Source organism: Lithobates pipiens, unplaced genomic scaffold (genome assembly GCF_037356315.1).
Source record: "Lithobates pipiens isolate NorthernLeopardFrog02 unplaced genomic scaffold, aLitPip1_a1.2 Scaffold_1, whole genome shotgun sequence".
NCBI classification, from domain to species: Eukaryota; Metazoa; Chordata; class Amphibia; order Anura; family Ranidae; genus Lithobates; species Lithobates pipiens.
Window position 1 is genome coordinate 233,892,356 of NW_027507685.1, and position 144,179 is coordinate 234,036,534.

At 45.3% G+C, this 144,179-nt stretch overlaps 1 protein-coding gene and 1 pseudogene across 2 annotated transcripts; one reads left to right on the forward strand and one right to left on the reverse strand.

The window, feature by feature from the left end:
* Window positions 1-4,616: 4,616 nt before the first annotated feature.
* On the reverse strand, window positions 4,617-74,808 carry RXRB (retinoid X receptor beta). 2 transcript variants are annotated; one of them, XM_077484670.1, is made up of 11 exons: window positions 74,483-74,808; window positions 53,706-53,941; window positions 39,850-40,000; window positions 35,054-35,233; window positions 27,601-27,633; window positions 18,544-18,695; window positions 17,138-17,267; window positions 14,194-14,326; window positions 13,987-14,078; window positions 9,851-9,956; window positions 4,617-8,109 (listed from the first exon to the last, which is right to left on the reverse strand). In XM_077484670.1, the coding sequence occupies exons 1-11, from the start codon at window positions 74,496-74,498 to the stop codon at window positions 7,962-7,964; spliced, it is 1,377 nt and encodes a 458-aa protein (XP_077340796.1). In that variant the 5' UTR covers window positions 74,499-74,808; the 3' UTR covers window positions 4,617-7,961. The 2 variants fall into 2 exon arrangements, with proteins under 2 accessions (XP_077340796.1, XP_077340797.1); XM_077484671.1 differs by lacking the exon at window positions 27,601-27,633 and having other exon boundaries at window positions 74,483-74,792.
* A 1,690-nt stretch (window positions 74,809-76,498) lies between these two features.
* On the forward strand, window positions 76,499-76,620 carry LOC143989585 (U2 spliceosomal RNA; annotated as a pseudogene).
* The last annotated feature ends 67,559 nt before the right edge of the window (window positions 76,621-144,179 follow it).

Here is a 144,179-nt window from a genome sequence, read left to right on the forward strand (position 1 = left end):
ATGGACACTTGTTTAATCATTATCGATGTTTAGCGTGCCAACATTTTTTTTTTTCTTTGGCTGCCAGAAAGGGTGCAGGTCGAGATTCTGTAATGTTGCAGTGCATTGCCAGCTCGCTCATTTGTAATGGGCTTTTGAATGCAACATACCCCAGCGTTTGTGTGAACTTATCCTTAAGCCTCGTACATACGGTCAGATTTTCTGCATGGAACTGCATGACAGACCATTTGCCTAAAATCCGACCATTAGTACGCACCATCAGACAATTGTAGGACACTGGTCTGTTGTCAGATTTACGCATCGCGTGTACAAAAAAGTCCAAAGCACAGACACACATGCTCGGAATCAATGCTCACCAAACACGACATTAGCAGAAGGTCCCAAAGGGTGACGCTCAAGAGCTGAAAGTCCTCGTAGTACGTCACTACATTTGTGTTTGTTGGCTGACAATTGTATACCCTTTGTATGCAAGACAAGTTCCTGGCACATGCCCTTCAGACAAAAGTCTGACGCTTTGTTGGCCAACAACCTGATCGTGTGTACGAGGCTTTAGAGCAGGGATCTTCAAACTACAGCCCTCCAGCTGTTACTGAACTACACGTCCCATGAGGCATTGTAAAATTCTGACATTCACAGATATGACTAGACATGATGGGAATTGTAGTTCCTGTACAACTGGAGGGCCATAGTTTGAAAACCCCCTGCTTTAGAGGTATTCCTCAGCCTCTTTACACCATTAGGAGCTAGCAATTTAAATGGACCGGGAACCCCGAGGCCAGTAGGCAGGGCTCCAGATAATCTGGCACTGATTGGCTGCACAGTGCTGAAATCCTCAGGAGTTCACCCTAACCCCCCCCCCCCCCCCCCAATGGTCAGTAACCGACCATGAGCTGTCACTCATGGTCACCCAGTGAAATCCTGACTAGCATGTACATTTGAATATACAGCAATCAGCCATAACCTTATGACAACCAACCTAATATTGAGTAGGTCCACCTTTCGCTGCCAAAATATCCTTAACCCAGAGAGGCATGGACTGCACTAGGCAAAGCATCACACTACCTCCACCGGCTTGCCTTCTTCCCATACTGCATCCTGGTACCAATCACTACCCCAGGAAACTGGACGTGCTCGCTCACCCCCGGCCATACACCCAAGGTAAAAGAAAAGCGATTCATCAGACCAGGCAACCTTCTTCTATTGCCCTGTGGTCCAGTTCTGATGCTCAAGTGCCCATCATATGAGTTTCTGGCTGTGCACACAGGACAGCATTGACACCGTGACCAGTCTGCAACTACACAGCCCCATAGATAAACTGAACTGCACTGCGTGTTCTGACACCTTTCTATCAAAACCAACATTAACTTTTTCAGCAACATGAGCTACAGCAGCTCTTCTATTGGACCGCACTACACAGGTCAGCCTTCCTTCCCCATATGCATTAATGAGCCATGGACACCCATGACCCTGTCACCAGTTCTCCTTCCCTGGCCCACTTTTAGTCAGTCCTGACCACTGCAGCCCAGGAATATCCCACAAGAGCTGCAGTTTAGGAGTTGCTCTAACTCAAACCCTTACATTTTTTTCCGTTTTCAAAAATATCTACTTCAGGGTCTTTCTATTGGTCTTTGCTCTAAATTTGGCGGGAGGGCTGCACAGGCTCCTGTAAATGTCACAACACCCTGCTGTCAACAGCCCAAGCTTTATATGAAAGACCACATTTCCAGAATCCTCCTTGCTCCTGGCCACTGCAGACTTTAGTAATGCAATCTGCTGATCAGTTGCTTGATTTGGAATCAAGCAACTGATCAGCAGATTGCACTGCTAAAGGCTGCAGCACTAAGAGCACATGCATGTTTGAAGAGATGTTGGGAATGTATTCTTCCATATAAAGCTGGGTAACGAAGTGACTGAAAGCAGATAAAGCTAATAACTGTGGGAGGCAGGCAACAGCACATGTGTTGAGGTCATAAAGACAGAAAATTAAGGTGGGCTCAAGGAAGCTTTTTCAGTTTCCAGGGGTCATATTTTAGAGATGCAAGTTTGCAGGAAATGGACAGTAACCCATTTCAACATAGGACAGACAATGGGGGAGGGGGCTGGAATTTAGCTTTAAAGGTTTGCCTTTAAGCTCTACTGCTGCTTTTCATGAAGGAGACCAGTCTTTGCTGCTATTTAAATTAGTGTTGAGTGACTGGTCTAGTTCGGAACCAAGCCCAACCATTGTATGGGAGACCTTCCAGCTGCCTTATGCCCCCTATCCCTTGTGTAAAACAGAGGGGGGGAGGGGGAAGTTCTGGTCGTTTTGACAGATACCCACTCCCAGGTGAGATTACTACAGTAAACTAAGCCAGTTGTTCCACCCCCTCTTCCTTCCCCTGCAGTCTTCTAGCACACATCACAGGTCCCAGAGGACTACAGGACCAGTCACAAGGTGTCACACAACTCACACATGAGCAGTAGGAAACAGGCTGCGAAGCTGCAATGCTTAATTTCCAGTTTCCCTTACTACAGATGCCAGCACCTGCACCCGAAGCCGATTAAAGAAACAGCTCAGATGAGGACATCACAAGATCCCTGGATAGGTAAGTGTCATATTAAAAGTCAGCAGCTACATTTGGAGGACCGCTTTAAGCAAAGAGCACTGTGCTATGGAACATGCTTCCTGGCCGACCCACTGTGCTGCATTAGGCCTAACATCAGCTGGATAATATACAATGGCAAGCACCTATATCAACAGCAAGAGGTGTAGCAGTTAAAAGGGAGTGGGGGTCCCCATCATACTAAATAGTCAAGCCAAAAGATGGAAGAGCCAGGAAATTGGCAATTTCAACCAGTATAACATCATCTGTACTGCCATAAAACAATGGTGTCACATGGTTATAAACTGCCACCTACAGTAACAAAGTGTGTTTGAAATCTTTGCAAATGTATTAAAAAAACAAAAATAAATCCCATGTACCCAAAGTACCTTCGGCACCAATTACGCCTAAAGTCTTTTGGAGTATGATGCTACAAGCTTGGCACATCTATTTGGACAGATTCTCCCATTCCTCTTTGGAGAAATGCTCAAGCTCCATCAGGTTGGATGGGAAGTCGGTGCACAGCCATTTTCAGATCTCTCCAGAGATGTTCAATCGGGTTCAAGTCTGGGCTCTGGCTGAGCCACTTAAGGACATCCAAAGAGTTGTGCTGTAGCCACTTCTTTGTTATCTTGGCTGTGTGCTTAGGGTCATTGTCCTGTTGGAGGATGAACCTTCGCCCTAGTCTAATGTCCAGATCACTATGGCACAAGTTTTCATTGATGAAGGTCTCTACACATTGCTGCATTCATCTTTTCCGACTAGTCTCCCAGTTCCTGCTACTGAAAAACATCCCTCTGGCTGAGCCACTCAAGAACAGAGTTGTGTTGTAGCCACTTCTTTGTCATCTTGGCTGTGTGTGTAGGGTCATTGTCCTGTTGGAAGATGAACCTTCGCCCTAGTCTAAAGTCCAGTGCACTATGGAGCAGGTTTTCATTGAGGATGTCTCTGTTCATTGCTGAATTCATCCATCACTCGATCCCTACTAGTCTCCCAGTTCCTGCTACTGAAATACATCCCATGATGCTGCAACCCCCATGCTTCACTGTAGGAACGGTATTGGCCAGGTGATAAGCGGTGCCTCGTTTCCTCCAGACATGAAGATTGCCATTCAGGCCAAAAAGAGTTCAATTTTTGTTTCATCAGACCACAGACCACATTTTGTTTCTCGTGGCCGAGAGTCCTTCAGATGACTTTTGGCAAACTCCAGGCGGGCTGGCATGTGCCTTTTACTGAGGAGGGGCTTCCGTCTGGCCACTCTACCATAGAGGCCCGGTTGGTGGACTACTGCAGAGATGATTGTTCTTCTGGTAGGTTCTCCTCCATCCACAGAGAAATGCTGGAGCTCTGTCAAAGCAACCATGAGGTTCATGGTCACCTCCCTGACTAAGTCCCTTCTCCCCCAAGCGCTCAGTTTGGCCGGGCAGCCAAATTTAGGAAGAGTCCTGGTGGTTCCAAACTTTTTCCATTTATGGATGATGGAGGCCACTCTGCTCATTGGGACCTTTAATGCTGCAAAAAAAAATTCTGTACCCTTCCCTAGATCTGCGCCTCCATACAATCCTGTCTCGGAGGTCTACAGACAATTCCTTGGACTTCATGGCTTTTTTGTGCTCTGACGTGCACCGTTAGCGGTGGGACCTTATATAGACAGGTGTGCGTCTTTTCAAATCATGTCCAATCAACTGAATTTACCACAGGTGGACTCCAAACAAGGTGTAGAAACATCTCAAGGATGATCAGTGGAAACAGGATGCATCCAAGCTCAAGTTTGAGTGCCATGGTAAGCAATGATTGTGAATACTTCTGTACGTGTGATTTCTTTGTTTTTTATTTTCAATAAATTTGCAAAGATTTTAAACAAACTTCATTCACATTGTCATTCCCGGGTATTGTTTGCAGAATTTTGAGGAAAATAACGAAAGTAATCCATTTTGGAATAAGGCTGTAACATAACAAAATGTTGATAAAGTGAAGTGCTGTAAATACTTTCTGGATGCACTGCATGTATAAAAACAAAAAAACAATGCAGAATTTAGAGCTAAATTCTCTTTAATATTCATTCCAAGCAACAGGAATAATGAACGAGCGCAGAGTAAAGTGTGGGGCTAAAAGGTGGGAGGAGTCTGTTCAGGACCCTCCTATGAGGATCTGCCTCCTAGAGAGTATTTAGCTAGGTGTGGGTCAGAACTGTGTGCAAACCTTCTCCCCCTTCGCAGGTACCAGGGATTGTACCAGGAGACAGAACCGCTTTAAAACCTGGAAACGCCATTCATAGAAAGCGAGGCTTAAAAGAGACAACAGGAAAAATACAGAAGGAAAATAAACGAGCAGGATAGTCAAAAAAAGACAGGGAATAAACAAGGAGGAGCAGGGACTAGCAGCAGAAAAAAATCTGGAAGAATAGCAAAACATTAAAGTCAAGCACCCCCAAGAACTCTCTATAGAAAGACTCCCTCCCCCAACCCTCCCCCCCCCCCCCCCCCCAAAAAAAACTCATTTTGTAGGGCATAAAAAAAAATGAACAACTAAGTTATCAGGAGGTGGGACTTTAAGGAAACCTGTCTGTACTGGCAGAAAATGCAAGCTGACAGTGTTGAAAATTCTTATTACCTGGCTGTCTTGCTGATCCATTAGCTCTAGAAGTATGCAGACCAGGACAACTTCCAGCATGTATGCTTGTTCCAAGTCCATGGACGTACTGAAGTCAAAGACAGCCAGGCAACTAACTTTCTTTGGAGATGTTAAAGCTGAAATACAGGCAAATATAAAAGACACACAATGCAGCTGTTTTTTTATTTTTTAGTACAAGTACCTGAATTTTCCTTGTATAAGCCTCTTGGAGGCTTCTGCACAACAGGGGTCAAACTGGAAAAGGGAAAAGCAGCAGCACAAAGAGCCAAATCAGTTTTGCTGCAATGCTCATGTGCCAATAAGGAGCATGCCGATAGGAAAGAGCAGCGGGCAGTCTGCCGTTTTCTGTCCAGTCAGTCGGGGGAGTGGGGAATTAGGAGACATGCTTCGTGCCCTGTCAGACAGGGATCTGCTAGATGGCAGAGCTGTGTCAATCTCAGGACAGGATAGACAAATACATATCATTTGGCAGGTTAAAGAGTTCCTTTATATGCATTTTTTTGTATATTTGCCTGGAGTTCAGCTTTAAAGCCCATCCCGTGCAAATGATTTCCCCCCCTATGGAGTGGGACTGTGCTTGCACTGCATGGGTTAGTACAAATCTTATAGTCACACGATCCTTCGGGAAAATGGTGCTCCCCCACTTCCAGCGGTGGACTGTTCCTGGTCTATTCAGCCTACTCTGGGCGTGATGGTGTCATGAACAGTACCACTATTCAAGACCGCTGGAGTGCTGGGAGGATCGGGGAATTAGGTAAGCATCCCTCTGCTCTCCTCTCCCCTAGACAAAAAGGAGTTAAAATGTACAGCGGAGGGACAGCACCACTGCCTGCACAAAAATTTGCCCGGAGTTCACCTTTAGGCCCCTTTCCCACAAGCCGACTTATCGGGACCCCCTTTCCTTTTTTTTTTAGGCAGACCCAATTGGAAGATCCATTGCCTTCTATCGAGTGGTGGCCCACCAACATCCAGACATCAGCTTGGATTTGGGCAGGCCACCACTTGTTAGAAGGCAACGATCTTCCGATTGGAACATTCTACTAAAGCCAGACGGATGGGGATCCATTCCTCTTCCTGCTAGTGCACAAGTGTCAAACTGGCGGCCCTCCAGCTGTTGGGGAACTATAAGTTCCATAAGGCATTGCAAGGTTGACACAGTTACAAGCATGACTCCCAGATGCAGAGGCATGATGGGACTTTTAGCTATCCAAAAGCTGGAGGACCGCCAGTTTGACAGCGGATTAGGTGGCCGTCAGGTGTAAACAGACAGGCATTCCGTTTACATCCAGCTACCCATAGAGGAGAGCAGTCTGTCTGCTCCGCATAAGCAGAGCGGACACTGACAAGCCATCCACCTGCTCAGCAGGGATCAGCATACAGATTCCCCACTGAGCAGGCGGCCTCTTGGCGGAGCCCATCCCATATGAAAGGGGCCTTTAACAATGTCAGCAACCACCCCACCCCCCAGCTCACCACCCCACAACAGGTGTCCTTTAAAAACCCACATTTTGCGAGTTCCAAAACAATTCAGGAACAGGTCTTTATTTCCCATACACCCCCCCTCCCAAACTCTTATTTAAGAAAGTCCCAAGATCCTGTGCAATATAATCATCCTTCCGAAACCAACAACGATTTTAAGAGAACGGCTGAACAAAACAAAAAAAAAAACAAAAAAAACATGTAGGACATTCGATGTGTTTCCACCCCAGAGAAGAAAATGTCAGGTGTAGAGGTCCTCAAGGCATCCAAAAATACAAAGCAGTCATGAATACCCCAAAAACAGTTACAAGAACAAATCAAGGTTACAATAAATCCGAGGTCCTCTTCACCATATGGGGACCCCCTGGTACTTTCCCCTACACCCTAACAAGTGCAGTAATCAAAAAAAGGGCACCTCAAATAAAAGGGGGGGGGACCAAAAGTGAAGACAGATCTAGAGAAGATTAACAGGGTCCATTATATCCCCCCCAAAAGCAATCTCCACTGATTAAAATGAATTTGTTATGTTATTATCCGAACCCAGAAACCCACCCCATCAACTCCCCGTATACACCACAAAATTTCAGCACAGTCTATTCCTGGCGTGCCGTTCCGCAGTCTCTTCATTCTGAGTTAGTGAGGAATAACGTCTGCCAGTGGCCAACTCTCTCCGTCATAGAGTTCACACCTCTCAGAAGAGCAACACCTGCTCAGCTAAAACCAGCCTCACACGTGTAAGAGGGGGGGGAAGGGGGGAAGCTGGACAATGCACCAGGGTGGGTGACGCACTCTTTCGAGACATCCGTTTTTTAGCATAGTTACAACTTTTGGATCAAAGATATTGCATAGGAGTGTCTCAATCAAAGATTCATCGCTGGCATGCGCTCAGGTGCTTCCTTGTCACCAATTGATGCCTCTTTTTTTGCAGCAGTCTTGGTTTACGATCTCTCTTTCTGCAGATTACAAACTTGAGGTGCACATCTACCATGTTAAAGAAGCCTATTTTGAACTCTTTTTCTCTTTTAGGCATGTTCCATCTAAATCCCGATGTGGAAGCTGTCTTTAGAGAAGTGGACCATGGACTGTCAATGGGTAAGGGGAGACGTTGAGCAGTGAATGGCCAAGTTGAAGCAGTCTCTCGGGATAAGCTTGTGTGGTGCCTATAACCACCACCGATTGGAAAAAGGTCTATTAGAGTATGTGTGTTTACTACAGCTGACTCTTGGGGATGGAGCAGCAATGCCAGGCTTGTTTAGAACAGTCCCCTCAAGACAGCTGGTGGGGGGCTTCCAACATCTCCATCAGGAAGGTGTCTATGGGAGTGTCTCCGATGAGCTTGAAGAAGAAGAGGTGCTCCAGACATTTCAGACCGATGGATCGCAGGGCAGGAAGGCGGAGAAGTAGCTTTGCAAACCTTAAAAAGGAGAAAACAAAGGAGATTTGGTTGGTTGATTTTGGCAAGATATAATGCAGGGGTGCTCAACCTAAAGTAGTTCTAAAGGTTGTTCTTTTTCAGAAATGTATACTTACCTGCTCTGTGCAATGGAATTACACAGAGCGGCCACAGACCTCTTCTTGGGTCCCCCGCTAACGCCTCCTCCTCGCCGTCCAATGGCCCCATGGGAAGTGCATGCTTGCTCCCTAGCCCCACTGCTGCTTCCATTAACACAGACAGCGGGACTCTGCCCCAATCCCGCTACCTCGTTACAGGTTTTAATTGAAAGCCCAGTGCCCAAGCAAAGCCAGCAAGACCCAGAATTGAGGGGAGAGGAGATGCAGACGTGCACAGAGCTGGATCGAAGGAGGGCTCAGGAAAGTATTGGGGAGGGACAAAAATCAATGCCTAAACATTTACCTTAATGCAAGGAAAGCATGAAGGAAAAACGTTTAGGCTTTAGAATTACTTTAAAGCGGACCTCCACCCTAAAGTGGAAGGTCCACTCATCGGAAGCCTCCCCCCGCCACAATTGGCACCTTTCTGGGGGGAGGGGGTGCAGAGACCTGTATAATCCAGGTATCTGCACCCACTTACGGGACAAGCTAGCCGCAGATGGGAACAATTACGATATATTCCCATCTTTCCTGAATTTGAGCGGTTGCTACAAGAAATTTTGTTAAATGTTCATCTAGGAGTCACAATTATATTCCTGTATACAGCATTCTCACCATCTGCATTCTTAAAGCGGTTGTATACCCCTGTAGGTGATTTTTACTCACAGGTAAGCCTATAATAAGGCTTACCTGTAGGTAAAATGAATATCTCCTACACCTGTACGGCTTAGGAGGTATTCACCTTGCATGCAGCTGCTGATGTTAGCGGCACATGCGCTCTGAAGGGAGACTCATGCGTGGAAGTGACGTCATTGCAACTCCGGCCACTTACAGCACTGGAGCCGCGAACCTGGAAGAAACAGCGACATGCAACCACTTTAAAGTGGAACAAAAGTCTGACTTTAACTATTCCTAAAAATGTTCTTTCCCCTCTCCTCCTATCCAACTTGTATAAAAAAAATGTGTACTTTCCCATTTTAATCCGATCACATGATCCCACAGCATCAGTTTCCTTGTGTCACTGAGCAGCTGCAGCAGGGGAGAGGAGGAAAGCACTGACAATAGCTGGGCCATGGGAGCCTCTGAGTGACATCACAGCTCCCAGATTTCACAACTGTTGTCGAGTGCTCCCAGAGCTGCAGGATCAGTGACCTGACCAGAGCAGAGTGAAAATAGTAAAGTATGCAGAACTTTTTTTAATACAGATTAGGCAGGATAGGTAGAAGGTGGGGGAGAGGGAACATTTCCAGAAATAGTTATAGTTAGGCTTTTCTTCCACTTTAAAAGAAGTATAGTTAAAGCGCTTTTGGCCCTACTACTCCTATGGATCACAGAAGTGCACTCCGTTCTGCACTCCTGTGACCAGTTTTTAGCCAACGGGCTAAAGTCTTTAAAGATGCCTGACTGCCAGCTGTCTCAGCATACTGCGGAGAGCCCGAGTCAGCTGCTCCCGTCCCCTTCACAGCCCAGCGCTGCAGTGAGTACTGGAGGGGCAAAGCATAGAGCTGGTGGCTGATGCTGCTGCTTCCACCTAGGAGAGTATGATTTTTTTTTTTTTAACATTCCCTTACTTCTCCTTATAATAAGCAATACCCATCACTCACCTTCCTTGCTGGTCAGGGTATTTCTGCTTGCAGTAAGATTCCAATGATGCATAGACCTTCTCCCTCAGGACCTCCACATCACCTGGATTAGACAGTCCTTTGGCATCTGGAAAGCAGGACAAAAAACATTAAAATCCTATACAACAGTGTAAGCTGTTAAGTTACAGAACCAGAACAAATAACTGGCCAATAAGGCATCAGAAACCCTTCTCTTGACTCTACTGTATTTTGGGGGGGGGGGGGGGCGGTTAATGTCTAACCAAGTAGGCAAGCTAGCATTAGAAGAAAACCTTCAGCGCTAGAAAAAGGACTTTGACAAAGCGCAGGCGTGCAAAACATGTTGGTCATGGTTGCCATAGCAATGAACTGAGCTTGCGTACCGCCGTTTTCTGTTCCTGACCAGAGGTGGATCTTTTCTTCCGAGTCCTGGGGTTTCCCTTCCGCCGCACGGAGTACCATCCAGGACGGCAGCCGAGGGGGCGCTACGGTGTTGTGGGCCACAGATTGGGAACATTGTATCATCTCCCTATTTTGCTATTAGGCCAGCGGCTGCAGCGATAGCGGCGTTCCCTTGTTATCTGTCCCAAGCAGTCTGAAACATGGAGCCCTCCACCTCCAGACCGGGTTTCGATACACCTATACACCACGGTTAACCCCTTGTTGTCAGGATTTGAGGCGGTACTGTGATTATTCATTATTTTATTTTTTTTGCTATATTCCAATGATGAAGGGCACAGCATTTGACTGAACTGTTTTTAATCCCCTTAATCGGATTGTTGTTAATTTATCTCTGTGGATTTTATTACATGAACTTTGATTATTAATCCAATTTCGTCTGGTCCTATTGGCGCTGTTTTTTGTATATATTTAGCATTAGCTTTGGAATGTCAACAAGATGAAGCTGCAGCTTCTTGACAGCTCACTAATTACACACGGCCAAAAGTATGTTCAAGTGTTTCCATAGAAGGGTTCTGGTAATGCTACCATATATAAAGACATTTTAGATAATTGTGCACTTCCAAACAGTGGTAACAGTTTGGTGAAGGTCCTCTTCTATTCCAGCAGGGCTGTGCCCCCCGTGCATTAAGCCAACTCCATAAAGACACGGTTTGACCAGTTTGGAGTGGAGGAACTCCAAGTTTCCTTCACAGATCTCCGACCTGAACTCTACTGAACAAATAGCTTGAGCTGGACAAAAGTCTTAGCGTAGGTTCACACTTTTGCAATGTGGCACATCCCATGTGATTCACGTGGCATTCCTGTCTAAATCGCATGCAATGTCTGTGTGCTGCGACTTGAGCCGTTCATTTAATATGGGTTAAATCGCACAGCACCAAAATGGTACAAGACTTTTTTTTTTTTTTTTTTAGCTGCACTGGAACCTGTCAACACCCATGCAATCTGCTTCAGGTCAACGCATTGAGTTCTACAACCTACATTTTGGCGGGGGGGGGTGTTTTAACTTTTACTGACACTCACAGCACACCGCATGAACACATTGTAATTGCTATGTGGTACAATGTGTTTCCTGCATCACAATTGTTAACCATGTTTAAAGTGGTCGTAGACTCTAACACTTTTTTTTTTTTTTTTACCTCCAGGCTGTCAAAACCAGGTACCAAGTCCCCCACCCACCAAAAGGTGGCATATGTGCAGGGGTAAGTTGGAAGCAGACAAGCAGAGCTTCCCCTTTTGGACAGAGCTCCACTTTAAGGTGAAAAATTTCTCAGTATGTGTAGCTCCTCAGTCCTTTATATTTACTTGAGCCCAATCTCGATCCAGCCATACTCTAACACATGATTTTATCTCCTATGTAAGTGCTATCTGTATTTTCTTAATAAACATTTTTGATAGTACTGCACTATGAGGAGTTTGTTCTTGTTTTTACGATTAACTATGCCATTTCCAATCGATGACTTGAGAAAATTTCTGAGCTGCCGGTCTATGAATATCCATATGCATTGCCGTTTTTGACTACCAGTAATAGGTGTCAAGCCCATCTGGTGATTAGGACCTCTACCTAGTGGTTGGTGGAAGAAACTGCACAACGTTATTTTTTTTGATACTCCAAGCCCCTGTACACACGGTCGGAGATTCTGCCAACCAAATCCGTTGGATTTTGCCCGTCGGATTTAGTCCGACGGATTGTGTCCGAAACTGTTGCATACACACGGTCGTGCCAAGTTGGCGAAAAATCCGATCTTTCACAACGTGATGACGCAATTTGGTTACGATGGGACTACATTCAGGCTAGTAGCCAATAGCTTTGACGTAGGAATTTGATGTGAGCATGCGTGGCACTTGGTCCGATGAAAATGCTCTACACATGATCGGATTAGGTCCGTCCGGCTCAGTTGGTCGGGAAATATTTCCAACATGTTGGAAAATTGGGTCGGACGGAGATTCAGACGGAATCAGTCCGATGCATACCACACACAGTCGGATTATCTGACGACATGGTCCGATAGGACACATTCCGACGGATTCTCCGACCGTGTGTACAAGGGCTAAGAGGATTTATAAGCACTTCGTGTGGGTTTAATTCAACCTTTGGTGGTGGATTATTTAACTTTTTTTCATTATTTACTCACTTGTTACTTTATGTATTTAAGAGCGGTATTAAAAAATAAAAATAAAAAAGTTTCTTTATACAGAGACAACCTGGTGTATAGCATTCTTAGGTGGTCAGCCATGCCCTCCTCTGCATTTCATTCCCTTAGGTTTACTTCAGGTTCTCTAACGCCAGTGGCTGCAGTATACCACAGTTGCAGGTGTGCGCCAAGGAGAAAACAATGCTGATGGATTGCAAAGACCCATTACACAATTTACTTTAATAACGTTAATGAAAAGGTCACAAAAGGACATTTCAATCATCTTTATGCACTGCAGCATGTTGTGATGCGATGTAATGCATCACAACTGACCAAAATGTAGCATGTCCTATTTTTTTTTCAGTAAAATTAACACAGGACTCAAGGCAAATTGCCTTATCTATACATTGGGGACTGATGGACAAGGCTGCCCAGGCCCAGCCCAACATGTATGGTGTGAATGGGTCCTAAAGCTTTAACCTTACCTTCAGTCTTCTACATTTGTACAGTCTCCTATCCTTTACTGAAATGGCTTACTCGGATTTCACTGCACACAGCTTCTCACAATGTGCATTGGAAACTGCAGCAAATCAGAGAGCCCCCCACCTCATGGACATCTAAAGATTGATTTGCTAAAACTGGAGAGTGACAAATCTGGGGCAGCTCTGCAGAGAAACCAATCCGCTTCCAAGTTTTATTGACAAAGCTTAATTGAACAAGCTGAAGTTAAAAGCTGATTGGCTATCAGGCAGAGCTGCACCAGATTTTTCACTCTTGGGAGTTTCTAGTTTTCAGCATCATTTAGCACTTTCCTCCCAAGCCCACGGCTTTCACTTAGTGGATTACAGTTCACACAACGGAACCTCAGCATCATATGCTGGCTTTACAGGGGGTCTGCTGTTTTCAGGAACCCACTGATCTACTTGCATTGCATAGAGAAGCACAGAGACCCACCAATGACATTTCTGGGTGGAAAAAAAAGTAATGTAATAAAAATTGAAAGTATATGCTTAAAATTTTCATTAGCATGTTGAGGATAGAGAACCCAGAAAAGTCAAAATGTAAGCACATTAAAAAGTTTAAGTATAACTAAAGGCAAAACGTTTTCTTTTAGTTTTGGCTAGAGTGGAGAAGGATTAGAACCCCTGTCAGTTTATATTGCTGTCTGTGTCCCCGTTAGGGAGATGCTCCATCTCCATTTGTCCTGTTTACCATTACAAGTTAAAGTAAAAGAAAATCCCAAATGTTGGGTTGTCCCCAGAAAAGTAATAAAGGGGAATTCTTCCAATGGGGACACTGGCTCTGGTGATCTGGGGGTCCCTGAGGAATTCTTTAATTGCAAAGATTTCCTCTCGCTTCCTGTTTGCCTATGGGACAGAAAGTAAAGGGAAATCTCCGTAATAGGACACAGATGGCGAAAAAAAAAAAAAAATCTGCCATGGGTAAACCCTCCTTTGGCTCAATCCATAAGGAAAAAAATAAATAAAGATTGCCTATAGTTCCACTTTCAGCTTTAACAAAGTCAAGTCAGTCTGTGGTACCTACCTGGGTTAAACAAAATGATGGCTCGCAGACAGCCGAGTTCAGTCTTATCCATGCGCATGTCTCTCATCTTAGACACAAGTTCGGTAAGCACTCTGAAAATACACAACACACTACAGAAGCCGGCAAATACAGAAGCCAACATGAAAAATAAAAAAAAATGCTTTTTACCACAAGAGCAAAAACTGAACACAGAAAGGCAGCAATTACCTGTCGAATATGGCCCCCACCCCAGCGCTGTGCGCACTATTGCGGTGGACGTGGAGTCCGGTAGCCAGCAGGATGCCGTCTTTCACAGAAATGGAGCGGTGGGAGAACGAGGCGATGAGGAGCTCATTCCATCCTGAGGAAAGTGAAGGTAGAAGATTTTATATACTGCACTGTACAGGGAAAAAAAATAAAATACTATATGGCTAAAAGTCTGTGGACACCTGACCATCACACCCCAACAAGCTTGTTGGACATCACATTCCAAAACCAGGGGCACCACTTGTCCTACTATGGCAGTTTTTACATGTTAAAATCTTCATTTTTTTGCTAGAAATCTCCCGCCCCACTCCCCAAACAATTACATATTTTTTGAAAGCAGGGAGAATAAAATAGTGGTATTTTCAATTTGTCATGTTGCACAATATTTTCAGCTATTTATCAAGTGCATATCGTAGGCCTATTTTCAGGAAAAAATAAACTAAAATTAAAAGGATAAGGTCACCTTAGAAAAAAAAAAAAAACACCAAAACAAATCTATCTTTTGTGTATTTTCTTTTTTTTTACACTGGAGCCTGTAAAGCATTGCACGCACAATCAGCAGACCGCGGGTGCAATGACTGGATCATACAGTCTGCTCGTACCTCCCATACAGGCAAGCAGTTGCTAAATTGCAAGAACAATGAACTACAGGAGTGCTTACCAGCACCCTCACAACTCATTGAGGACAACTACCATCAGCCACAGTGACCGAAGGTAGTAGTGGTTCATTCATCTGAATGAGTGATGCGGCTGCGCTTTTTAAAATTGTGTAGGGAGAGGATCCCCCGCCTGCTGTCACAGGGAGGGGGGAGGAGGGAGGAGCTGGAAAGATACAGATGGAACATGCAACATGTTCTAAAATGTGAACTTATCCTTTAAGTGTAATAAAACATTATAATACCCATTTTCTTGGTAAAATAGAAAATATGGGGTTTCATTGAGTAAATAGATACCCAACATGTCAGGCCCTAAAATCACGAGTGCCCCGTGAAATCGCAAAAAACGACAGTATCCGAAATGCTCCACAGGTGACAATTCAAAAGCTTTTACAGATCTGTTAAGCGTTAACCATGAATTATGACCTTAGAATTATTGCTCACACCGGAGTTCACTGTAACACCTGACAAGTTGTGATTTTATGCTTACATACGTTATACACTCCCTCTATGCTGTGGGTTTGAACTGGGTTGTGTGAATGGGGGTACTTTAAAATTATTTTTAATGTTTTTGTACACTTTTTAAAATTTTCTTTCCCTTTATTTAAATGTATTGCTATCACAAGAGGACTAACAAGCCCCCTATGTGGCAGGTGACAGGTCCTATTTATGAAGGAACTGAGGGTGTATTAGACCCCCAATGTCTCCCATGCCCTCCACTGAATTTAATCAAGCACAGATCATGCTTGATTAGCTGCATTCTTGGCAAGAGTAGCCAGGGAACAGCTGTGAATCTGGAATCTGCAATGTTCCCCGATAAGCTGCTTCAACTGTGGGAGCAATTTGGATGGGGTATGGAAGGCTTAAAATCCTGTCCGTAAATTGTTTTGCTGTCTGTACCACCGAGGAAATATATTTACACTTTCTGTCCCAAGGATGCAACAGAAAGTCAGAGAAAAATTCCTCTTTCATGCGGGCGGACCGTTCCACCTGTTTTTTAGGCAGAACCTGAACGACGCTACATACAGTTCTATGGAGCGATGGATGTCAGCGGTGACATGTCCGCTGCCATCCGATCCGCTAAATTCAGACGGGTGGAAGCCCTATTTGCATCCGTCGATAGGATCGGATGAAAAAGGACAGGCAGATCTATCATCCAATCCCCCATAGAGGAGAGTGGAGATCTGATAGGTCCGCCAAGCCACAGTAAGGCGGAGACAGACCTGTCATCAGCTCAGCGGATCGATCTCTGCTGAGCGGACTCCGTCAAAACGGACAGCCCCGTGGGAAAGTAGCCTTAAGACAGTTTTTCCAGACACTTGTGTCCCCAATGCAAGATTTCCCCTCACCTCTTGTTATGGGGACAATTGTAATATTTTGTATTTCCCTTTGCTTTTCTGTGACAATGGTCACCAGCACAGATAGGAGGGGTGAATTTCTTCTTCACAGTAGGAACACAGACAATAAAAATCTGACAGAGCACCAAACCTTTTCCAATCCACCCGCCCAAAAATTTTTTGCCTAGAAATAGTGTGGATGTGCACCCTCTGAGCAGCTTTAAAGGCCAAGTTCACTTTTGGCAAATGTTTTGTTTTTAGGATTGAACTTGCAACATGTTCCAGCTCCTGCTCCTTCTCCCCTCAATCACGCCTCCCTGTGACAGCAGGCGGGGGATCTTCTCCCTGCACCCGCAGTCACAATTGAAAAAGTAGTGAGAATGCAGGGCTCCGCCCAGACGGTTGCGTCATTCATTCACAGAGTTCTGTCAATGAATGAACTACAAGTGTCCAGTAGAGTTGAGGTCAGGAGCGCTGTGCAGGCCAGTTCCTCCATATCAAAAGTCGTTATGGAGTTAGCTTTGTGCACAGGTACACAAAGTTCTTGCAGTCTCAAATCCCTTTTTTCCCATCCTGGCCTCCCCTTTAAAAGTGCTCAACCCTTGGGGGGAGACAGATCAGCGATCATGTGACCACTGTGATTGGCTGTCACAGTGGTCACATGAACAGAAGCCAGCCCCCACCAGCGAGCAGTTTTCGGCAGACTGGTCTTTGTGCACGCCCGACACATATACAATGCCCACCCAGTGATGCAGCCGTCTTGCATGTGGGCATTAAAGCCCACCATTTTGCGGCTGTACAATATAAGTGTTTTACTGCAAGCACCTAAACTCAACAGTTTGGAGAGGGGTACACAAACTTTTTGGCCACAGAGTGCAGCAAGTCACATCCCGCCAGCACCGAGTCTCTTACCAGCTCTAAGCAGAATGACCTGATCGTCCAGCGCCAGCTCAGAGAAATGGGGTATCCTCTTGGCCCATTCGACTAGAGTGAAAAGTTGTTTATCAGCAGCTTGACAGATGTTTGTAACTGGGTCGCTTGGCTGGAGAAAGACGGAGACAGGAGAGCTCAGTCAAATACTGCAGCATTCTTCATTTCTAAGTTCAGAAAAGGCTATTCAGCAAGGCAAAAAGCAGGCAAAAACCCAACAATCACCAGGCACACCACTAATACAGAAGGAAAGCAGCAATGCGACATCGTCTCACGTGATTTTGTAAGGGATTGTGAGAAGATAATAGGACAGACTGGGGGAAGCTAGACCAGCCATAGACGGATTAATATGTATCGGGCTCAGCAGAAACCAGCCAAATTTTGATCCAGGTTGTGTGTGTGAATATTCAGTACAACCAGCCAGTTTTTTTTTTGTGTGTGATCACGGCTGGCGGCCATAGCAGCTGGGAAACCGCCCACTGACTGTTGATGGGGGAATCGAGCAATTTTCATCTGCAATTTGCAACTACACAAGAGATTGATTCAGGAACTCCCCCCTCCCTCCTTTGTTGTTATTGCATTCTGACAGCAGGGACCGCTCCTCTGTCACAATACACTCAAGGTTTTCTAGCAAAACCAATCAGCTTTTGCCAAACAGGGGGGGGCCACACATAGATCCAAATTCGTTGAGTTCCTGCTGCACCTGCTATATTTTGATCAGTATACCCGGCTGAACAGCAAATATATCCGATAAATGCATTACTGCAATACATGGCTACTCACACTAGCAGGAGTAGCAATTGTATTACATTTGGAGACAATGGGGCAGCTGTTTGAGGGCGGATTGCAGGCGCTATTTTTAACGCTATAGTGCCTGCTGCACGCCCTTGGTGTGAAAGGGGTCTAAAAAATAAGACTTCAAAGTGATTGCAACGGTTTTGCACAGAGTGACCCCGGTCCTCTTTTTCTGGGTCACCCCACGGCGCTCTTGGCTCCTCTTCTCGAGAGCCGCTTTCCACGCAGGCACGCTTCAGAGTGCCACAACTGCGTCCATTGACACAGGCAGAAGCACTCCGCCCCGCCCCCCCCATGTCACCGGATTTGATTGACAGCAGTGGGAGCCAATGGCTGTTGCTGATATCAATCTATCCAATGAGGACCCAAGACTGGAGCTGCTGTGCTTCCTTAGCGTTGCTGGAATTATCCGGTTCAGGAAAGGAGGGGGCGGGGGCTGCAGCACAAAAGGTTTTTCACCTTAATGCATTAAAAGGTGAAAAACCCTGAGGGTTTACAACCCCTTTAATAGAAACAAGTGTGTGTGATAACAGAGCAAGATGACATGTTGGTAGCGATAGGTTAGCAATGGGAGAGTATAGCGCGGTACTCACAGATCCACCGCCTTCGAGGCTTTGATCACTCTTCTGTTCTACAGCCAGTTCAGCTTCCAGAATCTTCTCCACCGGCATGTCTTCATTTATGGTACCACCATACTCGACCTCTCCCTCCCGCTCTCGCCCTCGCTGGCGTTCCTCCTGTACAGCTGAAGGAGACAATACACACATTTAATATCCAACTCTAGCCAATAGGAGTTTTTCTCATATCTGATAGAATGGAACAAGTTAGGCTGCATGCACACTGGACACTTTGGCCATTTCTCCCAAATGCCTTTCGTCCAGTGCAGTGGCATTTTAGCAAAACAAAAATAAAAAATGAAATCGATTGGTGCTTGTAAACGCAGTTAACCCATTTAGGAAAATCAAGTGTTTGGGTGTTAATTTAATAGGCCAGAATAAATTTATTCTGGCCACTGAAATTATTGCTCAAGTACTAAATGTGCTAAGGTGCATCTAAAGCATTTTTCTGCCAAAATGCCGCTGCTCCTAGACACTCTGGCAGTGGGGTATTTTTCTGCCCTAAAACGCCTCAAAAGCATGTGTGTGCAAGAAGACAAGCTAGCATTGGGGGGGAGGTTACAGGCAGATCAAAAAAAAAAAAAGTAAAAACATCCAGTGAGCAGAAGTCCTGCTGTCTGTGTCCCCATTTGGGGGGCATTTCCCCTCACTTTATTGTCCAGATGACAGGAGTCATACAAAAACAGGAAGTGAGGTAAAGGTTGTTGTATTTTTTTTTTTTTAATCAGATATGAATTCTTAAATTTTTATACAAAAATAAACAGAAAAAAAATAAAATAAACTCTACAACACCATAGCAGCGTTATGTACACCAAAACAAAAACATTTTAATTTTATATAATGAGTTTGTAAAGCACCCATACAGCTAAATGATCATGTAATGAAAATGAAATAAGCACTTTATACAGCGGACATAATGGGGTTGATTTATTAAAACTGAAGAGTACAAAATCTGGTGAAACTGCATGGTAGCTTTCAGCTTTTCTTGTCAAAGCTTAACCACTTGCCCTCTGGAAGATTTACCCCCTTCATGGCCAGGCCATATTTTGTGATAAAGGCACTGCGTTATTTGAACTGGCCTTGGAGTGGTCATGTAACACTGTACCCAAATTTATATATATATATATATATATATATATATATATATATATATATATATATATATATATATATATATATATATATATAATTTTTGGTAAAGCCTCAAGTGCATATTGATTGGTTCTCTTCCTCAAACTAACGTTAAAAAATGTTTTTTATACTAGTAATGGCGGCAATCAGCAACTTATAACAGGATAGCGATATTATCAGTGACACCAATACAGTGATCAGTGCTAAAAATACACACTGTACTAATGACACTGGCTGGGAAGGGGTTAAACATCTAGGGCAAACAAAGGGTTAAATGTGTGCCTAGCCAGGGTTTTAGTGTACCATGTGTGCTGCTTTTATTCAGGGAAGTGATGGATTTTATTCCCTGCTTTGCAGGGACATAAACTCTATCCTTTCCCCATGTCAGAAAGGAGATCTGCCTTGTTTACGTAGGCAGAGCTGAGTTTGGAGTCTCTGCCCGGTGATCGATGGGTGCTGGCTGGCATCCAGTGCCCGGCACCCGCAGGTCAGCTTCTGCTGTGAGTAATCACAGGAGAAGAGGGCCGCCGGTAGTGTGTGCGCATCCCTTAGGTGGAAGTGTAGAATCACGTATACATACACGTGACTGTGTACAGAAGGGCCGCCCTGTAGCAGTAAATGTGCTATGGTATGGGCCGAGCCTTAAAGCGGTGTTTCAGCTGTAAACATTTTTAAAAGTCAGCAGCTAAAAAAAAAAAAAAAAAGTAGCTGCCGAGTTAATAAGGAGACTTACCTTTCCAGGGCGCCTGCGATGTCGGGCGCCGAGGCTCTCGGGTCCCAGCGTCGGCATCCTTACTAAGGGAAACAGGCAGTGGAGCCTTGCGGCTTCCTACTGCGCATGCGAGAGTCGTGCAGCGCTTCGTGAATGGGATGCGCTGTGTTAAGGAACACACAGTTCCCAGAACACAGCGCACCCCATTACCCAGAAGACAACGCGGAGGAGGAGAGAAGACCAAAGATCACTGAGGAGCAGGAAGAAGGCAGATTGCATAGCAACAGGGATTTCTGGCAAGGTAAAAAAAAAAAAAAAAAAAAAAATTCAAAATCTTTTTATTTTTTTAAGAATATTAATGCCTTTTTTTTTTAGGGTGGCCCTCCACTTTAAGTGGTTAAGCGAACAAGCTGAAGTTAGAAGCTAATTGGCTATCATACACAGCATCACAGATTTTGCACACCCTAATTTAATATGTCTCAAATCTACTAATCACACAGCCCCCCCCCCCCCAAAAAAAAAGAAAAAAGAAGGAGGAGCAGGAGAAAAATAATATAACATAAGTATATATTTAACTGCTCTGAGCCATGGAATTTCACAGAGCAGCCCCAGACCACCTCTCCTCTTACATCCCCCACCAGCACTGCTGGCTCCTTCGCTTCTCGTTGTGCCACCGTAGGAAGGCACTTCGATTGGTGGCACACCTGGGAGACTCTACATCGAGCCGCGCTGCCTGTGTCCATAGACACAGACCATGTGGCTCGGCTCCGACTCCTCATCACAGGATTTGAATGACAGCCGAGGAAGACATTGGCCTCAGCAAAGCCTGTGAGTGGGGAGAGCCCCTACAGAAGGGCACAGCACTGGATTGAGTGAGGCAAGTATATAGGGGTGAGGGGGCATGCTTCTACCTAAAAAAAATTTACCTTGATACAAGAAAAGCATGAAGATAAAGAATGTTTAGACTTTAAAACTACTTTAAATGTCCTCAGAAGGGACACAGCCTAAAATAACTTGCCAAAAAAGGTTGTAAACCCCCCCCCCACGCAGACCCAAACTTGGGTTCGGCTTTAGGCCAAAATTGCTTTGGAAACTTTTAATCATTACCCAATTCAATGCTGCGACCTGACTTTATTGGCAATAAAAGCTTATCAAAGGCTTGATAGCAACATGAAGCCTGCTCTGTATACTATTAATACTTACTACTGGTACATTCCATTCCAAATGTGGATCACAACAATCCAATTTCCTTAAAGTGATAGTAAACCCCATTTTATACACCATTTAGGATGCCGATGTTTAGACTTGTGTTCTGATGTTTCTGCTGGTATATTCTGTCTTATCTGGTCCTTCCAAAGGCTCTGAAGGTGGTTCCTGGGTTGCAGGCACACACTGTGAGCAGGAGGGAAGGCTGCCCCAGGCGCAAATAATCAAGTGGGCAAATAAAGACACAGGATGGTACACCCAAAAGGCATGTAATAACAGTGGGTGGGTTGCAAATTTGGATCCTTGGCCTGGAGGATCCTGTGCCGGTACTGTTTTCCGTGTCCTTCTGGAGCCACCCTTCTAAGAAGAGGATTACATCCCTATGTCAGGACTCTGTCTGAGCATACATTAACAGGCAACCTGAAAGCACACCAAACTTAAGGCCTGGAGTCATCCTTCTAAAGAGGACACTGTCCAAACCTACATGAACAGAAAACCTGAAAAGATACCAAACTAAAGGCCTGGAGCCATCCTTCTAAGAAGAGGATGACATCACTAGGTCAGGATGCTCTCTGCGCCTACATGAACAGGCAACCCGAAAGGACGCCAAACTAAAGGCCTGGAGCCATCCTAAGAAGAGGACTACATCCCTATCTCAGGACTGTCTGTGGCTACATGAACACGCAACCCGAAAGGACACCAAACTAAAGGCCTGGAGCCATTCTAAGAAGAGGACTACATCCCTAACTCAGGACTGTCTGCGCCTACATGAACACGCAACCCGAAAGTACATCAAACTAAAGGCCTGGAGCCACCCTTCTAAGAAGAGGATTACATCCCTATGTCAGGACTGTCTGTGCCTACATGATCAGGCAACCTGAAAGGACACCAAACTAAAGGCCTGGAGCCATCCTAAGAGGACTACATCCTTAGGTCAGAACTGTCTGTGCCTAAATGAACAGGCAACCTGAAAGTTCCCTTACACGGCGGGACAAGATGCAACAACTCAGATGGAGAGATGCAGTGCTTGCTGACGATGATTAACTAAAATACAAGCTTATGAACTAATGCCATCTGGTAAGCTCATTACCTTGGGGGGAGTGTTGCACACATGGCGTGGTGAAGGGGATCGACTGGAGTGAACTCTGCATGGATTTTTCTTGTTGGACAAATATTCACATTTACCCACATTTATTAAGTGGACTTTTTATTGCAATCTTAAAATTAATACGATTGATTAGCGCTACTAATATTTTGGTTTTTACTACAACATATTTCTGGTTCATTGTTTTATTATGGTAGCTGCTTATGTTATTTTAAACAGCTTATTTCTATGAGCGCTGAGGGAGAGGTATCGATCTGTTTGATTATTTCTTGTTTTCTGAACCTGAAAAGGACACCAAACTAAAAGCCTGGAGCCACCATTCTAAGAAGAGGATTGCATCCCTATGTCAGGACTGTCTGTGCCTACATGAACAGGCAACCTGAAAGGACACCAAACTAAAGACACGCCTCTGCTGCTCCTCCAAGGAGAGGGATTGATGGCGGCTCTCAAAGCAGTGCTATCATTGAGGCGGCATTAGCTTGTCTTGCTTTAGTTGTCCTTTCAAGTGTCAGCAGGACATGCATGCGCAGCAGCAAGATGAATGCTATGACATGCAGTCCCGAGTCCAGGATCACATGATTGGGAGCACCCGGAAGTGCGGCTAACTGGCACCCAGAGGCTGCTGTGGCGAAACGTACAAATTTGAAAGCGTTTCTGGCTTTGTCTGCTGCTCAAATTCTTTATACCAGCGCAAACAGGACAAAAAAAACATTTTAAACACATAGTCGCAGAGTCCAACTACAGGATATGTTCACAATATACAGTCATAGCCAAAAATATTGGCACCCCTCCATCTGTCAGATAATCCACCACTTTGCCCAGAAAATTGTTACAATTACAAATGTTTAGGCATTCTCGGGTCTATTTCTTTTGTTTTCATTGATAGGACACAAAGGGGAGAAACAAAAAGCCAAGTCTGACACATTCCACGCAAAACTACAAAAATTGACTGGACAAAATTATTGGCACCTTCTCAAAAGAAATAATTGCATTCCAAGTTTGTGACATTCGTCTGATTGGTAATTAAACTCACCTGTATCAATTAACAGTTGCTGACAATATAGAATTCACACCGGCAACAAGTTAACCGATTACTGTATATATACCATGGCAAGGTGGCTCTCCTGTGCAAAAATCACATACCTAGGTGATTTTGCACTTCCGGGACTGGGGCGCACACAGGCACTGCCGGCGACCCACTCCCGCTGTGCCTGGACACAGCAGAAGCCAATCAGCAGGACTGGTGGACTCGATGTCCGCTGGTCATTCTGGAGAGAAGCAGAGCGGCGGTCTGCTGATGTAAACAAGGCAGATCGCTGTACAGTGAGAAGGGAAGGTAGTGATCCTGTGTTTCTACAAAGCAGGGACACATATCTCTGCCTTCCCACAACACAAGCACACCCCCCCCCCAATTAGCAAACACCCCCTAGGAACACATGTAACCCTTTGATCGCCCCTGATGGTAACCCCTTCCCAGACAGTGTCAGTGCATATTTTTAACACTGATCATTGTATTAGTGTCACTGAACCCCCCCCCCCCCCCCCACAAAAAAGTGTCAAAAGTGTTAAAGTCCGATTTTTCTGCCGTAATATCCCAGTTCTGCAACAAGTCGCTGATCGCCGCCACTACTAGTAAAAAAATTAATAAAAATATGGCATAGTTTGTAGACGTTATAACGTTTGCAAAAACCAATATATGCTTATTGGGATTTTTTACCAAAAATATGTAGAAGAATACATATTGTCCTAATTTGAATAAATTAGATTTTTTACAAAATTTAATGGGTGTTTTATTGGAGAAAAAACAGCATCGTTAATGGCAGCATACTCCGGAGAGGATACGTGTAAAGTCACTTTAACCCCTTAAAGCCTAAGCCTTTTTCTGACACTTGTTGCTTACAAGTTAAAATCAATATGCTTTGCTAGAAAATGACTTGGAACCCACAAACATTATATTTATTTTTTAGCAGAGACCGAGAGAATAAAGTGACGGTTGTTGCAATATTTTTTATGTCACACTGTTTGCGTAGCAGTCTTTCAAAAGCAATTTTTTTTTTGGGGGGGGGGGGGGGGGGGGGAAGAAAGAGAATACACATTCATGAATTAAAAAAAAAAAAAAAAAACAGTAAAAAAAGTTAGCCAAATTCTTTATTGGTATAATGTGATAGATGTTATGCTGAGTAAACAGATTCCTAACATGTCACGCTTTAAAATTGCGCACACTCGTGGAATGGCGACAAACGAAGGTACTTAATGTCCATAGGCGACGCTTTAAAAAATGTTTTAACGGTTACCAGTTTAGCATTACAGAGGAGGTCTAGTGCTAGAATTGCTCTCTGTAGTTTTGAATATTGTTTTACGCTTGAGGGCGTGACTTGCGCATGAGTTCGCTACTGCCCATTTTTTTTTCATCACTTTTATTGCGGTCACAAGGAATGTAAACATTCCTTATGACGGCCCCGGAGGCAAATTCGTTCGATATTCACTGCCCAACGATTAACCAGATCGTCAAACTTTGGAAAACAGTTAAAGCTTTATTGGGCTATCAGAAGGTATCCGTATTGGCTCCCCTTTGGGATAATAGAAATCTAATAGAGCTATGTAAAGTAGAAAGATGTAGGGAATGGGTGGTAAACCAAGGGATAGATCAGTTGGCTCAGATGTTCCAGGGTTCAGATATTAAATCCTTCGTTGATCTAAAGTCAGAGTTCCTGCTGTCGAACCGCTCGTTCTATAAATATCTCCAGGTCAGACATGCAATCCAGGCACAATTTACCGGTAGATCTTAAGAGGTGCAGTTGATTCAGATCCCTGTGCTTTCACAAATGATGTCCCTGGATAAGCTCAAAGGACTGATTTTATACTTATATGCCAGACTTGGAGATAAAATATTAGATCGTAATGGTATGATTAAAAATAGGAAAAGATAGGAGAGGGACGTGGGCCCATTATCCACCCCTGATTGGGATTGGATAATGGAACAGGGAATTAATGTTTCTATCTCTCCTTCCCAGAAAGCTTCCCACCTTTTCTTTTTCTATTGGGTATATTACACCCCTAGGAAAACGTTTAAACTGGGTTGGAGAGATAACTATCAGTGTCCTAGATGCGGCTTGGCTGGAGACTTTATTCATATGTTTTGGAGGTGTCCGAAACTGTTTAGATATTGGACACAGGTCATAGACCAGATAAATAGAATTTTCAACCTAACACTAGAGGCAACGGCGAGGACTTGTTTATTGGCTATACTGGAGGGACACACAATCCCTAAAAATACTACTATACCAGTCAATAGATGCCTTTTTCAGGCAAGGAAGTTAATTGCTCAAAAATGGCAGTCACACTTGGGCCCGCTAGTTGAAACTTGGTTAGCTAATATAATAATAAATTAGCACTGAGAGGGTTTTTTTTCATTAAACAGGGTAATATCAAGAAGTTTAGGGGCTCCTGGTTGTTGAAACTGGGGATTCCCCTATAAGTAGATGATACAATAGGTGTTTTTATAGAATACAGTTTTTTTTCTAGTGGTCTTGTGTGCGTCTATTCCCTGCGTTTTTCTTTGTGGTGGGGGGTTGGGGGGGGGGGGGCAGGGAGGTGGGGAAGTGGGAAGAAAATAGAACATATGCATTCGGGGGTAGAGCCATGAGAATAACTATTGAGATTATTCTAAAAATAATAAAGGGAGGTGAGGTCTCTTCCTTTTTTTGCTTATCTGGTCTTTGTCGTATTTTAAATCTTGTTTTTCTATTTGTTATTGAGATTAGAGGAAGTTTGTATAAGAATAAATTGAGAAAGAAAAAGTTAATTAAATATGTCACGATGATGTGGAATTGGGAGTAGACATAAATGAGCTGCAAGGTGAATTAAGTCTCCGGTATAAACTCACTGAGGTGGCAAAAAAAATAAATAAATTCCTTATGACAGTAATAGACACGTGTCAGGTATTTGTTTGAAAGGATCTGGGGTCTAGAAGACCCCAATCCCTTCCTTTACACTTAAAAGAATTCAAAACGCAGAGTTTGGATGTTCTGAATAATTACATTTTTCTTAAATTTGTTGCCTTTAAGGCTCCAGTAAACCGAAAGGGATGTCATGACATCGCTTCCGGGTTCCTAGATCCCATCAAAGCCGATATTGTCCCCTCCCACTGCTTGTAATAACATAACAGCCGAGCAGCTGATTAGTCTCATCGGTTGTCATCACAATAAGGGCCGGTTCACACTGCGGGCGATGCGAGGCGACACGACTCGCCTCGATCTGACAAGTCGCCCCCGTTCTGTACAATGGAACCGTTCTGAGAGGAGCGACTAGAGTCGCTCCGACTCAGAAAAAAGGTTCCTGTACTACTTTCGGGCGACCTCGGGGCGACTTGCATTGACTTCTATACAGAAGTCATCTGCAAGTTGCCGCTGAGGTCGCGGCGAGGCAAGTCGGTGTCGCCTCGCATCGCCTGCAGTGTGAACCGGCCCTAAAGCGGACCATCGGCTCTAAAAAACGGTACTGGGGTGATGCCTGCAGTTGCATATCATCCCATTAAAACCACTTGAAGCAAAAGGCTGCATCTATGCATTACTTCGGCGTGAAGGGGTTAATGGTCCTGTGTCTACAACATTGTCAAGAATTGTACAGCCCATGGCACTGTCACTAATCTCCCTGGACATGGATGCAAAGGAGAAATCGATCAAAGAGAGCAAAGGATATTGCAATAAAGAACCTCGAGAACCAGACAAATTCAACCAGACCTTCAGGCACAGGGCGCAACTGTGTTGTCTCACACGATAAGTCACCATCTGACGGAAAAGGGACACTATGGATGGAGACCCAGGAGGACCCCACTGCTGACACAAACATAAAAAAGCCAGATTGGACCAAAACGTACCTGAGGAAGCCAAAATCCTTTTGGGAGAATGTGCTGTGGACAGACGAAACAAAATTACAGCTTTTTGGTAAAGCCCATCATTCTACTGTTTTCAGAAAAAGAAATGAAGCATTTAACCACTTGCCTACAGGGCACTTTAACCCCCTTCCTGCCCAGGCCAATTTTCAGCTTTCAGCGCCGTCACACTTTGAATGACAATTGTGCAGTCATGCAACACTGTACCCATATGAATTATATTTATCATTTGTAAATGAGCATTTTTTTTATGCAGCACAGATTTGCCTCACTGATGGGCACTGTTGGGGCTGCACTGGTAATCAGTGCCCTTATTACCTGTACAAGTCTTCCCTGTGAGGACATGCCGCTGATCTGCTCTCCTCTCCTCACTCTGTCAGTGTGAGGAGAGCCGATTACCTGCACTTTTGGGTTTACATGTAATCAACTGAGGGTGCATGATCACAGCGAGACTGGATTTTGTCAATGCCATGGGGTCCCATCATTTGTCTATACAGCGGGAGGGCGGCGGATAAAGAAAAGAATACAATCCCTACAATCAAACATGGTGGAGGTTCACTGATGTTTTGGGGTTGCTTTGCTTCTGGCACTGGATGTCTTGCAGTGTGCAAGGTATTATGAAATCTGAAGACTAACAAAAAATTCTAAGTGCAGTGTAGGGCCCAGTGTCAGAAAGTTAGGTCTCAGTCATGGGTCATACAGCAGGACAATGACCCAAAGCACACGTCAGAAAGCACCCAGAATTGGTTTAAGACAAAGCCATGGAGAGTACTGAACTGGCCAACAATGAGTCCACATCTAAATCCCATAGAGCACCTGTGGAGAGATCTTAACAAAAACAGTAGTTGGGAAAAGGAACCCTTCCAATCTGAGCAGAACAAAATAAATGTGCAGCGCTAGTGGAAACAGTCACTGTAAAGTAAGAACGTGTGATGGTGCAAGTTATCCGATATGCATTAATGTATACTTATGACATGTAAAAACACATCAATGAAAAATATGCTGAATAAAAGTCCACAGCGGGAAAAATGAAAACACAAAGTCCACAGATGAAAACTAGGATATTGGTGTTAATCCAGGTAAGTGGATGACCTCCTTGGGACATCAAAAGGACAAGTGTGAAGAATATATATTGGAAGATAGTCACCACCAACATTGAGAAGGCTTACCAGAACTAGCGGACTCAAAAGGGCATATGCCTGATGAATCGTCAAGGCTTGTGGTGAAGACACACCGGTAGATAGAACCATCCACATCTGTAACCAATGGCACGAAAAATGAAGACTCTCTCACTCAGATGGTTCACAGTAGAGTTAGGAAGTCAAGGGGAGGCCAGCTGAATTTTTTCCCATAAGCTCACAAGAAGCAACCAAAAATGAAAGAAAGTTCCACATATATGGATTTGCACTAACAGTATTTATTAAAAATTCGGAACACTCACATCTGAGCAGATATGAAAGCACTTGTAAAAATGACTGAAGAGTAAGGCAATGGCATCAGCTAGGCTTGTCCCAACTATCATCTAATCACCAGGCCCATCTTGAAAGAGAAGAAAGGGCCCAACAAAATAAAAAACAAAAAATACTCCAGGGACGTAGGCGACTACAGGAGAAGAACATAACAGGCCAGGGTGTGTTCAACCTTAGTAACAAAGAGTTAAAAACATTGAACTAATGATTTTGGACAAAGTCCTTAAATGTGCCCCTCCAAAAAATTTGTTTATAAAATTTAACACATTTTTATATATATATATATATATATATATATATATATATATATATACATACATACATACATACACATACATACACACACACGATACACAAGTATATTAGAAAAATTAACATTCAACGATACCAGATTTCAAATCCCTATAGGAATCCACCAGAGCAGCCACTTCTGGGACAGTGCATTCTGGATTATCTAAACCATCTCTCTTCAACCCACCAACCCAGATGACTCCAGCTCTCAATTTCTTTAGGGATTTAGGCCTTAAAGACCTTGCCAAGTTAACCCTCAAATGTGTTTATAATCACTCCGTGCCCAATGCGGGTCTCAGGTCCTTATGCAAGAGGAAGGATTAGGTCATCTGCCCCGCTGACAAAGGGGGTGTTATTGTGTTGGACAAGGCTGATTACGAGAAAGGTGAACAGGATACTTAAAGAAATACCAAACAACCCTACTTCTAATTATAAAAAAAGAACTAGTGGGTCTCATCACTAAGCCCTTGTACACACGGTCAGAGATTTCGACAACCAAATCCGTCGGATTTTGTCCGAAACTGTTGCATACACACGGTCGGACTAAGTTGTCGAAAAATCCGATCATTCAGAACGTGATGACGTAATTTCGTTACGATGGGACTACGTTCAGGCTAGTAGCCAATAGCTTTGATGTAGGAATTTGATCTGAGCATGCGTGGCACTTGGTCCGATAAAAATTCTCTACACATTATTGGAGTAGGTCCGATCGAACCAGTTGGTCAGAAAATATTTCCAACAAGTTGGAAAATTGGGTCTGACGGAATCAGTCTGATGCATACCACACACAGTCGGATTATCCGACAACACGGTCCGACAGGACACATTCCGACGGATTCTCCGACCGTGTGTACAAGGGCTTAGGGGTTTAAGAATCATATTTTAAACAAAAAAAAGAATGAGCATTTTTAATACCTCTAGCACCCAGAATTCCGACAATGTATTATTTACCGAAAATCCACAAGGATTTAACACACCCTCCTGGATGCCCAATCTTGAGTGGAATCGATTCTGTCACTTCACGTATTGGTCGTTATAGATTTTTTTTTCTCTCCAGTCTTTGGTGAGACAAAACGGACTCATACCTTAAGGACACCAGGGACACCATCAGATTGTTGGCGGGTGTGAATATACAGGGAGACTACATCATGGCTACAACTGGTGTCGCTTCCCTGTATACTCCACCAGTTGGGGATTGAGGCCGTTCGACATTTTTTAAATCGAGATCATTCCCTCACTCAATCTCACAGTAGTTACATCATTGAACTACTTGAGTTTGCTACTAAACAATTATTTTTGGTTCCATAATTGTTTTTATTTTACAAATTTATGGCCAAGTGGGAATAGGAGGTCTTCTATGCCCAAGACAGACCCCAATTTGTCTTGTGGGCTAGGTACATCGACGACATCCCCTTCCTATGAGATGGCTGTTCAGAGTCTCTTGACCAATCTTTTAAATGGTCAATGCTAGCATACTCTGTATAACAGAAACAAGCTAAATCTATTTTTAATAAGCAACTGGATGCACTAAAAAGTGATTGAATTTTGGGCATGTTATTGCCTGATCAGGCCAGAGTGGCCTATAGGGGAGCTCCTTCTCTACAGAGCAAGATAGCTCCCATTATTAACCAACCAGTTAGAGCTTCCTTTTTTTTTAACAATCTGGTAGGTTATTACCCATGTAAAAAATGTAGTATTTGCCAGTATAACACGGGACAGATGTAAAACTACAGAACTCAAGTTCACGGCTACCAATCAAGTGCATTCTATTAAACATTTTTGTACGTGTGCCACTAAAAATGTTGTGTATTTGCTTATCTGCCCCTGTGGCAAACAATATGCAAGACAAAAAAATGTGGTAATTTACAACAAGGGTTAATGAGCCAAAATCAAAAAGGGCGACATCAAACATAGCGTGCCTAACCATTATCGACAACATAACTGATCCGAGAGGGACAGAGTTTCTGGTCATAGACAAATGTTTTCCCCCTTGGAGGGGTGGTGCTATGACCAGGGGCGTTTCACACCTCAAATCCTTCTGGATATATGAGCTGCAGTCACACTCCCCATTCAGAATCAATGTGGAGTGGGACAATAATGCTTTTATCAATAATATTATTGTACAGGAATTTGGGTTCTAAATATCGCAACTGTATACCAATAAATTCTAAATATTTTTTTGATTTAAATTTTACATTTTTGTATTCATTTATTGTACTCATGTTCCACCCAAATTCAAGATTCAACCCTGTGGTGGTATGTTTGTTTTTAATGCAAATTTAAAATATTTTTGTGATGGGCTTTTATGGTATTGCACCGTCATTGTAAAAACTAAAAACGACATGGTGTTACCATACGATTCACCAGTGGTGTTTTAGCCAATAACGTGGTAGGTGCAGGTTGCTCAGGCTATTTCATAGCGAGGCCTGACCTGCAGGTGTCCGTGTGTCTTGGGTTGAGGACGTGGTATCTTGCGACCCGACGCTCTTGGAGGAATAAGGCTATCACATGATGCGGACGTTGTGCCCAATTGACACTGGCTGCCCAATACTGAGGCTTGGCTCACACACATTAATACTACAGAATGGCAGTCAAATGACTGTTCACGCGCATGTGGATTTGCTTACCAAAGCAAGGCTTGAGCCACATGCGACAACACCATATTCCTTAACAGGAAGTGATTGCAGCATTATATATACTGGATCATTAATGCACCACAGTTTTGAGTCTTATTATTGAGGTCATATCTATATAAAAAGCAATGACTGTGGCAGGCCCATACCCCAGATGTCTCCTTAGACAAAACGTGTCAGAAGGGGCCTAGCTGATGGCACTGCATTACTCTTCAGTCATTTTTACAAGCATTTCATATCTGTTCAAATGTGAGTGTTCCCAATTTTTAATAAATACTCTTTGTTATATGGATTTACAATATATGTGGAACTTTGTTTAATTTTTGGTTGCATCTTGTGAGCCTATGGGAAAAAAATTCAGCCAACCTTCCCTTGAGACGCTAACTCTACTGTTAACAATCTGAGGGAAAACCTTCATTAATTTCTCGTGCCGGTGATTACAGACGTGGATGTTTCTATCTACCGGTGTGTCTCCAACACAAGACTTGACTCCTCATCAAGCATATGTCCTTTTGAGCCCGATAGTTCCGGTAAGCCTTCTCAATGTTGGTGGTGGCGGCTATCTTCCAATATATATTCTTCACACTTGTCCTGCTATTGATGTCCTAAGGAGGTCATCCACTTATCTGGACTAACACCAATATCCCAGTTTTCATCTGTGGACTTTGTGTTTTCACGTTGTGAATTTTTATTCAGCATGTTTTTAATTTATATGTTTTCACATGTGTCATAATTATACATTAATGCATATCTTATAACTTGCATCATTACACAGTCTTACTTCACAGTGACCGTTTCCACTAGCGCTGCACATTGTTATTTTCACTTGTGATTGTCATTTGCTGTGCTGGCTGCTGTTTTTGTCTTGTGACATAGCGACAGTATTTTTCACATTTACAATTCCAATCTGAGAGACCTGGAGCAGTTGCAAAATGAGTGGTCCAACATTCCAGTAGAGAGGTGCAAGAAACTCATTGATGGTTACAGAAAGCGAACGATTTCAGTTTTTTTTTCCCCCCAAGGGGTGTGCTACCAAATATTAAATTGAAGGTACCAATAATTTTGTCCAGTTCCCTTTTGGAGTTTTGCATGGAATGTGTCAGATTTGGCTTTTCATTTCTCCACTTTTTGTGTCATACGAATACAAACAGAAGAAATAAAACAAGAATGCCTAAAAAATTGTAATTGCAATATTCTTGGTGAAGTTTATGGTGCAATTTTTTTTTTTTTTTACAGAAATGCAGGGTGCCAATATTTTTGCCCATGACTGTATGCCACAGAGTCACATACAGAATCCCAATATGCAGTATTCAAGGAACTACACCGCACAGGTTACCAGTACCCTCTAGTGGCCAAAGCCATAACTGCAAATGTTATGAGAGCACAAATGCCCTGGTTGATCATTTAGGCTGCGTTCACACCTGCGCATTACCTAAACATCCAACACAGAAACGTGTGTTTTGGCCACGCATTTTGAAAACTGGTTGCAATTGCGGATATGTCGTTGGGACCCCAAGCGTGGGTAGCAGAAGGGCCAAAACACACACTGAAATGCCCGATGCTCCACAATAGGAAAGGTTCTGGAGCAACTTTGGGAAGCTTGCCACAACTAGGGGAGTCCATAGAAGTGAACAGGCTGCTCTAGGCCTGTACCTGCCCATTGTGGCCATGCAACAGATAGATCACAACTCTGCCTTAACAGACCCAAGCTCCCTACACCCAACCCCCCATCTCACCACCTCTAAGACGTCAGATTAAAGCAGTAATTATAGAGCTGAGGGAAATCCTAGGTCAAGGATATGCAATTAGCGGACCTGCAGCTGTTGCAGAACTACAATTCCCATGACAGCCACAAGCATGACACACAGAGGCAGAGGCATGATGGGACTTGTAGTTTTGCAACAGCTGGAGGTTCGCTAATTGCATATTCCTGTCCTAGGCCATGTTTCAATCACAAGGCCCGAAGGCTGAAAACCAGCCCGCCTGGACATTTCACGTTGCCCCTGCAACTCACTTGTAGCTGTGACACCCCCCTCATCACCTTGTCTCGGCACTCAGCAGCAGAGGGGACAGATCTCCTCCAGTAGATCCTGCCCCTCTCCATGGAGAGGCTTGGCTCAGACCCTGCACTTTCTGCTTCCCAGCTCCGCCCCCAGCTTCTTTCCTGGAGCAGCAGCATAAGGTAAGGGGGTGCACTGTGATATAAGGGAAGGTGGTGGACTGCTGACTTCTGATCGTGGGGGCCATTGACATCTGATGTAAAGGGCGGGGGTGTCTTTTGGACACCTAGTATTACAGATATAACAGGCCCTTTGAGGGAAACCACTATGCTGATGCAGGCTGAAATTAAATTGAGTGTGATACCCCTGTCCCAGACCATTCTGATTCAAGGTACACTTTATTATCTACAGAAAAGAAGTCGGTAAGGCCTTGTAATAAAGTTAACAAGGATCACTGAAATATATACAGTTGACCTGACAGAAGCAAACATTCTAAAGAATGGCGGTGCATGCTACATCCTGATTATATTGCAGTTTATTCTGGAATTGGAGGAGATACCATATGACTTAAAGTGATTGTAAAGATTACATTTTTTTTTTAAACAAAGCATGTTTTACTTACCTGCTTTGTGCAAGGATTTTGCACATAGCAGCCTTGTTCCTCCCCTTCATCAGGTGCCCCCATAGAGATCAGTTTTCCCTGGGGGCACGCTCCAGAGTCCCACTGCCGCATCTATTGACACAATGACACGGGCTTAGCCCCGCTCCCGTGTCACTGGATTGGATTGACAGCAGCGGCAGCCAATGGCTCCTGCTATCCCTCTATACAATGAGGGTGGAAACAGGGGCTGGAGCCGCTGGGCTCATGCACATCGCTGGAACGAATGGGCTCAGGTAAGAAAAAGGAGGGCTGATTCAGCACATAAGGTTTTTCACCTTACAGCACAGAATGCAGTAAAGTGAAAAAAGACTTTACAATCCCTTTAATAATCCACACACACTAAAAATTGAACTCTCTACAAATATAAAACAAAGGAGCACTTACCTTCTCTCTTCATGCCGGTGGCCAAACACTTTTGATATCGGCAGTATTGGCAGCGGTTTCTCTGTCTCTTGTCTACAATACAGTCCTTGTTGTCCCGACAGGTGTAGGTCAGGTCTTTGCGGATAGTGCGCTTGAAGAAGCCTTTACACCCCTCGCAGCTGTACACCCCATAGTGCTTTCCTGGGGGGACACAAACCAGAAAACTTATCAGGGAAGTATTAACAACTGATCAGCTAATTAGTCCCTTCAGAAAAAACTCTTAGTCTGGCCATACACATACAGTTAATATCCAATTGATTGTTCAATATAGTTACTTAATCCACTGGATTTTTAAACAATCGCTCAATACAACACCAACAAAAAACTTGCTTGAGCCGATGGCTTACACAGGACCTGAACTGGGGACGCGGTCTCCAAAAAAGAAGAAAAAGCAAAAGAACTAATCATCAGTAAGGATGAATGACTTCACCTGGGTTTGGCTTGTATCAGTCTGCACCCGGGAGGGAGTCGATGACATCACCAAGGATCCGCAGACCTGTGTTTACATTATCGCAGTAGTGAGGATCTGTCATTTAGTGGCAGGAGAGCAGTGGGGGTAACACAGTCATGGCAGCTGGTTGAAGTAACTGACAATTGGATCTTCATCGATCATGGCAACCTGCCACCGAAATTATGTTTCCCAGATAAATGGGAAGTAGCGCAAACTAGAGGTCAACCGATATGGGTTTTTCTCTGGGCAATGGCGATATTTAGAAATTGGGGCGGCCGATGTATGACGACGATTTTTGTAGCGGATATAAAAAGAAACCTCACCCCATCCAGTCCTCCCCTGCTTGCTCCTGTTACTCTACCACAGACTTGGCTGGCTCAGGCAGGTGGCACTAGCAGGTACATGGCTCTGGTTCGGAACTGACAGATGGGACTGGTTGGCACTGGCAGATGGCACTGCCAGGTGGCGCTGGCACCGATTGACAGTGGCAGGTGGCACTGATTGGCAGGTTTCACACTGAGCCGAGTGTAACTGTTTAACTGACAGAGGAACTGTCAAATTGAGCTTAATGTCAGGGGTGGGCAGGAGCCGGCTGGGGTGGGCAGGACCCAGCAGTTATCAAACACCAGCCAATGATTGGGCTGCTTAAGTGGCGGGGCCACATACACATATTGGCCCAGCCAGATCCCATTGGCTGGTGTTTGATAGCTGCCGGGTCCCGCCCAACCCTGACATTAAGCTCAATTCTGACAGATCCACTCTGTTATGTGTCAGTTTCACAGAGAGGAGGGACGACGGGCAATGTTAAATATCGGCCTAATATTGATAATAAATCGGCCGATTTATCAAAAATGGCCACGTATCGGCCGATATATCGGTCAAACTCTAGTGCAAACAAAAGGCCAGAGATCCTGGGTGACAAACTTAAAGTGTTTCTAAAACCCACAACAGTAAAATCAGTCTGTATAGACAGTAAATCATGCTTGTTATACTGTGGAACCTAAGTGGCTAATCCTCTGCATTGTGTAGATGGTCCTATCTCTCTGATTCTCCCCTTTACTGTCCCCAATCCATCTCCTGATAAGACAGGGTCAGGGGACAGGCTGCACATGCTCAGTTTGGCGTTAATTGCTAGTTTTTTTCTTCTTGGGAGGGTGCATGTGATCAGCACAGGGCCAATGGACATGCAGCCTCATAAGACGGTCAGAGGAGAATGAAAGCTCCTCTTACAAGCTTTAAGTAGACACTGAAAGTAATCATAAAACTGCTATATACTGCTGATGAGAAAAGGTACTTAGCAGTTTATATTTACTAAAATAATTGAATTTCCATGTTCTGTGTACTGTGGGAGAGCAGATATAGCGAATGCAGAGTCCTGGGTTTAGTAACACTTTAAACAAACAAAAATGACCATGATCATAGCAGGTCAATGACGCCACATGGGATCTCTAGCTTTACCCTTCAATTTCAGGCAGGCAACTTGGCCAAATTGGGCTAGTTTGTTGGAAGGTCCTCATTTGTAGTCACTGGTATTGCAGCTGATCTTTTCCTGCTAGTCTTGCCATTCCATATCGTATCTTTGTGGAGGCGTCCATATTGAGAGAGACAGGGCTTTGCTTGCTGCCCCTACCCTTGGAGGAATACCCTAGAAGTAGGAAGCGCGCAGGAAGCAGAGACTTTTATGCTCCATACACACGGTCGGACTTTCTGACCACAAAATGCATCAGATTTTTTCCGAAATTTGTCTTGTGTGTTATAGTTATATATATATATATATATATATATATATATATATATATATATATATATATATATATATATATATATATATATATATATATATATATAGGCTCTAGTATGTAAGAATGTGAGTGTTAGGGACCTTATATTGTAAGCAACTTGAGTGCAGGGACTGAAGTGCTGCGTAAACTGACGGTGCTATACAAGTCCCCGTAATAATAATTTCAAAGTGGTAGTAAAGTCAGCAATGTACAAATCTGCTGACAGGCAGGCTTTTTATAACAGAAGAGAGCCTAGAGGTCTCTTCTATCATGCATATCCCCTCCGCCTATCAGCGGGTAAAGTGATCCGAGCCTCACATGCGCAGCTCAGACCACATTTACAGTTCTATGTCCCGCGAGAGTGTGCGAAAGTGACGTCAAATTGGCCCGGCCAATCAAGCGCCCAGAAATGGGAAAACCCGGAAGGAAGACCGTGTGAAGAAGATGGAAGCACCGGGGACCGGAGAGAGCCCTGACAGCGCATCGCTGGAGGGTTTTGTTTGTAGGCAAGTGCGTCATAATGAACCAAATATGCACCGCATACTAGTACATATTGACTTAAATCTGCAGGGGGGGCATATCTTTTATGTCCCTATAAAAATTTTACTACTAAAGAGAAAATTAACACAAAACACATAACTAGATTTAGGAGTCTGATATGAAAAATTTAACAAAAATAGTAATAAAATTAAATTAAAATTTGATCTGCTGCAGTTAAAAAGTCCTATATCATAGATTAGGAAAAAATATATATTTGGAAATGTAACTGCGCTGGGAGATTTAGGAGTCTACACACTTCAGAAGTTTTATGTCATTGTTGTCCATATAAATATTACAATGTGCAGCAGCGAAGGTTTTGCTTTTTAGCATTCAGCAACAGCTTTCCAGGAAAACGTCAATATGTCGGTCTCTTTAATTCTAATTGTTTGTACTCAACTGCCAGATCTAACCTATTCCCCCCTCCAAAAACAAGAGGAACCTTTTAGATTGATGGCGGCCCTAAAGAGAGATTGCCTTCTGGGGAAAAACTATTAGGTTGATCTTTGTGCTCAGGCAACATATAAATAGTTTCTAGTAAAATACAACCCTTGTAGAACACATCAGGCAGCAAACTACACCAGGGGTTGGCAACCTTAAAGAGGTGGAGATCTACCTGAACAAACAAGGGAGAAGGCAAAGATTACCGGGCACAGCGTCACCTCCTCACACCTTATTTAAACCTCCAATTGCCACACTACTGTGTTGCAATCGTGTGCATTTGCATGGCTATCATGTGTTTAAATCAGATGGTGAAGAAGCAATATCTCGTCTCCGCACCCCATGTCAAACACACAGGATCGCTTTACAGAAAAGAACCGTGAGTGCTACACTTGCGAATGAGCATTTATGCTGCTTCCCAATCCCTACCCTCTTTAGCTGTGAGGCAGCAGCCAAAAAGGTACACACATGCCGCAGCAGGAATTAAACCCACTGCTGCTTTTGGTGGGTGCTACCGCCTGCCAATTGCTATCAATTCAAGTAAATGAGACCACACTGCAAGGGCCCCACACCTGCATGCTTCTCCGGGGTCCAAGGGGTTAAAACAGGTGGTGAGAAAGCAACAACGCTGCCTGATTTAACCTCTTGTTTGCTGTACTGCACAAGGTTGCAGGAGACTTGCAGAGCAGTCACATTTACTTGAATGGGTCATGCTTGGCAGGTCCTACACCCTCCAAACACGGCAAGGTGTATAACTCCTGCTGTGGCTGCAACATGTGTACACCACTCCTGGACACTGCAACTAAAGGGGGTATGGTTAAAGAGCGGGTGATAAACACTGCTTAACTATGGGGTTTTACCCCCCCCCAAACTGCAAGTGATTAACAACCCTTATTGTTCTGAGCCCCCTATAAGGCTGCTTTCAAACAGATGTGCTGCAGTTTACCTGCACCGTGGGTGCAGCGCAGTGCATCTGCAACTTTCATGGGTTAGCTGCACTTTGCCATAAACTACTATTATATCCTGCCGGTTAGGTGCACTCACTGAAAGGGCATCAAAACTCCTGCATTCAGTAGTTTTAAAGGAATAGAAGTCTATGGCTAAGCGCAGCAAACCCACAGAAAAGCTGCAGGTGCACTGCACTGCACCTGTGGTGTGGGTAAACCACAGCACATCAGTGTGAAAACAGCCCTATACCATTATGCCCAGTGTATTGCTTCACACTGACCTGGAGATCTTTTCTTTCCTGTGGCTGGCAACACTCTGGAGATCCCTAGCCCGGATAAGAGGTGGAGTGCAGTTGGTATCACTCCGCATGGGACAGGAGCCGGCACTACAGAGGAGGCATCATGTGATGCGGCTCTTGCTCCCTACTACAGCTCTAACTCTACAAGTAGTCCTCTGCATTGCACTCGGTTTCATACTCGGAAAGCCCAGACCACGATCTACCAGTCACCTGTCCACGATCTACATGTTGCCGACCCCCCACTGTACACAGTTCTTAAACATCTGCAGATGATGAACGCCCATCTGATCTGTACACTTACCAGAAGAGCGGTCTCCGCAGATGGCGCACAGCCTTTTCCCGCTGGCTCCTCCTCCGTTGGGATGTCCTTGCATGACTCTCATACCAAGCGGGGGCTTCACATCTTCAGAGGAGCTGACTGGGTGCAGACTGGACAGAACGGTAGAATTTATCTGTAGAGACAAACACAGATTGCAGAGGTTACAGCAAAAAGCAGACAATCTGGAAATGTTACGGAGAGTCAGTGTCCCTTTAACAACTTGCCTACTGGGCACTTTCACCCCCTTGATGCCCAGGCCAATTTTCAGCTTTGAGAGCTGTCATCCTTTGAATGACAATTGTGTGGTTGTGTGGCAACGCTGTACCCAAAGTAGATTTTTATCATTTTTTTTTTTTAGACAGAGCTTTCTTTTTGTGGTATTTAATCACCATTGGAATTTTTTTTTTGCTAAAACGAAAAAAGACCGGAAATTTTGGAAAACAAAAAAAAGTTTACCTTAGTTTCAGGAAAAAAAAAAAAATTGTAAATAAGTAGTTTTTCTCCTTCACTGATGTGCACAGATGAGGCTGCAGTGATATGCAGCACTCACATGTAGCAGTGATGGGCACTACTTATGAGGAGGTACTGACAGGCATCACTGATGGGCATTAGTGGGCACTGACAGGCATCACTGATTGGGAAGATCTCCCCTGTGAGGAAAGACGCTTATCTGCTCTCCTTAAACACCATCAGTGTGAGGAGAGCAAAGCCAAAAACCAGCATTTCCTGTTGACGCTGTGATTGGACACATGATCACATGGTAAAGAGCCTACATCATAGGCTCTTTACCGAGCTTGGCAATGCAGTTCTTCCCAAGGACACACCACAAATCGCTGCGCTGTGTTCCCCCAGGGGCAGGCACGAGCGGCCCGTCCTAAAGGACGTCCAGTCAGAACAATGAAGCTCCTGCTCGGCTGTAATTCTGCTATAGGCCGGGCAAGAAGGTGTTAAAGGATAAGTTCAAATACAGGTTACATGTTAGACCATTATTTAGGGTGTAACATGTTCCAGCATCTCCAGCCTCTTGCCTCGCCCCTGCAACAGCCGGCGGGGGGGATCCTCTCCCCACACCCCGTCACAATTTGAAAACAGCTCCGCCCACAAACATGTCATTCATTCACAGTTTCCTGTGAATGAATAGACTACAAGTATTAAAACAGAGGGGGGGAGAGAAGTTTGGGACTTTAAATGAAGCACAACATGGTGCTTCCATCCCAATAATCAGTAAAAAATTTAAAGGGGATTTGGGACTTTTAGATGAAGCAATTGTATAGTATAGACAAACTGTAAATTAATGATATTTAAATATTTATTAAATTGAAGACATTCATCTAGAATCATACAGAATATAATTTATTTCATATACATTTATACTGCACATAAGGCCTGAACATCATGAGTAAGATAATCTAATCAAAACGATATAAGATCAAAGTCAAATAAATAAATAAATAAAGAAGAAGAAAGTAATACTGAAAAATGTATAATTGCTATGGCGAGAAAATGCCACAGCGACAGATCCAAAACTGGCATATGCACCCACAGGACCTATACAGATCTATTGACTAATCTAAGGACCATATCATGAAATGTTGATAAAAGCTGGGTAGGGATCAATCCATATGGAATACAACTGTGTCATCAAGTATAGCTCGACGCGTTTCGTGGATTTTTCCACTCGTCAGGAGCAAATGTACCAGAGATTCCTATAAAAGTATATAAGATATGTCAATATATAAAATACAAATTATACCGGATATTATATGTCAATTGATGGCTCACCAAACACACTCACCAACCCAAACCGTATACGCAGCGCATGGTGACCAGTGCAGGGCAGGCCACGGATATACATCCCAACACGGGAGCTGAGGCGGCATGATATAGAGGTGCAGCATCAGATGAACAGAGGAAGTGTGCAGTGTGAATGGCCAATTTAGTATGGCTGGACGTGATGATATGTCATCAGTGGAACAGGGGTATCTGTGAACAGAATGTTATACTGATTATGTGTGTTGGTGCATAACAAAAGTGTAATATGAGTGAATTATTTGTGTGGTAAACTCAATGTGACTACACAAAGAGTAATTACCGTAATGTATGAAATAAGAATGAATAAATATATAAAAAAAAAAAGATGCAATGGTGAGGAAATGGTAAAGTGTGAAAATAAATGGTGAAAATGTATGAATGTGGAGACATAAAAAACCACCAATGAAAAAAGGAAAGGCAAAAAAGGTGAAAGTAAAAGACAGGGCATAAACAAAAAGAAAAACCCATACCAAGATGCTGCACCGAAGCACAACCAGCAGAAAGATACATTGGATGTGCTGTACCCCCAGACGGAGACCGGTCCGATAAACGGCCAGCTCAGAATGAGGGATATATATATATGCCGCCAGCGCCACGCGGTGAACCAATAGGGGGGAGGAGAGACATCACCGGAGCTGAATGACCACTCAGTAACCGGCAAGGAAACTCCTCCATAGGGACACCAGGTGTTTAAGCTGGGCGCCGGCGTGTGACGTTTTGGATCTGTCGCTGTGGCATTTTCTCGCCATAGCAATTATACATTTTTCAGTATTACTTTCTTCTTCTTTATTTATTTATTTATTTGACTTTGATCTTATATCGTTTTGATTAGATTATCTTACTCATGATGTTCAGGCCTTATGTGCAGTATAAATGTATATGAAATAAATTATATTCTGTATGATTCTAGATGAATGTCTTCAATTTAATAAATATTTAAATATCATTAATTTACAGTTTGTCTATACTAGACTACAAGTACTGTCAGCCATTGCAGCTGACAGCTTGTAGTTCTCAATGAGCTGCGAGGGCACTGGTAAGCACTCTCGTAGTTCACAGATCTTCCTGTTCTCAGGTAATTGCCTGTCTGTATGAGCTATGGGCAGACAGCTTTACTGAAAGTCTGCAAGAGCCTGAGATTGCACCAATGATCTGCTGATCACAAGCGCTATGCCCTGCTGGCTCCTTAGAAAAAAAAAAACATATTTTTTTTTTTTAAATCAGCAGACAAATTTATTTTATTTTATTTTAAACATGAACTTGGCCTTTAAACCCAAAAAGCATACCAGGGAGGCCACTAGATGTCGCTGTACCAAAAACAAACCCTCAACATGCAAAGTTCAGCCAACTGCGTCAGCTTCTCTGCCAGTAAACATCAAATAGAAATACAATATTGTGACAGAGCCGGCTGTATATCCCCATCAGTGAATTAAGCAGATCACGAGAACTTCCCAAAGCCCTATGATCCAGTAACAAATAAATGCATCACAGAGCAATGATGTTGGGGTGCTCCCACCCTCAAATGTAACCTTATGAGGGGGCACCTGAAGGAAGAGGACATTTGACATAGGACAGGACTGCAGAACCTCCGGGCGGAGAGGAACTTTTAGACTTATCAAAGAGGTCTTGTGACACTGTGGTTTGGTTTTGTAATAGCCGTAGTCTGTCCTAAGATTTCCTCACACTTCCTGATCGGTCAGACAAGAAGTGAGGGGAAAATCCCTCCAGTGGCAGCAATAAAAGCCTAACAGAGGTTCTATCTTCCCCACTCCATCCAGAAGTAAAAGTGGAAGAGTTGGGCTTTAACTTTGATTTGCATTGATTAGCTTTATTTAAAAAGGTCAGCGTTAAAGGCTTGTTCTGAGGTTTAGGTGAATGTGTGGTCATTCAGGTATTTACAGTGCATCGTCTTAAAGAACAGCTCCACCCAAAAGTGGAGGCTACACTTAACTGCGCCCCCCCCCCCCCATTTGGCACCTTTCGGGGGGGGGGGGAGGAGATACCCGTTTTACCCAAGTTCAGCCCCCTCCTCCTTCCCACGCCACTGGGCCATTCACAAAGCACAGCATACTCCACGCATCCAAAGTATGGAAACGGTTGTGAAGCCGCAACACTTCCCTGCCAGTTTCCCTTACAAGCAATGGCGGCGGAAGCACCTGACAGCCAATGGAAAAATCAACTGGGGTCGTAGGATCTCTGGACAGGCAAGTGCTCTAATAAAAAGTCTAATAATAAGAAGTTAGCAACTACGGTATTTGAAGCTGCTGACTTATTTTTTCTGAAGGAGGTTGGAGCTCCTCTTTAAGAAGCAGTAATTGAACATTAACCACTTCCCGCCCCAAGAATGTCATATGAGGTCTTTAGGTTGAAGTGGTGATATATGGATGATGGGTGCAGCTACAGGCATCATTTAGGTATTTTTATTTTCACCCAAAGATTCCCTACAATGTAAAAGCCATCCTAGCGGCTGTTTAGATGCTGGATGGCTTCTACAATTAGTGGGAGGGTACGTTTCCCTCCACAACCCCCCGATGCCTCTCTGGTCTCTCCGGTGTGATCGGTAAGCCAGGGGACCGATCCAGCGGCGGATCACCGTACAGCTGGCCAGGGACCGTATAATCCCTGAACAGGTCTATGACCCTTCCCAGGGTAAGGGAGATATCTGCGGTCTTACTGACTACAGATGTCTCCATAAAGGGGTCCTGTCATCCCTTATTCCTATTACAAGAGATGTTTACATTTCTTGTAATAGGAATAAAAGTAACAAAAAACAAAAACACAGATTAAAAAAGGGACAGTGTAAAAAAAAAAAAAAAAAAAATACCCTCGTGCTCGCACACAGAAGCAGATGCATACATATGTACACCGCATACATTCCACACATGTGAGGTATCGCCACGAAACTTAGCGAGAGAGCATAACTTCCACCACTAGACCTCCTCTGTAACTGTAAAAATGTTAACGCATCGCCTATGGAGATTTTTAAAGTGATCGTAAAGGTTTTTTTTTTTTTTTTAAACAAAAAAGCTCTATACTTACCTCCTCTTTTTGGGTCCCCCATCAGTGCTTCTGGCCCCTCCCCTCTGTCCAGTGCCGCTTCCAATGGGGACACTAGCGTGCGCTCACACCCAAACCCCGCTGCTGCATCCATTGACACAGAGGGACCCGGTCCCGCCCCACACTTCCTTGTCACTAGCTTTGATTGAGGCTCCCAGCGCTCCAGCGAGACCCAGAAGTGCGGGGAGAGAAGAGCCGCAGATGTGCACGGCGTTGGATCAAAGGACGGCTCAGATAGTAAAAAGGGGGGAATGCTGAAACCTAAAAAATTTTTACCTTAATGCAAGGAATGTTGGGGTAAAAAATGTTTAGGCTTTATAACCACTTTAAAACACGGAAACTTGGTGCCATTCCACAAGTGTGCGCAATTTTAAAGCGTGACATGTTGAGTATCTATTTACGCAGCTTAAAGTGGTTGTAAACCCTTACACACCACTTTTACCTACAGGTAAGCCTATATTAAAGGCTTACCTGTGAGTACTGGAAATATCTCCTAAACCTGCATGGGTTTAGGAGATATTTACCATATAAACTTGCGCCAACGTTATTGGCAAATGCGCACGAAAGGGCGCGATCGTACGGCTTCTATAGCGCTCCTACCGTGACTGTTGGCTCCCGCAAGAATGCACAGGCGTAACGTCACACGACTCAGCCAGTCAGAGCCGAAGTCCACAGCCCTAGAAGGAAGTGGGGTGAAGATGGACGCAGCCACCAGCGGGGACATCACGGACATCGCTTGCAGGTGAGTGCAACATAATAGGCTAGTATGCGAATGGCTGAGCAGTGTCTAGCACGATTATTTGTCAGCGAATGGTGTGAGAAGTCCCCGTCTCACCGCCGGAACACAGCGCTATATATAGTATGGTGTTGATACTACATACCGTTAATATACAACACCCAGCATGCACACCTGTTAGTGCAGTAAACAGTGTGGCCCATATGTGACTTGTAGTACCACTAAGCTAGAGAAGTATATGTCATCTCACTGGGACAGGGGTACCGCATGTAATGCATGTCAGTCACAAAAACAATCGCTCTCCTGACCTGATCTGTATCAATGTGTAGGAGGTGGTATCAGCCTACACCACAAACCACCCCACCCATTGGGGCGAAATGCGTCAGTACATTGTTAAGGCTGAGATCGCCTCATACATATACGGATACCAGATCGGGTCAGGTGCGATTTTGTGACTAAGACACACGCTACTAATTTGAGACAGCTTGGCCCAAAAAAACTATTTAAAAAGGGACATTAAATGTGGAGTTAAGCCAAGTCTAGGCATAAAATAAATCTCAAAAATTATAGCAAAGTATGTGCCCTATAACCAAACCCGAAAACCAATAACACAAAACAAAATAAAACACACAAAAAAAAATTAAAAGTCATCAGCTACAAATACTGTAGCTGCTGACTTATTAGGACACTTACCTGTCCAGGGTTCCCATGATAGTCAGCAGCCCAGCTGATCTTCAGATCGGCTCTTGGGTGCTGTTGCCGCCACCATTTGTTGTATGGAACGCGGCAGGTAAACATTTTGGGTTCACAGCTGGCTCCCTACTGTGCATGCGCAAAGCGCGCTGTGCCAATTGGCCCGACGGCAGAGAAAGGAGGAGGTGGGGGCGAACTACCAAGGGATGGCACCGTCTCCAGGAAGTGGGGACAGGTACCTGTTGCCCCCTCCCCCCGAAATGTGGCACCAGGGGAGGAGGAGTCAATTAGGCATAGGTCCACCTTTTGCGTGGAACTCCGCTTTAATCCCCCGACTATCCACAGTCTTAGACAAATGACAGATTGATGAGGTCTTCCCTGTGTAGAAAGTTCTGCTCCTCCTTTCCCCAGTGTGAAGTGTCCCCAAGCAGGCGATTACAGGAAGCCAATACATAAACACACATTTCGGTACTTGTTACTGCTGTACATGTCACATGACTTTCTTAATCCATAAAAACTGCATTAAAGGGCTGTTTTTTTTTCTTCTTTCCTTTCCCAGAGCTACACTTTACAGAGCTTCTCTGACCACCCACCACGCCGTACAAAGCCAGCAATTTGAGATTTTCGCAAGCAAAGGAGATCACTTGCTTTCACATACACAACACAATGATCTGAGCGCAGAGTCCCTAGCAGGACGGGATTTGTATGAATGCAGCTTTTGTATTCGGCCTCGGCTACTTTTGCTAATAAAACCCACAAACAATTAACAGAACTCTTCACGTGAGCCGGCGGCGGGGTGAGCTATTTGCTTAGCCTTGAAAATTCTAATGATTAATGAATATTGGCGGCACTAAACGGTTTGTCTCATTTGACTACGCAAACAATTTTCCAAAGCATGGACCTTCCGTCTGACATACAGCCCCATCAATAAGCCATCCACAACCATCACCAACCTCATCTCCACATCGTGCCCACTCCTCCCAGGACCTCATGATCTCTAGCTCCTTCATCACCTCCACCCATGATAGTCTCCAGGACTTTCCTAGAACCTCTCCTTTCCTCTAGTACTTCCTACCCCAATCTGTCCAGGTATCTCCTACCCTGTCCAACTTTAGGCGATTCCTGAGAACTCATATCCAGAGAAGCTTACTCCGCCTCCTCCTGGAAAACGCATGTCAATCACCTCATTCAGCTCATCCCCTGTAGCCATTATCTTGTGCACCAGCTCCCCCTCCCCTTTATATTCTAACTTCCATAAGCAGGGCCCTCCTAATCCTTCTGTATTGAACTTTATTGTAACTCGACTAGGGCTGCAACTAACTATTATGTTCATAATCGATTACCGTATATACTCGAGTATAGGCCGACCCGAATATAAGCCGAGGCCCCCAATTTACCCCCAAAAAAACTGGCAAACTTATTGACTCGTGTATAAGCCGAGGGTGAGACATGCCTGTCCATCCCTGTGTGTGTGTCCGTCCCTGTGTGTCCGTCCATCCCTGTGTGTCCGTCCATCCCTGTGTGTCCGTCCATCCCTGTGTGTGTGTGTGTGTGTCCATCCATCCATCCATCCCTGTGTGTGTGTGTGTGTGTCCATCCATCCATCCATCCCTGTGTGTGTGTGTGTGTGTCCATCCATCCATCCATCCCTGTGTGTGTGTCCATCCATCCATCCATCTCTGTGTGTGTGTGTCTCCATCCATCCATCCATCTCTGTGTGTGTGTGTCTCCATCCATCCATCCATCCCTGTGTGTGTGTGTCTCCATCCATCCATCCATCCATCCCTGTGTGTGTCTCCATCCATCCATCCCTGTGTGTGTGTGTCTCCATCCATCCATCCCTGTGTGTGTGTGTCTCCATCCATCCATCCATCCCTGTGTGTGTGTGTCTCCATCCATCCATCCATCCCTGTGTGTGTGTGTCTCCATCCATCCATCCCTGTGTGTGTGTGTGTCTCCATCCATCCCTGTGTGTGTGTGTGTGTGTGTGTGTGTGTGTGTGTGTGTGTGTGTGTGTGTGTGTGTGTGTGTGTGTGTCCAGCCTACCTGTGTCCCGAGCCTCCGTCCCGTGCCTTGCCTCCTTGCCTCCGTCCCGTGCCGTGCCTCCTTGCCTCCTTGCCTCCGTCCCGTGCCTTGCCTCCTTGCCTCCGTCCCGTGTCGTGCCTTGCCTCCGTCCCGTCCCGTGCCTTGCCTTGCCTCCGTCCCGTGCCTTGCCTTGCCTTCGTCCCGTCCCGTGCCAGGATCGCCGCTCTTCGTCGGCGCCTCGGCGGCCATTCTAAAATTCAAAAGCCGCGCCTCCTCCTTCGCCTGTGATAGGCGGAACACTGAATTTCCCAGCAGCCTGTGTTCCGCCTATCACGGACATCGTCTCATCCTCGTACTACGGACGAGGATGAGACGATGTCCGTGATAGGCGGAACACAGGCTGCTGGGAAATTCAGTGTTCCGCCTATCACAGGCGGAGGCGGAGGCGGAGGCGCGGCTTTCGAATTGTAGTATGTCCGCCGTCTGTCTGCTCGATACGCTGATCGAGCAGTCAGACGGCGATGACTCGAGTATAAGCCGAGGGGGGCACTTTCAGCCTCAAAAAAGAGGCTGAAAATCTCGGCTTATACTCGAGTATATACGGTAGTTGGCAGATTTTTTATTTTTTTTTAAGGTGATTAATCGATCGAAACAAAGTGTGGTGTATAATTTATGTAACATTAAAAACAAAACCAATTTATTCTTAAATATCGCTATGCAGTGGTAAATATAAATAACCAACTATATAGTTAGAGAGCAAAATCTCTAATCCACTCTGAGAACAACAGACAGAAGAGATATACTGTATATACTATTAGAGGAGATCTTCCCTATAAAAAAATAAAAATAAAATATATATATCATTTTAAGAACGTTCGTTCAATTTTCTAATTGTTAGTGGAGTCAAATCGATGTTCATTTTCAACCACAGTAACGAGAAAATTTGGAAATAGAAAACTGCTCAGTGCAAGGAATTTTCAGACACTGTATGTGGTTTTCGTTCAGAAATTACATTAATTTTAAAAACAGAATGTTAAACAAGTGAAAATTACAAAACAACATTCTTTCAGCGAATGTACAAAGATTTTTTTTCATCTGAAAATTGATCCGTGTGGCCAGCATAAGGCTCGGTATGCAGTTTGCTTTTGATCCGTTTCTGCAGTGCTTTTTGCTGTGCGTTTTGATTTTTGCGCACGTGATTTTGCTGTGATTTGAGTTTTTGCATATGTGAACGTGTCCCACAGGAAACCATGTAAATGAACTGTAGTGCGTTTCTGCAAAAAGCACCAAAAAAAAAAAACACAGATGTGAACCAGGTCTACGACGTTTAGTAACATAATGGGGTAAAAAAAAAAAAAAAAGTAGCCCTTTATACTGCAACAAATCAGATAAAAAAAATGAACCCCCTTACAGTAGTGATTAACTCTAGAACTGTGAAAGTAATATTTACAGTAGAGATTTTTGTACTATAAAGGGCTCATTTTAGTTTTTTTTAACCCCTTTGTTGCCGGTTGATTAATCGATTATGAAAATAGTAATCGATTAATTTCATAATCGATTCGTTGTCGATCGATTAGTTGTTTTAGCCCTAAACTCTGTCTCTCCATAATATATAAATATATATATGCTACACAATTTGTTGGTGCTATGTAAATCCTGAATAATAATCATAATAAAGTAACTCCACTTCTGTACATGCTGGGAAAGCGGAAAGAAGCCAACAATTGGCAAAAATGATTCTGCTCTCAATTTCAGCACCAAGACCAAATTAAACCGGACCCAACGTTAGATCTGCCTGACCCCGCCCCCCCCCCCCCCCCCCCAATCTCTGCAAAATGAAGCAAGAGCAGCCAAAGACATACCCATCACCGGGACTAAACTCCAGGATCTGATGATCACGCTAAATCCCCACTATGTCTGGCAAAAACACACAGGCAAGTCCAGGTTCTGTGTAAAGCAGAGACATTGATTGGCTGCCTCAGCAGTCTCAATTGAAACCCACACTGACAACATACACTTCACCGACTAATCCGAGTTCAGTAAACCGAATTTCTGGTGGCCAAGAAAAATGAACTCTGCACATCGGGTTTAGCCAGGGCCACAGATAAAGAGATACTACTGGTGCTCCTGTACTCAGTACAGGCAGCCGGGACGTAGGCAGAGAGTATGATCAGTGAGGTGTGGGGGGAGAAGTTACTGGAACTGACCCCCTTGCATCAACTGCAAGCCAGTGGGATGGAAAGGAAGAGAAGGTGGGTTTCAACTGCTGCAGGGGGATCAGTTTCAGTAATTCCCTCCATACACCACACTGATCACAATCTCTATCTATATCCTCTTACCACTGCTGCCCAGCAACACATGCACCCCCCCCCCCCCCCCTAGCATCTTCCATGCTGTGCGCCCCTTCCCCCGCAACACTTCCGGCTTCCCTCCTCTCCCTCCCGCAGGCTGCTGTCTCAGACACACTGGTATCTTCAGGATGACGACAGGGGTTGGGGGGTGGCAAATATAGAATATTTACCAGCCCCTTCATTTCCTAGATGAACACAGTGAGCGATCAGAACTGACCACTCACTGTGTTACTTTATAACTGAAGCATAGTAAACCATGTTTATTATGTTTCAGGTTACAAACGAACAAGAGAGACTATATAGAGCACCTTCAATTAATTCATCTGCAGTGCAGCTGAGACTGCAGAGAAAGGTTTGGGGATTTATGTCCTCAGTTCCTTTCTCTGTCCCAAAAGTGAGAAATCACTTTTAGACACCCAACACCCCAAACCCCCCCCCCCCCGATAAAAAAATTAAATTAAATGAAGGGCTCAGCAACCTGTGTTCACATATCGTGCGCATGAACAGTTTGTGTGGCTGGAGCCACCTGTTCTGCAAGGGCAGTGATGGTGAACCTTGGCACCCCGGATGTTCTGGAACTACATTTCCCATGATACTCATGCACTCTGCAGTGTAGTTGGGAAATGTAGTTCCAAAACATCCGGGGTGCCAAGGTTCAACATCACTGCTCTAGGGAGACACAGAAACTGTACTAAAACAGCCACAGGTCCTAATTTGGCCGTGTTGAAGATGAGGTGTAGATGAGTGGCCCTGAATACACACGGTCTGTGTTCAGGGCCAAACACATGCACCCACTTTCCTGCCAAAATGAAGACCCGAGGCTGTATTCTTATAGCTGCTGTATCCCCATAACAGTCTGTCTGCACACTCCAAATGGCTACAGCCACACAAACACTGATCCACACAGGCTACAGCACCCATGCAACCAAGGCTCAAGACCTCATCACACATAGCACAATATTTGTTAACTCAAAACAGTTTTATCTTTTACATTGAGGAGTAATTTTGTAAGTTGTGTTTGTGTCTTTGCAAATCGTTTCTAACAAAACGCTCAGGTGTGAATGGGCTTAAAGTTTGCTTTTAAGGATGGGCTCAGGCATGTTCACAAGTCCACAAGGCCGCCAGGAAGCCGACACTCCGCAACGCTAATCATAGGCAGTGACACATTTCTCTATCTGTGCAGCCGCGGATCAAAAAATGTGTCATTCCGCAGCACTAATCACAGGCAGCGACACATTTTCTGATCCGCGGCTGCATATGGATATAGTAAATGGTAAATAGTGCTGCACTGTCAAAAACAACGATCAATGCTAGAAGTGCAATAATAATAGTATATCATGACAACGAATGCCTGTCACCTGAGATATGCTTTGTATGCAGCATAGAATGATAACTCTCAGATGGTGCGGTTATGCTGTTGGGTCGCCTATGGGGGTCCTTTGTGTACTCTCCCAGTTCTCTGCTCTCTGTGATGGACGTGTGGATTCTATGGTTCCTAAAGCGTCCTTTCCTGTGTCCTCCAGGTTAAGGTGTATAAAAAGATACTCTAGTAGTGCAAGAATGTTTAAAACGAGTTTAATAAAATAAAGAATCTACAACTCGCATTTAAAAAGCCAAAAAAAAAAAAAACTGCAAAGATCCACAAGTTTCGAACTTGTATCCTTACTGATGTAATTTCTGGAATAGCTCCGCTCATGCCCTACGCATTACTTCATGCCCATGTGACTTCTTCAGGGGCCCCAAAGCAGAAGCCCTAAAGCATAAGGTTTCCACCTCCGTAGTGTTCTTAGGGTCATAGGCAGAATTTTTCTTCCTCCAAACAAAAGCGAGTCAAGTTATGCCAAACGGCTCAAATTTGGTCTCATCTGACCACAGCACTTTCTCCCAATTCTTCTCTGAATCATTTAGAAGTTCATTGGCCAATGTCAGAAGGGCCTGTACATGTGCCTTCTTGAGGAGGGGGAGCTTGTGGGCACTGAAGGATTTCAATCCATGGTGGTGTATTGTGTTAGCAATGGTTTGTTTGGTGGCTGTGGTCCCAACTGCTAATGAGATCATTCACAAGCTGCTCCCGTGTAGTTCTGGGCTGATCCCTCACTTTTTCACGATCATCCAAACCCCAAGAGGCAAAATCTTGTATTGAGATCCAGAGAGTGATTGATGGGGATTTTGTATTTCTTTCAGTTGTCACCCCCTCACCAAGCTCCTAGCCGCTGGTCTTGTAGCCCATTCCAGCCTTGTGCAGGTCTACACACTCTTGTCCCCGATGTCCTTTTGACAGCTCTTTGGTCTTGCCCAAGATGGTGAGGTTTGAGTAGAAGAAAGATTCTGTGGACAGATCTCTTTTACACACATGACGAGATGTTGTTAGGAGCACCTTCTTACAACAGGACTAATCTGTGTACCACATGAGCACTCACTGTAGCCAGTCTGTGGGAGTCAGGATTACTGTAGGTTGGTAGGAGATTAATGAAATGTAGGAGTTCACCTCTCCAGAGTAATCACTTCTCCTAAGGACAGCTGTCTCCGCAATCAAACAGGTTGCTGGCTCTGTTGACAGAGATAAAGAATAGAACGCTGGATAGCCGCACTCCAAAAATTCACTTTTATTGTAAAAATAGTTATCAAGGCATCACAGGTAAATATAGACTAACTACACAGCTGACGCGTTTCACACCAGATGTGGCGCTTAGTCATAGCTACAACTAAGCACCACATCTGGTGTGAAAGCAGCAGCAGCTGTGCAGTTACTCTGTATTTATCTATGATGCCTTGATAACTATTTTTACAGTAGAGGTGAATTTTTGGAGTGCGGCTATCCAGCGTTCTATTCTTCCATTGGTAGGAGATCAAATACTTATTTTACTCACTGAACTGCAACTCCATTTATAACCTTCGTATCATGTGTTTTTTTTCTGGATTTTTGGTTGATATTCTATCATTTAAAATACACTTATGTTAAAAAAAATTGAGACCCTTCATTTCTTTGCAAGTGGGCAAACTTACAAAAACTGCAGGTGATCAAATTATTTTATTTGCCACTGTATTTATATTTTTTTCTCGTGCCAATTTAGAACTAAAATCTCAGTTTTGGGTGGACTGACTGATTAATGTAATCGTCTTTATGTGCAGATAAAGCAAAATCCACCTTGGAAACGACTTACCTGAGGGCTGCTGACGGGTCCATATCCTATAGAAGGAGTACCCGGAATTCCAGGGGACATTGAGGGGTTGATTACAGGAAACGGGGAGCCCAAGCTGCCGAGAGGAGAGTTCACCGAGGAAGTCATGGCGGATCCGATCATGGAAGGGTGGAGAGGAGCACTGAGAGGAGGCGGGGTGTCGCTGAGGGAACGTCCGAGGGGTGGGCTGAGAGATGAGGTGTCTGGGCTTTGGCAAACTGCAAACAGGAAAAAAATGACAGCAATAAAAACACATGCAATTCATACAAAAAAGACAAAGACATTCATGAGACCAAAATATAAATAGACAACATCAATAAATAACGATGACAAGCAGTAATTAAAGATTGTGGAGTGAATGGTGACATACACACACACACACCTATAGGGTGGCCTTTCCTCCACACATGGCTGATCACTGTACACTGAGCTTAATGAATCCACACAGGAATACAAACACCTCAAGCACCAGCATTTTACACCCCCTTCATTACCAGGACATATTTTTAGTGCGGTGATAGTTTGACAGACAATTACCCGTGTATGCAACACTGTACCCAAATGGTTTTTACACAATTTTTGGATAAAGCGTTCTTTTAACCCCCTGCCGACCGCTCAAAGTAAATACACCATGCAGTTGGAAGGCGAAGGCACAATCACATAGCAGCACGGCGGGCCTTTATTCCGGGTGTGGGCCGCGCATCCCCCCACCTGGCCCGTGCTGTGCTTAGACAGACACACGTTTGGCAGTGGATTTCAGCAGATGACTTTGGCTGAAATCGGCTGTGTCCAATCACAGCATAGAGTTCTGTGTACAGTGAACAGCAACATCAATAAATAACGATGACAAGCAGTAATTAAAGATTGTGGAGTGAATGGTGACATATATATATATATATATATATATATATATATATATATATATATATATATATATATATATATATATATATATATATATATATATATATATTGTCACCATTCACTCCACAATCTTTAATTACTGCTTGTCATCGTTATTTATTGATGTTGCTGTTCACTGTACACAGAACTCTATGCTGTGATTGTATATATATATATATATATACACACACATATACATACACATATACACCTATAGGATGGCCTTTCCTCCACACAGAACGGCGATCTGCCTATGTAAACCAGGCAGATCGCTGTTCTGCGACGAGGGAAAGCCGGAATCTTGTTTTTATGCTAAGCAGGAAAATAGATCTCTGCCTTGTCACAGAAAATGCATCAGCCACACAGTTAGAAAGCACTCCACGGGCACAGTTAACCCTTTGATCACCCTCTTTAACCCCTTCCCCATTAGTACAGTGACAGTGCATATTTTTAATACTGATGAATGTATTAGTGTCACTGGTCCTCCACAAAGTGTCAGTGTCCGATTTGTCAGACGCAATATAGCAGTCCCACTATAAGATGCTGATTGCCACAATTACTAGTAAAAAATAAAAATTCCATAAATATATCCGATAGTTTGTAGACACTATAACTTTTGCACAAACCAATTTAAGCTTATTGGGATTTTATTTTTTACCAAAAACAAGTAGCAGAACACATATTGGCCAAAACTGATGCTCAAATTGATGGCAAATTTTATTTGGGTACAGCATCACAGAGTTGTTAAAGTAACCCCCACGCCATTTTTTTCAGCGTAGGAGGTTCCCCTTAGAATCCATACCAGACCTAAGGTCCTGGTATGCTCTCAGAGGGGGAACCCACGCCGTTTTTTTTTTTTTTAATTTGGCGTGGAGTTCCCCATTGAGAGCTCATTCTGATTGGCCACGGCAAAAGTCGCCTGGCCTGGGGCGACTTAAAGTTGTGTTGTAAGTCGCCCCAAGTCATGTGCAAGTCGTGTCCAAGTTGCCTCCAAAAGTCAGGTTGCCCCTGTGTCAACTGACCCTAATGCCCCGTACACACAATCAGAAAATCGTATGGAAAATACAGCTTTCGAAGCGATCGTACGATAAATCGGATTGTTAGTACAGGGCTTTCGAGAGCCGATTAGGACAGTTCATCCGATATTCTATCGGACATGCACGGAATTTTTTTTTCGTACGATGCCAGATCGTACGATTTTCGTTTAAGCAGTACAGCCATCGTTCGAAAATGCAATACAAATGCATTACAACACATGACATCACTTCCGAAATTTTTTTCTGTCGTGCGGGAATTTTCGTGACTTTAGTAAACTCATCAGATTCGATTTGAGCTTAGCATTCAATAAAAAACGGACGATAATTCGTCCGATAATCTCATCGTGTGTATGGGGCATTCGTTTTTTAAGAAATGAAATTCACCTGATGTACTGAAGGCCTGATCAGATGTGATCAATTTTCAGTGATTGGCACCATAGTTTGTAGACTCTCTAGCTTTCACAAAGACCAAATAATATCCACTAATGTGGGTTATTTTTACCAAAGATATGTAGCAGTATAAATTTTGGCCAAAATTTATGAAGAAAAAATTACTAATTAGCAAAATTTTATGACAGAAACAAAGAAAAAAAAATTTTTTCACAAAATTTACTGTCTTTTTTTATTTATAGCACAAATAATAAAAAAAAAAAACACTAGTAATTAAATACCACCAAAAGAAAGCTCTTTTGGTGTGAAAAAAAAAAAAAAAAAGGACACAAGTTTCATATGGGTACAGTGTTGCATAATTGAGTAATTGTCATTCAAACTGTAGTGGAGCGCTGAAAGCTGAAAATTGGTCTGGACAGCAAGGGGGTGCAAGTGCCCTGTACTGAGGTGGTTAAACTGTCACTAGTCAGTGTTCCTGATCACCTCCACTCCAGTTATAAGACGACGCTCTACTGCACTAATATCAGTTTGTAAAAAATATTTTTTTTTTAGTTCATTTCTTCATTTTCCAAAAAAATAAAAATAAATAAATTACAACTTCAAAAAACTTGCCATGTCTTACTAAATACCTTGGACTGTCTACTCCCCAAAAAGGGGTAATTTGGGGGATACTTGTACTGTCCTGACATTTCTGGGCCTCAAGAAATGAGATGAACCATGTACATCAGGATTGATCAATTTTAGGATATATACCTTAGATTGTGGACTCCATAACTCTTCTACAGACTAAGACCCTTTCACACTGAAGGCGCTTTTCAGGCATTTTAACGCTAAATATAGTGCCTGTAAAGTGTCTCCCAAGAATCCTCAGTGTGAAACTGCAGCTGCCGACTTATATTAAATGGACACTTACCTTTCCTGGAGCCCAGCGATGTCGCCAGCCTCACTCGGCTCTTGGCTGCTGCCGGCGCCATTCTCGTGAGGGAATCAAGAAGTGAGGCGCTGCGGCTTCACTTCCCGGTTCCCTACTGTGCATGCGCGAGTCACGCAGCACAATGGGAATGGTCCGCCCTGTCTCTGGGGCCCGTGTGTATCCCAGCAGACGGTGCGGAGGGACAGGAAGAGGCAGAGACTCCCGTGGGAGTCTATGCCCGGAAGTGGGTGCAGATACCTATCTTAGACAGGTATCTGCACCCCCCTCCCCCATGAAAGGTGCCAAATGTGACAACGGAGGGAGGGGGAGGGTTCCAAAAAGCGGAGGTTGAATTTTTGTGAACCTCCGCTTTAAAGCAACCCGCTACAACAGTGGTAAAGCGCCGCTAAAACTAGTGGCGTTTTACCGCCACTAAAACTTGCAGCGCTTTATCGCTGACGCAACCCGCGCCCAAAATGTGAAAGGGGTCTAAATAATATACACTTATTTCGGTTATTTTTACCAAAGAAAGGTAGCAGAATACATTTTGGCCAAAAATTATGAAGAGAGATTAATTTGCAAAATGTTGTAACAAACGAAAACGCTTTTTTTTTTTTTTCTAAATTCAGTCTTTTTTTTCAGTTCATTTAGCAAAAAAAAATTAAAAAAATTAAACACACAGTGGTGATTAAATACCACCAAAAGAAAGTTCTATTTTTGTGAACAAAATTATAACAATATGCCATATTGGTACAGTGTAGCATGACTGCGCAATTGTCAAAGTGTGACAGTGCTGAAAGCTGAAAATTGGCCTGGGCAGGAAGGGGGTAAAAGTGCCTGGTAGATAAATGGTTAAAAAAGTCAGCAGCTACAGTGTGTTTATGAGAATTTTGGGGAGGGACTGAAAGTTTCAGAGTTTTAGCAGCTGAACTTCAATTCTATTTGGGTGCTTCAATGACACAAGCAGCATCATCATCATCGCCACCCCGTAGAGTACTTCTAATAATTATTTGGCGCCAAGTAATTACACCGCACACGTTCCAAGGTTTCGTCACAAAATAGGAAAGTTGGAGAAAGTGGAAATCCAGAGAGCGCACACACACACACACACACCGCCCCTCGCATATCCGCTGCTGATTGGCCGGGCTGTTCTGCTCAGAATCCATGCACTACTAGATCGGTGCAGCCAAGCAGTTGGGGGGACCGGCGTTTGGCAATACTGCACAGCGTTTTCATCACAGCCCTTCTTCAGGATCCCAAGTCCTGCAAATCCCACTTCTACACAAAAAATATGACTTCTGGGTGACCTTCTAACATTATCACTCTCCAATGAAGCAAAGAGAGACCCTGGATGACCCATCCATTAGCAAATGGTGTTTAATGTATCCAGAGGCCAGGAGAGGACACAAACCAGTACAGGCTATATATATATATATATATATATATATATATATATATATATATATATATATATATATATATATATATATATATATATATATATATATATATATATATATATATATATATATATATACACACATACATATACACACACATATACACACACATATACACACACACACTTTGATGGCATCCCAGTCGAATGCCGTGTACTCGCGGTTGTTGTCGGAAAGTCCGACCGTGTGTATGCTCCAGCGGACGTTTGCTGTCGGACTTTACGCCAACAAATGTTTGATAGCAGGTTCTCAAATTTTCCATCAACAAAACTTGTTGTCGGAAAGTCAGATCATGTGTACACAAGTCTGTCGCACAAAAGTTCACGGATGCTCGGAATCAAGCAGAAGGAGCCGCACTGGCTATTGAACTTCCTTTTTCTCGGCTCGTTGTACGCATTGTATGCCACCACGTTCCCACTTTCGGAATCACTGCCCAACATTCGTGTGTATGCAAGACAAGTTTGAGCCAACATCCTTCGAACAAAAGTCTACGGTTTTCTTGGTGGAAAGTCCGGTCGTGTGTACGCGGCATTAGTCCATAGGGTTCAATATTGAGTTGGCCCACCTTTTGCAGCTATAACAGCTTCAACTTCTCTGGGAAGGCTGTCCACAAGGTTTAGGAGAGTGTCTATGGGAATGTTTGACCGTTCTTCAAGAAGCACATTTGTGAGGTCAGACACGGATGTTGGACGAGAAGGCCTGGTTCAAGTCTCCACTCTAATTCATCCCAAAGGTGTTCTATTAGGTTGAGGTCAGGACTCTGTGCAGACCAGTCAAGTTCCACCCAAACTCGCTCATCCATGCCTTTATGGACCTTGCTTTGTGCACTAGTGTGCAGTCATGTTGGAACAAGTGCCTCAGCCGTCTGGGACTCTCCCTCCTGATTAGCCGAGACACAGCAGTGACGCCATTGGCCAACTTTGACGGCAGTGGGAGCCAATCAGGAGAGAGGGGTGTGGGGGGGGTCGAACCACAGCTCCTTGTCTAAATGGACACACAGAGCAGCAGCTCCGCTCGGGTGCCCTCATAGCAAACTACCTGCTGTAGGGGTAGGAGGGAGGGGCCAGGAGTGCCGAAGAGGGACCGAAGAAAAGGAGGATCGGGGCTGCTCTGTGCAAAACCATTACACAGAGCAGGCAAGTATAACATGTTTGTTATTTTTCAAGTTGGTTACAATTCATACTATGTATAGTGACAGTTTATATGTTTTTATGCATGTTATATTGTTCTACTTATGCCATATTTGGTTTACTAATAAAAAATATACAGAGGTTTACTAAACACGTATGTGGATTTGTATGGCTCCACAGCACACAATTTAGTTGCTGTGGTCCCATGCTCAAGTCCCATCCTTCCCCCTTTTTTTCTCCATTCAGATAGGGATGGAGGCGCAAACCTTCAGTTGCGTTTCATTTAAAGTGGTTGTAAACCCTTACAGACCACTCTAACCTACAGGTAAGCCTAGATTAAGGCTTAAGGCTTACCTGTAGGTTCAAGAAATATCGCCTAAACCTACACAGTTTAGGAGATATTTGCAAAAAGACAGGCACCACTGTCTATGGTATCGGCGCGCAGGCGCACTGAGCATGCCGCTGCTAGCCGTGATATGCCGTTAGTGGCGGCTCCCGTGCGCATGCACGGAAGTGACGTCATCGCTGCTCCGGTACTGCGAGTGGCCGGAGCAGCGATAGCCAGAAGATGGACACTCCATGCTACAGGGGACAGCGGTGACATCGCTGGCTCCTGTGTCAGGTAAGTGACACATAATGGGCTACTATGTGATGCATAGTAGTCCATTATGCTTTACCTTTGCAGGGAGACAAAGAGGAAGTAAACCCATTAGGGTTTACTTCCTCTTTAAAGTACCAATCCCCAAATTTTTTTTTTGTTATTTTTAAAGCGGTTGTATACCCGCTGATTTTTTTTTTTTCCTCACCTGCAAAGCAAGAGGCATAATGAGCTAGTATGAAATACTTAGCTTAGAACGAGGCCCCAACATATGTCCTGATCCACGCCAAGGGAGCTGACATGTTCCCTCTGCGTTTCTTCCAGGTATAGCGGCTCCGGCGCTGTGAGTGGCCAGAGTCGCGATATCGTTACTCCCACGCATGCGCGGGGGAGATTATTCTCCGGGAGGGTCCGGTGTTCTGGCAGATAGTGTCCGCCTCGTACTGCGCAGAAGAAGCTTCGGAAAATCTCAGAAGATGAATGGCGCCTGCGCCGTGAGTGGAGGTGGTAGCCCCACCATCCAAGCGGACATAGGGTTGGGAAAATTAGAGGGCCCCTCGCGGGAGAGCTTCGCTCGCCACGCTTCAAGCTCAGCCTCGTTGCGCTCGTCTCTTTTATATTCCTACTCTATGTCCACTTGGATGGCGGGGATAGAACCTGGACTCACGGCACAGGCGCCGCTCATCCTCGGCTGTTTTCGGAATCTGTGTGTGTTGTGTACTGCGCATGCGCAGTACACAGCGGACACTATCGGATGGGGGACCTTATATGATAGGACACCGGCGTATGCCGGGCTTCCAGCCAGAAATCCCCTGTGCGCAGTCAGCGGCGTATTGCGAGGGGAATATCTCCTAAATCGTACAGGTTTCGTTTTTTTTTACCTACAGGTAAGCCTTATAGGCTTTCCTGTAGGTAAAAGTCCCCAATTTGAAAAAATAAATAAATAAATAAATAAAAAAAAACACTTTAGTATCACTTTAAGGGGTGAAGATTAAAATAACGTACACATCCTTTTAAAAAAATGCTGCACTTTACCGGCACCCACACTGCCAGGTGGACTGAATTATAGTGGGAAGTTGCACAGGTCAGGGGTCAGGACTCAGGACCCCCCCTCCACTCCTCCTCCTATCACAGCTCCCCAGATGGAGCCCCCGCTGTGTCAATGTACAGTTCAGAGTTCTGCTGGTCTCAGTGATGTATTTATACAGAGCTGAGACACAGCAGGAGTTCTGATCCACAGCCCCTCTCAACCAGGACACCGCACACCCCTGATGACCTCAGATGGCACCCTGGTTGATAAAAAGCAATCCATTGTGATTACTGAAATTTGTGAGTGCAATTTATCCCTATTTGTGGCGATCAGGGTCCGCTCAGGTTCATCAGACCAAGCGTAGAAACTGTGTGACAAGGTCCGATTTTGCAGACCCGAATGGAACGGATTTAAATGGACGCACATCACTTTACATTCAGTCACCCACCGGGATTAATCCGTTTCCATTCAGATCCAGCTCGGCAGGGGATCCATCTATGAATCTGTACTTCCCCCGCAGCCCCTGTAATCTTCTATATGTACAATAATGTCAACAAGAACATTTCTTTTCATTTTTTTTCTCCTGCATGTCCTCGGTTCTCCTCTATGGAGACATGTTGCCTGGCTACCTAATGGCTCATTACAGAGCAGATCAAAGTACACAAGCACCTAATGTTCAGATTTGACATTTTCCATGCCAACCCCATTATTAGGCACGAGGCATCGTTTCCGGAGGCACAATGGTTACCTGGCTTGTGGAATCTGTCACATGTACGGCTCCCTGATCTCTCCTGTATGCTGCATTCATGCCAGCACTTCCCCGATTGTCCCCAAAGTTATACGGAATACGACGCAGGCGGCTGAATGCCCCAATTATAATTGCTCACATCAAAAAGCGGCCATCCATAACTCTGCCCAACCAGAAATCTTAATCTGCAATTCCAATCTGACAATTACAAAGTTTGGCATCCATGGGCAATATAAACGTTTGACCAATGTTTACTGTGGTGGTATTTTTAGGATGTCATGCGCACAGACATATACAGGCATTAACCACTTGCCTATCGGGCACCTTCACCCCTTACATACCCAAGCCAAAATTTCAGCGCAGTCACACTTTGAATGACAATTGCGTGGGCATGCAGCACTGTACCCATTATTTTTGGACCCAGAAAGATTTCTTTTGGTGGAATTAGAGCTGCCACTAACGATTATTTTCATAATCGATTAGTTGGCTGATTATTGTTTCGATTATTAACCTTAAAGAAAAAAAAAAGAAAAAAAAAAGAAAAAAAAAAAAAAAAAAGGGGGGGGGGGGTCATAGGACGTTCATTTTCAACCACATTGACGGGGAAATTTGGAAATAGAAAACTTGTTAGTCAAAGGAATTTTCAGACAGTGTTTGTGGTTTTCGTTCAGAAATAACATTCATTTTAAAAACAGAATGTTAAAAACAAGTGAAAATTTCAAATATTTTTCGTCTGAATATTCTCATCTGAAAATTGATCGGTGTGGTCAGCATAAGGCTCGGTACACACCTATGCAGTTTGCTTTCGATCCATTTCTGCAGTTTGCTTTTGGCTGTGCGTTTTGATTTTTGCGCAAGTGATTTTACTGCAATTTTCATTTTTTTGGGGCAGATTAAAAAACACAAATTGCTGCAAAAACACATTCCATGCTTTTCTGCAGCTTCTCCATTGAAGTATATTGAACCAATAAAGCACCAATTTTCAGTTAAAAGTCACAACCCTTTCAGATGTGAACGTGTCCCATAGGAAACCATGGAAATGAACTGTACTGCATCTATGCAAAAAGCACCAAAAAACTCATAGATGTGAACCAGGTCTAAGACATTTAGTAACATAATGGGGTTAAAAAAAAACTAAAATTAGCCCTTTATAGTACAAAAAAGCAGATAATCACTACTGGAAGGGGTTCATTTTTTTACTGTAGAACTGTGAAAATATTTACAGTAGCGATTATTTGCTCTATTTGTACTATAAAAGGCTCATTTTAGTTTTTTTAACCCCATTACGTTACTGGCTGATTAATCAATTATGAAAATAGTAATCGATTAATTTCATAATCGATTAGTTGTTTCTGCCCATGATCTGACGTTCGCGGCAATACCTTCTATGTGTGGAACGATCGCTGTTAGCGTGTATGCGGGACCAAAGTGCGTGTTTGCCTTTGCACGCAAGCGTGGGAGGACGGGGCACTTAGATTGTTTATTTTTCTCTTATTTATACTTTATTTTTACACTGTTGCTTTAAAAAAAATAAAAATTACTAATCACCTTTATTGCTGTCACAAAGAATGTTTGTGACAGCAATACGCAGTGACAGGTACACTTTATGGAGAGATCTCAGGTCTATAAAAATCCCCAAATCCCTCCTCTGCATTTAAAGCATTCACAAACCCAAGATCGGAATGCTTTCTATTTTTAAAAAATGGTGCAGATGGTTTCCAAGTAAACCGGAAGTGATGTAATTTCATTGCTTCCGGTTTCCTTTTAGGAACAGCAAATCCCGGCTTTATCTAGCTGTCCAGCCAGCCTGCAGACACCTCAGCTGGTCACTCGGGTCTCCTCCCACTACTTGTAACAGCAAATCGAGCAGCTGGTGAGCCTCTCCAATTGCCATTGCAAGAGAGCCGACCACCATCTTTAACCATTGAAGGACCGCTCCATGTACATATACTGCGGCAGGAGAGGCAGAACGGCGGTCTGCCTATGTCAACAAGGCAGACCTACCACCATTCTGTCAAAGAGAAAGAGCGAGATCTTGTGTTCCTGCTATAATCAGTCAGTAAGAATTCCCTAGGAACACACTTAACCCTTTTTGATCGCCCCAATGTCAACTTCTTCCCTGCCAGGGTCATTTATACAGTGACCGTGCATATTTTTTTTTTTAGTACTAGTAAAAGTGTCACTTAATGTCAGCGTTCCCCTGAGGAAGACACGTCATATCCCTGTGTCGACACGCGTTGGGGAGGGGACAGGGCGTTGTAGGAGGCAGCTGGTCTGTTTGTACAGTGAAGGGACATGCGATCTCAGTGTAATACGTTTTTAAAACCACTATTTAGACCTCAGCTTTTATATTTGTGGAAATAACGCTACGTGAAAGCTCAGCATCCCACAGTTCTATCCTCACAGAAGCCAGAGGTGGTTCGTTTGTGAGATTAGACCTAACTTAGTTGTGTGGCCACACGCCCTGGGGGGGGGGGGGGGGGGCACAAGTTTGGTGTCACGTAGGATATTTTTGGAGCGCCATTACAAGACTTGGACTTTTTTGATTTATTCATATGGACTATAAAGATTAAATATGGATTCTGGTTTCACTTATTAATCATTGAGTGTTGCCTGCGTAGAACACTTTATCATATCTGTTTATTTTGGTATTAATTTTGTTAGTTATATAATTTTGTCACTATAAGTATAGCACGCCACTATTTATAATTTTGATTAAACATACGGGACGCAATCAGTGCCAGCAGCTGAATATTGAGTACAGCACTTTGAATATTAATATTTTAGTGGTAGCTCGCAAAACATTTGTTTATATGTATGTTTAGGGTGGTTGTCCTCCTGGAAGGTGAACTCCCCCCCCAGTCTCAAGTCTTTTGCAGATGCCAACGAGTTTTTTTTTATAAGAGTGGAAGATGAATGGAACCAAATACTGGGCAATTAACTGACCAGCTTCCCTGTCCCTGCTTAAGAAAAGCATCCCCACAACATGCTACCACCACTATGTTTCACAGTGGGTCTTGGTAGGGTTGCAGTTGCCCCAGACTCTTTCCATTTTCAGATGATGGATTGAACAGTACTCTGAGATGTTCAAAGCTTGCAATATTTTTTTTTTTATAACCTAACCCTGCTTTAAACTTCTCCACCACTTTATCCCTGACCTGTCTGGTGTGTTCCTTGGCCTTCATGCTGCTTGTTCACTAAGGTTCTCTAACATACCTGAGGGCTTCACAGAACAGCTGTATTTATACTGAGATTAAATTACACTCCATTTACTAATTAGATTACTTTTGAAGGCAATTGGTTCCACTAGATTTTAGTTAGGGGTATCAGAGTAAAGGGGGCTGAATACAAATGCACGCCACACTTCACATATTTGTGAAAAAAAAATTTGAAAACCATTTATCATTTTCCTTCCACTTTCCAATCATGTGACACTTTGTGTTGGTGTATCATATAAAATCCCAATAAAATACATTTACGTTTTTGGCTTTAACATGACAAAATGCGGAACATTTTAAGGGGTATGAATACTTTTTCAAGGCACTGTCCCTCAATAGAGAACGTTGACGCTGTACACGAGCACAGGAAGTTATCAGCTGACAGGATTTCCGACAGGATCAACAAGTATTCTTTTGAACTTATTGGACAGATATAACAGGGTATTAAGGGCCGGTGCACATCAGATGCAGTCCAGTGCATTTTTTTTCTGCATCAAAAATGTGTGTAGGTTATATTGGTTCCAATGGCACAGTTCACACTAGTAAGGTGCAGTACAAAAAGTCCAAACATGTTGTAGTTTTTCTGCACTGAACGCATCACACACACCACAATACATTGCTGCAAAAAAACAAAAAAATAAAAAAAATAACACACCTCATACAGTGGGGAGGTGGCTGTGAAACAGCAGGAGGTCAGTGCTGTCTCTCACAGCCAAGATGGTGGTGCTGGGCATCAGACGGCAAAGAACTGGCCCGGCTGAATTCTCGCTCTGGCAAGTTTTTATTTTTAAATCAGAGCTTCACCCAAAAAAGGACGCTCTGCTCGTTTGCCCCCCCCCTCCACTGCCACATTTTGGGGGAGGGGTGGGTACCTGGTTTTGACAGGTACCCATTGTCATTTCCAGCTAATCTCATCGTGGCAAAGTCTGCAGGAGGAAGTTCGACCTCCCTCCTCCGTCCCCAGGCCATTCACAAAGTGCAGGGGCAGTAGGGAACCGGCTGTGAAGCCGCAAGGCTGCCAGCTTCCCTTAGTGGAGATGGCGGCAGCACCCAATAGATTGGAAAACTGGCTCAGGTGAAGACACCGTTGTATTCATGGACAGGTAAGTGTCCTTTTATTAAAGGTCAGCCGCCACAGTGTTTGTAGCTGCTGACCTAAAGCGGAGGTTCACACAAAAGTTGAACCTCCGCTTTTCGGGAACCCTCTCCCCCTCCGGTGTCACATTTGGCACCTTTCAGGGGGGAGGGGGGTGCAGAGACCTGTCTAAGACAGGTATTTGCACCCACTTCTGGGCTTAGACTCCCACGGGAGTCTATGCCTCTTCCTGTACTGGCGCGCTGTCTGCTGGGACACACACGGGTCACCAGAGACAGCGTGGACCATCCCCATTGTGCTGCATGGAACGCGCATGCGCAGTAGGAAACCGGGAAGTGAAGCCGCAACGCTTCACTTCCTGATTCCCTCACCAAGGATGGCGGCGGCAGCAGGCGACAGTCAAGCGATTGCTTGGCCTCAGCTTCCGACATCGCTGGACTCCAGGAAAGGTAAGTGCCCATTTATTAAAAGTCAGCAGCTGCAGTATTTGTAGCTGCTGAAAAAAAAAAAAAAAACAATCGCCAGACTCCCTCTGCAAAATGGAGGGGCAGAGCTTCAGATTGATGTTTGTCATCTAGGGGAGTATGAATAGTTCCGTCCCCCTTTTTTCATCCCATGCTTTTTTTTTTTTTAGAGGATGGAGTTGCTCTTTACAGATCCAATGGGAGCAGTTCCGTTTCTCTGCAGCTGAGCATTGGAATGGCACGATGTGGCATTTATTTTCTATGAAATAATAATAAAAAAAAAATTTTGATTCCTCCTTGCTCTTCTTATTCACTAAAAGATGGGCATCTGGCTGCGCCCAGGAGGTGGCGGATACCAGGAAGTAATGTAGTAAGGGGACGTGTCTCATTACTAATCCATGGAGGTGCCCTCATTTCCATGCCTCGCGTTGCTCTCAGTTGGTACTCTTCCCGTCCCTAGAATTTCTACTTGCACTGCTTGGACTTCTACAAAGTAAAACACTTTTTTTTTTTTAATCGCCATTATGTAGTCATTTTCCATTATGAACTTTTGCATACTGTGATTTTTGCACATGTGCTTTATGCCCTCTTTTCCAACTATATTTTTTTATTATGTTTGAGACATTACTGCTGTTCCAAAATGGTTTGTTGAACACTTTATATAAAAAATAAATAAAAAAAAATAAAAAATAGATAGTAAACAAAGCTCTGTGCTTTAACCACTTCCCGTCTGCCCCATAGCATTTTTATTGCTACAGGGTGGCTCTCCTGTGCAGAATGACATACGCAATTCCGCACTTCTGCCCGCAGTGGGTACATGCGCCACACCGTCGGGCCACATGTGCAGTGAATATTCACAGCAGAAGCCGATCTGCGGGTGCTGGCCACTCGATTTCCTACGGCACCCGCATATAATCAGTAATACACACAGAACAGGGATCTGCCTATGTAAACAAGGCAGATCGTCATTCTGACCGGGAGGAAGGAATGGATTCTGTGTTCCTGCAAAGCAGGGAATAAATTCCATCTCTTTCCCTAATGAAAGCAGCAGAGTTTTAGACAAAAACACTGGCTAAGCACCCTTTAATGGCCCCTGATTAACTCCTTCCCAGCCAGTGTCATTAGTACAGTGACAGTGTATATTTGTAGCACTGATCACTGTAATAGTTCCCAAAAAGTGTCAGTGTCTGATATCTGCTGCGATATCGAAGTCCCGCTATAAGTTAATCGTCCCCATTACTAGTAAAAAAAAAAAAAATACAAATTCCATAAATATATTCCATAGTTTGTAGATGCTATGTTTGCGTAAACCAATCAGTATACGCTTATTGGGATTTTTTTTTTTTTTTTAAACAAAAACATGTAGCAGAATACATGTTGGCCTAAATTTATGAAGATTTTTTTTTATTTTTATTTTTTTTATTGGTTATGTTTAAAGCGGAAGTCCACCCTAGACCTTCCGCTCATTGGAATCCTCCCCCCCCTCCGGCGCCACAATTGGCACCTTTCAGGGGGGAGGGGGGTGCAGGTACCTGTACAGTACAGGTATCTGCACCCACTTCCGGCGTAGATTCTGCAGAAGGTACGCCCCTTTCCGCAGAATCTACACCCCTTTCCGAAAGTCCCCCGCTGTCTGCTGGGAAACACACGGATCCCAGAGACAGCGGGGACCATCCTTATTGCGCAGCGCGACTCGCGCATGCGCAGTAGGGAACTGGGAAATGAAGCCGAAAGGCTCCACTTCCTGATTCACATACCCAAGATGGCGGCGGCAGCACCGGAGAGACGATCGAGAGATCGGCTTCGGGTGCCGACATCGCGGGCGCGCTGGACAGGTAAGTGTCACTATTTTAAAAGTCAGCAGCTGCAGTATTTGTAGCTGCTGGCTTTAAAAAAAAAAATAAAAATAAACGGCGGACTCCCGCTTTAATAGCAGAAATTAAAGCGGAGCTAAACCCAAAAGTGGAACTTTCGCTTTAAGCACTCCTCGCCCCCTGACATACCACATCCGGCATGTCATTTTTTTTTTGGGGGGGGGGGGGTGTGTTTACCTTATTTTTAGTGGGACTTCCTGTCCCACTTCCTCTTTTTGGCAGCCTACGTGACGACTCCTCTCGCCCCCTGCCAGCGATCTTCTGGGACACAACAGGTCCCAGAAGATTGGCTGGCCAATAGCAGAGTGCAGCGCGACTCGCGCATGCGCCATGTAGCCATAAGCTGTCACAGCCGGGTGCCCACAGTTACTAAGATAGAACCGGGGAGAGGAGCGAGCCGCAGCACTGGACTGTGGGGCAGGTGAGTGTCAGTTTATTAAAAAAGTCAGCAGCGGGTGGAACTCCGCTTTAAAAATTATATATGTGTGTGTGTATATAATTTTTTTTTTTTTTTTTTTAATGTCAGTCATTTTAGGTTTATAGCGCAAAAAATAAAAACCGCAGAGGTGATCAAATACCACCAAAAGAAAGCTCTAATTGTGAGGAAAAAAAAATTACATCCATTTTATTTAGGTAGCGTGTTGCACGATCGTGCAATCGTCAGTTAAAGTAACGCAGTGCTGCAAAAAAAATGGCCCGGCCATGAAAGGGGGGGGGGGGGTAAACCTTTCCACAGGTCAAGTGGTTTTACAATGCAAGGTGCCATCGGCCAGAATAGACACTTCGCAGTAAAACATGGAAGTGTGGAGCCGCCCTAGAGGCTGCCATTGCACCATCTTGCCCACCGGGCACTTAAACCCCCTTCCTAACCAGACCAATTTTCAGCTTTCAGTGCTCTCCCATTTTGAATGACAAATACTCAGTCAGGCATCATGCTACCCATATAAAACTTTTTTTGTACTTTTTTCCCCACAAAGAGCTTTCTTTTGATGGTATTTGATCACCACTGCTTTTTTTTTTTTTTTTTTTTTGCGATATAAATTAAAAAAGCCCGAAAAATGTGTAAATAAAAGCATTTTTCTTTGTTTCGGTTTTAAAAAGTAGCAAATTAAGTCATTTTTCTTCATAAATTTTTGCCAAAATTTATACCGCCACACATCTTTGGTAAGAATAACCAAAACCAGTGCATATTACTTGGTCTTTGTGAAAGCTATAGAGTCTACAAGCTATGATGCCAATCTCTGAAAATTGATCACATCTGATTTACTGGTGGCCTCTCATTTATTGACACACAAACAAGCCAGGAAAGTACAAATAACCCCAAATGACCCCTTTTTGGAAAGTAGACAATCCAATGTATTTAGTAAGAGGCATGGTGAGTTTTTTTGGAGTTGTAATTTTTTCCCACAATTCTTTGCAACATGAAGATTTTCTTTTCTTTGTTTTTTTCCCACAGAATTGTGATATTAACAGGTTATTTCTCTCACAAGGCATATGCATACCACAAATTACACCCCAAAACACATTCTACTATTCCTCCTCAGTATGGCGATACCATGTGCGAGACTTTTACACAGCATGGCCACATACAGAGGCCCAACATGCATTGAGCAAAGTCAGGCGTTCTAGGGACATAAAATTACACATTACATTTTTTGACTACCTTACTTAACTTAGCCCATTTTGGAAAGTAAACACCCCAACATATATTCTATAAGGCATAATGAGTCTTTTGAACATGTCATTTTTTCCCACAAGTTTTTGGATAATGTGGAAAGAAAATGAAACTTTTTTTTTTTTTTTTTTTTTTTAACAGAAAGTAGTCCATTTGTAAGATATTTCTAACACATAGCATGTACATATCAAAAATTACACCCCAATATATATTCTGCTACTCCTGAGTACGGTGATACCACGTGTGATACTTTTCCACAGCCTGGCCACATACAGAGGTCCAACATGCAGGGAGCATCATCAGGGACATTTCAAATCTAATTTGACTACCTATTACACTTTTGTGACTCACTGATGGGCACTGTAGTGGCAAGGATGCGCCATGGATGATAATTGATGTGGCATGGATGAGTATGAATGAGCCGTGGGTGGGCATTGATGAGCACGGATGGAGCATGGATAAACATTGATCAGAATGGATAGAGTATGAATGAGCCTCCTGCCTCCTCTCACACTATACCAACCCCCCCCCCCCCCGGTCCAAATGAGCTTAAGCTATACCCACCCCCCCCCCCATGGTCCAAATGAGCTTAAGCTATATCCACCACCCCCCCGGTCCAAATGAGCTTAAGCAAACCCACCCGCCCACCCCCCGGTCCAAATGAGCTTAAGCTAACCCACCCACCCCACGGTCCAAATGAGCTTAAGCTAACGCACCCACCCACCCCACGGTCCAAATGAGCTTAAGCTAACGCACCCACCCACCCCACGGTCCAAATGAGCTTAAGCTAACGCACCCACCCACCCCACGGTCCAAATGAGCTTAAGCTAACGCACCCCCCCCCCCCACGGTCCAAATGAGCTTAAGCTAACGCACCCCCCCCCCACGGTCCAAATGAGCTTAAGCTAACGCACCCCCCCCCCCGGTCCAAATGAGCTTAAGCTAACCCACCCACCCCCCCACGGTCCAAATGAGCTTAAGCTAACCCACCCACCCCCCCACGGTCCAAATGAGCTTAAGCTAAACCCCCCCCCCCCGGTCTAAATGAGCTTAAGCTAAACCCCCCCCCCCCGGTCTAAATGAGCTTAAGCTAAACCCCCCCCCCGGTCTAAATGAGCTTAAGCTAAACCCCCCCCCCCCCGGTCTAAATGAGCTTAAGCTAAACCCCCCCCCCCCCCCGGTCTAAATGAGCTTAAGCTAAACCCCCCCCCCCCGGTCTAAATGAGCTTAAGCTAAACCCCCCCCCCCCCCCGGTCTAAATGAGCTTAAGCTAAACCCCCCCCCCCCCCCGTCTAAATGAGCTTAAGCTAATGAGCTCTTAAGTTTTGGTAAACGCAGTTAGAATGAATGCAATAGCTGAGAACATAAAGCTGCACAGAAAAGCCTTACATGCTTCCAGAGACGTTAAAAAATGAGCTCCAAACAGATCTGTATGCGGGAATTTTGTGGCTCATGTGCATGAAGCCTTATTCTGCTAGTACTAGTTATCGGCCCGCCAGGCTGACAATCTGATTTCAATAAGCAAAACAAGTAAGGAACTCCTACTTGTAAGGCCAAGCACAGGCCTGGTCCGTACTTTGGCTCGGACTGAACCCAGAAGGAAGCTGTCACTGCCGCCAAATCAGTGCCCACTGCCCAATCAGCTGCCTTAACTCCTAAGCATGCGCAAAAGTTGTATCATCCCGCACCAACCGATCAAAACACAAAGACCCAGAACCTGGCAGAAGGACCCTTCTGGACGTTGGAAAGGAGGCAAGTATTACTGACTGCTTTAAGATCAAAATCAAATCCAAAGGCTCAGCACATTAGTCACTTTCAGAAGGGGGTCAGCAATGGCAGCCACTACCATTGCTGACCTCAGGAAAGTTTACCTGAGTGGATTACAAATGCCATTAATGCGCAATCCCTTAGGAAATACACCAAAACTAGCAGAGTACGTAAACATTTCTATCGGCACGGATTGGTTGGTAGAGGAGCAGAGCCCCCGGAATCACCCAGTGATGATAGAAGATGTTATCAAAACTATAGACAGATCTATAGGCACCGTGTACCCCCCATATATTGTCTAGAGGCACCCCCTGTATAGGCACTGTATACCCCATATATCTAACTGTAGGCACCACGCACCCCCATATATTTGTTGGTAGAAGTGCTAAGCCCTCAGGATCACCCGGTGATGATAGAAGTCATGAACAACTATACATAAATAAATGTTAGTGTGGGATATACGTACATTCACATTTCTTTTGATACATTGTTTTATAGCGATTAATCACAGGGGAGGATTTAATATAATAACTATTCTATCTCACAAAAGTGAGTACACCCCCTCACATTTCTGTAAAAAAAAAAGATTTTTTAATGTGACAACACTGAAGAAATGACACTTTGCTACAATGTAAAGTAGTGAGTGTACAGCTTGTATAACAGTGTAAATTTGCCGTCCCCTCAAAATACCTCAACACACAGCCATTAATGTCTAAACCGCTGGCAATAAAAGTGAGTACACCCCTAAGTGAAAATGTCCAAATTTGGCACAAAGTGTCAATATTTTGTGTGGCCACCATTATTTTCCAGCACTGCCTTAACCCTCTTGGGCATGGAGATCACCAGAGCTTCACAGGTTGCCACTGCAGTCCTCTTCCACTCCTCCATGACGACATCACAGAGCTGGTGGATGTTGGAGACCTTGTGCTCCTCCACCTTTGGTTTGAGGATGTCCCACAGATACTCAATAGGGTTTAGGTCTGGAGACATGCTTGGCCAGTCCATCACCTTTACCCTCAGCTTCTTTAGCAAGGCAGTGGTCATCTTGGAGGTGTGTTTGGGGGTCGTTATGTTGGAATACTGTTCTGCGGCCCAGTCTCTGAAGGGAGGGGATCATGTTCTGCTTCAGTATGTCACAGTACATGTTGGTATTCATGGTTCCCTCAATGAACTGTAGCTCCCCTGTCCCGACAGTACTCAGGCAGCCCCAGACCATGACACTCCCACCACCATGCTTGACTGTAGGCAAGACACATTTGTCTTTGTACTCCTCACCTGGTTGCTGCCACACACGCTTGACACCATCTGAACCAAATACATTTATCTTGGTCTCATCAGACCACAGGACAGGTTCCAGTAATCATGTCCTTAGTCTGCTCGTCTTCAGCAAACTGTTTGCGGGCTTTCTTGTGCATCATCTTTAAAAGAGGCTTCCTTCTGGGAGGACAACCATGCAGACCAATGTAATGCAGTGTGCGGCGTATGGTCTGAGCACTGACAAGCTGACCCCCCCCCAAGCTCTGCAGCAATGCTGGCAGCACTCATACGTCTATTTCCCAAAGACAATCTCTGGATATGACTCTGAGCATGTGCACTCAACTTCTTTGGCCAACCATGTTGAGGCCTGTTCTGAGTGGAACCTGTCCTGTTATACCGTGCAGCTCAGTTTCAGGGTCTTGGCAATCTTCTTATAGCCTAGGCCATCTTTATGTAGAGCAACAATTCTTTTTTTCAGATCCTCAGAGATCTTTGCCATAAGGTGCAATGTTGAACCTCCAGTGACCAGTATGAGAGAGTGAGAGCGATAACACCAGATTTATCACACCTGCTCCCCATTCACACCTGAGACCTTGCAACACTAACGAGTCACATGACACCGGGGAGGGAAAATCGCTAATTGAGCCCAATTTGGACATTTTCACTTAGGGGTGTCCTCACGTTTGTTGCCAGCGGTTTAGACATTAATGGCTGTGTGTTGAGGTATTTTGAGGGGACAGGAAATGTACACTGTTATACAAGCTGTACACTCACTACTTTACATTGTAGCAAAGTGTCATTTCTTCAGTGTTGTCACATGAAAAGACAGAATAAAATATTTACATAAATTTGAGGGGTGTACTCACTTTTGTGAGATACTATATATACACATGGAGATCTATAGGCACCATGTACCCCCCACCTATCCTTCTATAGGCACCATGTGCCCCCAAATACCACCTCTGGGAACTTCTTACCCACATATATCCATCTATAGGTACCATGTACCCCCCAAATCCATCTATAGGCACCAAATACCCCCCAGATATCCACCTACAGGCACTCTTTGCCCCTCATGTAGCCCCCTATAGGCAGCGTGTACCCCCATATTTCCACCTCTAGGGGGCTCCACCATGCACAGGACAACGAGGCGCCATGCTGGGTGTTGTAGTCCCGGTGACAACAAAGCTCACACTCACCCCGGCTGTCTCCCATCCCGGCCAGGCCCGTCTGTCCCTCCAGCCGCACCGTCCAGAGTCCCGGTCTCCCCGCTCCCCTCCAGGGGTCAGGCCATTGCCCAGCCAGGCCTCACAGTGTGTAGACACCGACGACTCCCTTCTCCGGGGGATCTCCCGCGGCCAGCCCGCAACCACCAACTCTCCCACCGCCCCCCTCGGCCCCAGATTACTTCGGAAGCGGAAGAGCAGCCATCTTGCTACACCCCCAGACGGGGCTCAGCCTCCCAGGAGGAGGAGGGGGGCGTTGCCTCCAGCTACAGAGCGGACGGAGAGACCGGGGACGGCGAACCGGCGGCTGGGAAGGCCGAATGAGAGGAGGAGGGTGCCGGGGAAACAGTCAGAGGGGGCGGCAGGGCGGGTGTAGTAAGATGGAAAGCCTGTTTGGATAATGACCTGACGTGACCCCAGGAGAGAGGGTGTGGCAAGATGGCGGTGCGTCAGTCACAAGGCAGGCTGAGGGAGCGTCTGGGAGCAGCAAGATGGCGGCGCTTCCGGTTTCCTTATATGGCGAGATTTGTGTTTATCTTTTTTGTGATGAAAAACATAAAACGAATGTGACGGTGAAATTCAGACCTAATAAAGCTGGAATGGCATTATGTGAGGGGAGGGGGCTGTGTACATGAGAGGAACCCGGCCTATGTCAGCTGACACAACCCCCCCCCCCCCCATTGTGTGTGCAGAGGTCATCTGGGTACAAGTACACACAGCCCAATGCCTGGGGGGAGATGTGTGTGCGGACTAAGAGCGACACATATGTCTTCTGAGAGGATAAAGCTCAGCCTGGCGGGTGTTAGCGCGTTTGGTCATTGTGCGCTCATTTAGCGTTTTCATGCTTTTTAAGGATCATGTTTTGCGCAAAAAATGCGCCATACACAAGTTATTTTTTTAATGCAACACAATGGATTTGTGGTAATGCACCCTCAACATTTATGCGTTCCATATTGTAATAAAATACATAACAGCCCCTCCACTGGTGAATGAACCTTTCAAGTAGCACTTAAGGATAGTTGTTTTTCCATTTTGGATAGCATAAGGCAGGGTTATAACCCCTGTCAGCAGGGCCGGGACAAGGGGTGGGCAGGAGGGACAGCTGCCCTGTGCACTGTGGTATCATGTGAGGTGGGGAAGGGGCACCATGAGGAAATTGGGGGGAGGGGATTTGTGTTGAAAGGGGGGATTTAGATGGTGGCATGGGGTAAGAATTGTTCTAGGGAGGGTAAATTTGGGGGGGCGGGTTGTGTTGGTAGGAGGAATGGGGAAGGGTATTTGTGCTAGGAGGAGGATTTTTTTTGGGGGGATGGGTTGTACTAGAAAAGATAACATGGTATAGGAGGGAGGGTATTTGTCCTAGGAGGGGAATTTTTTTGGGGGGGAGGGTTGTGCTAGTAGGGATGATTTGTGCTGGATGTGGACTTCATTTTGAGTGTGGGGAGGATTTGTGCTAAGATTGGGGGGGGATTTGTGCTAGTAGGGGGGATTTGCAGTGTGGGGATGAGGATTTGTGCTTGTGGGGGAAATTTGAAGGGCAGAGAATTTGTAATAGGAGGGTAAAACTATTTATGGGGGGTTTGTGATGGGGGCAGAGAGAGGATTTAAACTGGGGGGGATGGGGAACAAAGATTTGTTCTGGCAGGGGCAATTTCAGCAGGGGGTGGATTTGTACCAGGAGGAGGGGGAATTTATGCTTAGAGGGTGCAGATTAGTGTTTGATTATTTTTTTTTGGGGGGGGGGGATTTTTGCTGACACCTAATGATCATACATCTTGGGTGGGGCGCAAATTGACATGTTCGCTCTGGGCTGTAGATGACCTTGTCCCGGCACTGTCTGTCAGGTTTTATTTTGCCTTCTTCATCCCATTGGGGAGATTTCACTTCCTGTTCCATAGCCAAACCAGGAAGTGAGCGGAAACCCCTCCAAAGTGAGGGAATCCCTGGTTGTCAATAGAACTAGTGTCCCCATTGGAAGATTGCCCCTCTATTCCTGTTCTGGCTTTTTGGCTAAGGTCAAGTGTAGTATCTGTTCTTTTTAGTGTCCAGTAGGGGTGCTACACCATCATTCTGGCTATTTGCCAGGAATGGCTGTCTGTATAGCACCTCTGCTGGTATGATGAGGGTCCAGAGGAACCTTCCCAATAGGCGAAGGAAACCGAATGAGCATGCACAACGAATGGTGTGGGTTTAGGAGTACGCCCTTGGTGTGGAGGGGCCTAGCGCTTCCTTGTTTGAGCAGTGCTACCTGGTTTGGCCATGGGCTGGGAAGGCAGAGAACCTACTATGTCTGTGCCCCCCGGCAGTTGGTCACCCCAGGGGTGCTCTTAGTAACACTATGGGCCTGGGAAACCCACTGTGTGAAAAGGCACAAGGTCACATCAGCACTCGTTTTTTTCCTACACTGCACCTCCATGGGCTAGGCCTTTTGGCTAAGGCTTGGTTCACACTGCTACAACGGTAAAGTCGTACAACTTTCTTGATCCGACTTGGATGCTATTTAGGAGCCTGTACAAGGGCTGAAACCTCACCAAAGTAAGACCAAGGTAGTGCAGGAACCTTTTCTAAAGTCGAAGCGACTTGTGTAGCATCAGTTAAGATGGCTCTCATAGGGAAACATTGAGTTTGACATGTCATGGCACTTGGGGTCTCACAAGTCAGATTTCATGTTGCACCAGTGTGAATCAAGCCTAAGTCTGGGGCAACTTTTGCTACCAGGTCGTAAGGCCTAGCCAGTGCACTTGCATCAGTACTATTTATTTATTCTCTCATGTTTTGTCACTTTGCAGTTTTGTCTGTGTTTCTTTCACTTGGATGGAGGGTGAGGGCCCCCGGACCTACCCTGAAGTCTAGGGGAATGTGTGGGCATTAAGCTCATTCCTCCCCTAAACCAGGGGGGTGTCTTCATTTGAGGGAGCCCCTCATCTAGTACACCTAATACTCATTTGGCTTCAGCTGACCATAACGAGAGGAGTTCGCCAGGTCCTTTGCCTAGGTGGATCAAGTCGAGCCTTGCCCGTGTCTGGAGCCCTGCGCCCCATGAGGGTCAGGGTCGAGTTCTACTTAAAGTGGTTGTAAACCCCTTACAACCACTTTAACCTACAGGTAAGCCTAGATTATGGCTTACTTGTAGGTGCAAGAAATATCTCCCAAACCTAAAAGGTTTAGGAGATATTTGCAAGAATAGCGGCACTGATGTCTACGGCGCATGCGCCGTAGACATCGGGCACAGGCGCACTGAGCGTGCCGTTTCTAATGGCGATCATGCCATTAGCGGCGGTACCAGCATGGCGCAGGGACTACCCGTAGACGCCATACCCAGAAGTCACTCCGGGTATCATGGCGGCGATGGAGGTGGTGGCCGAGGACCGCAGCGGGGGGGCTTCTATCTCAGGTAAGTAATTCATAATGAGCTAGTATGCTATGCATACTAGCTCATTATGCCTTTGCCTTGCAGGGTGTCTTTTTTTTTTTAAGAGGCTTTATTTCCTCTTTAAAGTGGTTCAAAGGCTGAAGGTTATTTACCCTCATGCATTCCATGCATGAAGGTAAAAAAAACATTCAGTGTACAGCTTCCCCCTCGCCCCCCTAATACTCACCTGAGCCCGATCCAGCGATGCGCATAAGAGTAAAACTCTCCCAGGTCTATGCTTCCTCATTGGCTTAGACACAGCAACAGGAGCCATTGGCTTCTTCTGTTTTTAATCATATCATTTTCAATCATGGCCAGTGAGGACGGAGCGGGGGCAAGGCCGAGCCATGTTGTGCGTCTAATAGACACATAGAAGCAGCTCGAAAGCAATCAAGTGCCCCCATAGCAAGCAGCTATGGGGGCACTCAGCAGAGGGGCCAGGAATGCCGGCGGGGGACCCGAGAAGAGCAGGTAAGTATGACATGTTTTTTTTTTTTTCAATTGAACCTTTACAAATGCTCTAAGTGCATTCTTTTTCTTGTTCTCATGCACTTTTTTGTACACTTAGGTGTTTTGTTTTTGTGCACCATTGTGGGTTTAAAAAAAAAACTGCTCAGTTTTGGGGGGGGGGGGGGGTGGCAAAATGGAGTGCCTCCTGTTGCCTGGTAAGACACGGTCAAGTAATGATGTAATAAGGTGGGAGGCCTTTTTCCTCCCGGTTTGATTCTGGCCTGGTGTAATGCCTTTCTGGTAGGGATGGGGCTGCTCTGCTAAGGCCAAGGGCTGGACTGAGAAAAGCCCATGGTTTATGTGCCCCTGGAGGTAGTGTTGCCAACTGTCTGTTTTTTTACAAGCAGCCAATAAAAACTGGGAAATTTTTTCATGCCTGTAAAAGCATGCGTGCCAGTAAAAAATAAAATACTCTCTTTGCTGTGACGCATTTGGCTCGGAACTGTAAATACAATGCATCCCAAACACAAGGTGACAAGAAAAGGTTGGGGCTTATTGAATGACAGTAAACACTAATTTGAAAGTATCAAAAACAGTAATTTATTGAATGGATATAAAACATGGAGGTAAATAGAAGTGCCAAGTACTAGACTAGCCCAAATCATGTAATGACAGGCAACACTGGACTAGCCAAAAACATACACGGACACGTGGGACATAGACAACATATAACAGATTAAACAAAACGTCCGGACGCCAAGTGAATCGGTGTCAGTTGTGCTTATTCGGATATGCCGAGTATTTAGCAACAGCTATAAGTAAAGCAAACTGACACCAACCCCCTGGGGGCTCGAGCCATGAGAAAGGGGATGGAGAGAAGGGGATCATAAAATCCAGTCTTAACTGTGTTAGGGGAAATACGGCAGTACATGACAAGTAGATTCTCAAAGCAAAAATGTCTATCAAAAATCCAGGTTTCTATATAAACGAGTGTATTACCAGATTATGGGTATATGCTGATATGATAAGTCCACTGTGGGCATTGACTTTGAATAGTGGGCATTCAAACATGACAGTGCTGGGGTAATACTGCTGTATTGCATTAACCATACATTACCACTCCTGGTGGCGATTATAGTATCAGTCAGTGTGGTGCACAACTGACACAGATTCACTTGGCGTCCGGACTTTTGTTTAATCTGTTATATGTTGTCTATGTCCCACATGTCCATGTATGTTTTTAGCTAGTCCAGTGTGGCCTGTTATTACATGATTTGGGCTAGTCTAGTACTTATTGCTTCTATTTACCTCCATGTTTTATATCCATTCAATATATGACTGTTTTGATACTTTCAAATTAGTGTGCTTTAGGCTCGGTTCACACAGGGGCAACACGACTTTTGGAGGCAACTTGGACGCGACTTGGACACGACTTACAACACTACTTTAAGTCGCCCCAGGCCAGGCGACTTGCCGTGGCCAATCAGAGAATGAGCTCTCAGGGGGGAACTCCTTTTGAGAGCTGATAATTCTCTGAGAGTTGCCTCCGTATAGATGGAGATCCGACTTGGAGGCGACCTCCATTGAAATCAATAGGTACCAGTCGCCTACAAGTCGGATTGAAGTAGTACAGGAACCTTTTCGGAAGTCAGAGCGACTTCACTAGTGTGCATTAAGACGGCTCTCATTCACTTACATTGATTTCTGCATGTTGTGCGACCTGAGGTGACTTGGGGCAACTTGAAGTCGGATCTGAGTCGCCCCTGTGTGAACCGGCACTAAGTGTGTTTCCAGTGAGTACGCCAATCCAAAACTGTATTTTAAGGGCGTGGTAGCCCACTTTTATTTAAAAGAAGGAAAGTTCACTTATACATCAGTTGCCCACGCAGGGGATTCTTTCACATAACATGAATTAACGAAAATACCAAGCCACCTGGCATACATGTTGGCAGCACGTCTGCTCCTCTTACCAATCCTTTGACTGTGTCATTCAACTCTCTCAGAACACTTGGCTCTCTATCCTTCATCGCAGTGCCCTGCTGTGTGGCCCACCTCAGGCCTAAGAATTGGGGTTCTCCTGACAGGAGCTGACCTGACTCCTGGGACCGAGACCTGCTGTCTCGTGGTTTCTGGCTGGGGCCCCCTGACGCCGGGTGAGACCTTCCGTCTCCAAACTGGAAACTGTCTCCAAAATGAGAGCCTTGAGCAATTCTCATACCTGACTATATAATGACCATGCACACCTGTGGAGTGAGCCAGGTTGCAGGCCTCTAGCAAAACCTGCACGCAGGATTGAAGGTTCTGATTCAGAACTACAGAACCTAGAGAAATGCTAGTTCTGAACCTTGCATTAACCCTTAATGAGACTCCTGGGTCACCTTTTCCTATAAACTTATAGCGACAGAGCCTCTCTCTGTCACAGTGTTTACTGTCACTCGATCAGCCCCAACCTTTTCTTGTCCCCTACTGTTTGGGATGCGTTGTGTTTACAGTTCTTTCAGGGGCTGAATGACAGACAACACTATATTCATTTAAAACACGTTAATTAAAGCCTCTTTAACATATTTATTGGCTCTGAACTGTGCATGCACAGTTCTGGGGCCAGCCGAGACCATCCGATTATCTGAGAGTGTTACTGAGAGCAGTGCTACTATTTCAGGTGGTGCCGGAGGCAGTTCCGGGACAAGGTCATCCAGAGACCAGGGCAAACACACCAAACTGCGCCCCCCCCCCCCACCCCCACCCCCAATGTGTATAAGCATTATGTGTCATCAAAAATCCCCCCCCCCCAAAAAAATAAAATAAAAAAATAACTGAGCACTAATCTTTTTCACCCCCCTAAGCATAAATTCCCCCTCCTCCCAGTGCAAATCTGTTCCCCTGCTGAAATCCCCCCTCCCAGCAAAAATCTTACTCCCCCATATCCCCCCAATTCAAGTGCCCCTCCAAAAAAAACACTCCTCCTAGCACATATTATCTACCCCTAAAATTGCCCCTCCCAATAACCCTACTGCAAATCCCTCCTTCCAACACAAAGCGCCCCAATCATCCCTCCTAGCACAAATCTTCCCCCCCCCCATTCCTTCTCCCCTTAAATTTTAGCATACCTTCCAATTCTCCTCCTAGAACAATACTTACTCTCTGCTGCTCCCCCCAAATCCTCCTTTCCAACACAAATCCCCTCCCCCCAATTTCCTTGTGGTGCCCCCCCACCTCACATGATACCACAGTGCCCAGGGCAGCCGTCCCTCCTGCCCACCCCTTGTCCCGGCCCTGGCCGGAGGTGGGCAAGTCTGGTGAAAGTCTCCGTGCCTGAGCATGAACAGAGATGATGTCATTTCCCACCGCCACCATGCCAGCCGCTATAAAAACCCAGGAGCCGAGCGGCCTCATGTACGGGAGTGGAGCAAGTAGGGCTGTCTCTCTCTTCTCTTGTCAGTGCTGTTCTGGAGTCTCTGGAATAGTCTGGAGAGACCACTGGCGAGTGGAGAGACTGGAAGAGAGACCAGAGACTGTTACTGGAGGAGCAGGAGCCCAGAGGGGACGTTTGTGACTGTGTTGGTGAGGACAGGAGTCAGACAGTGGGAGAGATTTACTAAAACTGGAGTACTCAGAATCTGATGCAGCTGTGCATGGTAATCAATCAGCTTCTAACTTTAGCTTGTTCAATAAAACTTTGACAATAAAACCTGTAAGCTGATTGGTTTCTAGGCGGAGCTGCACCAGATTTTGCACGCTGCAATTTTAGTAACCCCCCGTCTCATCTATGCTGCTGCAGCTGCTGCTCATGTCTGTCATGTCACTGAGAATCAATATCATGTGTTTGCTGTGCTGTGCCTGCTGCCTGCCCAATGCCCATTCTAATTTTTGCCCTCCTGTCTGACTCTCTGCCCCCAGAGAAATATGTTTTTTACCTCAATATCTACCTTAAATCACATTGCTAATTGCATATTGTACTTGTTTGTAGCCTAAATACAAAAATTTGCACATAAAAATAATTTTGTAACTTTTGTAAATGCCAGTAAAATGTTGACTATGCCAGTAAATTTTGGGTGTTGTGTCAGTGAATTCCAATCTGGTAGGTTGGCAACACTGCCCTGGAGTAGCAGTTCAGGAGAGCTGGAAATTCTTATGGTGGGGGAGTTTATTTGGCACCATGATCACTATACCTGTGCTACGCTTTATTCACACCTGCCTCCTGGGCTGGGACCGGAGGAATTTCTATACAGGCCGAAGTGCCTGCCATAGTATTGCACATTGTCACCTGAAGCACATACCTCCCAAAAGTTCCTGATTCACCGTCCTGGAAATTGATGTATAACCCTAGTCCCAGCAAATCAGGTTTGAGTCCCCGAATGGAGCCCAGTGCCGGGAACAAATTCTGGCACTGGGTTCCAGTGACTCGCTCAGCAGGGGCGCACTAGCCGCTTGCTTTCAGGAGGAGGAGCTGAGAACTGGAGTACAGGATGGAGGGAAGACCCAAGAACAGGAGCGACAACAGTTTAGAGCCGTGTGTCCACTCGGCACCCTCTTCCTTCCCTCATGAGCACAGCCCGGTGTTGGCTGTGAGAGACGTGCTGCACACAGTTCCCTGCCCCTCCTGCCGACCTACCAAGACATGGCTGTCCATCTAAACTGACAGGCCGGGCAAGAAGTGCATTCATCAGAGAAGCAGCCCAGAGGCTCATGGTAACTTTGGAGGAGCTGCAGAGATCCACAGCTCAGGTGGAAGAATTTGTCCACAGGACAACTATTATGCCGCGTACACACAACCGTTTATTCTGTCGGAAAAAACTGACATCTTTTTCAATGGAGTTCTGCTGAAACTCTCTTGCCTACACACGATCACGCCAAAGTCCGACCGTCTAGAACGCGGTGACGTACGACGGGACTAGAAAAAGGAAGTTCAATAGCCAGTAGCCAATAGCTGGCGTCTCGTACTTGCTTCAGAGCATGCGTCGTTTTTGGTCCCTCGGAACAGCATACAGACGAACGGTTTTGCCGATAGGAATTGATTCCGTCGGAAAGATTTAAAACATGTTCTATTTCTATGTGACTCAGAATTTAAAAAAAAAAAAGTCTGAAGAAGCCCATACACGATCGAAATATCAGATGAAATGATTCCGTCTGACTTTTTCTGCCGGAAAGTCCGACTGTGTGTACATGGCATTAGTCGTGCTCTCCACAAATCTGGTCTTTATGGAAAGCTGGCAAGAAGAAAGCCATGGTTGAAAGAAAGCCATAAGAAGTCCTGTTTGCAGTTTGCGAGAAGTCATGTGGGGGATGCAGCAAACATGTGGAAGAAGGTGCTCTGGTCAGAAGAGATCAATATTTTACTTTTTGGCCTAAAATCAAAATGCTATGTGTGGTGGAAAACGAATACTGCACATCACCCTGAACACACCATCCCCACCGTTAAACATGGTGGTAGCAGCATCATGTTGTGGGGATACTTTTCTTTAGCAGGGACAAGGGAGCCGGTCAGAGTTAATGGGAAGATGAATGGAGCCGAATACAGGGCAATCTTAGAAGAAAACCTGTTATTCCTTGTATACACGGTCGGACATTTAGACGGAAAATTTCCGATCGGATCGTGTTGTCGGATAATCCGACCGTGTGTGGGCTCCATTAGACTGTTTCCGTCGGAATATCCGACCGACAACGTTTTAGAGCTGGGCTATAAAATTTTCCGACAACATGATCCGATCGGACTTTGTCCGATCATTTGTAGAGAATTCCGATCGGACAAAGTGCCACGCATGCTCAGATCAAATTCCTAGACCTAAGCAATTGGCTACTAGCCTGAACGTAGTCCCGTCGTAACTAAATAACGTCATCACGTTACGAACGATCAGATTTTCCGACAACTTTGTCCGACCGTGTGTATGCAACACCAGTTTCGGACAAAATCCATCAGACAAAATCAGACGGATTTTGTTGTCGGAATGTCCGACCGTGTGTACAAGGGCTAAGAGTCTGTAAAAGACTTGAGACTGGGGCGGAGGTTCACCTTGCAGCAGGACAACGACCCTAAACATACAGCCAGAGCTACAATGGAATGGTTTAAATCAAAGCATATTCATGTGTTAGAACGGCCCAGTCAAATTCCAGACCTTAATCCAATTGAGAATCTTTGGCAAGACTTCAAAATTGCTGTTCAAAGACGCTCTCCATCCAATCTGAAGGAGCTGCATGGTGCTGTTTGTTCACTAATGCCTTGTTTCCACTGAGTGGATCGGTTCGTTTGGTTCGGTATGCTATTTTGAGTGTTTCCATTATGAAAGCGGCCCATACAACCGAATCATACCACACCATTCATGGTCCTGCTTCAGATGTGGGGCCATAGAAAAAGGTACGGTAGGGTTAGGGCGGAGCGACTGGTATCAAACAATACATTCCACTGATTGGTGGACAGAAAAAACGTCAATGCTCACGTCAAAGGTATTTTTTCTAAACCCCGTATGGCCCCTGGTGGTCCGACTTGCAGTGGAAATGCTCACCTGAATAGGTCGGACTATTCTCACCCTTCCAAACTGTACCGATCCAAACCGTTCCGCTCAGTGGAAACGAGGCATTAGGTACTCTGAGGGCTTCACAGAACAGTTGTATTTATACTGTGATTAAATTACATACAGGTGGACTCCATTTACTAATTAGGTGACTTCTGAAGGCAATTGGTTCCACTAGATTTTAGTTAGGGGTATCAGAGTAAAGGGGGCTGAATACAAATGCACGCCACACTTTTCACATATTTATTTGTAAATCATTTTGAAAACCATTTATCATTTTTCTTCCACTTCACAATTATGTGCCACTTTGTGTTGGTCTATCACATAAAATCCCAATAATATACATATTTACATTTTTGGTTGTAACATGCCGAAATGTAGAAAATGTCAAGGGGTATAAATACTTTTTCAAGGCACTGTAATTGTTGGTGGTGCGCAAACACACCTGCGGATTTAAAAAAAAAAGTTTTTTGGTCCTGTTACCTAGGGGTGCAATGGATCGCCACCGATCCACGATCCGAACGGGTCGCCCTGCTCAGATCGGCACATGCCGCGCTCCACGGTCTTGGCCTTAGGAAAGGCCGTGGCTTCGGCCTAATTCCGAAGCGGTGGCCATCTTGGTACACCCGTCGGCGTTTACAATGTAATCGCTCCGTCACAAAGCGATCACCTGTAAACAAACCGGCGTCATGATGACACCGGTTCCTCTCTCCCCTCTCTGTACTGATCTGTACAGTGGAGGGGAGAAATCAGATGGCAGCGACACCCATCCCAGCAATACCCTGCCAATACTCTGCAACACTTATCCTGCCAATACTCTGCAATACTTATCCTGCCAATACTCTGCAATACATACCCTGTCAATACTCTGCAATACATACCCTAACAATACTCTGCAATACTTATCCTGCCAATAATCTGCAATACTTATCCTGCCAATACTCTGCAATACTTATCCTGCCAATACTCTGCAATAGATACCCTGCCAATACTCTGCAATACATACCCTGACAATACTCTGCAATACTTACCCTGACAATACTCTGCAATACTTACCCCGCTAATACTCTGCAATACATACCTTGCCAATACTCTGCAATACATACCCTGCCAATACTCTGCAATACTTACCCTGACAATACTCTGCAATGCTTACCCTGACAATACTCGCCAATACTTACCCTGCCAATACAATTCAAAGTAAAGTACGGGTAGATTACTTTGTCCAGCCGTGCCATTCTGCCGACGTATATATGCCAACAGCGGTCGGCAAGTGGTTAAAGGAGAATTAACCAAAGCCAACTTTTTTTTTTACCAATACTATTTCTTTATATTGGTTTTTAACATTTAGAAATGTAGCAATTTAGAAATTGGATGAAAGGCTTAGCACTGAGAAACACTATTTGAACAATAAAAAGTGCATTTTATATAAAACTACCGTATTTATCGGCGTATAACACGCACCCCAAGTTTTAGGAGGGAATTTTAAAGAAAAAAACTTTTAGGAGTGAGGTTTAAGAAAAAAAAAACATTTAAATGCCCATCAATGCAGCCTTGTCAGTCATTTGCAGCCTTGCATTGCAGCCGTCAGTCATTTGCAGCCTTGTCAGTTTCTTTTGCAGGCTTTCTGTTTAAAAATGGTGCTACCTAGATACAGAGCGGATGTCCTGTGTATCTCGGTGGCGCTCGGTAGCTCTCAGCTATTTTCGGACCCACTCGGCGGCTTTTGGCCCGAGAACGTCCGAAAATAGCCAAAAGCTGCCGAGAATGGCAAAAAAGGCAGAGGAGCTGACAATTGGCAGGGGATCGGCGTATAACACGCACCCACGATTTCCCCCTGATTTTAAGGGGAAAAAAGTGCGTGTTATACGCTGATAAATACGGTATATAGATCAGACCAAAATGAGGGACAAATGAGGTGGAATGAGGGACAGAGGGACATTGCTCCAAATCAGGGACAGTCCCTCCAAATCAGGGACAGTTGGGAGCTATGCATTGGTGGGACTGAGAGCCATGGTCCTGGATACTTGGCATGTGTGTTGTTATTCAGTTTGGGATTTGTGACTTCACTGCCCGCATGCATGTTGCAGGTCATTACGTTTTAAAACCAGAGGATCAACAGGTACTTTCAGAAGAAGGGGGCAGCAATGACGGTACAGTACAGGTGATGTATGAATAGAAACACAGCTGCCCTTTTGACATCTGCTCCTCTATTAGTTCAGCTTCACACATTACTGACACATCCGCGTCGTCGGCGTATTGTGTTCACGTGTGTGAACGATGAAGCTCGGTCACATGGTAAAGGGAATGTGTGACTTCACAGCAAGGTGCAATGACTTGCAGGAATGAATCATATTTCAGCATGTAGCCATTAATGATACCTGCAGGCAATACTATCATTCAGATATAACTTGTCAGTGTAACATGTAGCAGGTGCTTTTACTTTCAAGGCTTTATAACCTGTGGCTGTACAAGGCCACAGCAGGTGAGGAGGCCTGCAATCACAGGTGAGGAGGTCTGCAATCACAGGTGTAAATATCTCGCAGCTCAAGTTCCAGAAGTGTAGAAGAAACACACAACTCAACACTAAGGCTGGGTTCACACCGCTGCGGCTGGGAGACCCGGATGTGATTCGCACCGCACTGCAGTGCAAATCACATCCGATCTCTGTGCGATGCGAGTTCAGCCATACAGATAGTATGGCTGAATTCGCATTGCACCCGCCGCAAACTCGCACGGGACCCTTTTTTTGGTCCGCAGCAGAATCGGATCGCATGGGTGTTCACACCATGCGATCCGATTCCTGTCCGAGTTTGCAGATCGCACTGCGATATGCGAACTGATCTGGGGGTGTCATTAAGGTTTCACTGACACTCCTAGCAGTCCGCATAGGGCAGTGTGAACTGCCGACGGGAGGCATGCAATGCGGGAACCTGCCGCGGATTCGCGGCGTTCCCGCATCGCTTCAGTGTGAACCCAGCCTTAGGGTCCTTTCACATGGACGATTTGTTCAGGTCCACCTGTCAGAACCCAGCCTTAGGGTCCTTTCACACGGACGATCTGTTCAGGTCCACCTGTCACCTGTCCATCTGTCTATCGAGCGTCGGATGTCAGCGGTGACCATGACAAGTCCACTGACATCCAAGCCGCTCCGATCCGAAAAAGAGTGATGGAGGAAAAAGCTATTTTTCATCCGTCATCGGATCAGATCGGGTGACGACAGACACTGCGGTCCATCCTCACCCAATCTCCCATAAGGGAGAGCGGCACTGTGACAGGTCCGTCCCTGCGCAGTGTGCATTTTTTGTTAAATATATTTTTGAATTCAGGTTTTATGGTGGCTATACACCTAAAGAACAGATTGGCCAATTTTATTTTACAGAATCAGACAATATGATCGGGCTGTGATCGGGCTGGGGCTGTTGGACGGTCCCTCTGTACAGCTTGCACGCTCGATGGCAGGGTGCTCAGGGAGCAGAATATAAAGAACACCTGGTATTCATCAGAACTCCTGATGGTGGAGATGGATTTTGTGGAAGGTAGCTCTGAGGTTGTGGCCCCAAAGCACAACAAATGCAGGCTACAGCTGAAGAGAATCAAAGAAGCACGGGACTCAAGCGTCTGGGAAAGCACAGCTGGACTCTCAAAAGTGGCTGCAGTTTTAGGATATCGAGTAGTACAAGGTGTAGGAATTACAGGTATGTATCACTGGTGTAGAGCCCTGGGGTTTAGTCAGGGGAAACTTCCCATCAAATTCCTTGTCAGGAGTAGCTACTGTAGTTAGTTGTTAGGGATCCAATGATTTATCCCTAAGTCTGGCCTGGTTGTACTTTCCTCTTCTAGCACCAGGTGGCCGGGCACTTGGAGGTATTAGATTGAGAAGGACAACTCAAGGTCAGGTTATGGGTATGTGGGATATCTCAGCCAATGGGCAGGGGTTTTGTTGAATCCCTTGGCCTGCTGGGATCCATGTTCTTGTGTGCCACCCAGACCGCCGGAGATTGGGCCTATCCCAGGGGCTTGAGGCTGCTGTGTGAGGGTCTATCCAGAAGTAAGGAGGCAGCGCAGGGTTGGGACTGCAGCTTGCAGTTCTGCCGGCCGGAGAACCTGTTAGGCCGCGTACACACGCGCGGACTGTTCGCCCAACTTTGTCCGTCAAACAGTTTCGGCAAACAGTCCGCTCAAAATTAGCATGGACGGACATGGCCACACACGACGGACGAACAGTTTGCTGAAACCGTGCGCGATGACGTGAACGGCACGTACGACGGGACGAAAAATACGACGTCCTATACACTGCATTATAACTTTCGGCGTGTAAATCCTTTCTGAGCATGCGCGGAACTTAGTTTGACGAACAAGCCTACACACGAGCGGACTGTTTGCTGAAACAAGGTTTTAGCGGACAGTTTTTCGGAAATTCCGTAAAACCTTGTTCGTCAAACTGTCCGCTGAAACTGTCCGCTGAAAGCCCACACACGAGCGGACTGTCCGCCCAAACACTGTTCAGCGGACAAAGTTGGGCGAACAGTCCTCGCGTGTGTACGCGGCCTTATTATTATTATTATACACGATTTATATAGCGCCAACAGTTTACACAGCGCTTTACAATGTATAGGGGGGACAACACAATTACTGTACAATACAAAATGTACAGGAGGGCCCTGCTTGTAGAGCTTACATTCTAAAGGGAGGGAGTGGTGGTACAAAAGGTAATAGCTGTTATGGTCGGAGGTAGAAGGGAAGCTGTTGCCACAAAGGGACCAATCGGCCCCTTTGTGGCCAACCAATTGCCACTGTGGTCCCTGGTAAAAGGGACCAACCAATTGCCACTGTGGTCCCTGGTAAAAGGGACCAACCAATTGCCACTGTGTCCCCTGGTAAAAGGGACCAACCAATTGCCACTATGGTCCCCTTTTACCAGGGACCACAGTGAGTAACTGAAGCAAGTACTGGAGCAGTATTCTCACCGAACAGGCACGGTGGAGAATCAGGAAACTTCAGGCGAGATCAAGTCAGGGACCCAACCAGCAGAGGTGACGCTTGCTGAGCAGCCCTGTGAGTCAAGCCAGGGACCGAGCCGGTCAGTAGCGGTGAAGCTTGAAGGTATCCAGAGTGCCAAACTAGGGACCCAGCAGGAAGCGTTGGTGACGCTTGAGGGAGATACCACCACAAAAGCCTTGAGGAGCGCAGGGATTCAGAGTAGTGAATCAGAGGGTCTTGAGAGAGCAGGAGCTCAAGGGGCTGAAAAACTACAAGGAGAAGTTGTAGTACAGCTAAGAGAACTGTTACTTTGAGTTAGGAACTGTTTAAGTACTGTTACTATAGGAGACAGCAATCCTGCATGTACAGAAGTGGCACCTTGCGCCTTGAAATCTTGGAGTCTGCCATTTGAAATTACAACTACTTAAGGGTGTCCTGGCCCTAACACTCTTTCCCCCTGCAAAATATAAAAAGGACTGTCAAAGAAATAAAACCTCTTTTACATCCAAGATGTGTCTGGCGCCCCATGACTTTCACTGTCTTTGCACCCACTATGCCTCACAACCCACCACATTTTGAAGGATGTCAGTTGGCCTTGAAGGCTCCAATTAGACTGGAAGAGGTCAGAGATTCTACTACACTGGGATACTGAACAGTGGCGTAACTAGAACCTTCAGGGCCCCGATGCAAGAAACCATGAAGGGCCCCCCTGAACCCCAGCCAGGGCCCTTCCCTCTGAGTCCGGCGGTGGAACTCCAGGGCGTGGTCACAGGTATGACCTTTGTGAGCCCTGTAGTTCCACCACTGGCTGGGGAGAGCAGACATCGGAAGGAGCAGCAATGCATGGAGCAGGAGAGGGGTACTCTGAGGAGCCGGCCGAGGACACAGGTCGTGCGGGGAATGCACAATTAAAGAGCAGCCAGTGCGATAGTCGAGCATGGAGCTCTGCAAGTCACCCTCCACCTCCAGCCATCCGTGTGCATGGTGCACTGGTACCCCTAGCTGCCTATGCTGCTGCCAGCCATATGTAGAGGGGGCTGCATGGGCCCCCTGCAGCACAGGGCCCAGTTGCGGTCGCGACTGCTGCACCCCCTATAGTTACGCCCCTGATACTGAACTTACAGAAAGGAAGGAGGGAGGGAGTGCTCAGGGGGCACACAGGGGTTGGAAGACTGGATGGGGCTGGAGTGCACCAGAACACACAGGAGCTGGAAGGCTGAATGTGGTTGAAGTGCACAGGGGACATACTGGAAAAGGTACAAACAAATGGCAACTGCCCCAACTTATAACTGGCCTTAACAGCAAGGGGCACATGGAAGGGTGATGCATGTCAAACAAAAACAAAGAAAAATTCCCAACTCAACTTACCAGTTAGGCTGGCTGGTAAGTTGAGCTGGGGAAATTTTCTTTGTTTTTGATTAACATACTGGAAAAGACAGACGGAATGCTGCTGGAGTGCACAGGGAGTACACTAGAGCTGGAAGGCTGGATACATCTGTAGTGCACAGGGAACACACGAGTTGGAAAGCTGGAAGGCTGGATGTAATAAGGTGTGACGGTATGGCACTTACACACTACATATACAATGCAGAAATAAACCATGCAATTCCCAGCACCATGCTGTGATAACTCTTCACTCTTAAGCCTGGTACACATTACTAGTTTTTTTTTGTTTTTTCATTCAACCCCCAGCGGGTCGAATGAAAAAAAACCTGACAGCTCAGATCGGAGCTGCTGTACTATCATTCTGATGTTGGTACAGTGATCTCCCCCGCTGTGCTAGTGTGTTCTGACACCCCCGCCAGAACACTCTGGTCAGCGCTCTCAGCCATTGGCTAAGAGCACCGATTGGGAGCCGGCCAGCAGACCTTTTTTGGTCATGACCCTTCGACAAAAGCCAGCCGTTGGAATGGCTGCCATATACACGTCCTGAATGTCCTGTGTGTAGAAATCAGTAGGCACCAGTGTATACACCTTGTTGTAACATTATAGCCCCGCTGCAACACTCTCCCTGATTGAGTTTTAGTGTTTCAACAGAGAATATTAATTCGCTGTTGTAACACACCTGGGTGGGATCAGAGTGCACTCGCTGCGACCCAAGCCCACCCTATTTTGAAGCCTATTAGAGCCCCTGGCTCTAATCAGGTGCATAAAAAAAAAAAAAAACAACCGCTGTAAACCATGCACCCGGTTCCCTGAAAGGGGCCAGACACATGAATAGGGGGTGGTGGCGGCAGCCATGAACAGATTCATGCGATGCGTGAATTTATCCATTATGCATATAGGGGGTCGTGAGGAGAGAGGGGGTGGCGCCCCTAATGGATGGGCTGCCACTGGATGCCATTAAAGTTCATGTGTGTGTAAAGACAGCTGTCCCAATACTTTTGGTAGTATAGTGTGTTTAATGTTTATCTCTGTAAACTTTTACAGGATTTTCCAGCAGCCCCAAAAGCAATTAGGGTGACTTCATAGTCCGTGTATTAAAACATACAAAAGGAACAAATCTCTTAACCACTTTAACACCGGGCCTCTTTTTCAGACTCTGTGCTTACAGTTACAGTTTAAGTTAAAAACCTTTTTTTTTCTAGAAAATTACTTCGAACCCCCAAACATTATACATTTTTTTCCTAACACCCTAGAGAATAAAATGGCGGTCGTTGCAATAATTTCTGTTACACTGTATTTGCGCAGCAGTCTTTCAAGCGCACTTTTGTTTGAAAAAAATCACTTTTTTAAATTAAAAAATAAGACAACAGTAAAGTTAGCCCATTTTTTTTTATATTATGAAAGATAATGTTATGCCGAGTAAATTGATATCCAACATGTCACGCTTCAATATTGCGCCCGCTCGCGGAATGGCAACAAACTTTTATGCTTAAAAATCTAAATAGGCGACATTTAAAGCGGGAGTCCCGCCGTTTTTTTTTTTAAAAGCCAGCAGCTACAAATACTGCAGCTGCTGACTTTTAAAATAGTGACACTTACCCGCCCAGCACGCCCGCGATTTCGGCACCCGAAGCCGATCTCTCGATCGTCTCTCGGGTGCTGCCGCCGCCATCTTGGGTATGGGAATCAGGAAGTGGAGCCTTTCGGCTTCATTTCCCGGTTCCCTACTGCGCATGCGCGAGTCGCGCTGCGCAATAAGGATGGTCCCGCTGCCTCTGGGATCCGTGTGTTTCCCAGCAGGCAGCGGGGGACTTTCGGAAAGGGGCGTAATCTACGCCCCTTTCCGCAGATAGCTATGCCAGAAGTGGGTGCAGATACCTGTACTGTACAGGTATCTGCACCTCCTTCCCCCCTGAAAGGTGCCAATTGTGGCGCCGGAGGGGGGGAGGATTCCAATGAGCGGAAGGTCCACTTTAGGGTGGACCTCCACTTTAAACAATTCTACCTGTTGCATGTTTTGAGTTACAGAGGAGGCCTAGAATTATTGCTCTCACTCTACCAATCGCGGCGATACCTCACATGTGTGGTTTGAACACAGTTTTCATATGCAGGCGCTACTAACGCATGTGTTCGCTTCTGTACACGAGCTAGGCGGGGCAGGGCGCGTTTAAAAAAATAAATAAAAAATCTTATTTATTTTACCTTTTATTTTTTGTTTTTACACTGTTTTAAAAAAAAAATGGTGTCACTTTTATTCCTATTGCAAGGAATGTAAACATCCCTTATAATAGAAAAAAGCATGACAGGTCCTCTTAAATATGAGATCCGGGGTCAAAAAGCCCTCAGATCTTATATTTGGACTTAAATGCAAAAAAAAAAAAAAAAAAAAGATGTGGTCATTTAGAAAAAATGACCTCAAAAAAATATGCCTTTAAGAAGTATGGGTGGAAGTGAGGTTTTGACGTCTCTTCTGCCCTGCTATGGTATGGAGACAGGTGGGGGCCTCACTCGTCTCCAAACCTGACAGAACAGACGCGGTCTCTTCCGCCGCTGCTGACGGCTCTGGTAAGCTGCAAAGGGCACCGGATCACGGTGGGGGTGGCCCTCTCCCACCACCGAAAAAAAGTGACATTGTGGCGAATCCGCCGCAGAGACCTCTTTTATCTTGTAGCCGACCGCCGGCTCAACAAGGGCCTAGCTGCTGCCATAACATCGATATCCGTCCCCAAAGTAGGGACGTACATCAGCGTGCGGCGGTCAGCAAGTGGTTAATGTAAAGTAAACCCATCAATACTTCCTGAGACGTCATTCATTTCAATTTGAAAATACAAAAACTAGGGGTGGATTTAAAAAAAAGATGTGCACAGCAATTCTCCCAGAGCGGATTGGGGCAGTTGTCACTTTTGCCCACTTTTTGACAGCGGACTTATGTTGGATCTATGTGCGGCTGGATGTAAGAGGCTACCTCCAATCCATCCCATTTAGGACAAACACTCTGACCAGGGTATTCCCAAGACTCTCCTACAAGATCCACTCATGAGTAAGGATATGGACTGGATTTCTCATCTGATTCGCATATACTGTATGTGAAAATGAGCCTTAGTGCATATGGATGCCATTCAAATTGAAATGGCTCTTCAAGGCATCTATCGTGGATTGCCACAAAGCAGAAAACAAGCCCTAAAACTGGCCATAGAAGGCTAGAAATGCGTCAGAAACCGGACAAATTTCGATCCATCTATGGGCAGGGCATAGGTGTGCGCAGCCTATTACATTAGGGTGCGCACCCCAAAGCTCAAACACACATGACTTTCTCTGCAGCCTCAGCTGCACGGGGCAATATGAATTAATGGGAAGTGCTCTGTGTTGAGCGGCTTCCTGTCCATTCACAGACTGAAGCATTGAAAATACAGTTTACTATGCTTCAGTTATGAATAGGGTTGCCACCTTTTCTTCAAGTCAAACCCAAACACTTTAGCAGCGCACAGCAATTTTTTTTATAGTGTAAACTATACATATACTTTGTTATTAAAAACATTTCTAATCATGAAGTTAATTACAAGAGTTCCCCTTTACATCTGAACTCGCTGAGTTCCTTTTCACTGTAAGGGGGGACTCTGCAGACTCTGATGTAAGGGAGAACTCTGGGGACTCTGACATAAGGGATGCTCTGGGAACCCTGATTTCAGGAGGAACACTGAGAACTCTGATGTACAGAGAAGGACTCTGATGCAAGGGGAAACACTGTGGCCTCTGGTGTAAAGGGGAACTCTGATGTAAAGGGTGCTCTGAGAACCCTGATTTACCTTAGTATCAGAGGCAGGAGAGAGCAGAGTGAAGACTTCAGTCACAGACAGGGATGGATGGTGAGCTCACTCACCCTTTGGAACTCAGCACCTCTCATCCAGATGTATTTGAGGCTGCTGGACTTCAAATTTCCAGCCCCCGCTGAGGCACAACACTGGCGAATGGAGTGTGGGTAGACACAGAGGGGGGGGGGGGGGCAGGAGTAAAAGGTGCAGATCAAGCCCTCTCTCCTCTGCCATCTGTGTGTGTTTGGGGGGGGGGGGGGGGGGATTGTTAGTGCTGGCTTTGAGCAGTGTGAAAGAGAGTGTAACAGACACACTCAGCTTAGACAACTATAGCCAGCAACCCTGCTGGGAAGCCATGGTGCAGTCTGATTAATGTGTCCGGGTTTCAGGCAGTCTGAAACCCGGACACATGGTTCAAAACCAGAACTGTCCAGGTGAATCCTGGACAGGTAGCAACCCTAGTTATGAATGAACACAGTGAGTGAGTGTGGTCACTGTGTTCATTCAGAAAAGGAAGGGGCCAGTAAATGACATATTTACTAGGCCTTTCCCCCCGCTCTCCATCCTGAAACATCCTTTGCAGCAGCTGGGGGAGAGGAGGGAAGTCAACAGTACTGTTGGACCAACGTGGGGGGGAAGCCTGGGCAGTAGGGAGAATCGGCACCGCACATAGTGATTAGGGTGTGCACACCTAGAACACCTCCTGCACATGCCTATGGGGCAGGCTGATTGTGCTGAGTGTACTGATTGTACTCGATCGACTTCAGTGCAACCAACCTGTTGGGTTTTCTTTCTTGGCTACAGCCGCCAGCAGCGATCATTAGGTTCTGACGGTGGGGAAACCTTCTCCTGTCAGAACACAATAGTGCAGCGGGAGGGATTGTGTTGATGGGGGAATCTACCAATTTTCTTTCCTTCAACACGTGGTGGAAGGATAAGCAAATTGCATAATCTATGGCCAGCCTAAGGGCACTTGAAAACGTTGGTTAACTTGTTCAGATCCGTGCTATAGCCGAATGACGGCTACAGCGCGACCTACTTTGACGGGGGGGCGCCTATTGACGTCCTCACGTGCCTGAGTGGCCTGCAGTTTATGAGACTCGGGTGATCACAGATCAGAGTAAGGGGTTGATCCCAACCCCTTACCATGTGATCAGCTGTCAGCCAATGACAGCTGATCATGTGATGTAAACAGGGCCGGTAATTGGTTATTTTTTCTCCTCGCTCTGACAGCCTGAGGAGATTAAAAAAAAAATCACCATCGGCTCTCAGAGGGACATCGGTCCCGATCAAGGAGAGCTATCAACAACTCATGTGTGCCAACCTGTGCCAGCTGCCAGTGCCACCTACCAGTGCACAACAGTGCCGCTTACCAGTGCCACCCATCAGTGCCCACAGGGCCATCTATAAGTGTCAACAATCAGTGCCTCATCAACAGTGCTGCCCATCAGGGTCACCTACCAGTGCCCATCAGTGCCCATCGGTACCACCTATCAGTGCCCATCAGTGCCATCTATCAGTGGTACCTATCAGTAACACCTATCAGTGCCCATAAGTGCCACCCATCAGGGCCCATCAGTGCCATCTTATCAGTGACCATCAGTGCCGCCTTATCTGTGCCCATCAGTGCTGCCTTATCTGTGCCTATCAGTGCCACCTTGTCTGTGCCTATCAGTGCCCAACAGTGCAGCCTATCAGTGCCCACCAGTGCCGCCTCATCAGCGCATATAAATAAAAGAGAAAATGTACCTGTTTGCAAAATTTAATAACAAACTATGAAACATGATTTTTTTTTCAAAACTTTCAATTTTTTTTGTTTGTTTAGCAAAAAAATAAAACCCAACAGTGATTAAATACCACCAAAACAAAGTTCTATTTGTGTGAAAAAATGATAAAAATGTCATTTGTGTAGAGTATTGTATAACCGCACAATTGTCATTCAAAGTGCGTCAGCTCCGAAAGCTAAAAATTGGTCTGGGCAGGAGGGGGGGGGTTAAGTGCCCAGTAAGCACGTGGTCAAGTGCTTTTAAAATGTTGATCGTCTGCAAAACGCGTTAGTCATCTAACCAGCATTTGCAAGTAATTAAAAAAAAAACAACATCACAAGGAGGATGGAGTCTTCGTTTTTCTTGGCGGAGCGGAGCTGACCTCTGCAATGGGGGGAAGCACATCCTCCAAACACGATGTACAAAGCCTCCAGCGCTGAGTTCTTTATTTCATTGTGTGTATTTGTTCCTTAGGGAAGGTCAGAGGGAATGTGCATATAAATAGCTGCAGAAATTATGGTCATAGGTTACTGTGTACATAAAAATTACCCAGCAGCTGCTTCACTGCAGCAGAAGGAACGGCCTCGGCTGCTGGTGATAATCAGGACTCCTAAGACAGAAAATCATCGACAACTCGCTTTTAATGCGTTTTCCCTTCTCCTGTTCTTCACCCCCCGACTTCACACTCATATACAAATCCTAATGATATTAAACTCTCTTTTACTATTGGAAGCCAATAAACATGAGTAGTACAGTTTTCAAACATAGGTGTCACGTGTGTGTAGACGTGTTTGTGTGTACATTAAAAGCTGCGTGTATGTGGGGGGGATGGGGGTTAAGCATAGCTCCCAACTGTCCCTGATTTGGAGCAATGTCCCTCTGTCCCTCGTTCCTCCTACTACTACCCGGAGTTTCCCAGTGGGCCGATGGCTCAGTGGGCCACTCTGATGTAAGGTGGCTGGTGATAGGACACTCTGATGTAAGGTGGCTGGTGATAGGACACTCTGATGTAAGGGGGCTGGTGATAGGACACTCTGATGTAAGGGGCTGGTGATGGGACACTCTGATGTAAGGGGCTGCTGATGGGACACTCTGATTTAAGGGGACTGGTGATGGGACACTCTGATGTAAGGGAGTGCTGATGGGACACTCTGATGTAAGGGGCTGCTGATGGGACACTCTGATGGGGGCTGGTGATCGGACACTCTGATGTAAGGGGCTGCTGATGGGACACTGTGATGGGGGCTGGTGATCGGACACTCTGATGTAAGGGGCTGCTGATGGGACACTCTGATGTAAGGGGCTGCTGATGGGACACTCTGATGTAAGGTGGCTGCTGATGGGACACTCTGATGTAAGGTGGCTGATGATAGGACACTCTGATGTAAGGGGCTGCTGATGGGACACTCTGATGTAAGGGGGTGCTGATGGGACACTCTGATTTAAGGTGGCTGGTGATAGGACACTCTGATGTAAGGGGCTGCTGATGGGACACTCTGATGTAAGGGGCTGCTGATGGGACACTCTGATGTAAGGGGCTGCTGATGGGACACTCTGATGTAAGGTGGCTGGTGATAGGACACTCTGATGTAAGGGGGCTGCTGATGGGACACTCTGATGTAAGGGGGTGCTGATGGGACACTCTGATTTAAGGGGACTGGTGATGGGACACTCTGATGTAAGGGAGTGCTGATGGGACACTCAAAATGTAAGTGGATGAAGTCCAGGGCCAAATTTCTGTCCCAGTCCAGCCCTGGATCTATATAAATGTATATAAAATGCACTTTTTATCTATCAAAAAGTGTTTCCCAGTGCTAAACCTTTCATCTGAATTCTAAATCGCTGCATTTGTAAATTTCAAAAGCCAATATAAAGGAATATTAGTGGTAAAAAAAGCACTCGTGGATTTAACCAATCTTGTTTTTTTTTTGTACAATGCCCCTTTAAGGGGGGCGTGGCAAGGGGTCTGTCCTATGCCTGCATACTTTTGCTGATAGGCGTCCCTCATTCCCACTGGGCTCAGGGCGCAGTGCTCTGTCTCTAATCGTGTGCTTAAAAAACAAAACCCATTGGAATACATGCATCCGGTGCCCCACATGTAGATTAGGGGGACGGACATATGGATGGGGGGGCGGCACCCTTGCGCCCCTGGGTTGCACACTTCCTCTGCTGTGTATTATAGTTGTTGATGTTGAGAGACCAACACACAGTCCAGAACATGGGGTTGAAGAGGAACGGGGCATAGGTTAAATAATGATGAATGTTCCTCTACCCCTTAGGAATAACAGTATTTAACCCTTGCAGTGGGGGGACCCCACTGCAAGGGTACTTTAAAGTGGTTGTAAACCCCTACATATACCCAGTGATGTGACTGGCCTCAGTTTATACGGAGAGATAAGTTGTACCTGTTTTATCTGCAGTCATCTCTTCTCAGCATCTGTTCAAAGTCCAGAATTTATAAAGCTTGTATGAGCTGTCAGAAAGTAGGGGGCTGGGGCTGAAGTCACACTCTGTAGAGCCCAGTAAGAGCTGATTGGAGGGAAGGGATGCACCTGGTTCCACACAGCGCACAGGAACAGATCTGAGGCTGTCAACCACGGGCTGTGTGCGGGAGCTCTCTCCTCTGTCACCATTTTTCTCTTGGTGTCAGGAAAACTTGTCAGAAGTCATTCAAGCTGATACCAGTGATTCAAGCTCATACCAGAGGAATGGGGTAGCAGACAGAAATTACACTTAGTGCTCTGGAGTGAGACAAGTACACACTATAGAGGGATATGCTTTGTTCATATTGCATGTCTGAGATTAACAACAACTTTAACTTCCAGCCCACATTTCAGATTTAAAGCAAAACGTATGATTACACTTACAGAGATCCAAAATGGCACCTCCTGGATGGTGTAAACGATAAGGAGTTTCCCTCATTGTATATGGGACTTTGAGCCTTTAAAGAGCAGACGTATGTGTATGTTAAAAAAAAAATTTTTTATTTATAGAACATAAAGTATTGATTTCATACAATATAAAAAAAAAAATCAACATTGTAAAATCAAATACATGATTGGTGGTGGCAAAAAGGCGCCCAAAGATAATTCAATACACATGCAGGGATTGAAAAAACCCAAACTGACGCGTTTCAGAGTTCTACGACTCCTTCTTCAGGGAGATCCCTGTATGTGGTGTAGATCTACTCTATAAAGTAATAACAATATTTATGTCATATAAAAAACAACTCACATATACATGTAAAGCAATGTCATATGGCAATGCATATTTTACAAGAAGTGAGTACAAAAAAGGAAGGAAGTACTTACAAGCCGCCCACACAGACCAGTGTAATCTGCCACACCGCATAAGTATAAAAAAAAAGAAACAGAGCTGTATAGGCTGGATGGAACAGGGGGTGACCCTCCTAGATGGTGTGGTCAGGCTCTGCTGATATTAGATTAACTGATTGCCGACCAGCTGCCGTCATTACTGCGGCAGGTTGGCACAGCTGCGCAAATCGCCATCGGTGTACGTTGGGCACTTTAAGAGCTCTAGGGGGCGCGACGCTGGAGCTGATGCATGTGGCCGGCAGCTGCGATGTCCACCGGTGACCCGCAATTGCTCCGCAGAGAGCCAGAACCGGGATCTGTCAATGTAAACAAACAGATCCCTGTTCTGTCAGGGGAGTAGAGAGAGATCTGCTGTTCCTAGTGATCAGGAACAGCGGTCTCTCTACTCTCAGTCAGTCCCCCCCCCCCACAGTTAGAAGCATCCCACTAGAGAACACTTAACCCCTTGATTGCCCCCTAGTGTTAACCCCTTCCCTGCCAGTGTCATTTATACAGTAATCGGTGCATTTTTATAGCACTGATCGCTGTATAAATGTCACTGGTCCCAAAAAAGAGTCACATTTCTGATCAGTCCATTGCAATGTCGCAGTCCTGCTCAAAATTGTTGATCGTTTCCCTTACCAGTAAAAAAAATAAAATAATTAATAATAAAAATGCTATAAATCTATCCCCTATTTTGTAGATGCTATAACTTTTACGCAAACCAATCAATATACGCTTATTGCATTTTTTGTTTTTACCAAAAATATGTAGAATACATTTTGGCCTAACTTGATGAAGAAATTTTTTTTTGTTTGTTTTTTGGATATTTATTATAGCAAAAAGTAAAAAAATATCGTTTTTTTTTTTTAAATTCGCTCTTTTTTTGTTTATAGTGCAAAAAATAAAAGCCACGGAGGTGATGATCAAATACCACCAAAAAGCTCTATTTGTGGGGGGGGGGGGGGGGGGGGGAGACGTCAATTTTGTTTGGGTACAGCGTCACATGATCGACACAGTGCCGTATTGCAAAAAATGGCCTGGTCATTAAGGGGGTAAATCCTTCCAGTCCTTAAGTGGTTAAAGAACCCTTTATTTTGATGATTTATATGTGATCACATGACTGCAGTGCCCCCCATTCATCCCCAATCCTGTGACAAAGGGTTGTGTACGATCACCCATGAGAAGGAGAGTTGTCGGAACTTCCCTTACAGAGGCGTTGTCGGGGCAGTTTCAGCGTTGTCGGCGCAAGTCTAGGAATTCGTCTTATTGGGAAAGTTGCAGGATTACCGGGATAATTTAAAGGGGACCATAACTGGGGAATACGATGACCATAATATAGATGTTTATTACATGTTTTGAAAACTGAGCACAGTCATTGTTTTTTTTACTTCAAGAAACACTTTCACCCCTTGACGCCGGCGCCTCTCGACCCTTTTAAGGGGTTTTACATTCTGGGAGGCGGGGTTTAAGATCATGCGTCCACCATGATTGGCTGCCATGGCGTTCACGTGATTGGAAAGCTCCCGATCTCTGCTTGCGTTAATCGCCGTTAACTGTGCTAGAAGCGCGCACGGCGCATGCTCTCAGCACAGCTGTTTTTTAAACCTTGCACGCAAATATGCAGCTTCTCTGTGCCGAGGCTGCATAGGCGTGCTGTTAGTGACAAGAGGTTAAGGGGGAGGGGAGACTGAGGAAATGTTTCCTCTTGCCTGCAGCAGATTGGTGACATCATATGCCTAGGGAAAGTAATAATGCCTGTTCCTCTACCCCCTAGGAATAACAAGCACCAATTCCTTGCAGTGGGGGGAGGGGGCACTGTAGGGGTACTTTTGTAAACCCTTACATATACCCAATAAAGTGAATGGAGATGAAGCAAAGGGATGGTGTTTAAATAATAAAAGTGGAACTTTTCTGAAAATGATATTGCTGTATTTTTTACGTCACGCCAATGAATGTATTTATGCAAACTTATACTTGAAATGTCAACTTTAAAGATAATGTATCTAACTTGTTTTTTAGTTTTTGATAGATTAGGAAACAGTTACAACCCCAGGCAAGTTTTTTATTGAGACAGGTCCTTCTGAGGAAGCCACGGAATGTGGTGAAATGCGTGGAGTTGAAATGTGAGGTGCGTTTTCCATAGGATGAATTCTTATAAAGCGTGGTCTCTAAACTGCGGTCCAGGGGCCAGATGTGGCCCTTTGCTTGCCTTTATCCAGCCCTTGTGGCACCATTTCTCTCACTTATACAAGAAAATATTCCTCCTACTGACTCCAACAATTGGTCATGGAGACCAATGATACAAAAAAAAAACTACTACTCCCACTGACAGCAGCAATGGGGCATAATTCCTGCAACTGACACCAACAATACAAAAAATTACTTTTCCCACTGACACCAACAATGGGGCATAATTCCTGCCACTGTGTCAGGAAACATGAAATCAGACCGAGACAGAAGTACAGTTAAATCACACTTTTTTAATAATAAAAGTAAATAGAACAAATGTAGTCAAAACATAGCCAGAGTTCAGGAACCAGAACAGATAGTCAGACAACCCAAACGTCAGGGAGCTGGAGATGAGCGTAGTAAAACAGCAAGCAGGATCTGAAGCCAGAACGGATGTCAGCCAAGCAAGTCTTTTAACAGGAATTCAGGAGAGCATCTCTGTGATGTTGACCAAGGTGAAGGCAGAGATCCTTTGGGCTGGATGGCTTAAGTAGGCAGGACTGACGAGCAGGATATCATCAACAGCTGAGTAACTGTGAAGAGACAGGAGCAGGCAATTAGCCCACAGCTGAGCAGCCAGCTCTGAGAAGGAAGGGCTGAACCCAGCCCCGACACACTGACACCAACAATACAAAAAATTACTCCTCCCACTGACACCAACAATGGGGCATAATTCCTGCCACTGACACCAATGATGGGGCATTTTTCCTCCCACTGGCACCAATGATGAGGTATTATTTGTGCCCACACTAAAACATTTTCTACTCCCACTGGCCACAGTCCTACCCCCCGTAAAGCCTGAAAGACAGTAAACTTGTTTAGAAAGTTTGAAGACCCCTTGTTTTAAAGGGTGGTATGGTCCCCGTTTATCTTGGGTCAGAGTGAAATCCAATGTCGTTAACCTAATATGTAAAGAAAAGACTGCATTACTTCAAGTCCCAAGCAAGTTCCTCCAATCCTCCTCTCCGCACTGGGTGCTGGAGGCTTTGGAGCTCGTCCCGCTCAGTGTATATGGTAATAACAAAGAACAAAGACCGCACTTCCAGAAAGCCTCCCTATGGAGTTTAATCAAAATAGATAGCTTCCAGCATAGTCCCCGTCCTAAGCCATGGCTGACATGTTTCTTACCAAATGGGCTTATTCATAGAGCAGCAGCTTACAGCGGGAGGGAAAGTAAGAAAAGCTGCACCATAAAGCTGCCCCCCCCCCCGGTTGATCTGATGGGGGCCAGGCCCAATACAGGAGAGACAGTTCTACCCCCTTATTGGTGGCCCTACCCACATGTAATGAAGTGAGGAGGCCTGGTTTGTAGTCCAAAAATGAAGAGACAACGCTGCCCCACCACAGAGACAGAGCAAGAGAGCGTTGTCACCCTAGGCCAGGGGAAGCATTACTGGCAGGATCGCCAGGGGAAATAGCCTGAAAAAAATAACACTTTTGCAGCCACCACACCTAATGCATTGTAAGTGGCAAATAAAAGAATTATTTTTGTGTTTAGATGCAGTACACTTGTGCTGTTTGTGGAATGGTACAAATTTTGGAAGGGGTTTAGCACGCTGTTATTATATATTCCAGGTACAGACTATCCACAGAACTTACAGCATTGCGTGAAGGAACTCTCTGTTTCCATAATAGAATATTTGAAGGCAGTCGTCACACATTCCAAGGTCAGACACATGGGGGAAAGTTGCAGTGCCAGTAAAACAAGGTGTGCCGCTGCCTATGCATCTTCTACACCTCACCCTGTGATTGCGAGAGAAGAACCCAACCAAGAGCACACACGTTTTTCCATCGGGGAAGAAATAATGTACGTTTCCTACCTCTGCCCTTGTACTGTAAAACAAACAGGATGTGGCCTGTACTCAGGATTTCAATGGGTTTAATAGGCTGATTTAAGAACTCTGGTCCAAAAAGCGGAGGTGTTAGGGGTCAATTTATAGAAAAAAACATTGCTGCATGGATGTGGCAAACCTCTGCACAGCCGCAACAAAAAATCTCGGTATTTTGTGTAATTTAATCAACTTCCTCAATCAGGAAAATACTGCTTTATGGTCACTAGATGGCGCCGACAATCACAGGACATATATTCAAAAAATAATGTCATTTCAAACAAACAGGATGTGGGCTGTTTGGATGTCAGGATTTCAAGGATTGGGCCCAGGATTGGGCTCAATAGAATGCTTTAGGAACTTCGGGCCAAAGGTGAAGGAGTGATTTGTAAAAGTGCTGTGAAAATTTGTTATATATACCATATATACATATACATATATATATATACCATATAGATACATATATATATATATATATATCATATATATTGTGACATCGACACAATTCTAATTTTTTTGGCTCTATACACCAACACAATGGATTTGAAATGAAATGTGCTTTAACTGCAGACTTTCAGCTTTTATTTGAGGGTATTTACATCCAAATCAGGCGAACGGTGTAGGAAAAGTTTGTATATGTGCCTCCCACTTTTTAAGGGACCAAAAGTAATAGGACAATTGACTGCTCAGCTGTTCCATGGCCAGGTGTGTACTATTCCCTCATTATCCCATTTACAAGGAGCAGATAAAAGGTCCAGAGTTAATTTCAAGTGTGCTATTTGCATTTGGAATCTGTTGCTGTCAACTCTCAATATGAGATCCAAATAGCTTTCACTATCAAGCAAGCCATCATTAGGCTAAAAAAAAAAAAAAAAAAAAAAAAAAAAAAACATCAGAGAGATAGCAAAAACATTAGGTGTGGCCAAATAAACTGTTTGGAACATCCTTAAAAAGAAAGAATGCACCGGTGAGCACAGCAACACCAAAAGACCCGGAAGACCACCAAAAACTGTGGTGGATGTCTGAAAAATTCTTTCCCAGGTGAATAAAACACCCTTCACAACAGTTGGCCAGATCAAGAACACTCTCCAGGAGGTAGGTGTATGTGTGTCAAAGTCAACAATCAAGAGAAGACAAGTGAATACAGAGGGTTCACCACAAGATGTAAACCATTGGTGAGCCTCAAAAACAGGAAGGCCAGATTAGAGTTTGCCAAACATCTAAAAAAGCCTTCGCAGTTCTGGAACAACATCCTATGGACAGATGAGACCAAGATCAACTTGTACCAGAGTGATGGGAAGAGAAGAGTTTGGAGAAGGAAAGGAACTGCTCATGATCCAAAGCATACCACCTCATCAGTGAAGCATGGTGGTGGTAGTGTCATGGCGTGGAACTGGTTCTCTCGTATTTATTGATGATGTGACTTGCTGACAAAAACAGCAGGATGAATTCTGAAGTGTTTTGGGCAATGTTATTTGCTCATATTCAGCAAAATGCTTCAGAACTCATTGGACGGCGCTTCACAGTGCAGATGGACAATGACCCGAAGCATACTGCAAAAGCAACCAAAGAGTTTTTTAAGGGAAAGAAGTGGAATGTTATGCAATGGCCAAGTCAATCACCTGATTTGAATCCGATTGAGCATGCATTTCACTTGCTGAAGGCAAAACTGAAGGGAAAATGCCCCAAGAAAAAGCAGAAACTGAAGACAGTTGCAGTAGAGGCCTGGTAGACCATCACCAGGGATGAAACCCAGCGTCTGGTGATGTCTATGCGTTCCAGACTTCAGGCTGTAATTGACTGCAAAGGATTTGCAACCAAGTATTAAAAGCTGAAAGATGTTTCCAACAACTTTGTGCGACCGTGTGTATGCAAGACAAGTTTTGGCCATAATCCGTTGAAAAAAATAAGTCGGAATGCCCAACCGTGTGTACAGGGCATTAGAGCTGTTAATATGAAAGAGTTCTCTTCTAATGCCAGTCCCCCCCATGTCCGAAAACACCCTTCACTATGTAATTTAACCGAATTAAGAACATAATTACCAGGTACATTCCCGTACTGTTTAATGATCCCATAGATGCTCAAATCCTGACAGGGAGCATTAAAACGGTAACTCGCCCAGTCTTTATACCAGCACTAGTCCTGAAACCCACTGGTTACAGTTTAAAGTGGTTGTAAACCCTTACAAACCACTTCGACCTACAGGTAAGCCTAGATTAAGGCTTACCTGTAGCTCCAAGAAATATCTCCTAAACCTACACAGTTTAGGAGATATTTACTAAAAGACAGGCACCGCCGCGATATGCCGTTAGTGGTGGCTCCTGTGCGCATGCGCGGGAGTGACGTCATTGCTGCTCCGGCGCTGTGAGTGGTCGGAGCAGCGATACCCTGAAGAAGATGGATGCTCCGTACCACAGGGGACAGTGGTGACATTGCTGGCTCCTGTGTCAGGTACGTGACACATAATGGACTACTATGTGATGCATAGTAGCCCATTATGCTTTATCTTTGCAGGGAGACAAAGTAGAAGTAAACCCACCAGGGTTTACTTCCTCTTTAAAGGCACCTTTTTGGATGTGGTAGCAGAACATGCACTTATTGCCCCTTTATCAAAAGGGACGACACTGTCTATTCTGCTGCGACTGGTAAAACATTCAAAATGTCTTCATTTATCAACTGCAACACCAAATTCCTAGTTTATGTCATCACTTGCAGTTTACGCAATATCCAATACGTAGGACGGACTACCCGACGGTTGAGAGAGCATCTGTATGACATTGATAAGAATCATTCCACCAATGTCGCCAGGCATTGGATCGATGTATGTCACAAGGATACTTCAGGTTTGGGTATACAGGGCATATAGAGAATTACCACACCCACTAGAGGGGGCGATAGATTCAGACCACTCTGCAAAGGAGAAGTGTTTTGTATATTTCACTTAAATACTAGAAAGCCGATGGGGTTAAGTTTTGAATGGGATGTGTCTTACTTTTATGATTGAAAACATCAGCTATAGTATATCTTTTTATATAATTTAATACATATAAAAACATTTTTTTCTTCCATTCACTATTTTACTCGTTCTAGATGTTTCCATCTGGATATTCCACTTAAAGCGGGGTTCCACCCTAAAGTGGAACCTCCGCTGATCGGATCCCTCCCCCCCTCCGGTGTCACAATTGGCACCTTTCAGGGGGGTGGAGATACCTGTCAAAGACAGGTATTTACACCCACTTCCGGGCATAGACTGCTGGGATACGGGCATAGCACTGCCGTGCTGTCTGCTGGGACACACACGGGTCTCAGAGACAGCGTGGAGAATTCCTATTGCGCTGCGCGACTCGCGCATGCACAGTAGGGAAACGGGAAGTGAAGCCGATTCGCTTCACTTCCTGATTCCCTCACCTAGAATGGTGGCGGCAGCAGCCGAGAGCCGAGTGATCAATCGGCCTCGGCTGCCAGCATCGCTGGAACCCAGGACAGATGAGTGTCCATTTATTAAGTCAGCAGCTGTAGTATTTATAGCTGCTGGCATTTAATATATTTTTTTTGGTGGAATCCCTCTTTAACCACTTTGCAGTCAGGTCAATTCTGACATTTCTCTCTTACATGTAAAATTCATCATTTTTTTTGCTGAAAAATGACACAGAACCCCCAAACATTATATATGTTTTTTTTAGCAAAGACCCTAGAGAATACAGTAGCGGTCGTTGAAACTTTTTATCTCGCAGCAATTTTTCGAACTGTTTTTTTTTTTGGGGGAAAAAAACAGGTTCATTCTTTAAAAAAAAAAAACATTAAAGTTAGCCCATTTTTTTTTGCATAATGTGAAAGATGACGTACGCAGAGTAAATAGATACCTAACATGTCACGCTTCAAAATTGCACACGCTCGTGAAATGGCAACAAACTTCGGTACGTAAAAATCCCCATAGGCAACACTTTAAATTTTTTTTTGCTGATTACATATTTTTGTAGCGGCCATAACCCGTTGCAGGGCGGCCTTGACTTAATGGGCTTACCGGTTACCTTCTCTTGGCCTGCTCTTCCGCGTCTAGGGGTTCTCAGGGTTGATACCCAAACAACTTGTACACTGACACAGATAAAGTCCTTTCAAAAAGGATTTATTTTGCAGTAGAACTCTCAATTAACACAGTCTCTTAGGGAACAGAGGGCACGGGTGAAGAACTTAGGCACCCTGAACTGCATGTCTAGCAAAGTCTCTATTTCCACCCAGAGAGTAGCCACTCGCAGCTGGGTACTTCAAGGCTGAACAGATCTCTAGCCAGAGATCATGGCAGTCAGCACCTTGACTCAAACTTGAACAAATAACTAAGGGTAAACAGGAACTTTTTTCCTCTGTACCTGGAACGTTTCCCGTCTCCTCAATGGTACTGGAAAAGTGTGAATTCCTCAATGTCCTTCCCAACTCAGTAACCAGGCACTTCTCAGGATGCCGCTTGCTGGCCCTCCTCCGAAGAGTCCTCCCCCAGTCACTTCCACGAGCTGTGGTGTCCCTCCAAGCCGAGAGCAAACCCGGACACCTTGAATCCTCCCTCAGTTACTGCGCCTCGGACCAGCCGGTTTCCGAGACTCGGGAACAGACAGATCCCTATCCCAGACCAGGCGGGTCTATCAGGGGCCACTGACAGGAACATGTTGCGGGGTGTCGAACACCCCGTGACCGGGACCCCTCATGGGGCTACCCCGGTCCTGAAACCAGAACAGACCACACGGGTCTCTCAAACAACTCCGGAACCAAAACACGTGACCCACACCCATTTAAGTACCCCAGACTCCTCAGCGGGCCCCGGCACTCCCACTGATTGGCTCAGAGAAGGCCGATACCCAAACATTCAACCAGACTTGGTTCTTGCCTGTCATGTGCACCTCACCGCTCACATGACCAGGCAGAACTTCCAAACACAGCCTGGCCAGACCAGTGTTAAAGCGGGAGTAAACCCAGTTTCAAAAAACACTTACATTCCCGGCATACCAGAAATGCTAACTTTCACATTGGTTGTGCTCTCAACCAAACTTTCAAACCATCCAATGGCTGGTATCATAACTAATCACATGTACAGCATTTTGTCAGTTGAAGAAATATTAGAGTCCAAGATGGCAGCTTCCTTGACTGAAAACGATAGGAGGGTTTACTTCCACTTTAAGGCTACCTACACAATAAACCCTCAGAACCTTTACTGTTCTGAGGCCAAAAACTAAATTTACAGGTGTGTGACATTTGATCCCAAATGTCATCCGCTACATTTTGAACTACAGAGGAGAATTATTGCTCTCGCTCCAACGTTTGCGGCGATACCTCACATGTGTGGTTTGAACACCATTTTTATATGTGGGAGGGACTTATGTTTGAGTTTGCTTCTGCGTGCATTTTGACACTTAAAAAAAAAACATTTTTTTTATAACTTTTATTCCTATTACAAGGAATGTAAACTTGTTATTGGAATATGGCAGGATCGGTCCTCTTTATAAGTGAGCTATGAGGTCAATAAGACCCCACATCTCACCTCTAAGTTGGGATGCCTAAAATCAACAAAAAATAAATAAAAATGAACGATCACGGCTTCCCATCAGAGGCGCCACCATTCGTTTGAATGCAGAGGCCGGGCATGATGTCATAACATCGCGTCCAGCTTCCAAGCAATCATAGCGACTCTGGCAGCCATCCATTTGCCCCCATTCCTTCTATTTCGTTTCATACCCATAGCTGCAGAGTACAAGCTAGTGGAACAACAGGTGCCAGCCAACCCACAGCAGTAAAGACTTTCTGGCTGCATCACAAGATAAAATGAGACACAAGAAAGCCTAAAAAATAAAAGGAATGCAGCCATCACATGTAAGAATTGATGAGTGAAAACATTGCCAATACCAGTGAAGTACGTGCCAGGGGTCCAAGGGTTTCTACACAGTGGCACATACTGTGACTATGCAGTACCCCCGGAGGGGGGGATGAGGCTATTTGGTGAGTGCACACTACGCAGGGATGGACCTGTCAGAGCGCCGCTCTCCCCCATGGGAGATCGGATGACGACGGACCGTAGAGTCCTTCGTCACCCGATCCGATCCGATGATGGATGGAAAAATAGTTTTCTTGATCATACATCACGGGACACAGGAGCTCATTACATAGTGGGTTATATAGGCACCTCTGGTGATTGGACACTGGTTAACCCCAACTAAGGAGAATTCCTCCCCTATATAACCCCTCCCATATGGGAGGTACCTCAGTTTTTTCGCCAGTGTCTATGGTGGTTGGTCACGTAAAACATGTGCTATGAAGAAAGCTCTGTGCAGGTCCCTGCGGGGGCCTAAGGGCTACAACAAACCGGATCCATATCTCGGGCCGATATTTTGACTCCCAAGATGGTATGGTACCCGGGCCTCGTCATCCGAAGAAACGAGGTTTGGCCTGTAAGTCCTCTCCTATTGGAAGACTGGGCTCTGGGAAAACCAGATTTGGTGTACTATTTACATAGTGGCAGGAAAGTTTCTGGCAGAGTCTTTTACAAGGTCCAGGTAGGAGGTTCTTCTGAGAACGAACCCCAAAAAAACCTGAAGGTTGGCACAACTCTGCCCGCCGTGATGGGTGAAGGCTGGAATCTGTCTGTTTTTAGCAATTCCTGCAGCGAGGACAGGTAAGGGAAGTTAATCCTATATATATTATGGATTTCTTCATTGAGTAGTAGTATGTCTTACCTGGTATCCACTAGAGGGAGTAAGAACAGCCTGATGCATACTTACATGCCTTTTCAGTACACACGCTCAGTGAAGCCTGGTTCTCCAGCTGTCTCACGTCTCGACTGCAATCCCTGCCACAATAGAGGTAATACAGGGGTCCCACATAGTCTGGGGGTCCCTCACAGCTCTGATGGAGATTCCCTTTCCCCCCCCTGGATTCCGCGGTCCGCATGCACGCGCACCGAGCGAGCTCCCGGGCTAATGACGGAGGGGGGAGTGTGGTTGTGAGCCGTGCACATCAGTGTGCACGGCGCTGCACTGCGCAGGCGCCAGGCGGCAGATTTAAAAAGCCCAGAGCGTCAGGGGGCTGTAAGTGGAGACACAGGAGCTGTGGGCAGTAAGCATCCCAAGGGATTGGATCCAGGCAAACCTTAGACACCTACTCAGCATCAGGTTGTGCAGTTTAAGCATATATATTTATTGTGAGACTTTAAGCACAACAGTGATTGCACTTTGTACTAGTACCTCTGCTTTGTAGCTTAGGACTATGTTTCCTCGTAAGAGGGTCTCAGGGGGAGGTAACAAGGGCACTGGTAAATCACCGCCTAGGTCCAGGGGTTCTAAAAATGCCTGTAAGTTACCATCCCCCCCTGCAAGACTGGAGACAGCCTCACAGGATGAGTCAGTGCCCCTGTCGGGTTTTGCAGCCTCTCCTAACGTTTCAGCCCCGGTATATGTCACTGAGGACTCCCTTAGGGCTACATTGGAGGGTTTTGAAGGGAGAATAATGAATTTTATTTCAGCTTCCCTGAAAGATAGCAGGAAAAGGGGTAGATCCCCTCCCTCTGCTGAGATTCCTCTTTCAGATGACTCTTCTGACAATGAGGAGAGATCCCTATCTTGGGACAGGGATCTTGAGCAGTCGGAGGAATCAGAGGAAGAGGAGAGAGTCCCCTCCTCCCAGGCGCTCAGAAAACAGGTGCAGTATTATACTGAATTGGTGCGTACCACATTCAGAATGCCTGCTGCTGAAGTCGCTACGTCCTCTGTTTCTTCCCTGGGAGTCAGGAAAGTCCCACAGACTGCTTATTCCTTTCCAATTCATCCCTTAATGGATGAATTGTTGTATGAGGATTGGGGACATCCCGATAAACTGTTTGCTCCTCCTAAAAAGGTTTTCTATGCATTATCCTCTGGAGGAAAGTTTGACCAAGAAGTGGGGGGTCCCATCTGTCGATGCGGCTGTTTCTTGCGCGAATAAAAACCTGACCTGTCCGTTGGATAATGCTCAGGTATTTAAAGATCCAACTGATAAGAAGCTGGAAACATTATTAAAAGCCTACTTTTCCATTACTGGCGCTGTGGTGCAACCTACAGTCACAGCCGTGGGGTTGTGTCAGTTCCTCAAGGAACAGGTTAAGTAGATGCTTGGGCTCCTTCCCAGTGAGGAAGTAGAGAATTATGCAGAAATACCTCAAATTCTGTGTTTCACGATTGATTCGATTTTGGATTCTGTCCATTAAGCATCTCATTTGTCCCTCATGTTGATACACATGCGAAGGACCCTATGGCTAAAGAATTGGGCAGCTGAGCTGTCATGCAAGAAGCATTTGATTGGGTTCCCGTTTAAAGGGGAACGTTTGTTTGGAGAAGAATTAGACAAATTCGTCCAAAAAATTTCAGGGGGTAAATCTACTCTCCTTCCAGTCAAAAGGAGCAAACGTCCATTTAGGCGTTCTCTCTCTCCCGGAGCATCAAGCTCTAAGCAGTGGCGACGGCCTTCTCAACCCTCCTCTACAGGAAAGGTTCAGGGCCGGGCCTAGGGGCAGAAGAAATCCTGGGGGCGAAAGCCTGCCAAGCAGAGCCCAAAAGCTTCCTTGTGAAGGGGCGCCTCCGCTCGGCCGAATGGGGGGAAGGCTCCTGCAGTTTGCAGAAGCCTGGCGGGAAGAGATCCGGGACAAGTGGGTGATCTCTTCGGTATCTCTGGGCTACAGGCTAGAGTTTCAGGAGATTCCACCTTCTCGCTTTCTAAGGTCAAGGATCCCCAGGGATCCAGTAAGCAAAAACCGCTATTTCTGACCTTAGATCACTTACTATCCCAGGGGGTGATAGTAGAAGTGGACCCAAAAGAACAGGGTTCAGGGTTTTACTCGAATCTCTTCACTGTTCCGAAGCCAAATGGAAGTGTCAGACCTATCCTGGATCTGAAGGATCTGAACTGTTTTTTACGCATCCGGTCCTTCCGAATGCAGTCAATCCGCACTGTGGTCTCCTCCCTGCAAGAGGGAGAGTTTATGGCATCAATAGACATCAAGGATGCATATCTCCATGTGCCAATTTTTCCCGCACACCAAAAATATCTAAGGTTCGCGGTAGAGCGGCGCCATTTTCAATTTGTGGCCTTGCCGTTCAGGCTTGCTACGGCCCCTCGAGTCTTCACAAAGATTCTGGACCCTCTCTTGGCAAACCTAAGAGCTCAGGGTATAGCCGTCATGGCTTATCTAGACGATTTGCTTCTCATGGAGAAAACAGTAGCATTCTTGAACCACAGCGTTACCAGAATGCTAGAACACCTGGCATGCCTAGGTTGGATTATAAACCTAGAAAAGTCGTCCCTACAGCCTGCCACCAGGTTGGAATACCTGGGTATGATTGTCGACACCGCTCAGGGCAAGGTGTTTTTTCCAAGGCCAAAAGCCTTGGCCATTGGGGATCTGGTGCGCATAATTCTGGGCAGGAGATCTTCCCCCATTCGATTGTGCATGAGACTGTTAGGGAAAATGGTCGCCTCCTTCGAGGCCGTCCCATTCGCCCAGTACCACTCAAGGCCTCTGCAAAGAAGCATCCTTGCGGCTTGGAACAGGAAGCCCCAATCCTTGGATCTTCCTATGCGTCTATCCCCAGGGACACGCAAGAGTCTCGTCTGGTGGTTACAAACCAAGAATTTTCTGAAGGGCAAAACTTTTTTTCCTCTTCCATGGAAGATTATCACGACAGATGCCAGCCTGACAGGCTGGGGAGCAGTGTTGGAGGAGACGTGCTCGCAGGGGAAATGGTCTGCGATCGAGAAGCTATTGCCCATAAATGTCTTGGAGATCCGGGCAGTTTATATGGCTCTCATAAAGTGGTCTTACAGACTACGAGGTCTCCCTGTTCGGGTTCAGTCCGACAATGCCACAGCAGTGGCTTATATAAATCACCAGGGCGGTACCAGGAGTCTGGTTGCGCAAAAAGAGGTGAATCACATACTTGTCTGGGCAGAAAAGCATGTTCTGTGCCTTTCTGCAGTCTTCATTCCAGGAGTGGAAAATTGGCAGGCGGATTTTCTGAGCCACCAGCAGTTGTGCCCAGGAGAATGGGCTCTGCACCCCGACGTGTTTCGGAACATGTCGCAGGTGGGGTACTCCAGACGTAGATCTGTTTGCGTCCAGGTTCAACAGAAAACTGGACAATTTTGTGTCAAGGACAAGAGATACACTTACTCAGGGGTCAAATGCTTTGACAGTTCCCTGGGATCAGTACAATCTGATTTATGCCTCCCCCCGTGCCCGTTTCTGTTGCGGTTCCTGGGAAGAGTCAAGAGGGAGACAAAATAGATTCTTTTGGTAGCCCCGGCTTGGCCCAGGCGACCGTGGTACGCAGAGATCATGAAATTGGCAGTAGGCAGGCCGTGGATCCTCCCTCTCCGGCCAGATCTGCTCTCACAGGGTCCAATCTACCATCCTGCTTTACACAGTCTGAATTTGACGGTTTGGCTGCTGAGACCCACATTCTGAGAGACCGTGGCCTTTCGAGGCCAGTCCTTTCTACTCAATGCCAGAAAGCCGGCCCCCAGGCTTATTTATTACAAAATCTGGAGGGCATATGTTTCCTGGTGTGAACTCAGGAAATGGCATCCTAGAAATTAGCAGGATCTTGGCCTTCCTCCAGTCAGGCCTAGAAATAATTTTGGCCATAAGCACTATCAAGGTGCAGATTTCGGCCTTGTCAGTGTTTTTTCAGAAGCCACTTGCATCGCATTCCCTGGTGCAGGCTTTCATCCAGGGGGCCATGCGGATAAGGCCGCCAGTCAAACCTCCGGTAGGCCCATGGGATCTGAATTTGGTTCTCTCGGCTTTGCAGGGGCAACCATTTGAACCTTTGCATCTGGCATCATTAGTTCTCCTGACTAAAAAATTGGTTTTCTTGGTAGCCATATCCACGGCTAGAAGAGTGTCAGAACTAGCAGCTCTCTCCAGCAAGGAACCGTATCTAATTATTCATAAGGATCGGGTGGTAATGCGTCCCAACAGGTCCTTTCTACCTAAGGTGGTTTCGGGATTCCATTTGAATCAAGATGTAATCCTACCATCCTTTTTTCCGGACCCACAGTCCGCAGAAGAAGAATCTTTGCACACTTTGGATGTGGTTAGAGCAATCAGTATCTATCTTCAAGCAACTGCTCAGATAAGGAAAACTGATTGCTTATTTATTTTGCCGGAAGGCCCTAGGAAGGGCCAGGCGGCGTCAAAATCCACTCTCTCAAGGTGGATTAGACAGATTATTTCTCAAGCCTATAGTGTTAAAGGGAAAATCCCTCCTTTTCAAGTGAAAGCGCACTCTACTAGGGCTGTAACTGCTTCTTGGGCAGTGCATCACCAGGCCTCCCTGGCTCAGATCTTTAAGGCTGCAACTTGGTCATCAGTCCACACATTCACCAGATTTTATCAGGTGGATGTCAGAGGGCAAGAGGATATCGCCTTTGGGTGCAGTGTACTGCAGGCTGCAGTTTAGGTCCTCCGGTCCCTGGCGGTCTATAATTATGATCTGTGTCTCCCTCCCCTCAATCTGAGCATTGCTTTGGGACATCCCCCATGTAATGAGCTCCTGTGTCCCGTGATGTATGATCAAGAAAATAGGATTTTTATATACAGCTTACCTGTAAAATCCTTTTCTTGAGAGTACATCACGGGACACAAGGCTCCCGTCCCTCTTGGGTTTTACGTGGTTTCTTATTGCTTTGCTACAAAACTGAGGTACCTCCCATATGGGAGGGGTTATATAGGGGAGGAATTCTCCTTAATTGGGGTTAACCAGTGTCCAATCACCAGAGGTGCCTATATAACCCACTATGTAATGAAGCTCCTGTGTCCCGTGATGTACTCTCAAGAAAAGGATTTTACAGGTAAGCTGTATATAAAAATCCTATTTTTTCCTCCGTCACACTTTTTCGGATCAGAGCGGGTTGGATGTCAGCGGACATGTCACCGCTGACATCCGACGCTCCATAGACCTCTATGGAGCATCTGTTCAGGTCCGCCTGAAAAACTGACAGGCAGACCTGAACGAATCGTCCGTGTGAAAGGGGCCTAACAGGTCATAATTATTGTGAAAACACCCTCCAAAGGTTGTAACACATGATATAAAAATTCCAACAAAACACCGCACCACCACTTATTGAATGCACATTAGCACTTTCATATTCTTTGTCATATTTACACGGGCACTGTGCAATAAGTTTATTTAACCCCATCAATACCGGGCATTTTTGCCCCCTTCCTTCCCAGACCAATTTTCAGCTTTCAGCGCTCTCGCACTTTCAGTAAGAATTGCGCAGTCATGCTACGCTGTACCCAAATGAAATTTTTACCATTTTGTGTGCACAAATAGAGCTTTCTTTTGGTGGTATTTATTCACGACTCAATTTTTTTTATTTTTTTGTGATATAAGCGAAAAAAGAGTGGAGATTTGGAATAAAAACAATATTTTCTTTATTCTATTTTAAAAGAAATCCAATAAAATCTAATTTTGTCATAAATTTAAGCCACAATTTATTCTTCAACATATTTTTGGTAAAAAAGAAAATCCCATTAAGTGTATAAAAATTGGTTTGTGTGATCACGGACATATGTACATGCAAATGATCATGTACAGATGTGCACAGGTGATCACGGACATATGTGTGCAAATGATCATGGGACATGTGATTTTACTGTTATATATGTGGGGGACATGTGTTTTAGGGATCATTACTATGTGAGGACATGTGTGTTTACTTTTGTTCACTGTGTATTTTACATTGTGTGGGGCTCTAGACTGGTGATCAGTGAGTAAAAAGCTGTAAAAAACAGCTCATACTCACTGATCACCAGCCGGCTGCAGAGATCCGCTTTCCTCTCCTCACCGACAACTTCGGAGAGGAGAGCCGATTGCCTAGCAACCGGCTGTTTGTTTAGATCACATGACGGTCCTGATTGGACATGGCCATCATGTGATCAGGAGGGTCAATCACAGAGCTCTTCTGCCGATCCAAGATGCACCATGTCCGGGTGACACAAGCACAACATGATCGCGCCGCTGCGTGGGCACGTGCGAGCACGATCCTCCTCCTTATGAGGGACGTTCCATCCTGAACATCCACTCAGAAGAAGAGAGCGCCCACCCGGCCATACATATGCAGTGGCCGGGTGGGAAGTGGTTAAGTACACATCTCACTTTTACTTGTTTACGTTTATTAATTTTTTCCTGTCGAGAAATGCACCCTATCGAACAATGCCTGGCCGGAAACTGCGCAGGCGCAGCGCTTGCGTAGAACGGAGGTGCCGAACAGCTGAGTTTACGATCAGCTGTAGTCGGCGCCTGTGCACAATTGCTCAATCCTCACCATACCATGATATTTGGAATGACAATCACTCCACCATACAATGAATGTTATATCATTGTATACAGACAGATGGGGCTTACTTATGTTGGGGTGTCATAGGCACTGATATGTTTATTTTACAAAAGAAATGTGAAAAGCTATTTCCATATTCCACAACTGCTTCTAACCATGAGTGCTGAGGTGCAATGGGCCTGGTCAGGGGCGTTGCTAGGTCTGCAAATGATCTGGGGCTAGAGCCCATAGCAGCGGTCACCAACCTTATTGCAGGGGGGTCACACCGGTGGTGAGCCATATTTTGCAGACAATGGCTGGTATTGCCGCTTCAATCATCATGGCACCATGGTTGATATATTCAAAATATATAATAAAGTGGTTCAACTCACCCGGGGTTCTCGGCTCCTGATTGGATAGATTGATAGCAGCGCAGCCATTGGCTCCCACTGCTGTCAATCAAATCCAATGACATGGGCGCAGGGGGCAAGGCCGAGTCTTACATTCGGCAGCTATAGATAGCAAATGATGGACTCGGGAGCGCGCCTGCAAGGTAACCTCCCCAGGACAGCGATTCTCCGAGGGGGTTATCTGATGCGGGCAGAAGCCGAGAGAGCCATCAGGGACCCCGGAAGACCAGGTTCAGGGCCACTCTGTGCAAAACGAGCTGCACAGTGAAGGTAAGTATGATATGTTTGTTATTAAAAAAAAAATGAATAAACCCACAAACCCTTAGAATCACTTTAATGTTCCCAAGGACGGTTTGTAAGCGATCATTGCAAATATAAAAATGAATACAGATAAAATAATAGCAAAAAAAACAAAAAAAAACAGTTTTGCACCCTCTGTTCTGCCTTTGAAAGAAAAGCTTGCAGATCAGTTTAGTACAACAAAATAGTTTCCTCCATTGACTTCTTCTCTTTTACACAATTTAGTTTGTCCATTTCTGCTTGAATGTCAAAAAAAAGAGCTCTAAGTGTGTGATCTGTTAGTCATGTGACCATTGCCAAGGTATTACTCACATGGGATCAGCTGATAGGGCTTGGAGGAAGCTGACATTTATACTGAGTGATCCATTTATAAGCTTTGCCTGAGTGATTCATCTTCTGTTTGATAGTGATCACACGACTAATGCCTTGATAGGAGTCATGTGACCAGGACCTTACTCTTAGGCCTCTTTCACACTGACGTCCCGTTCAGGCCCGCCTGTCAGTTTTTCAGGCGGACCTGAACGGGTGCTCCATAGAGCTCTATGGAGCGTCGGATGTCAGCGGTGACATGTCCGCTGACATCCGACCCGCTCCGATCCGAATAAGTGTAACGGAGGAAAAAGCTATTTTTCCATCCGTCTGCGGATTGGATCGGGTGACGACGGGCACTGCGGTCCGTCGTCATCCGATCTCCCATAGGGGAGAGCGGCGCTGTGACAGGTCCGTCCCTGCGCAGTGTGCAGAGACGGAGCTGTCATCTCCCTGCTCAGCGGGGATCGGCGGAGTGATCCCCGCTGAGCAAACGGATATCCACGGGGCGGATCAGAACTGATCCGCCCCGTGTGAAAGGACCCTAAGGAGTGTGGAATTCACTTAGTGCAAAGCTTTCATTATTTATTTTATTTTTTTGTCATGTCCTCATCCCTATCCTGGATATGTGGCTCAGCATTATGTGTGCAAATCAGAAGAGTCACAGATTGATCCCTAATTCTGATCATCGGAGATCCTGCTGCTTCTGATACAGAGGGTGAGATGAGTCACTGACCGGCATCAGAAAAGAGAAGGAAGAACTTTGTTTATTCTGAAAAAACAAGTTTGGCAATAAGAGCTCCCGTGACAGCGTGCGATCGCCTGGGCACTGCGTGCAGGAAGTTACATGATTGGATCCCAGCCAGACAGCAATGGCTGATTTCAAGTGAACCTGTCATGAAACACTGAAGCTGGCTTTGCTGACTTTTTTCTGAAAATGCTTGTGATTTTTTTTTGTTGTTTTTTTTATTCTTGTTATTGTTTTTTTCATATGCAAGTTACAAACTTAGAAAGATTCAACATTCAGCACTACAATGCAACATCACTAGTGGGCAATGCATCATTATCATAATCATTGAAAGAAATGGCAACATTTTACATAATAAGCATTTACATCCCCAAATAATAGCTCCCCTCTCTCTTTTTTTACATACTGTGACCAGAGTAATACAGTTTTAGCATAGTAACACTGGACCACTCTGGGGAAGTGACTTTTTTTTTTTTTTTTACACACTATGGGGGTTATTTACTAAAGAAAATTCTACTTTGCACTGCAAGTGCACTTGGAACTAAAGTCGCTGTAGATCTGAGGGGGGCATGCGAGGAAAATAAAAAACAGCATTTTAGCTTGCACATGATTGGATGATAAAATCAGCAGAGCCTCCCCTCATTTCAGATCTACCCCTTAGATTTTGAGCGACTGCACTTCCAAGTGCACTTTCAGTGCACTTTTAAGTGCACTTGCAGTGCAAAGTGGATTTGCCTTTCATAAATAACCCCCTATGATTGCTTATATGTCAGAAGCCATGAAATCAGACCAAGATAGAAGTACAGTTAAATCACATTTGTTTAATAATAAAAGTAAAAAGAAAAAACGTAGTCAAAACATAGCCAAAGTTCAGTAACCGGAATGGATAGTCAGCCAAGCCAGAAGTCAGGGATCAATGTAGTGGAACAGCAAGTAGGATGGGGTGTCAGCAAAGCAAACCTTGAACAGGATCGCAGGAGTTTTTGTGATGTTGACCCAGGCGAAGGCAGAGATCCTCTGGACTGGACAGCTTAAGTAGGCAGGACTGACAAGCAGGATATCATCAACAGCTGAGTAACTGTGGAGAGATAGGAGCTGGCAATTAGCCGACAGCCGAGCGACCAGCTCAGAGAAGGAAGGGCTGAGCCCAGCCCTGGCAGTATAGCAGCGAATTTCACTGCTATAAGCAAAGATTTTTACTGAATGAAAGTGTGCATTCACTGTGTATTGTGATTAGCTGTGACTGGCCACAGCTAATCTGTCACGTTCTCATATACCCGACTGTTGAGCCCGATAGTACAGAGGAAGGCCTTCCTTACATATCTGACTCGCGGCCCCTAGTAGAGCAGACAGATGGCATGGGAGTGCAGAATGGTATGAGTGCCTGGCAGGATCAACAGCAGATGGGTCAGGTGGCTGGCACAGCAGACAGGACCAGCAGGCGGGATGGATCAGCAGACAGGTGAGCAAACTGAATGGATCAGCAGACAAGTGAGCAGACTGGATGGATCAGCAGACAGGTGAGCAGACTGAATAGATCAGCAGACAGATGAGCAGACTGAATAGATCAGCAGACAGGTGAGCAGACTGGATGGATCAGCAGACAGGTGAGCAGACTGGATGGATCAGCAGACAGGTGAGCAGACTGGATGGATCAGCAGACAGGTGAGCAGACTGAATAGATCAGCAGACAGGTGAGCAGACTGGATGGATCAGCAGACAGGTGAGCAGACTGAATAGATCAGCAGACAGGTGAGCAGACTGAATAGATCAGCAGACAGGTGAGCAGACTGAATAGATAAGCAGACAGGTGAGCAGACTGGATGGATCAGCAGACAGGTGAGCAGACTGAATGGATCAGCAGACAGGTGAGCAGACTGAATGGATCAGCAGACAGGTGAGCAGACTGGATGGATCAGCAGACAGGTGAGCAGACTGAATAGATCAGCAGACAGGTGAGCAGACTGAATAGATCAGCAGACAGGTGAGCAGACTGGATGGATCAGCAGACAGGTGAGCAGACTGAATGGATCAGCAGACAGGTGAGCAGACTGAATGGATCAGCAGACAGGTGAGCAGACTGGATGGATCAGCAGACAGGTGAGCAGACTGGATGGATCAGCAGACAGGTGAGCAGACTGAATGGATCAGCAGACAGGTGAGCAGACTGAATGGATCAGCAGACAGGTGAGCAGACTGGATGGATCAGCAGACAGGTAAACAGACTGGATGGATCAGCAGACAGGTGAGCAGACTGAATAGATCAGCAGACAGGTGAGCAGACTGAATAGATCAGCAGACAGGTGAGCAGACTGGATGGATCAGCAGACAGGTGAGCAGACTGAATGGATCAGCAGACAGGTGAGCAGACTGAATGGATCAGCAGACAGGTGAGCAGACTGGATGGATCAGCAGACAGGTGAGCAGACTGAATGGATCAGCAGACAGGTGAGCAGACTGAATGGATCAGCAGACAGGTGAGCAGACTGGATGGATCAGCAGACAGGTGAGCAGACTGAATAGATCAGCAGACAGGTGAGCAGACTGAATAGATCAGCAGACAGGTGAGCAGACTGGATGGATCAGCAGACAGGTGAGCAGACTGGATGGATCAGCAGACAGGTGAGCAGACTGAATGGATGAGCAGACAGGTGAGCAGACAGGTGAGGCAAACCGGGACTGGAGCTGAATGGCTGCAGTAGGTAAGTATAGCAGACTGGAGGAGAGTCTCGGAACGTCAGGCAGGCCGGGTCGTTAATCAGGCTGGTAATGGAGGTACAAGAGGAGCAGGCAGAAGGAATTGTCAAACAAGCCAAGGGTCAGATGCAGGCAGATAACAGAAACACTCTCAAAACAAGCCGGGTCAAACAGGAGCAGGTATCAGATCTTCCGGGAAAAAACATGCACAGAGCTGCAGATCAGACAACAAGGACACAGTGCTGCTGAAGTGTTTAAATGAGGCAGCCATGTTGCCATTTACTGAAATCAGCCTGGACTAAGTTAACCCTTAGGTAGCAGATCCATGACACTGCCCCTTCCTAAAGGGCAGCCTCCGGATGCCCAATTGGACCAACTTCACAGCATGGGATCTCTTGAAGGATTGGATTAGTTCTTTAGCATGAATATTGCTTTCAGGCTCCCAAGAGTTATTTTTCGGCCCATACCCCTTCCATTTAATTAGATACTGAACCTGATTGCCTCCACCTCAAATTCCTCCTCTCCATTGACTATTACAGTCTCCGGTGGACCAGTACCTCATTCAGGGAAGGGATTCAGAACAGCAGGTTTCAAAAGAGTCACATGGAAGACGGGGTGAACTTTAAGTGAATCGGGTAATTCCAGCTCATAAGCTACATCATTGATCTTTCTCTTTACAGGGAAGGGGCCCACAAACTTAGGGCCCAATTTTCTTGAGGGTGAGCCATTTTCAAGTTCACTGTAGACAAAAATACCTGGTTGCCAGGTTCCAGAATTAGTTCTCCTAGTTTTTTCCTGTCAAAGATCTTTTTATTGTACTCTTGTGTTTTGGTCATGTTCTCTTGTAATAGTTTGTTGTTTTTAGAGAAGAAATCTATAGTTTCAGAGACTGCAGGGATTGAGAATTAAGGTATGGCACTAGGCAGGAACAATGGTTGAAAGCTGTAATAACAAAAAATGGAGTTTGATGGCAGAATGGGAAGAGTTATTATAAGGGAAAATTGGCAATGGGGAGTAAAGTGACCCAGTCATCTTGTGAGAATGAAGAAAAGCAACGGAGGTACTGCTCCAGGGTCTGATTGGTTCTTTCCATTTGCCCATTCGTCTAAGGGCGGTATGCGGAGGAGAATGCCAAATTGATCTTTAGGGACCCACACAGAGCTTTCCAGAACCTGGTGGGGAACTGGACACCCTGGGCGGACACGATGTTGGCTGGGACTCCATGGAGCCTTATGATTTCTTTGATGAATATTTTTGCAGTTTCCACAGCCGAAGGTGTTCCTTTCATGGGCAAAAATTGGGCCATTTTGGACAGCCTGTCCACCACCACGAAGATGGTAGAAAAACCTTCTGCCAGAGGGAGTTCCACAATGAAGTCCATTGAGATCATTTTCCAGGGTCTCTCTGGAACGGGCAATGGCTTCAGTAAACCTCAGGCTTTTACCCTGCTGTTCTTGCTTCGGGAGCAAGTAGTACAAGACTCTACATAACTCTTACAATCGTCTACCATCTAAGGCCAGAATCTGTGTTGTACCAGTTCGGCCATCTTCAAGGCACCGAAGTTCCCGGCCAGCTTGTGGTCAAGACAGACCTCCAGTACTGCCACCCTTAAGCCCTTAGGTACAACAATTTTACCTTCATGCCACAGTAGGCCATCCTGTGCCTGTAAGCTGGTTTCAGAAGACAAAGCAACCTTAGCAGAAGCCTGTTTGATTGGGGATTTCAGATTCTTCTGTAGTAAGAGAAAGTTCCCTAAGGGAAAGATGGTGTCTGGAAGTGTGGATCTCTCAGAGTTGTTGAACATACGTGAGAGTGCATCTGATTTTGTATTCTTCTACCCTGACTTGTGCGTTATATGGAATGAGAATCTAGAGAAAAAAAGTGCCCACCTTGCCTGCCGTGGTTTTAATCTCTTAGCCGTTCTCAGATATTCCAAATTCTTGTGGTCCGTATAGACCAGAATTGGATGTGACGCACCTTCAGGTAAATGCCATTCTTCTAATGCGGCCTTGATGGCCAAAAGCTCATGGTCTCCTACATCATAATTTCTTTCCGCTGTAGATAATTTGGGGGAAAAGAAAGCAACTAAGTAGGTTAGGGCTTTAGCTCCTTGACGTTGAGACAGCACAGCCCCTATTGCAACTTCTGAGGCGTCAACTTCAAGAACAAAGGGTAAGGTAGGGTCAGGGTGCTTCAAGATAGAGGCTGAAGTGAACAGTTTTTTGAGGGCTTCAAATTCTGATTGCGCTTTGGGGGACCAGAGGAATCAGGTTCCTTGTTTAGTTAGTTCGGTAATGGGGGCAATAATAGAAGAGAACCCCCAATAGACTTCCAGTAGAAGTTGGCAAACCCGTTGAAGCACTGAACCCCCTTTTATCCACAGGAACTGGCCAATCTAAGATGGCGGTGACTTTCTGAGGCTCCATCTTGATGCCTTTAACAGAGATTATCAGACCTAAGAACTGGATACACTGATGTTCAAATTCGCACTTCTCCAGTTTGGCGTAGAGGCCATGCTGCCGGAGTCGGGTTAGCACATTTCGGACATGCCTATGGTGGTCATCTACTGTGGAGGAGAAAATCAGGATGTCATCCAGGTACACAATGATGTACAAGTTCAGATAGTCACGAAAAATGTCATTGACAAAGTGCTGAAAAGTGACTGGCACGTTGCATAACCCAAAAAGCATGACTAGGTACCAGAATTTGGTATGAAAAGCCGTTTTCCACTCATCTCCTTCTCGAATACGAATTAGGTTGTATGCACCCCAGAGATCCAGTTTAGTGAAAATGACTGCGGTTCCCAGTCTTTGAAACAGTTCGGGCACAAGAGCCAGTGGGTAACGGTTTTTGACAGTAATCTTGTTCAATTCTCGGTAGTCTACGCAGGGGAGTAGTGAATGGTCCTTCTTTTCAACAAAGAAGATGCCTGCGCCAGCCGGAGAAGTAGATGGGGGGAATAAATCAGTTTTTAAGGTTGTCATCAATATAGTCCTTCAGCGTGCCCAACTCAAGCTCGGTTAAAGGGAAAATCCTTCCAAAGGGGACCTCAGCCCCTGGTAACAGTTAAATAGGGCAGTCGTAGGATCTATGGGGAGGAAGGGTCTCTGCAACCTTCTTTCTGAACACATCCAGAAAATCGTGGTATGCCACTGGGATTGATTGACGTAATTCAGGATCTGTGTCAAGGCAGAGCAAGGGTGAGGGGTTGACTGAGGCCTCTTGCAGGCAATGATAACTTGAAGGAAATTTGATTTCTCCAGTGGCTCAGTTGATGTGGGGATTATGGACCTGCAGCCAGGGCATACCTAAGATAATGGGGAACAGAGGTGATGAAATGGCATCTAGGTGTAAAAACTCTTGCTGATGGAAACCAATGATAACCAGCAAAGGGACAGTCTACTGTGTGACCGGACCAGATTTAATGACAGAGCTATCAGCAAGATGTACGGCTAGTCCCCGGGTCTTTGGTTGAAGTGGAATGAGGTGTTTGGCTGCAAACATCAAGTCTATGAAACAGCTGTAGGCTCTGGAATCAATTCTGATGGATACCTGGATACTCTTTACTGGGAGCTGTAACATGATGGGGAGAGCAAGGTGAGAGGCTTGGTTAGGTAAGAGAGAAATATGCGTTGAAGAGATTGAGAGGCACTTACGCATCTTTGCAGGACAAGACCTCACTGTCAGGCTAGGTGCAGATAACAAGTAACAGTTCAGGTGTGCTGATTATACAAAGAGTTCAAAGCACATACCATGAGCTGGTCTAAGCAGAGCAGGTCAGCTGGGACTAGTAGTACACCGCTGCAGACGAAGGTAGATGATTGCTGGACCTTGTAGTTCACTGCTGTAGGTGAGGATAGATGATTGCTGGACCTTGTAGTTCACTGCTGTAGATGAGGATAGATGATTGCTGGACCTTGTGGTTCACTGCTGCAGATGAGGGTACTAGTAGAATCAGGCAAAGCGTAGTCTAGGCAAGCTGGGTCATACACAGGTAGATCAGAATCCAAACGGTACAGAATCAGAAGCAAGTACGGAGGGTCAAACAAGCCGGGTCAAACACGAAAGTCACAGAGCAAATATCAGCTGGATCAAACACGAGTGAACTCTAACACGAGCGCTGACTGAATGCTGATACAGGTGATTTAAACGTGAGCAGGCCAATCACTGTTGTTTCCCAGACACAGGCTGTGTCAGGTGAGTTGTGCTGGGTCCTAAAGGGATTCTAGTACTGACACTCACATAATGCCGGGTCCCGCGCAGTACATACAGAGGTTATTGATTCGTCTGAGCAGTCATTCCTCCGTGGTGAGAGAAGGACGAAGAAAACCTAACTGCATGGGCTCAGAGGAAGCCGGAGCTACTGGAGCAGGAGGAGTCTGTCTGGAGAAACTGGGAACTTTCGGCATCCAAGTTAGCCGATATTGACCTATGGATCTTTTGGAGTGATGTTCCCTTAGGCGTCAGTCGATCTGAATTGACAACGTAAATACGTTTGTCCAGAGATTGGGGTATCCCTACTTGTGCCAGTTCATCCTTTAGAGCATCAGATAGTCCCATACGAAATTGGCAACGAAGGGCCGCATCGTTCCAATTGGTATCAGAACTCCAACGCCTGAACTCGGCCACGTAGTCCTCTGCCGCTCTACGGCCTTGCTGAAGTGCATGTAATGTGCCCTCAGCAGTGGCAGTCTGCTGGGGGTCCTCATAAAGTTGTGACATAGCGACAAAGAATGTGGTGAGGTTGTTTGGCAATTCAGCCTTTTGTTGCAGAAGGCGATGTGCCCAGGCTTGGGGTTCACCGGTCAACAGGGAGATAACAAAGCCCACTTTAGTTGCTTCCGGAGAAAAGGTGCGGGGTTGTAGGGCAAAATAGAGTTCATAAGCATTACCAAAGGCTCTGTATTTGCTACGTTCACCCGCAAATCTTTCGGGCATGGGTAACCTTGGTTCTGGTGGTAACATCACTATGCGGATGAGGTGCCAGCTGAGGTTGCGCTTTGAGGGTTGGCGGGAGATGACAGAATTTGAACTCGTTCTTCCAGCCAAGTATATCCCTCTTGTAGATCTTTAACAGCTTGTGTCAAACCCGCCGGGTGTCGGCACAGTTCTTCCATGGGGGAGGTTCCTCGCTCGGGCTCAGACATGGCTGTCTGATACTGTCACGTTCTCACGTACCTGACTGATGAGCCCGAGTGCAGAGGAAGGCCTCCCTTACGTATCTGACTCGGGGACCCTGGTAGAGCACACAGGTGGCACGAGAGTGCAGAATGGTATGAGTGCCTGGCAGGATCAACAGCAGATGGGTCAGATGGCTGGCACAGCACACAGGACCAGCAGGTGGGATGAATCAGCAGACAGGTGAGCAGGCGGGATGGATCAGCAGACAGGTGAGCAGACAGGGCACATATGCTTTTGGGGGTCTTCCTGGTTATGTGCTGAAGATTGCTTACTGCGCACTTCCAGTACACTGACCAAGCTCATCAATAGTTCCCGGTCTCTGTTTGTGATAGAATGGATTGATCATATGACCGCTATTATAGCCAATCACATGGGTAACGTAATCATCTGCCCCCATCTACCTGCATTACATCCACTTAAAAGGGCTGCCAGGTTGCAGCAGGAAGGGTTAATGAAAGGTAAGAAAATTTAAAGATATAGAAAGTTTTTGAAACTACATTAACATGTTTAACTCCATGTAAACCTTTAGTAATTGGAAAAACAAAAACTTTAATAGATGACAAAGGATCCCCAGAGCACTATGAGTGCTAAGATTCAGCACTACTGTAATTGCCTGCTGAAGTCCCATCATGCTTAACTCCAGATCTGTGTCTCTGACAAAGCCTGTATCAGGATGAGAGATGTACCAATAATCAGTTCATCCAAAATAGACAACATTTTCATTTTTTGTTAGATGCTGAAAAGCCAAATTGCCCACCAGAGTCTGTCAACCTGGCTGAATGATTACAACGGGGGGCTCATTCTCCCTCTGGAAGTTTCTAAAATACTTTATACATGAAAGAATACAGCAGGAGGAGTGAGACTTCAAGGTAAGAAGTATGTATAAATGAGGGGGCATATATTTCCGCTGAAGTTCTGAGAGATGGTGAAAGGCAGTAACTGAATTGGCTCTCTGACATCAAGTACACAAATCTAGACTGAGCTTGTATAAGAAAACTAGGTTTCAGTTTTTATTGCAACATTCCCTAACAGTAAAGTTTTGGCTTCATTCCTGTTTCACGTGCTTGCTACATTATTGGCTGTAATTTATTTGCTTTATAGTTTCACTAGCAACTACCTGGCAATCAAAAATCACGGAAAGCAACCCTGCTAAACAGACGCTGAGATAAAATCAGTTTGCCACCTAAAGTCTGTTGTTTTCGATCAATGTGAGAGGAACAGGAAAGTGCAATCACTGGGCAGAAGGTCCAAATTGGAAGCACAGAATGCAAATGTAATGAGCCTATATTCCTGAACATACATATACTATATTGTCAAAAGTATTGGGGCACCTGCCTTGTTCCGCTCACAAACTTTAATGGCATCCCAGTCTAAAGCCTCGTACATGTAGCGTTGGGCTCCTGAAGAGAACATGCTATGCATTTTTTACCTAAACTGCAGTTAGGTTTGGGTTTATTTGTCTAAATTTGACTTCGGCATCAGTCTGACTGGACTGCGAGATGTTCAGCCTGGCCACAGGGGGCACTGTCTCTGGTGGCAAGCATGGAAATATGGTCTGGTCAGGTGCTTAAATTACTCTCTCTCGGAGCCAGATCAGTGGGTGTGGCCCTCTCGCTGTGCCCTCTGGGAGAGGGTATTTAAGATGTGGACGTCACGTGGTTCGGGGTTCCGGTCCAGTATGATGTGCTGATTACATGGTCCTGGTCCTCCTGACCAGCCCCCAGGAAGGCTATGGCCTGGGGTGCGGATCCACCCAACTTTGATGCCTCGGGGCTGGCTAGCCCAAGGCAAGGAAACTAAAGGAGGATTCTGAGGTGGTTGGGTGACGTCTCCAGTTCGGGAGAGACCCAGTGTACTTCAAACATTCTGGGGGAGGACTCTATAGAAGAACACCACGTACGGGTTGGTTTTCTTAACAAGAGCCTGGAAGGGCTGAAGTAACTGAGAGAATCCGGTCTTGTGGATATCGCCAAGCGGGCTGAAAGATCCAGGTATCCTACAAGTGTTCTAAAGCTTAGTTTCCCTACATGTTCTACAACAACGTCTGTGACAAAGACTTGTTCCTGAGTAGCACCTTGTTGGCTGCTAGGCCTTGTGAGAGAGGGACTGTCCAACCTGAGTGTTCATCCAACTACGAATGGCTATTCTCTGGATGCAGTCAAAGTAAGCAAGTTCTCTAACGTTTTTGGACTTTGACATAAGAGTACCTGAACTTTCCTTTCCAACCCTCTGATCCCAAGTTGAAAGACTGTTCAATGGTTTGAGTTTGCAAATAAAATCCCTTCAAGTGGATCTATTGTCAGCCTCAAGTTACTGGGTTATCTACCACGGGACATCCCCTAGACGTGCCACAAAGAGAACGGAAGGTAACGGTAAGCCCAAAAATAACCAGCAGCTCCTTTGGGGGTTAGTGCTACATACACATGATCAGATTTTCAGACAACCGTTTGTTTTTTGTTGCATGCTAGTCTCATGTCCAACGTGAAGAAGTTACTCACTATATGAAAATTCTTGTACGACTAGGGTTGCCACCTCATTCCTTTAAAAGCGAACACATATTAACCGCATGCCAACCAGCCGCCGCAGTTGTACTGCGGCAACATGGCTCGGCTGCGCGAATCACTGTCCTAGCACGTCGGTACCATAAATGGCCACTAGGGGGGGTGTGCGCGCCCCCTGCTCGCTCATGGAGCCAATGCAAGTGCCCGGCGGTCACGATCAACGCCGGGCTCCTGCAATCGCTTGGGGCACACGGAGAACCGGGATCTGTGTGTGTAAACACACAGTTTCCGGTTCTCTGAGGGGAGAACAGACAGATCGTCTGTTCATACGGAGTATGAACAGTAATCTGTCATCTCCCCTACACAGTCCCCTCCCCTTTCAGTTAGATCACACAATAGGACACACTTAACCCCTTCACTGCCCCCTAGTGGTTAACCCCTTCACAGCCACTGACATTTTTACAGTAATCAATGCAATTTTATAGCACTGATTGCTATAAAAATTACAATTGTCCAAAAAATGTGCCAAAATTTTCAACGCATCCGCCATAATGTCGCAGTCCCGATAAAAAATTGCAGATTGCTGATTCGCCGCCATTACTAGTAAAAAAAAAAAATAATAATAAAAAAGCCATAAAACTATCCCCCATTTTGTAGACAATATAACTTTTGTGAAAACCAATCAATATACGCTTATTGTGTTTTTTGTTTTTTTCACCAAAAATATGTAGAAGAATACATATTGGCCTAAACTGAGAAAAAAAAATTATATGTTTTTGGGGGATATTTATTATAGCAAAAAGTAAAAAAATATAGCTCTTTTTTTCAAAATTGTTGTTTTTTTTGTTTATAGCGCAAAAATTAAAAACCGCAGCAGTGATCAAATACCACCAAAAGAAAGCTCTAATTGTGGGGAAAAAAGGGAGATCAATTTTGTTTGGAAGCCACATCGCACGACCGCACAATTGTCAGTTAAAGTGACGCAGTGCCGAATCGCAAAAAGTGCTCTGGTCTTTGGGCAGCCAAATGGTCCGGGCTGAATTGGTTAATTATAAAAGCTCTGTGGCTGATTAAGGTGCTAATTAAACTCGCTCAGCGCCTTATCTGCAGTAAATTAGCCCCAGAACCGGTGTAATTAATATGTGTTCAGTTTTAAAGGGATGATGGACCCCATGTATGACAGAACACAACATCTAAAGTGACGTCATGTGTTGAATAGTTTTGTATTCATTCTTTCAATTCTGAGCATGCGTAGTCTTGCTTTTATGTTTTTTTTCATACAAAAACCATACTAATTAAATGAAAATCAGACGTTGAGTTCACAACCGATTAAAAATCGGCTGTCGAAAGCACCGTACTAACAATCCGGAAATCTGCAGATCATCGGACAAAATTTTACTTTTGATTTTTGTATCTTGTGTACGGGCCTTTAGTCTGTAGGGTTCAATATTGAGTTGGCCCACCCTTTGTAGCTATAACAGCTTCAACTCTTCTGGGAAGGCCGTCCACAAGGTTTAGGAGATGTGTCTATGGAATGTTTCAGAAGCGCATTTGTGAGGCCAGGCGCTGATGTTGGATGAGAAGGCATACCTCCTAAATTTTTTGAGATGGGAATGAGGGACACCTATCAGCAAAAATAGGCAGGCATAGAACACACCCCTTGCCACGCCCCGTTAAAGGAGAATTGTACATAAAAAAAAAAAAGATTGGTGAAACCCACAAGTGCTTTTTTTACCACTATTATTCCTTTATATTGGCTTTTGGAATTTACAAAATGCAGCAATTTAGAAATCAGATGAAAGGTTTAGCACTGCAAAACACTTTTTGATAGATAAAAAGTGCATTTTATATACAACTATATAGATCAGAACAAAATGAGGGACAAATGAGGAGGAATGAGGGACAGAGGGACATTGCTCCAAATCAGGGACAGTCCCTCGAAATCAGGGACAGTTGGGAGGTATGGAAGGCCTGGCTCTCAGTCTCCGCTCTAATTCACCCCACAGGTCTTCTATCGGGCTGAGGTCAGGACTCTGTGCAGGCCAGTCAAGTTCCTCCACCCCAAACTCACTAATCCATGTCTTTATGGACCTTGCTTTGTGCACTGGTCCAAATCATTTGGTGGTGGTGGGGGGGGGGGGGGGGGGGGGGTTATGGTGTGAAGTTGTTTTTCAGGGGTCGGACTTGGCCCCTTAGTTCCAGTGAAGGGAACTCTTAAGGCGTCAGCATACCAAGACATTTTGGATATTTTCATGCTCCCAACTTTGTGGGAACAGTTTGGGGAAAGCCCCTTCCTGTTCCAACATGACTGCACACCAGTGCACAAAGCAAGGTCCATAAAGACATGGAGGAGTGAGTTTGGTGTGGAGGAACTTGACTGGTCTGCACAGAGTCCTGACCTCAACCTGAGAGAACACCTTTGGGATGAATTGGAGTGAAGACTGCAAGCCAAGCCTTCTTATCCATATCAGTGCCTGACCTCACAAATGCGCTTCTAGAAGAATGGTCAAACATTCCCATAGACACACTCATAAACCTTGTGGACAGCCTTCCCAGAAGCGTTGAAGCTGTTATAGCTGCAAAGGGTGGGCCAACTCAATATTGAACCCTACAGACTAATGCTGGGATGTCATTAAAGTTCATGTGTGTGTAAAGGCAGGTGTCCCAATACTTTTGGTAACATAGTGTATATATTTACAAATAATAGATGTAAATATTTATATAACAAAAGAACATACTGACAATGTGTAATTTTATTTGAGGATGTTATTCACATAGGCCACCCCTATACACATTTCTGTGTAAAACACTTTTAAAAGGCTATAAACTTTATCTGGAGCATAGTTCACTGTTCCTAAGTTCCCTTGCCACAAAATTGTGCTGTTGTCTGCATGAAAAACATGTATGAACTATGTAATGCAATAGCACCATCTATTGGTCTCTAGTGGAATTGCTTTTCTCAAGTACTTTTTTTGCTTGCAATCTCTGCAGGATATGTGATTCTGGATATATGAATAACAAAATACATAAAATGGGAATGTGATATACAAGTTTAGCACTGACCCCCCGAAGGAGCTGCTGGTTTTATTTGGGCTTACCGTTACCTCCTTGTTTGCTTCTCCGTCTTGGGGTTCCCATGGTAGATGGCCTAAAGAATGTGGAAACTGACACTGAATCTTCTTTTGTATTATTTATTTATAACAGAAACAGAGTCTTTGGGCAGCCGTGAGTTCAGGAGTGAGTTCAGGTACTTAGATTGCAAGCAAAATGGAAGTCTTTAGAGAAAAATCCAGAGAATAGCAACTGTTTCACAGCTGGATTTAACAACCCCCGGATAGACCTCCTCTCACTAGGCCTAGCAGACGGTGGGGTGCTCGGTAAAGTCTCTTCCACAGATTTATGAGGTACACGTGAGCGTTACTGAGGGACGTAGATAAACATAAAGAGCTAACATACAGTACCAGTATCTCCCAGCCAATCCGGCGATACCGTATGAATTTTGATCCAGGTTGCATCCTTCAACTGAGCCTCCAGGCTCCTTCAGAGAAGCCAGCCTTGCACACGGCCTTCTCCTGAAGAGTCCTCCCCTGGGGTTCTTCAGTTGCTGTGCCTCTCCCTTCAGATGAGATGGCACCAGACCACCTTTGGATCAGTAGGCCCCCGAAACTCTCTCGAGCCTGTCCCTGCAGTTGCGTCGCCTCAGGCCAACCGGCCGCAAGACTCAGGATACATGGCTCTGCACCCCAGGCCAGGAGGGCCATGGGGCTGGGTCAGGAGGACCGCCAGATCCAAAGAGGCAGACAATAATCCCCTACAACATGGCATCGGTACCTTAAATACCACCCCCCAGCATGCACAGCAGGGGAACACTCCCACTGGGCTGGTTCCGAGGGGATAGTGGCATTCAATACACCCAGCTAGACTGCATTTCTACTCTTGCCAGCGGTGACAGCGACACCTGTGGTCAAGGAGAACCCAGTGCAACCCAGATGGACTGGTACTGAGACAAGAAATTTAGAGAAATAAGTCCCAAAGCCCAACTGTGGCTTCAGGTAAATTAACTTTTCAAAACCATACTCGTCAGGAGCCAGCGCTACACAAGTCTGAAGGCTGGATGTAAATACAAACAATATCATAGATGTGTTAAACAATTAACAATTAATTCATTTTTTTAATTCAAATTTTGGAAATAATATGGAATAGTTAACTGCTTCAGCCCGGAAGATTTGGCTGCTCAATGACCAGGCCATTTTTCTGTGATTCGGCACTGCGTCACTTTAACTGACAATTGCACGGTCATGCGTTTTGTACCCAAATAAAATCCAATTTTTTCCCACAAATAGAGCTTTCTTTTTGTGGTATTTGATCACCTCTGTGGTGGCCAATCATGAGCCAGCAATGCACTGCAATGGCGCAGTGCATTGTGGGCCATTCGCGCCAAATTCGTGTGCCGCTCACGGCCCACAATGCACTGCACCATTGCAGTGCATTGCTGGCTCATGATTGGCCAAACATGCACTGTGACCCCGCATGCTTGGCCAATCATAGCGCCAGCAGCGAGGAGAGCCATAATTGGCCACAGGCAGGATGCCTGTGGCCAATTATATCTCAGGGGGTTTAGTACATGCCCCACACTATATAAGGCCGCCAGCACGGCGGCCTTGTGTAGTGTGTTTCGGCGTGCAGGGAGAGAAGGATAGGCAGGGACAGTGTGTTCTTTTCTCAGGCATCTGCAGGAGTTAAAGTGGGTGTTGTGTGCCTCCAGCACAGTATACACCTGTAGCTACCCTTTATTGCTGGTGTTCTCTAATACAGGCATCTGCAGGAGTTAAAGTGGGTGTTGTGTGCCTCCAGCACAGTATACACCTGTATCTACCCTTTATTGCTGGTGTTCTCTAATACAGGCATCTGCAGGAGTTAAAGTGGTTGTTGTGTGCCTCCAGCACAGTATACACCTGTAGCTACCCTTTTTTGCTGGTGTTCTCTAATACAGGCATCTGCAGGAGTTAAAGTGGGTGTTGTGAGCCTCCAGCACAGTATACACCTGAAGATACCCCTTATTGCTGGTGTTCTCTAATACAGGCATCTGCAGGAGTTAAATTGGGTATTGTGTGCCTCCAGCACAATATACACCTGAAGCTACCCTTTATTGCTGGTGTTCTGTAATACAGGCATCTGCAGCATTTACAGTGGGTGTTGTGTGCCTCTACCCAATTGCTGGTTTTCCCATCTCCCTGCAGGCCATTACTATGTCTGGAAGGCCAACAAGGAGAGGCAGACAGTCACGAGTCAATTAAAGAGGGCAAGCAGGCTCTGTGTCTAGAGACAACAGTGCTGGTCATGGACGTGGTGCATCATCATCAGCACGTGGTCATGGGACACACTTGTCCTTATTTTCGGCAGCTGGATGTGTTGAGCTGCATAATGCCGAAGACTTGGTAGAGTGGATGACCAAGCCCTCTTCATCCTTCTCACCCAGGCTCAGGGTACTAGCAAAGCAGCTGCCAACGCGTCCTCTTCCCTCGTCTCAGTGTCATCAGTCACTCCTTCCCTGGACCCACCATGTCCGCCTGAGGAGTCCCCCGAACTGTTTAAGCACAGTGTTGGGTACATGCTCCAGGAGGATGCCCAGCGTTTTGAAGGCTCTGATGATGATACCCAGCTAGAGGAAGGCAGTAGCGTGAGCGCAGAGAGTCATGTTCCATCAGCTGCAGCATACTGCCAGGTTTGCTCCAGTGATGAAGAGGGAGGGAGTGATGAGGTCACTGACTCCACGTGGGTGCCTGATAGGAGAGAGGAGGAGGCACATCTCCAACGAGGCAGGATGCCCTCCGGCGGCCAGCTTAGGGGCATCACATGACTGAATCACACCGCAGAGCTCTGCCTGTGCAGGGCACTGCCTCTGCGCGTTATTCCAAAAGTTCTTTGGTGTGGGCCTTTTTTTGAGACAAGTGCTTCAGATCGCACTGCTGGTATTTGCAACATATGTCTCAAGCGTATCTCGCGTGGCCATAACATCAGCCGCTTGGGCACCACATGCTTGACCAGACATATGTTGACCTGCCATGCAGCTCGTTGGCAAGCGTACCTTAAAGACCCACACCAAAGAACAAAGCGGACCTCTCCTTGCTCCTCATCAGCTGGGATCTCCAACCCCACTAGACCTTCAGTCCTCTCTGAAACCTGCACTGAGAGGAATGAAGGTGTAGAATTAGGTGTGTCAAAGCCAAGTACTTGCGGGCACTCTGCTAGCAGTACATCCACGTCCGATTATAGCAGGCAAATTTCCCTGAACCAGCTGCTGGACCGTCAAAAGAAGTTCACTCTCAGCCATTCACATGCCCAGCGGTTGAATGTTAGCTTGGCTAAATTGCTAGCACTTTAACTGCTGCCTTTTCAGTTGGTAGACTCGAGCCCCCTTCCGTGAGTTTGTGCAATGTGCGGTTCCTCAGTGGCAGGTCCCCAAACACATCTTTTTCTCATGGAAAGCGATTCCGGCTCTCTACCGGCATGTGGAAGGCAATGTCCATGCCTCGCTGGACAGGGCAGTCAGCGGTAAGGTGCATATTACCACTGACTCATGGTCCAGCATGCATGGACAGGGATGTTACCTATCCTTCACGGCCCATTGGGTCACTCTTCTGGCAGCTGGGAAGGATGCAGGACAAGGCTCAGTAGTGTTGGAGGTCGTTCCGCCACCACACCTCCAAAATGCTACTACTGGTTGTGACACACCTCTCTCCTCCACCCCTCTTCTTCTTCCTCCATGGCCTCTTCCAGTGCTCTGTCCTCAGAACCAGCGGTGCTCCGTAGGCGTTCAAGGGGCTACGCAAGTACGCAGGCAAAAAGATGCCATGCCGTGCTTGAGCTGATTTGTTTGGGGGACAGGAGCCACACTGGGGCAGATATTTTGAGAGGTGGTTGACGCCATGCCAGCTTAAGCCAGGACTGGTGGTTTGCGACAATGGCACCAACCTCCTCTCCATCCTCCGACAGAGACAACTGACCCATGTGGTCTGTGTGGCTCACGTCTTTAACCTGGTGGTGCAGCGCTTCTTGGGCAGGTACCCGGGCTTACAGGATGTCCTGAGGCAGGCCAGGAAAGTCTGTGTGCATTTCCGCCGATCATTTAATGCCTGTGCTTGGCTGACTGATCTCCAAAAGGAGTTGAACCTGCACAAGAACCGCCTTATATGTAAAATGCCCACAAAGTGGAACTCAACGTTGGCCATGCTGCAGCGGCTGCACACGCAGCAGAGGGCCATCAATGAGTACCTGTGCGACTACGGCACCAGGACAGGTTCAGGATGCAATGCTTTGCAGCAGGGCTCATTCCTGCACTCCAACTAGAGTATATGGGAGATATTGCAGTGTCGTGGTACCAGCACCAGTGCCTAAGGCCCAATTTTTCAGCCCCTGTTTAACAGGGGCATGTAATACAATTTTTGATGCAATGCATATGGCCCATTTTTACCAATGCAGCACAGCATCATAATGTACAACACACTTTAGTACATGTTGCCACTAGACATGTGTAATTTGTTTTGTTCGAAAATTAGTTTTTTAACAAATTTAGACAAATTCATTATTTCAGAAATATCGGAATTTTCTAATTTCCGAATTTTCTGAATATTTGGAAATTCGGAATTTCGGAATTCAAAAGTCAGAAAATTTGGAAATCCAAAAATAAGAATGTAAATCTGAAAATTCAAAAGAACGAAAATCCAAAAACCATAAAATGTGAAAATCTGAAATAATAACTAACTAATAATAACTTTACTATTACTAACTATTAAATTATAGGTATTGGAATTTCCTTTCAAATTTGGCTGTTAGTTAACGTAGCAAATACAAATTGATCCGAAGTTACTAATTATCCATAATAATGAATGGCGTATCTAAACAAATGGAATGTAACAAATTAATAATAATAAATAACAATAAAAATAATAATAATATAAACGTATTATTATGTATTATTATTTTGTTCCGTTCTATTTGTTTAGATGCGGCATTCTTTGATTTGGATAATCCGTAACTTCAGATAAATTTGTATTCATTACGTTCACTAACAGAAAAATTTGATGCTTTTTGTGCATTTGTAATGCATGATTCTCCCTCACTTTAGCATAAAAATGTGCATTTAACCGCTTGCCGACTGCCTCACGCCGATATACGTCGGCAGAAGGGCTCATATAGGCAGAATCACATACCTGTACGGTTCCCTTTAAGAGGCGGCCAGTGGGCGCACACGCACCTGCGGAAAGTCGGGTCGCGGGCCCCGCGGACTCGATCACTGCGGGGATACATGCGATGGCCTCACGGGGAGGAAGAACGGGAAGATGCTAATGTAAACAAGCATCTCCTTGTTCTGCCTAGTGACAGTGTCACTGATCCCTGCCCCCTTTGATCGGAGCAGAGATCAGTGACGTGCCACACATAGCCACGTCCCCCCACAATTAGAAACACGCCCCAGGACACACTTAACCTCTACACTGCCACCTAGTGGTTAACCCCTTCAATGGCAGTGTCATTTACACAGGAATCAGTGCATTTAAATAGCACTGATTGCTGTATAAATGACAATGGTCCCAAAAATGTATCAAAAATGTCCGATGTGTCCACCATAATGTTGCAGTCACGATACAAATCGCTGCTCGCCGCCATTTAAAAAAAATATATTAATTAAAATGCCATAAAACTATCGCCTATTTTGTAAATGCTATAACTTTTGCGCAAAGCAATCAATAATCGCTTATTGCGATTTTTTTTTACCAAAAATATGTAGAAGAATATGTATCGGCCTAAACTGAGGAAAAAAATAGTTATTTTTTTATATATTTTTGGGGGATATTTATTATAGCAAAAAGTAAAAAATAATGTGTTTTTTTTCAAAATTGTCGGTCTTTTTTTGTTTATAGCGCAAAAAATAAAAACCGCAGGGGTAATCAAATACCACCAAAAGAAAGCTCTATTTGTGGGAAAAAAAGGACGTCAATTTTGTTTGGGAGCCACGTTGCACGACCACGCAATTGTCAGTTAAAGTGACACAGTGCCGAATCGCAAAAAAGTGGTCTGGTCAGGAAGGAGGTAAATTCTTCCAGGGCTGAAGTGGTTAAAATGTAAAATTGCAGGAAAACTCACATAAATGGCCATATAAATGCAGATGTGAATTGCTCTAAATGTGACTTCCCTGGACCGTAAGAAACAATTCTGAATGTGTTATACAGGGAACTCGGCAAGCTCCTTCCTCATGCAGAATGCAGTAAGGGTGGAAAGCCCAAGTTCTAAATTATTTACTGTCCTTTAAAAGGAAACTCAGGTTTTTGTAAGAGGAAGAGAATGAGATCGTCTTCTGCTGGCACGCAAAGCACCACCAAAAAGTGTGAACAGATTAAGTTTTGCAAGGTACGGCGTTTAAATGCAGACACGGCCATTACGGTGTTTATATTTTTTATTGCCAAATCCATCTTTTTCTTGGTTGTGTTAAACTATTTTTTTTCTCAGGGAAACCTGGTTCACACTAATGTGATTTCTGATGCGGCTTGAGTTGGGCAGAATCGCTTGGCAATGAAAATAGCATTGGTTTCAATGGTAAGCGTTCACATTAATGCAGTGCAGCAGCAATGCGACTTTAGGGAAGGCTCCTGTGCTACTTTGGCACAATGCAGTGCGATTTTGTGGTCCATAAGCTTAAATGGAAATGCATTAGAAATGCATGTACATGTGTTTTTGATGTGATTGTGTAGCATTTTTCCCCAATTCTCCTCATTTCTAGTAGTAGCAGTAGTAGTCAGAAAATTACGGCCAAGAACGCACACCACTAAAACCGCATTACAGGTCTTGCACAACAATCACACAGCCTCTGCACTGCATAATCACAATTGAAATCACTTTCTAATCCATTCCTCCCAACTTTTTGAGACAGGAACAAGGAACAATTATTAGCAAAAGTATGTAGGCATAGGACACGCCCCACCACGCTTGCATAGCGCCTGTAAAGAGTCTCTCCTGTCTCTCCCATGTGAGGGCTTTCACACTGGAGTGGTGCGCTTGCAGGACGGTAAAAAAATACCTGAAAGCCGCATCTTTGCAGCGCTGTAGGAGCCGTGTATACACAGCTCCTAAAGTGCCCCTGCCCATTGAAAACAATAGGGCAGTGCCGCCAAACCACCGATGCAGCAGCACTTTGCGGGCGGTTTTAACGCTTTTTTAAAACCACCCCGAAAAGCACCGCTAAAACTACGGTAAAGCGGTGCTAAAAATAGCACCGCTTTACCGCCGACGCCAGCCCGCCCCAGTGTGAAAAGGCTCTAAAAGGAGAATTATACAAAAAAAAATTTGTTATACCCACAAATTTATTTATTTATTTTTTTGTTTTGTTTTTACCACTAATATTCCTTTATACTGGCTTTTGAAATTTACAAACGCAGAAATTTAGAAATCAGATGAAAGGTTTAGCACTGGGAAATTTATATACAACTATATAGATCAGACCAAAATGAGGCATAGATCCCAACTGTCCCTGATTTTGAGGGACTGTCCCTGATTTGGAACAATGTCCCTCTGTCCCTCTTTCCCTCTCATTTTTCCCTCATTTTGGTCTGATCTAAATATTTGTATATAAAATGCACTATTTATCTATCAAAAAAGTGTTTTGCAGTGATAAACCTTTCACCCAATTTCTGAATTGCTACATTTGTAAATTCCAAAAGCCAAAAGAAAGGAATAGTAGTGGTAAAAAAAGCACTTGTGGGTTTAACCAATCTTTTATTTTTGTGCAATTGTCCTTTAAGGGGGGCATGGCAGGGGGTGTGTCTTATGCCTACGTACTTTTGCTGATAGGTGTCCCTCATTCCCATCTCAGAAAGTTGGGAGATATGATGAGGGACAAATGGAGGAAAGAGGGGACAGAGGGACTTTGTTCCAAATTAAGGACAGTCCCTTGAAATCGGGGACAGTTGGGAGCTATAGCTATACCTGGGTGTACGTACAGAGGTTGGCTCACGATGGACACTGGGGGTGGCCAAGAGAAGGAGGGTCATCCAGCCTGCAATGGCGATAAGCTCTTCATTTGGACTGTAGACCTTATATCTGGTAACCATTGTGTCATTTGGGCTGGTGTTTGGTATGACCCACGATGGACTAGGAAACTGACGATGGCCAGGAGAAGGCCAGCCTACGATGGTCATAAGCTCTTCATTTGGACTGCAGACCTTATACCCTGTGACCCTTGTGTCATTTGGGCTGGTGTTTGGCATTGCCCACAATGGACATGGAAAATGATGGCGGCCAGGAGAAGGAAGGTCTTGATCTCATGCCTTATAGCCCGCGACCCTCTTGTATATTGGGCCAAGTGTTTGGCATGAGCTCCGATGGACCTGGCTTGCAACCAAAGGGTTGCAAGAGTTACAATCTGACCGTACATTCTCCCTACAATCAACTTTATCTTTATATTTACCAAAAAATGTTAATATGAGCAGCTTCCTAATGTTTCAAATAAATGTCTTTCCAGTCTGCCAGTCCTTGCACCACATAGTTGTTGGTAGATCTAAAGGAGATTGTACAATCATATTGTAATGCTTGTGGTAAGCTGAAGTCATGACAAGTACATGTCCTGACAAGGCCTGTAGGCTGAGAAGAGTGATTTAGAGCAATGGGAGAGTTTTCTAACATACGTGATCGTAAGGCCTGGCACGTGAACTGGTTAAACAGTCTGCCACCAGGGGGCACTACGAATGCACATAAAAAAAAACGTCCAAAAATAAAACGTGTGCATCAAGCAAGTAAAGCATGAACAAATAGTCAGTATCCCTTTATGCAATCATGAATAGTAAATTAATCCACCAATGTGTATCATTCAGTACTCCAGGTGTTATCATATCAACTACTAGAATGGAGCTCACAGCATTGGAATCATCACCTTTAAAGTTGAACTCTGGGCACAAAAATGTTCATTTAAATCTACTCCTTAACCACTTCCCATCCAGGCCAATTCTGACATTTCTCTCCTACATGTAAAATTCATACTTTTTTTGCTAGAAAATTACATAGAACCCCCAAACATTATATATATATATATATATATATATATATATATATATAAAATATATTTTTAGCAAAGACCCCAGAGAATACAATGGCGGTTGTTGCAACTTTTTATTTCGCATGGCATTTACGCAGCAATTTTTTGAACATTTTTTTTGGAAAAAAAAAAAACAGTTTCAAGCTTTAAAAAAATAAAAATAAAAAATTAACGTTAGCCCAATTTTTTGCATAATGTGAAAGATGAAGTTACGCCAAGTAAATAGATACCTAACATGTCACACTTCAAAATTGCACACGCTCGTGGAATGGCGTCAAACTTCGGTACTTAAAAATCCCCATAGGCGCCGCTTTAAAATTTTTTACTGGTTACATGTTTTGCGTTACAGAGGAGGCCTAGGGCGAGAATTATTTCTCTCACTCTAACGTTCGGGCTACACCTCATATGTATGGTTTAAACACCATTCTCCTATGCGGGCGGGACTTACGTATGAGTTCCCTTCTGCGTGCAAGTACACGGGGACAGGGGCGCTATCAATTTTTTTTTTATTGTTAATTTTACTTTTCTTTTTTTAGTTTGACACTTTAAAAAAAAAAAGATCACTTTTGTTCCTATTAAAAGGAATGTAAACATCCCTTGTAATAGGAATATGGCAGGAAAGGTCCTCTTTATAGTGAGATATGAGGCCAATAAGACGCCACATCTCACCTCTAGGCTGGGAAGCCTGGAATAAAAAAAGAAAAAGAAACGATCTCAGCTTCCCAGCAGAGGCAGCGCCATTCGTTTGAATGCAGAGGCCGGACTTGATGTCATAACATTGCGCCCGGCCTCCCAACAATCATAGAGATTCCAGCGACAATCTGGTCACCATCCAGGGCCAGCGGATGCGTTCTCCAACTCACTGATGGAAGCAGCGAGCTGATAGAAGCACCAGAGGGCGGCGGAAGGGGGGGGGGGCGTCCCCTCTCGCTCCCCGTAAGAATGATCAAGCGGTGGAACAGCCGCTATGACCATTCTTATGGTGTAGGGAATCGCCGGATGAAAAAGCCGATATCTGAATGGTGCTTCATCATTCAGATATACCCACTCAAAGTCAAGGATATCCTGGGACGTACCTTGGGCGGGAAGTGATTAATAGCCACGAAGGATATAAATCCACTTTGTGTGCATCAAATGCCTACACAAACCCAGATATTACCCTGTAAAAGGAGCGGTGACGTCATCGCTGTACATAGCACTGTGTAAATGGCTATCACAGTGATCAGTCATTATGCAGTTCTGCCCACGTGTACTCCTCTGAATGGAGTAACAGATACATTGGGGCTGATTTACTAAGATGAATGCGCTACGTCGGTTCATACCTCCATTTGTGCGCCAGGTAAATTTTCAAGTGAGCATATGAACCGGCACACGCATAAGCGCAACACATAATATACAGGCGCAATTCATAATAGCGAGCGCCATATCATTAACAGTGCATTTACACAGGGGCAACACAACTTCCAGCGCGACTTTGGGAGACAACTTGGACACGACTTGAGTGTGAATCACAGCGCGACTTGCGGCGACTTACAATACGACTTTAAGTTGCCCCAGGCCAGGCGACTTTAATTTAAAAAATAAAACGCCATGGGTTCCATCCAAGAGCATACCAGGCCTTTCAGGTCTGGTATGGATATTAAGGGGAACCCTGCGCCAAACAAAAAAAATGGCATGGGGATCCCCCTCAAAATCCATACCAGGCTCTTGAGGATTGGCATGGATATTAAGGGGAGCCCGCACCAAAAAAAAATGGCGTGGGGGTCCCCCTCAAAATCCAAACCAGACCCTTATCCGAGCACGCAACCTGGCAGGCCGCAGGAAAAGAGGGGGAGCAAGAGAGCGCCCCCCTCCTGAACCGTACCAGGCCACATTCCCTCAACATTGGGATTGTGCTTCGGGGTAGCGGCCCCCCAAAGCACCTTGTCTCCATGTTGATGAGGACAAGGGCCTCATCCCCACAACCCTGGCTGGTGGTTGTGGGAGTCTGCGGGCGGGGGGCTTATCAGAATCTGGAAGTCCCCTTTAACAAGGGGACCCCCAGATCCCGGCCTCCCCCCCTGTGTGAAATGGTAGGGGGGGTAAAATTACCCCTACCATTTCACCAAAATAGTGACAAAAGTGTTAAAAATGACAGGAGACGGTTTTTGTTTGACAAGTCCTTTATTAAAGTCTTCTCGGGAGCCTCCCATTGCGTGGGGCGGCCCGAGAACGAAGAAGAGACGACGTGGAGGAAGATGCCGGACGAGAACACCGGAGCAAGAAGAAGCGGATCAGAGGAAGAAGATGGAGGAAGAAGATAAAGAAACTGAAGGATGAAGAAAGGAAGAAGGAAGAAGACCAGAAGAAAGAAGATGAAAGAAGACTTTAATAAAGGACTTGTCAAAGACCGTCTCCTGTAATTTTTAACA

Coding starts and splice junctions, on each gene's coding strand:
- RXRB (XM_077484670.1), bottom strand. Junction 18,696..27,600: donor AAGGATTTTGGCTTCCTCAG/GTACGTTTTGGT, acceptor TGTCTCCTTCAG/CTGTACAGGAGGAACGCCAG. Junction 8,110..9,850: donor TACCCTGACCAGCAAGGAAG/GTGAGTGATGGG, acceptor CTCCTTTTTAAG/GTTTGCAAAGCTACTTCTCC.